General features: G+C 46.9%; 2 protein-coding genes across 2 annotated transcripts in view; both read right to left on the bottom strand.

The window, feature by feature from the left end:
* Positions 1-43,391: 43,391 nt before the first annotated feature.
* Positions 43,392-106,807, bottom strand: LOC119454524 (uncharacterized). The gene is made up of 5 exons (XM_037716429.2): positions 106,493-106,807; positions 91,739-91,913; positions 77,496-77,614; positions 44,897-45,193; positions 43,392-43,988 (listed from the first exon to the last, which is right to left on the bottom strand). The coding sequence occupies exons 1-5, from the start codon at positions 106,757-106,759 to the stop codon at positions 43,788-43,790; spliced, it is 1,059 nt and encodes a 352-aa protein (XP_037572357.1). The 5' UTR covers positions 106,760-106,807; the 3' UTR covers positions 43,392-43,787.
* A 36,179-nt stretch (positions 106,808-142,986) lies between these two features.
* The window catches only part of LOC119454525 (uncharacterized), a 16,750-nt gene continuing 15,557 nt past the window's right edge, over positions 142,987-144,179 (bottom strand). Inside the window, exons 3-4 of the mRNA XM_037716430.2 lie at positions 143,511-144,179; positions 142,987-143,406 (exon numbers count right to left, since the gene is read on the bottom strand). The exon at positions 143,511-144,179 is cut by the window's right edge and continues 1,290 nt beyond it. Coding sequence (XP_037572358.2) covers positions 143,365-143,406; positions 143,511-144,179 — 711 coding nt within the window. The 3' untranslated portion in view covers positions 142,987-143,364. The remainder of the gene's footprint in view (positions 143,407-143,510) is intronic.

Genomic DNA, 144,179 nt, shown 5'->3' on the forward strand with positions numbered 1-144,179 from the left:
CAAGAGTCGCCTTCACCCCCTCGCCTTCGGCTCACGGGCGCTCACTTACTAGAGAGTTTTAGTTTCACGTACGTGGATGCTTAGCGTACGCAAACGTGAGAACTCTGCGCATGTTCCGCAGCACGCGTTCGCTACGTTTATAGTTTCACGTACGCAGATGCAGCGCCAGAAGTCCCTGTGTGGAGCCCTCGCATACATATCGATGGATGCTTCCGCATGCGAAAAGTATACTGACCTTTACCGTCTATCTATTTGCGCTACACACAACTGAAGCAGCAAGGTGCAGAGGCTTTTGCTGTCCTTGTCAGCGTACTGCGTGAGCAGGAGGTCTGCGCGATCGTGCACAGTTCGAGCACTGAACACTTTTCCCCTGGCCGCCGACAGCCGCACGGCGATTTCAGTCCATCTCATTGGATGCCGCATCATAATTTCGAATGGGTTGCACTCTCGAACATCACGAAGTAGATCTAAGTCGTCACTTTTTGAAAATCTTAGGCGCGGAGCACTGCTCGGAGCGTTCGCTTGGTCTGCCGCCATCTTGAAACCTGCTGTCTCTCGATAGTTTCGTAACTCGCGAGAGCGCCCCGTCGGACCGCCACGTACGTAGAGCACGCAACGCAAGCGCGAAGTTTTCACGCGCGTCCGCAAGACGCGCGGGCGGCCTCCACGTTCTGCGCATGCGCATTTCAGTCACGTAGGAGCTCCACGTACGCGAACTCTTCCACGTACGTGAAACTAAAACTCTCTACTGAACCACGGCTCCCGCTAGGTCACTCTACTCCCGCTGAAAAATCCGGCTCGTTCCTGAGCGAGCCGCTCTTTTCGCCGCGGCTCCCTCGCTCTTCAAAAGATCCGGCTCGCTCCTGAGCGCTCAGGAGCAAGCCGTTCTTTTGAAGAGCGAGGGAGCCCTGGTTCAGTAAGTGAGCGGCGGTTCTTTCGGATTGCGGAAGCCAGCTGGGCTCTCTCTCGTTCAGTGAGCGTGAGGAACCGTTCCTAGAGAGCGCTCAGGAACGAGCCGGATCTTTTGAGCCGCTCTTTTGAAGAGCGATTGAGCCGTGGTTCAGTAAGTGAGCGGCGGTTCTTTCGGAGTGAGGAAGCCGGTTCTCTCTCCTTGAATGAGCCGTGCCAAACCGTTCCGTCCGAGCTGGGTCTTCTGGTCGGTTTCGAGATTTCGATTTCTGACCGACGAATGGTGGCCGGTGTGGGCAGACTCGCACTACTGGTACTCGCTCGCAGTGTGTGGTGTGCGCAGCAGTCTCTTTGGTCTTTTTGCGTGTGGCACCCGATGCCACCGAGGGGAGAAGTGAAGAAGTCTTAATTTGCAAAGTATGGTACCGTTAGTTGCCTGCTGCTGTTCGAACGATGGCTCACGACTCTCACCTATCACACATCGTGCGCTGGTCTAATAACACTTCGAAGATGGTCTTCCGTATCTTTAAAGACAACAGGTGAACGTACAGTTGACGTCCTGGACTTCATTTTTTATAATTAGCGTAGTCATGAAAATGTCGCCCATGACATCCACTTCAGTGCATTTTCTGAGCGTGTATCATTTGCACGTCATTAAAACGAGGCCAATGATGTGTTGTGTTGGAATAGAACTTCATTTTTTTGGTCCTGGCGTATGATGGCATGATCGCCAGTATCACGCGTGCCCTCAAGAGAAAGAAAAACGAAAGGTACGTGTGGCAGTTTTGTGGATCTTTCGTATGACTTTTTGTATTGTACTTCAAGAAATGATTGCTGCATTCATTTTGCATGGCGTTACAGCTTACTCATATTATAGTGAAACATAATGTACAATCATTTTGTGTTCTCATTTTGACAAAAGTTGATTTTAAAGTACCACAAAAACAGACAAGCTTCTGTAATGATGGTGAAGTTACATATTTTTTTCTGAAAAAAGTACGTTGCGTTCTGCCTGCCACAGTATCATAAGCATTTTATTACCAATACCAGAAAAGAAAGTTTCATTACAATTAAATTTACGCTTTTAATATATGCAAAAATATTCTCTAAACATAGCGAAAATACCAATAACACGGTTATTAAATTGTGCATATATCGTTTTTTTTTTCAAAGCCAGATAAATATAGAATATGCATAACACAGGTTACACGTTGAACCGGTGAGCCGTTCAAATGAACCGGCTCATTTCAGTGAGCTGAGCCGTTCCGAGCCGCTCACTGAAGTGAGCCGTTTTGCCCATCTCTAGCGCGCAGCGGTAGATGAAATACGGCGATAGCGAAGATAGTGCGAGGAGGGAAGTGGAGGAGGAGGAGAATATGGCGAAAGCGTAAGAAGAAAAGCGTAGTGCCACGCAAGACGGGCTTTGCGGTGACGATGGCTATGAGCTGGCGCCAGAGTATAGCGCGAGTCGTCTGTATGGAAACACAGTGCTGCACGAGGAGAGGTCTGTCTGCGGCAGCTGCTGTGAATCGCACTCACGCGTCACCCACTCGCTGCCTGTCGTGATCTCCGGTTTAGCGAGGCAGTAGTGCCACACTTCGCACCGTTTGCAACGTGCCGCAGGACACGGCCAATATATCGTGAAATGAAAACATATTGACACAAGGTGCCTTCAAATCTCGCGCGCCAGCCGTCTCCTGTGCTCGTCCATGTATTGCTACGTACGAAAGATCGCAGCAGCGAAGCGGCCAACACGTGCACACAAGGCACGTGCGATCGGAGCAAGAAATCTTCAGGCGGGGCACGAAGAAGAAGACGCGTGGAACGCTTGTGAGAAGACCGTCTACATTGGAGCGAGACTCTTGCTTAACTGTTTGTCGGGCACAAGTTCGCCCAACGTAAATCATTTAAACTAGCTTTACAAACTGTGTGTTACAATTCTGGTGGAGGTGCTGGGTATGAGTTCAAGCCCTTCTCGAGTCAGAGAACGCAGCCCGGACCCTCGCCGACTCACACCCACCGAACTGACTCCTGTTCACCAACGCAGCAGTCGTCGCCTACGTGGTGAGCCCCCCGAGTTTTTCCCTTTGCCGGACTCTCTCGAAGTGTCAACATCTATTAACAGAAACGCTACCGAGATGACAACTCAGGCCGCGCCAACTCACATCGTAGTGAATCCGCCGATGACGCCTGAGCGTTTCCATGGCGATACATTTGAAGACGCAGAGGACTGGCTGGAACGCTTTGAGCGCGTCGCGGAGTTCAACGAATGGAACGAACAGCGCAAGCTGCGAAACGCTTACTTCGCGTTAGAGGACAGCGCAAGAACGTGGTTCGAAAACCACGAAGCGACATTTGTGTCCTGGGATGCTTTCCGACGGGAGTTGCTTGCCACTTACCCGAGTACGGACCGCAGGGAGAGGGCCGAAGCTGCCCTACAAGCAAGAAACCAGCGAAACAATGAAAGCGTCGCCATGTATGTAGAAGACATGTCCCACCTATTCCGCCGAGCTGATCCCAACATGAGCGAAGACAAGAAGCTTCGCCATCTAATGCGGGGCGTAAAACAGGAACTATTCGCAGGGTTGGTTCGTAGCCCGCCGCGCACGGTCGCGGAGTTTCGTTCGGAGGCGACAACAATGGAAAGAACGTTGCTTCAGCGATCAAGGATATACAACCGGGAAATGAACGTCACCTCTGTAGACGCAGTTCCAGCAGTCTTCGGAAGCAGCGTGGAAGTCATACGGGAGCTCGTACGATCTGTAGTGCGAGAAGAGCTTCAGAAGCTACGACTTGACCAGAACGCTCCAACGCCCTCTTCACTGGCAGACGTGGTTCGAGAAGAGGTCAGACAGGTGATCCGGGAACCACAGCTCAGTGCACACCCCCAAGCGCCATTACTGCACCAGCCGAGCCTCTCATATGCCGATGTACTGCGGCAAACTCCCGGACGTGCTCATGTCGCAGCCACTGCATCTATTAACAACGCGATGCCTCGAAATACGCTGTCGCCACCCGAGAGAAGATTTAGGAAGGCCGATGTATGGCGCACTCCCGAGCGAATACCTCTTTGCTACCACTGTGGTGAAGCTGGCCACCTCTACCGAATGTGCCCCTATCGCCAGGCAGGACTCCGTGGTTTTCCGGTAAACGCACCTTGCCCTCGAAATGGTGAGCGTCCATTCGAAATTGAGGAATACTTGTCAACTCGTCAAAGCTCCCCATACACCTCTCAGCAACACCAACCTCGATCAACAGCACCGTTGAGGTATCGGTCACCGAGCCCCCGTCCGTCACCAAGCTCTCCAACACGCCGTTCACAAAGCCCGCGTCGGGAAAACTAGAGTCAGCGACCTGGGGAGGTAAGGCCGCTGCCGATGCGAAGACAGAAGAGCCTCCATCGATGACTCCGAACGACGACGAGGGACTCAGAAACCAGTGCCGTAATAGTGACGTCGCTTCCGATTTACGTGTGTTTGTTGACAGTTACGAAGTGAATGCGTTAGTGGACACAGGTGCAGATTACTCTGTAATAAGTAGTGAGCTTGCCAGGAAACTGAAGAAAGTGCAGACTCCTTGGAAAGGGCCACAAGTCCGCACTGCGGGAGGACACCTCATTGACCCGACGGGCAAGTGCACGGCTAGAATAGGAATACGAGGCTTCACCTACGTCGCTAGCTTTATTGTGCTTCCCGAATGCTCAAGAGACTTGATTATTGGCATGGACTTCTTACAGGCTAACGGCGCCGTAATCGATTTGCGGGAATCACGTGTTTCCTTTTCAACGAGGCACGCTGTCGGAACATTTGACACTGAAGGAAAATTCGATGCCCTCTGCATTGCTGATGACGATGTGATGGTTCCTCCGAGATCCAGCGTAGGTGTTGCAGTAAGGAGCAACGCATTCAGTGACTACGAAGGGATTGCAGACAGCAACACCAGACTCTTATTAGAAAAAGGGATCTGCATGGCAAGAGGCCTTGTTCAGCTGCGTGGCGGATGTGCCAACGTATTCCTCACTAATTTTGGAAATGAAGCGCAACATGTCGCGAAGGGAACCGTCATTGCAAGCCTTAATAACTTCGTCGAAGTTACGGACCTAAGCATTCCCGAGAATGCACTTTCGAATTCCCAAGATGTGGATTCTGTCCTTGCATCAATAGACATCGAACCAGGTCTCCTGCCCGGACAGAAGGAGGAAATAGAGAACCTCATCAGAGAATTCGCGGAATGCTTTTCCACTTCATCCAAGGTCCGACGTACACCTATCGCCAAACATCGGATAATTGTCGATGAATCAGTGAGGCCTATTTGCCAGCATCCCTACCGAGTGTCGCCAAAAGAGAGAGAAGCCATCGGAAGTCAAGTTAAGGAAATGCTTAAAGACGACGTAATTCAGCCGTCGGCAAGTCCGTGGGCGTCACCTGTGGTGCTTGTAAAGAAAAAGGACCAGACCTTGCGCTTCTGCATAGATTACCGGAAGCTGAACGCCGTCACCAAGCGGGATGTTTATCCACTTCCAAGAATCGATGACACTCTAGATAGACTACGAGATGCAAAATTCTTTTCCTCCCTGGACCTCAAAAATGGGTACTGGCAGATAGAAGTGGATGAACGAGATCGCGAAAAGACGGCATTTGTGACGCCAGACGGACTATACGAGTTCAAAGTACTTCCGTTTGGCCTTTGTTCCGCACCTGCAACATTTCAGCGGATGATGGACACTGTGCTCACCGGTCTGAAATGGCAAACCTGTCTCGTTTATCTTGATGATGTCGTGGTTTTTTCTGCTACCTTCGAGCAGCATGTAGAACGACTGCGGGCTGTGATGAAAGCTATTAGATCAGCAGGTTTGACGATAAAACCGCAGAAATGCCATTTCGGCTTTCACGAGCTCCTTTTCCTTGGCCATGTCGTCAGTTCAGAAGGCATTCGTCCAGACCCTGAGAAGACTGCGGCTGTTGAAAAATTTCCAAAACCAACCGACAAAAAGGCCGTTAGGAGATTCTTAGGACTCTGCGCCTACTACAGACGCTTCGTGAAAAATTTTTCAAGGATTGCCGAACCGCTAACGCGGCTAACAAAAGAAGACATGCCTTTCGTCTGGTCAAGTGAACAGGAGAATGCCTTCAATGAACTACGAACGCGTCTTCAGAATCATCCAATTCTTGCGCATTTTGACCAGGAAGCCGAGACTGATATCCACACAGACGCAAGTAATTTAGGCCTCGGGGCCGTCCTCATTCAGTGGCAGAATGGAGAGGAACGAGTGATTGCGTATGCTAGTCGTACTCTTTCAAAGGCTGAGGTGAACTACTCAGCGACAGAAAAAGAATGCCTCGCGGTGATATGGGCCATCAGCAAGTTCAGACCATACTTATATGGCAGACCATTTCGGGCTATCAGCGACCATCATTCGTTGTGCTGGCTGGCGAATCTTAAAGATCCATCTGGACGCCTTGCAAGATGGAGCCTGCGACTGCAGGAATACGATATAACCGTCGTATACAAGTCCGGTCACAAGCACAGTGATGCTGATTGCTTGTCGCGTGCACCGATTGAATCCACGAAATCTACACCTGCTGAAGATGAACAGGATTGCCCGTTCCTAGGAACTGTGACATCATCGGAAATGGCGCAGCATCAGCACTCTGACGCGGAGTTACGTCTGCTCATTGATCACTTAGAAGGACACACTGTCGACGTTCCACGAGCTTTTATCCGCAGCTTGTCGTCGTTCGTACTGAAGAATAACGTCCTGTACAAAAGAAATTTTGAACATAGTGCTGAGACATTTCTGCTCGTCGTACCTTCAGAGTTACGCCCAGAGATATTGGAAGCGTGCCACGATGACCCATCAGCAGGACACTTAGGAGTGAGTAGAACCTTCACACGCATCCGTACGAAGTATTACTGGCCAAAGTTGCTGAATTCTGTGCAACACTATGTCAGAACCTGCCGGGATTGCCAAAGACGTAAAATGCCACCATTGAAACCAGCAGGTCTCCTACAACCAATACAGCCACCGGAAATTCCATTTGAAAAAGTGGGAATGGATTTACTTGGCCCCTTTCCTACATCGTCGTCAGGAAAGCGGTGGATCGTAGTTGCAACTGACTACCTAACTCGATATGCCGAGACAGGGTCTCTTGTTAAGGGAACAGCCATTGAAGTAGCTGAATTTTTTGTGAAAGTGAATTGTGAAATTGCTGATAGAATTGTGAAAGTGCTGAAAGTTGGGCGAGTTGGTAGGTATTCATCTTGAAACTGCAGCGCCTGTCTGTTACCTTTGTCTTGTGTCCTCGTTTCTTGTGTGCGCGCTACAGTTTCAAGATGAACACATATTGAGCTGCGCTCAAATTTCGCACGTGGGAGTATCGTAATCGTCGGGGGTTTTATTTATGTCGATGTCGCGCTCGAAAGGCGGACCATCGATTGTGATAAGCGGATCATTGGACAGCTATACGAAGTAAGGATATTAGTTTTATAGGCCTGACAAACGTGTAAACATTGGCTTCTAGCTAAATCAACAAGCATGGTGTCACACGGAAACATGAACACACCTACACATCTTACTCGATGACGGCGGACACTCGCTGAAAAAATGCTGGCCTGAGGAAGCGCGGCTGCAGCAGCGAGGAAAGCGACCTTCGTGCTGCATCTCGCTTCAAGACTAAGCAGCGGAGACACAGCGCACACGAAGCAGTCAGCACTACCAGTCCTCGGCGAGGGCCCTTAGGTGCCTTAAAAAGGTGCCGGAATGTCCAGAATATAGAGCCTTAGGCCAGCCTAAGGTTCTATTCTGGACATTCCGCCCTTTTCTTCGAGGCGTGACGTAGGCGCGACGCGTCCAAAGTGGCGTGATGAGGCCGATTTGCTTACGTACCGTGACGTAAATTTGACGTTTCGTCTAAGACACTATAAGGTAGGCACTGAACCCAACGTTCTTGATAAAGCAAAACAGTGCTTCCTCAGTAAAAAAAAAAATGATCCAGTTTCGCCCGAATGGCGAAGCATCGATTGCGGTAGCAAATTAGCAGACAACTATAAGAACTAAGGATAGTCGTGTTATCGGCCGTATAAAGTTCTAAAGATTCGCTTACTAACTAATAAATAAATAACTATAAATAAATAAATTAATTAACAAGCATGGTGTGACGCGTGCACATGTAAACATCAATACAACTCGCTGGATGACCCTGAAAACTTGCTGCCAAAACGCTGGAGTGAGGAGGCGCCGCATCGGCAGCAAGTGAATTTACCTTCATGCCGTCTCTCGCTTCAGCGCGAGCTAAACGTCGAAAGCACAGCGCATACGAAGCTACTGGAACTATAGTTGCACTTGGTCCGCATCACAGATCGCTTTCAAGATGAGGCCGGTGCGGGTGCGCACTTTTGCCACGTCGCAGATCGCTTTCAAGATGCGGCGCACGTGAGCAGCCGCCGCCGGAGTAGAACGCACCCCCGCCCCCACTTTCTGACCCTCCCCCCCCCCCCTCCGCGTGCCTCGCGCGCGACAGAAGTGTGCTTCCGCCGCGCCTTTCTACTGCGCGAGCACGAGATTGAGCCGCAATCGTCGGCTCACCCTCGCAAGCTTTCACTCGCACATACATACAGCGTACGGAGCACGGCGACGATGTTACCGTGTTTGAACTTTATACGGAATCTCACAGCGACGTCCACGACCACGGCGAAGGCAGAAATGCGCTTGGAGTCTCCACATACTTGCTATAGCAATAAATAAAGTCGCAGTTTCACCCGAAAGCTGAAGCACCGATTGCGATAGCAAATTAGTAGACAGCTGTATTAAGTATGGATAGTTGTCTTATCGGTCGTATAAACTTGGCAGCATTCGCTTACTAACTGAATTAACAAGCATTGTGCCAACGCGGACAAGCAAACATGAACGCATCACACTCGATCACCGTGGACACTCGCAGTCAAAACGCTGACAAGGCAAAAGCAAGCGCTGCAGCAGCAGCGAGCGAAGTGACCTTCGTGCTGTCTAATCGCTTCAAGGAAAACTGAGCGGCAAACACAGCGCGCACAAAGGTATGAGCCATGTGTACATCGTTTTCAAGATACGGCGCGCACGACCGCGCAAAGTACGCAGTTGCTAGCAGTTGCTAGCAGAGTAGAAGCCGCACCCCCTCCATCCCACGCTGCGTCCCTGCTTTCCTTCTTTCGTGCGCGAGATTGAGCCGCGATCACAAGTTCCCCTTGCGCGCCGATCGCGAAATACGCAGTTGTTGCCGGAGCACACCGGTGCCTTCACCCTCCCTCCCATCCCTCCACGTCCTTCCGCGCGACGGATGGCGGCACGTTTGCTCTCCGCCTTCGTTCCTCGCGCGCGCCAGATTGAGCCGCGAACGGCGCGCTGCGACGATTTTGTCGCTGTTGGAGTTTATACCGAACCTCACGGCGACGACGATGGCGAAGGCAGAAATTTGTCTGGAGTGTCCATATAAGTGTTATCGCAATAAAATAAAGCAGCTAGCTGAACACGTACAGTTATTCCCTCGAAAATGCTTCTCGCTTCCGTCGTCTGCTGCGTACAAGTCATCGTCTCCTTCATTAGCCAGGATGCGTGTCCGCGAGAAATGGAATGAGTCATCGTATATAGGTGCCAACGCACTTGTTTTCTACCTTGAGGCAGCATACAGGATAAATGATGTGGTGATGAGCGCACGTTATAGGCAACGTTAGGTGCGAACTCATGTGCGAGAAGTGCAAAAAAGTCGCAGAAGGTTTGTAATGTTCAACGAATATTATTTCGAATAAACACGTGTTAAAAAAGTTACAGGCCTGCGTGGCACACGCAGCACAGTCACAGCGTAAGCTGGTGGAGCGGCTCAAGAGTAGCTCCAATTTGGGCACCACGCACAAGAGGGTCTTCGCGGCAGTCTGTTCGCCTCGTTTTGACGAGAACGATCTCAACTGTCCGCCGGCGTCGACGGCGAGCTGCGGCTTGTAATGCTTTCTCCACAGCAGTCTGCTGAGCCCGGTCAAATCTTATAACTACAACTTACATGTAGGGCTCGTCGCGTTTGCAGGCACCTTAACTAGATGGCGCCACCATACTGGCGGAGGCTCGGGAGCGCGTTGATTGCGCGCCTCCTCTGAATCACATATCGTCGTCTGGCCTGCGGACGCTGCACTTGCAGGCATCTTACCCACATGGCGCCACCATACTGGTGGAGGCTCGAGTCATCTCACCCTGCATTTGCCTTAGGCTATTTTCCGCGGCCCGATAGCAAGCGCTTGCGTGGCTCAGTGGTAGAGTATCCGGCTCCCACGCAGTAGACGCAGGCTCGATCCCGGCGAGCCTCGGGTACTTTCTTCGCGTTTCCGGCGATAGCGGTTACGCGGCCGCCGGCGGCAGTATCATCGCGACCCGAAACGGCTACTGGAATGAGCCAATTTTTTTTATTATATGGTTTTTAGGAGATGTTGGCGCCTTTAATTGGCGCCGGCTACTCCTTTTCACATAGAGGTATGAAAAAAAAAAGAAAGAAAGAATGAACCTACACGCATTAAAATTAAATGTCAACTCCAAATCACAGCAACACAAAGTTCAGGCACGAAGGCGCATAAAGTTAAACACAAAATCCAGTCACATAAGTACACTAATGTCACACTAAAACTGAAAGTCCACTCAGAAAAAGGGCACACAAAGTTCAGTCACATAGCTGCACTAAAGTAAACACAAAGTCCGGTCACGTAATTATACTAAAATCACGGCACATAAGATAGCATGGATTCGATTTAAAGGAAACTACGTGAACCCAGGTGTCGAATTGACCATAGAGTGAGTTTATCACAGATAAACACTCTTTTCAATAGTTTCCGAGAATATTGCTTGCTTCTAGAAATCTTTGGAGGGCCATTAACGCTCGTCTTTGCAACGAATATGTTGGCCAAGGACCTAATGTCTTCCTGAGGCTGAAGGGCCTGCAGTCTAATGTCTCTAAATAACGTGCTAAACGTTGTCTGTGTGTATCGTGTCGCGGACATTCTAACAGAAGATGCTGTACATCTTCATCCGCGTGGCCACAAGTACATTCCGGACTATCAGCTCTCGAAATTTTTTTGAGAAAATGTTTTGTGTACGCGGTACCGAGCCGCAGACGGTGAATGAGTGTTTCGAAGGCTCTGGTTGTATTTAATGTGGACGGGATTTTGAATTGAAGTGTAGGGTCAATGTGAAGTAAATCTGAAGATTTCGAGTTCTGATCAAACCATGTCGCTTTGCAACCACGGACTGAGATCTGTCTTAGTATGTGCCGCAATTCTCCTTGCGTTAGAGGGAGACTGTGTGTGTCGGTATTAATATGCGCTTGTCTAGCAGCCATGTCTGCTGCAACATTCCCAGGGATATTGCAGTGCCCAGGTATCCATTGGAACAGTATTGTGCGAGATTTTTCACTTGCCTTTGTGAGCTCTTTTAGTGTCTCATAAATTAACGCCATGTTTTGGGAATTGCTGATGCCACCACGAAGTGACGACAAAGCTGCTTGTGAGTCACAAAGGATGACCCATTGGTTCCCTTTTTGCGTTGAGTTTATGTATCGTAACACAGACAATATAGCAAAAAGCTCTGCTGTAGTTGATGATGTCGTGTGAGAAAGTTTAAACGTCTGTATTCGGTTCCATTCTGGAATGACAAAGGAAGCTGTAGAAGAATTGGGTTGACAAGAACCGTCTTTATACGCTTGAATATATCCAGGGTAGCGAAAGTATATCTGGTGCAGCGCCACTTGTTGGGCTGCTAGCATAAACATGTCTTGTTTGCGAATAATTCCGTCAACCGAAAGTTCAATTTTTGGGGCGACAAATCGCCATGGAGGGTAGGAAATATCTGAGATCCAAAATTCGTTGTGTGGTAGTAGATTTTTTCGCACCTGAATCACAGTATTGATGTTCGCCCTGTCTCTCTCAATAAGTGTAATTGCTAGTGGGTGCCTTTTGTGCTGCATTGAAACGCGAAAGTAGTGTCGACAGGTTTCAACCGTCCTCATAATTGGGAATGGAGGATGACGTGCCTCTGAAATTACTAAGGAACTTGAGGTTGCTCGGGGAACACCTAAGCATACTCTAAGGCTCCTAGCTATTAACCGTTGAAGTCGCTCTTCTGATGAACGGGAGATTCCATGCAGAACAGGTGAAGAATAAGCTATTTTTTGCTTTATAAGTGCATTATGCACTTTCAGTAGAGAAGAAACCGACCCTCCCCATGTCGTGCCTGCTACGCGGCGAAGAACATTTATTGTTGAGTTTATTTGTTCTTCGAGTGCTTTAATATGAGCATTCCAAGAAAGTTGTCTGTCTAGTATAACGCCCAGAAATATGTGTTGTTTTACTATGTCTAAACGTTGCCCCTTAAGGCACAGCTGAAAGTCTTTTAGGCATCCTCTGGTAAATGGTAGCACAGCCGTCTTACTGTAAGACAGCTCCATTCCTCTTTCGTTTAAGAATTTGTCCACAATGTTTAGGCCTTCCTGCAAAGTTGATTGAACAAGGCTAGCGCATGAACCAGAGGCCCAAATACAAACATCATCCGCATATATAGAATAGTGTAGTGCAGGTGGAAGTCTCCGTGGTAAATCCGCCATTACACAATTAAAGAGAAACGGGCTTAAGACACTGCCTTGTGGAACTCCTTGAATAAGATTATGAGAGGCACTTTTTCCTTCGCTTGTTTGAATAAATATTGATCTGCCATTCAAGAAGTTGGATATCCACCGTAGCGTCCTTCCAGAGACTCCCAGTTCTAGCAGACCACACAGTATATGAGCATGACTGACTGTGTCGAAGGCTCGCTTAATGTCTAAAAAAACCGCTATTGTGACATTTCCCTTAGCTCGTTCATGTTCAACATAGGTGACGATATCCAAAATTGCATCCATGGTGCATCGCCGCCTTCGAAATCCTGTCATGTGATCTGGAAGTACTTTTGTTTGCTCACACCACCATTGCAGCCTAGTGTCAATCATTTTCTCCATGACCTTGCATAGACAGCTCGTCAGGCTCACAGGACGAAAAGACTCAAGAGATAGAGGAGTTTTACCAGGCTTCAATGTAGGTATCACACGTGCTGTTTTCCAAGAGTCAGGGACATACTCCTTTTTCCACAAGTCATTCAGTAACTCCAAAAGTGCCAATCGACCATTAGGTCCCATGTTTTGCAACATACTGTATGTAATGGAATCTGGACCTGCAGCAGTCTTTGTCTCACAAGACGCAAGTGCACAGTTTAGCTCAATCATAGAGAATTCATAGTCTAATTGCACATGCTGTGACTGAAAACACGCGAAAAGTTTTAGTTTTGCCATTTTAACTGAATTTTGAAACTCAGGAAAAGTAATAGGCTTGTTCTAGTTATAATCTTGTAGAATTCTTCAGCAATCTCTAATTCTGAAGTATCCCTGGCTATTGAGAGAGCACGAAATGGTTGTGTTTGAATAACAGGGCCGCTTAATACACGAATAGTCATCCATATTCGAGGAACTGGCGTCAGGGGAGACAACGTATTGCAATATTCACGCCATCTTTTTTCCCCTAATTTTTGTAGTCGTCTTCGCATGGCTGAGTGGACTTGCTGCGAATTTCTATATGCTTCTATATTTCCACTGCGGCGGTAAGCTCTTTCTGATCTTCTTCTTATAGCTCTGAAGTGTTCATATTCTCCATCAACTGATGTGTATTCATCAGGAATGGGCACTTGTTTCGTACACAATTTCATTGTTTCTTGTATAACTGATGTGAGTGTCTCTACGTCAGTTTCACGATCTACTCGACTGGATAAGTGTTGACGAAAAAGCTGCCAATTTGTTATATCCACGTATCTTCGTTTCGCAGTGCTTTTTAACCGTGGATGTGAAATAAGAATTGGGAAGTGATCACTTCCACGTGTTTCTGCGTCTGTTGTCCACCCAGTATCGGTAACAAGATCATTAGAGCATAGTGTTACGTCTATACAACTGGCATAGCGATATCCACGCATAAATGTCACAGATCCATCATTCAATACTGACAGATTGCATATTTCCGCGGCGCATTGAACGATATTCCCACGTGCATCACAGTGGTTACTCCCCCATGTTACGTTGTGTGCGTTAAAGTCACCACATATGAAAATATTTGATCTTGTGATGCTAAAAATGTTAATCAATTCATCAGTCGTAATACGTCTTGATGCTTGCAGGTATATGCTTACGATTGTTATACATTCTTTTTGCGAGATATACTTTGCAGGCAACGTATTCAGGAAAATCCGAACTGCTTGATTGAATAAGGTGAGAGGGCAAATCTTTTCGAACGCAGAGCATTGTTCTACTGTTTCCCGATGGACGAGATGATTTATATTGTTGCAGGAAGAAAGCAGGCCCACGAGTGTAGAAGGATGTATATTTACAAGCGAAGAAATATGGCGTTCAGGCAACGGCCAGAGACTTCGTCTTCCTCTCGTTCGCGTCACCTTCTTCTTTCCCTTCACCGTAACATCACCCTCCCGGTGGGGTTAGCTCCCTCCCGGTGCAGGTTATGGAGCGTCGCTTAATGGGGAGACATAGGGCTTGAGCCTGGCGACGTGAACAACATCGCTGGTGACATTGAGAGACACTGAAGGCTGACCGACTGGGGCGATCTCGTATGTCACGTCGGACAGTTGGCGTAAGATCTGGTATGGACCAGAATAACGGGAAAGGAGTTTTTCCGACAAGCCGACTCGACGTGAAGGCGTCCAAAGAAGGACAAGGGAACCAGGTGAAAATGGTGGTCTCGGTGCCGAAGGTCGTAGCGTCGTTTTTGAGAAGCTTGCGAGACTGTGAGGCGATGACGCGCGACCTCTCGGGCCTGGGCGGCTAAGGCAATAGCATCGCGAGCGTAACCAGTGCTGGGTGATTGTACTGCGGAAGATAGCAACGTGTCGAAGGGCAAGGTGGGGTCGCGGCCATACAAAAGTTAAAATGGGGAGAATCCGGCAGTATCGTGACGGGACGAGTTGTATGCGAAAGTGACGTACGGTAAAGCGACGTCCCAGTCGTGGTGATCGTCGGAAACGTACAGGGCCAGCATTTCGGTTAGTGTGCGGTTGAGTCGTTCGGTGAGGCCGTTCGTTTGAGGGTGGTATGCGGTAGCGAGCTGGTGTTCTGTAGAACAGGAGCGGAGCAGATCATCGACGACCTTCGAGAGAAAGTAGCGGCCGCGATCCGTGAGTAACTGGCGAGGGGCGCCGTGGTGCAGGATGACGTCATATAGTAGGAAGTCGGCAACATCTGTAGCGCAGCTGGTTGGCATCGCTCGTGTAATGGCATATCTCGTGGCATAATCTGTTGCTACAGCAATCCATTTGTTTCCTTTCATAGAAATAGGAAAGGGGCCAAGGAGGTCGAGGCCCACACGGAAGAAGGGCTCTGTAGGGATAGCAATTGGTTGAAGCAAACCAGCAGGAGGCATAGCAGGCGTCTTGCGGCGCTGACACAGGTCGCAAGAAGTGACATAACGGCGCACAGAGCGATAAATGCCGGGCCAGAAGAAGCGGCGCCGCAGGCGGTCGTAAGTACGAGTGATGCCCAGATGTCCAGCAGTAGGAGCGTCGTGAAGTTGCTGGAGCACGGCCAGTCGAAGGTGCTTTGGAACGACTAGGAGCAGCTCCGGTCCATCAGGACGAACACTACGACGGTATAAAGTTCCATCGCGCAAGGTGAACATCCGCAGAGACGGGTCATTAGGCGAGGAGCTTAGGCGTTCCATAAGTGTTCGAAGAACAGGATCTTGGCGTTGCTCGTCGCCAATATGGAGAAAGCTGGAGAGAGACAGAATACTGATGTCCGAGTCTGCATCGGTATCGTCCGGTTGATCCACGGGATTGCGGGACAGGCAGTCAGCGTCTTTATGCAGGCGCCCTGACTTATACGTAATAGAAAATGTATATTCTTGTAGACGCAATGCCCAACGTGCAAGTCGTCCAGTTGGGTCCTTCAAAGAGGAGAGCCAGCAGAGGGCGTGATGATCGGTTACGACGCAGAAGCTCCGACCGAAAAGGTACGGCCGAAATTTCGCGACCGCCCATACGAGCGCGAGGCATTCCCTCTCAGTGATGGAGTAATTTCGCTCGGGCGTGGAAAGAAGGCGGCTGGCGTAAGCGATGACACGGCCGTGGCCCTGTTGACGTTGAGCGAGGATAGCGCCGATGCCATAACCACTCGCGTCAGTTCGTACTTCAGTAGGTGCAGAAGGGTCAAAGTGTGACAGAATCGGGGAGGTTGTAAGCCGCTCGATCAGGGTAGAGAAGGCTTGCTCCTGCAGTGGTCCCCAAGAGAAAGAGGCATCTTTCTTAAGAAGGTCAGTGAGAGGGCGAGCGATGTCGGCAAATTGTTTCCCAAATCGTCGGAAATAAGAGCATAAGCCCAGAAAACTACGGACATCGTTTGTTGAACAAGGTACAGGAAAATTGCGCACAGCGTGGACTTTCTGTGGATCAGGTTGGATTCCGGCGGCGTTTACGAGATGGCCGAGCATGGTAATTTCACGGCGACCGAAATGGCACTTGGAGGAGTTTAGCTGAAGGCCAGCCCTGCGAAACACGGAGAGTATGGTCGTGAGGCGCCTCAGGTGGCTCTCAAAGTTCGACGAAAAGACAATCACATCGTCGAGGTAACAGAGGCATGTAGACCACTTCAAGCCGCGCAGCAGAGAGTCCATCATGCGCTCGAATGTAGCTGGCGCATTGCATAATCCAAAGGGCATGACTTTAAATTGGTACAGACCGTCCGGTGTGACGAAGGCGGTTTTCTCGCGGTCCATCTCGTCAACGCTAATCTGCCAATACCCGGAGCGGAGGTCAATTGATGAAAAGTATTGGGATCCGTGAAGGCTGTCAAGAGCGTCGTCAATGCGAGGCAGGGGATAAACATCCTTCTTTGTTATCTTGTTGAGGTGACGGTAGTCAACGCAGAAGCGCCACGAGTTGTCTTTTTTCTTTACTAAGACAACCGGTGATGCCCACGGGCTACTGGAAGGTTCAATGATGTCCTTGTCCATCATCTTGTCGACCTCTTTCTGGATTATGGCCCTTTCTGTTGCGGAGACACGATATGGCCGCCTATGAATGGGGCTGGCGTCACCGGTGTTGATGCGATCCGTGACAACAGATGTCTGACCAAGTGGACGGTCGTCCAAATCAAAGATATCCCGATAAGATGACAGGAGGTGACGAGGAGCTGTTGTTTGCTCTGAAGGAAGGTCAGGGGCGATCATCTTACAAACATCGTTCGCAGGCGTCGAGCACGAAGGAATGGGTGACAAAGGTGCGTTGGTACTCAGGAAGGATTCGGAGGCCAAAGAAGAAATCTCAAATTCATCCAAAGGAGTGATAAGTGCGACGGCAATGCCGAGTGGCAGCACATGCGTCGAAAATCCAAAATTGAGGATGGGCACCTGAGCGCAGTTTTCGGTGATCCGGATTAAGGTGCTCGGTAGGGCAATATTTCGTGACAAAACCACGTCAGTAAGCAGAGACACGACGTACTCGCCATCAGGTACGGGAGGACAGGGCGTCAGGAGGACATTGGTAGCCGCCTGTGGAGACAGCCGTGCAAACTCAGCAGAACATAAGCGGGATGAAGCACAAGTTGTTGCGTCTGCGTCGGCAGGAAGCGGCAGATCCAGATGTACAACACCTGCGGAGCAGTCAATTTGGGCATAGTGTTTCGAAAGGAAGTCGAGGCCGAGAATTTGGTCGTGTGGACAGTGCTTGAGAAATGTGCTGTGCACATTCCAAGAACAGGTGAAGTACTCCCATCGGCGACTCGCACAGTGCGCGGTACGGCGGGAGTCAGAACCTTTTTGAGCCTTCGGCGGAGAGCAGCGCTCATAACTGAAAGCTGCGCTCCTGTGTCAACGAGAGATGTGACAGGAACACCATCAACTTCAATGTCCAGTAGGTTTGCACGTGTAGGCAGGGTCAACGGAGGATTTGTGGGCCGGGTCGGAGTTGCAGCTTCACCTCCGGGAGCTGCACCGCCTAGTTTCCCGAAGGGAAGCGACCGGTTGCAGATGGGGACGAAGAGCGGTGAACGAGAGGCGAACGGGACCGACGGCCTTGCGGAGACGGGGAGCGGCTGGATCTTGGTGGAGCACTGTCGGCGTTGATGTTCCGAGGCGGCGTGTAGGGCGAGAAAGTGCGATTGTCTGGTACTTGGCGGTAGTGACACGGAGACGACCACCGAGGAGACGACGACCAGCGATTACGGCAATGACGGGCGATGTGTCCAATACCGGAACAATTAAAACAGATGGGTCTGTCATCCGGTGTGCGCCAGTCAGCGGGGTTGCGGCGGAGTGGCGGGAAGCTTTGCGTCTGGGAGCGAGCGGCCGGAGAAATCTGGTAGGTGTTCGTATGGCGGACCGAGCAGAGAGATGGAATGCCCAAACTCGCTATTTCTTCCCGAACGACCACTTGTATAAGCGAGATAGCGGGCACACTTTCCCGACAGTCGGAACGAATTGGAGCCGAAGCCATGGCCTCAAGCTCACGGCGAACGATACGCGTTAGATCTTCTGATCCTGTCGGCTGAACGAACCGCGGCGGGTCTGCGCACGAAGATGTCGCGGCGGTATTGGGCAGCCTGTCGAAATGTTGAGGGACGCGGCGGCCTTTCGCTTGTTCGAAGCGCCGGCACTCCTTTATAATTTCATCCACAGTGGCACAATCCTTACACATCAGGAGATTGAAGGCGTCGTCTGCAATACCTTTTAGTATATGACCAATCTTGTCCGCCTCGGTCATGGTGTTATCAGCCTTGCGGCAGAGAGCCAGCACATCCTGTATGTACACGACATAGGATTCTGTGGACGTCTGAGCGCGGCATGCAAGTTCTTTTTTTGCTGCCAACTGACGACCGACAGGTCTGCCAAACAGGTCACGCATTTTTTCTTTGCAGACATCCCAGCTTGTTAGGTCAGCTTCATGCGTATCGTACTATTGCTTCGCAGTTCCTTTCAGATAAAACATGAGGTTTGCTAGCATCATTGTTGGACCCCACCTGTTGTTGTCGCACACTCGTTCGTACATCGCAAGCCAGTCCTCGACGTCGGTGTTGTCCGTGCCACAAAATGTCCCCGGGTCCCGCAGATGAGTGAGGATGACCGTTGGCGTGGACTGCTGAGGCGTTGTCGGTTGTGTCGGTTGATCTGCCATTGTGGCGGCAGGTAGATGACGTCCACTGCGAAGTTCCGTGATTGTACCCAGCACCTCCACCAAAATGTTGCAGGAAGAAAGCAGGCCCACGAGTGTAGAAGGATGTATATTTACAAGCGAAGAAATATGGCGTTCAGGCAACAGCCAGAGACTTCGTCTTCCTCTCGTTCGCGTCACCTTCTTCTTTCCCTTCACCGTAACAATATGTTATGTAATTAGAAATACGAAAATCATCACGTACACCAGCCTCTTGTATGCACAATACAGGGAAGCTGTATTGTGCAACTAACTTGCGAAAATCAGCAGATTTGGATCGAAGGCTATTAGCGTTCCACTGAAATATTACGACATTTTCGTAACGACTATTCATAATTGCCATCCGGTAGCACTGATGTGGATAGTTGATTCATTAATGGCTCCATAGACAACAGTGCCTTTACCTCTGGAAGCTTGTTCGCCTGAGGTAGAGCTGTGACAATTGCTCGAATTGCAGAAAACAGCATAGGTAGAATCATCTGTCCAACACTGAGTGACGCGGTGTTATCCTGGAATGTCGATCTTGCGGCCGCCGTAGGCGGTGATCGCTGAGGGGTGCTCTGAGAGGGTCGCTGACGTTGTCCAAGCTTAGGTCGCTGATATTGTTGTGTGGTCTTCAGTGGTGGTAGCGGAATGATGACTCCGCTGTCTCTGGGACTCTTGCCCAGCTGGTTGCTTTAGTGCCGACGCATACGATGGTTGTTTTGATTTCTGTTCAGTTGCTGTAAACTGACGATTTTTCGCTGGGCTTACTGCATCAAGATTCGGAAGAGGCTCCTTGTGTCGTGGTTGTTTCCCATGAATTAGTTCATGTTTGCGTAGCATGGATGCGGCCTTATTGTGTGGACATCCTGAGAAGGAAGCCGTATGGTTACCCATACAATTTGCACATTTAGGCTGTCGTACAGACTTGCATTCAGTGTGCTCATGGTTCTCGGAGCAGATTTTACATCGACGTGATCCGCGTCAGCTTATATAACAATAACAGCTTACGCTGTAAAAAAATGGCTCAATACACAAACGCCAACACCATCCGAGAGTGATGCAAATTCAATGAGCACGCGTTTTGAACAAATTATTTTCACGGCCCCGAACGTGAACCACTTGGCAAACCACTTGGGCAAATTTCTACCGAACATAGCCAACAAGACGAAGCCGCTTAGACACTTGCTACACGCCAACGCAAGCTCAGTATGGAGCCAGCTACAGGAAAAAGCATTTTAAGAAATCAAACGCCTTTTGTGCGTCACACCAGTGCTCACCTACTAATGGCCGGGAGCACCTCTCACGTTGTCGGCGGATACACCACCCTACGGGCTTCGAGCGGTGTTGCTCCAGGAAGAGGAAGATAGCAGCAAACGGCCCGTTGTATACACCTCCAGAGCAATGACGCCAACAAAGCAGAATTACACCCAAATAGAAAAAGAGGTTTTGGCCATTGAGTGGGCTTGTGGGCATTTCCGGATCTATATATATTGAGGCAGACGTTTCCTGTCGAGACTGACCATAAGCTACTAGTACTATTTTTCTCAAGGAAATGTGTTGACGAATTATCCACAAGGCTGCAGCGCCTCAGAATGCGCGTCTTCGACTTCGACTTACAATATTGCTTGTTCCAAGCAAAGAGATGTACACAGCCGATGTCTTGTCCAGAAAGCCCCTGCCACCAAGTACGTGAATCGGCGTCCAGAATCCCCAACAGTACCGGCAGCCTTCAACAGAACCCCTGATGCGAACGCCACTACCCGATCGCCCATGGAAGGTGATTGGAGCCGATCTCTTCGAACACAAGGGCAAGAAGTACCTGGTTATCGTCGATTACTATTCGAGGTTTTTCGAGCTAGAAGAAGTTCTTTGAACTGCAGGAATAGACATAATCACGGTATGCAGCCAGGTGTTTGCGAGACGTGGGTGCTCAAACGTGATTTGCTCGGACAATGGCCCGCAGTTTGGACCGAGAGAAATCTCACGGTTCGCAAATGCAAGTGGGGTCCAACTGGTGCCTTCAAGTTTGTACTACTCCCAGAGAAACGGCGAAGTGGAGAGGTTGGTCCGGACCGCAATGAATCTAGTAAGAAAAAGCGTCAAACATTTCACAAGCACTCTTGGCCCACCTAACAGCACCTTGACTAGAAGGCTTCTCCCCAGCGGATCTTCTCACGGATAGGAAGCTCCATCAACACGTCCTACGGCATCAAGGACGCTGAAACCTCGCTGGCGTCACGGTGAAATATAGCGGCAAATATATACTGAACGAAAAACTACTACTGAAAAAAATACTGAAAATAACGAAAAAGGTCCAACTACAACCGGTGCCACCGTGCTAGACAAGGAAGGGACCTGCTGCGACAGACAAGCCTGTGGATACAGGCCGTTGCTGCCTAGCAGAAAACAGTTGATGCGCCGGCAGGGCTACCTCGTTCGCACCGCGTTGAATCTGACCAAGGGACGGTGCGACGTACTAAACACAAAATCCACCCAGCGCGCGGAAAAGCGGCAAGCCTACCAGTTGCCCACGCCGGAACAGCTAGTATCTGAAGTGGCCGGGAATGCCGACCTCCGAACCTCTACGGAGAGTGGCTTTTCGAAGGAAACAGAGAGGTATCGTGTAAACACGGCTGGCACATAACGACCGGTGTCTGCTGACACCTTGTCCGGGGACCAGGCAACCGGGGCGGAGGACGCGGTAAGTCATGTTCGTCGTGACCCCGACTCGTTTTACTGGACAGCTGTAGTGAGAGCACTCAGTTAGTGACCCCGACAGTAGGGGCAAAGCCAGATGAGTGGGGGAGGGGGCGGACAGGGGAGACCCCAAGCACATGCCGCCATTCAAAATTTCTCTGTACCAGGATGCATCCTGTTACCCCCTTGGCAACCTCCCCCATGCTGTCCCCGGCATAGTGCCTGCTACTTTTCATACTACTTTTCAACCATAGAAACATATTTTTGTTTGGACGTGTATATTGGGTGCATAATTCTATGCGAATAAAATTGAAGTGATTATTGAAATCTCTCTGGCATTGTCATTCACAAGCAATTGGTATACCAGCCTAATTGGGTTCATGTTAAAGGGGTACTGGCATGTCATTTTCTACTATTCATATTTTTAATTTAAATGAAGGTCCTTGTGCTCTAAGACCGAAAAAACCGTGAAAAGCCTCAGAGCGGCCCAAATATTTAAATCGTTAGCTTTTCTATAACCACTTAAGTTTTCGTTTATGAGGAGGAAGCCATGTCGTGACGTCACGACAAAGTACTCACTCAGGTGGGGCATTGCGATGTTTTGAAACTCGCTCCGGTTCACTTGGTCATCAGCTAAGCTGCTACATTGGCCCTCACAGCAAGTACCAGCATACGAGGCGACCGAGTGAGCCGGAGCGAGTGTAAAAAGCTCGCAATGTCCTGCTCCGGCGTACCGTGTCATGACGTCACGACAAAGTCCCCTCCGGAAAGGGAAACCGAAACTGGCCGTAAAAAAGCTGTTATATTAAATTAATTGCGGTGCTCTGAGGCACTTGTTCATTTTTTCTAGCGTTTCGAGGTCTAGGACTTTCAATAACTGCAAGAAATAAATACTCAGTAGGAAAGAAATTGGTTTTGATACGTTAGCATTAGGAGTGTGAAAGTCTAAAAGGTTTGTGTGTTAAGTGTGGGAAGCCGGACACGATATAGAGGTAGAGAAGGAATGGGAGAGCTTAGAAGGACGTGTATGCATGCACGTATGTATGAATGCATGTATGTATGTATGTATGCGTGCACGTATGTATATGTATGTATATATGTATGTATGTGTGTATGTATGAATGCACGTATGTATGTATGTATGTATGTATGCGTGCACGTATGTATATGTATGTATATATGTATGTATGTGTGTATGTATGCATGCACGTATGCATGTATGTATGCATGTATGTATATGTGTGTATGTATGTATGTGTGTGTGCATGTATGTATGTATGTATGTATGCGTGCACGTATGTATATGTATGTATATATGTATGCATGCACGTGTGTATGAATGCACGTATGTATGTGTGCATGTATGTATGTATGCGTGCACGTATGTATATGTATGTATATATGTATGTATGTATGTATGTATGTAGGTATGTATGTATGTTTGCTTGCACGTATGTGTGTGTGCGCGTATGTATGTATGTATGCATGTATGTATGTGTGTGTGTGTGCATGTATGTATGTGTGTATGTGTGTATGCATGTATGTGTGTGTATGTATGTATGTATGTATGTATGCGTGCACGTATGTATATGTATTTATATATGTGTGTATGTATGTATGCATGCACGTATGTATGAATGTATGCATGTATGTATGTATGTGTGTGTGCATGTATGTATGTGTGTATGTGTGCATGCATGCATGCGTTTGTGTGTATGCATGTATGTATGTATGTATGTATGTATGCGTGCACGTATGTATGAATGTATGTGTGTGCATGTATTTTATTTATTTATTTATTTATTTATTTATTTATTTATTTATTTATTTATTTACAATACTGCCGCTCTCGATCGAGAGCATAACAGGTGGGCATATTGAGGGTACATTGTAGAGTAAGAGTGAGACGAAAGAAAAAAAAATGTATCTATACATATATATGCCTAGGAATGTACAATTGCGACATACATATTTACTCGTGTGATTTGCAACAATGTATACAGCAACATACAAGACGGAAAAAAGTTTCACTGAGTAGTACGTATACACTTAATTTGAACATGAAACAAGAAAGCGTACCAAAAAAATTAACACGCAGAAAAGAATGAAAGGCAATCAAGTGATTAAAATATCTATATATATCCTTTACGATGAGACAGTCAGCCTGTTCAATTGCGTAGACATGCTGTTTGTCAATTTAAAGTTAGTGCCTCTATTTTGGTGCGGAACTCAGAGAGAGTGTTAGTGCTTGTTATATTGCGATCTAATTGGTTCCATTTTCGTATTGTAGACGGGAAAAATGAGTGTTTAAATGCGTCGACCTTGTGAGAATATTCCACCAATGTATGCAGATGCTTATGTCGGCTCTCACGTGACTGTGAATAAGCGACATATTTGGAATGGTCAATTTTATAAGTATTATGAAGAATTTGAAAAAGAAATATTAATCGGGACTGTATCGCTCTAGTTTCTAATGTCTGAAGGCCAGAGGCAACCAACAGGTTAGTAGGGGAATCCGTACGTTTATATTTGTTGTGAATAAACCTCACAGCCTTACGTTGGACAGTTTCTAGTTTTTTAGTGTTAGTCTTCGAATACGGAAACCATACTGTATTAGCATACTCTAAAATAGGTCTCATGAAGGTCGTGTAGGCTAGGAGTTTGGTGGACGGAGGTGATAGTTTTAGGCATCGTTTAAGGTAGAACAGTTTGCGCAGCGCTTTGGTAGTGATGCTTGTTATGTGAGTGTCCCATTTCAGATCAGATGTTAATGTAATACCTAGATATTTGTGTTCTATTACTTTTGCAAGGGGTTGGTTATTAATAAGGTACGTGTAGCAAGAGGGTTCTTTCTTTCTTGAGACGGTCATGGTCACGGATTTTTTTACGTTTACTGACATCTGCCAATTATTGCACCAATTTGCCAGCATACTAAGAGATCTGTTAAGTAGGAGGTGATCATTGTGACTGTTAATTTCTCTGTAAATAATGCAGTCGTCAGCAAATAACTTTATACTGCACTCTATGTTACTGGTCATGTCATTAATAAATATTAAGAATAAGACTGGCCCAAGCACAGATCCCTGCGGAACTCCGGATGTTACTGGTACATTTTTAGATGGCATGTTTTCTATTACTACGAATTGGGATCTGTCGAATAAAAAGTCTTTAATCCAGGTGGTTATTGCCTCTTTTGCAAGCACGGTTTCTAGTTTCGCTATTAGTTTTATGTGGCAGACAGAATCAAATGCTTTAGCTAGGTCAAGTAATATCAAATCAATTTGACTGTGGTTATTGATAGCACACGCAAGGTCATGAACTACTTCAGTGAGCTGAGTAATGGTTGACAAACCGCTACGGAACCCGTGTTGATTAGGTGATAAGTAGTTTATTCTCTGTAGGAAATTAGTGATATGTTTAGGAATTATATGCTCGAGCAACTTACAGGATGTACTTGTTAATGATATTGGCCTGAAATTAGACGGCGTGTCTGTGTCTCCTGATTTGTGGATTGGAATTACTTTAGAGACTTTCCAATCGTCTGGTAATTTGGAAGTTAAAATTGATTTGCGAAAGATCAGGCCGAGGTACGCGCTACATAATTCTGCATATCTTTTGAGGAAAATATTAGGAATGTCATCAGGGCCATTAGCCTTTTTGGGATCTAGTTTTAGTAGGAGGTTAAAAGTTCCGGCATCAGTGATGTCTATGGGATCAATACTCGCATTAGTAGTCGTTCCTAGCGGAGGTAGCAGCCGTTATGTTCCTTAAACACTGAATGAAAAAAATTGTTAAATTCATTTGCTCTAGCGGTGCTTTCTTCTGGCGAGGGCGTGGACGCAGAGGAAGAGCTCACACGAAAATATCTCCAGAATCTTTGCGGATTACTTGTAAGAAGGTTCGGAAGGGTTTCCTTGAAGTACTGTTGTTTCGCTTGTCTTTTCTTTTCTTTGAAGTCTGCAACAGCGGCAGCTAGCTTTGAATTTTTACTTGGGTCACTAGCACTGTTTTTAATTGTACGGCGTAGCCGTTTAACTCGTCGTTTTGCGTGGATGACTTCTCGAGTTATCCATGGGTTGTCTGACCGGAGTCGTTTACGCTTAAGAGGTATGAAGTTACTCATGCAATGAAGAACAATGCTTTTAAAATAGAGCCATAGCGTGTTAACAGTTGTAGATGTTTCCAAAGCCATTTCAGAAAACGATTGCAACTCATGCACAAGATAAGTCGATATGCTACCGTCGTCAGCTCTTGCAAAGTTAGGCACATTTACTACAGGTGACAAAGTTTTTAATGTACTATGTAATGGTAGTAGACATAGTGGTATTTGGTGATCTGATATACCCTCAGTAATATGAACCTGGATGTGACTTGCAGAAAAATGAGTGCTAAGAAATATCAAGTCTAGGATATTTGCTGTGGAACCTTGCGTGCGTGTAGGTTGCAGTACGACCTGTTGAAGGTTGAAGTTAAGCATGAGGTCAACTAGCGCATTCGAGGCAAATGATGTGTAATGCATAGTAGCCCAGTTAAAGTCTGGAAGGTTAAAGTCTCCCATGAGGATGACTCGAGAGTTGCGTGCGTGTTGTTGCATGAATTCTTGAAGGGCCTCTATGCACTCGTGACCCGAGGACGGACTACGGTAAACGCATCCGGTTATAATTGGACTGCCATTGCACAGAATCTTGCAAAATACTGCTTCAGCTTCCTCAACCGTTGGCAGATGCGCAAAAGGAATGGACTTTTTAATCAGTAGGGCCACGCCCCCGCCTCGACTTGATCGATCTTTTCTAATCACTGAGTAGTTTGGCGGGGCGATTTCCTGGCTATGGATTGCAGATGAAAGCCATGTTTCAGTGACACTAACTATGTCGGGATCGCGATCAAGTAAAAGATCTTCAAATGTGTCAAGCTTGTTCAGTATACTCCTGGCGTTTATATTCATGAGTGTTAGTTCCTTGACTGCGCATTGCTGCGAGTCACTGGCCGGCTTATCGCTTCGTCGTTTTTTTTTGCAATAGCACTTTATCATTCTTTTTGTCACACCAGACGTATGGCCGATTACTGATGTACAATTTATCGAATGCGAGGGACACTTTCTCGTGTTTTTCGCGGTTTTCTTTCGCGCTATCCCAAAGCTTTTTTCTGATTTCTCGCACTTTTTGTGAAAAGTCTTCCCCGATAGACCAGTCCGTGTCTGTATGTATGTATGTATGTATGTATGTATGTATGTATGTATGTATGTATGTATGTATGTATGTATGTATGTATGTATGTATGTATGCGTGCACGTATGTATGTATGTGTGTGATGTATGTATGTATGTATGCGTGCACGTATGTATATGTATGTATATATGTATGTATGTATGAATGCACGTATGTATATGTATGTATATATGTATGTATGTATGAATGCACGTATGTATGTATGTATGTATGCATGTATGTGTGTGTGTGTGTGTGCGTGTGCGTGTGCGTGTGTGTGTGTGTGTGTGTGTGTGTGTGTGTGTGTGTGTGTGTGTGTGTGTGTGTGTGTGTGTGTGTGTGTGTGTGTGTGTGTGTGTGTGTGTGTGTGTGTGTGTGTGTGTGCGTGTGCGTGCGCGTGCGCGCGCGCGTTTAGGCAGTGTAACCGACCATGTTCTGCTCCGGACACCGTCAGTTGCACTTCGTTCCTCGAAGAGACAGGACGTGTGCCGAGTGAGCGCCTGAACAACACAGTTCAATGCAGTGAACGCGGTTTAGATGATGGATCCGGAATCTCAGAGATGTGCGCTGAAAACTGTATTTCATAATACATCTGCAGCAGAGAAAAGGGATATATATACACCCCTGTGAAATATGTAAATAATTTGTGAAGACAACTTTTTCATAACTCTGGCAAACATTGTAACAAGTCCGTGTAAACTGTAAAATATTGTAATAAATTTTTCCTATTTAAATGCTTGAATCACTATATACAGAACTGCGCTATCTGTTCTTTGTGCAGAGTTACAAATTTGTAAACTTTGTGCTTCTATTCTTATTTTTTCGGACCTACAAATCTCTTCCGTGTATTTTTGAAATCAAAAATGAACATTGTGGTCCTCAATGAAAATTCCGGGGCTAATGGTCACTACACGTTAACTCGTTTTCCAAGTACAACAAATTTCACTAAAATCGGTCCAAGGGCCATTTCAGAAAAGCATTTTAGCGTTTTAAAGGTTACAGTAGACTCTACATAAACGGAACTCGAAGACACAGAAAAATGGGTTAACTTTATCCAAACCTTCATTTAAGCGCAGTACGCAAAGGTCATCAAGAATTGTTTTATTCGAAAGTGTCCCTGTGTTTGGTAATACTGAGCGAAAAGGGAGACTTTACTGCGTTCTGCTTCTAATACCGCACCTTTTTTTTGTGCAAGGCTGTCTTTATGCGCTAAAGAATTCCAAATAACTCAGGGCAGTTCTCGGGTTCTATATAGCGTTGCGGAGATTCAACTGCATCTCTTGCCGTGTATTCCAAAACAGTAACGTGCCCTGTAACAGTAAAATTACTCCAAAAACTTCCTTGTGGGACTTCTCAAATTGTGCATGCGTAAGAATTGCACACAATACTTCTCTACGTATCCGAAGGCGTCTGGTCCCATGATGGCGATATTAGCTTGGTTTATTTTTGGATGTGTGTTTGGTTTTTAATTATATATACAGGGTGTCCCAACTATCATTCACGAAAATTTTAAAATGTGCAAATGCCACGTAGCTGGACAGAACCAAGGTGATTTTGTTTGCCGTCGATTGAAGATACTGACATTATTTTTCCCATTCCGCCTAGTTCCATAATTAGTCTTAATTTATTAATCAACTTCTCCAGTATTATAATTGCATGAACAGTGCCAAAGAGAAAATTGTAGAGCAACATGAAAAACTCCCGATACAGCTTTCCCTTGCTCAGTACGTGCCACATAAAAGTCGTTTTCAGTGCGTGAAAGAAGCCCGCGAATACACTATCGATTGAATAATTAATCAAGGCTAATTATGTAATTAGATGGAATGCAAAAAATTATCTGAGTATCTCCAAGCGACGGCAAACATTACCTTGGTTTTGTCCAGCTACGTGGTATTAGCGTATTTTTAAATCTTGTTGCATGATAGTTCGGACACCTAGTATATTCATAGAGTCCCATGTATGCCTATGGAGTTCGCAAGGCGTATCCACTTGGAACGAATTCTCAGTACTGCACCAGTTTCAAGGTAATAACTTTCAAGGTGTAGGACGACATGCATTGGCGTTCCAGCCACTTTTTAAAGTAAACGCTTATATATGCATTGAAGCACGAAAGTAACTGGAATGCCAATGCATTTAGTCAGACACATTGAACATTTATATCTCAAAACTGGTGCAGTCCAGAGAACGTGTTCCAAGTGGATACGCCTCGCCAACTCACTAGCTACATTTCATAGCCGTAAAATAATTATTTAAGAAGGTAATTAGCATTTTGCTTTCTCGTAGAAGTAATGGCCGCCTCACCGAGTAATTTAGATCGAGACTCAGAATTGTTCTATCTGCATCAGGCAATTTAAAAGCTTTGTGCAGCTGAAAAAAAGACACCCTGAATAGTATTGAATGATCGAGCGAAAAAACACAAACACATGCACTCACGCGCTAACTTGGAAACGTACGCAACTGTGAGCGGAATGGAATGATTTACCCAAGTGGGACGTGGAGCTAAATGGCACTTACAATAAAAACAATGATCCACCTTTGTCGCCCTGAAGGAAGTAGTAAACATACTACTTCTGGTAGTACTACTGGTGATGCTACTGGTATCAGCGAAGCACTTTCAAGAAAGCGCTTTCAGGGATAACGTGAAGGACCGCTTACAAGACGAAAAGTTCCCGGTGGTAATCTATAAGATCCCGTGCCAAGACTGCAACTTCTGTTATATTGGCGAAAAAAGAAACTTCATTCGACGACTGAAAGAGCACAAGCACGATGTTCAAAATCACCGCCACGTGTACAACGCACTGGCGGAGCATGTGCACAAGAGTCAGCTCTCTACGCTTGGAAAAATGCTGCAGTCATGACTAAAGAGAAAAATCTGGCGAGACTGCTGCTGGAATCTCTGCTGATACAGACGACATCAGATACCGTTAACAGGACAGATGTAAACATGCCTCAAGTTTATGCCCGTTCATTACGTCATATAGTGCATATTTAACAGGACAACAAGGAACCTGTACAGGCTCCGAAACATCAAAACAACTTTTTTGACTTGGTCAGTGACCGTAATTTTCATTAACCCGATGTAAAAATAGCCACCGATAGGTTGAAAACGGTAGACAACGAACCTTTCACCGACACTCATAATATCACATCCTTTTGTTCGATACTATAGGTAACGACAGCTAAATGTGGCATCATTTTCGCAAGTTTGAATAACCATTTGTTTCCTTTTCAGCGCAGGTGCAGACTTCTCAGGGCATAGCAAAACGAAGATCCGTCCACTTAATTGCAAGAAGATCTCGTTAAACGTTCCATCAACCAAGCGGATACTGTAAACGTGAATAAAGACATCATGCAGTGTTATACCATCCAATGCCCGTGTTTCTCTTACGTCGGGAACTCAGAAATCCGTGTGACTTAGGGATAAGGAAGAGAATTCCCTAAACGAACTTGCAAAACATTTTGGAGTATGAAAAATCTTCCGAAAAAAATTGTGTTTACGAAGTTAAAGCCATTCGTAAGATCAGCAAGTTTCCGATGCCCACCGCTGCAAGGACGAGCGCTGTGGTCGTCAAAAGGCGTGTATTAATGGTAGCACAGGTGCGCACTTCAGTACTTGCGCCAATAGTAAGTGTAACTCTATTCACAAAACTTAAACGGTCGTCGTAACTGCCGACGTAAGGAATAATTCCTACGATAGGAGGTAGTGGTCTTACGAACATGTCTATCTTCGCCGCCTAAATTGACGCGGGTAAGCGTTGGAAAGTGCTGTTGAGAGTGCTGTTTTGCTGTTTCTGTGGCGCGCTCTGATTTGTCATCTCAAAGAGAGTACTAACGGTGCCCTTAATTGGATGCCCTAATTTGACCTAGATACACTTATGTGTTATATGATATTTCGTGCTACATTCTTTCTGTTTCTGCTTGTCATCGACGTAACATTTTAAATTATTCTATGTGAAGCTGCTTTTGTATACTTGTTTTTTTTTCGTCTTCGAATGTATTGTACCGCCTCGTTGCTGTTCACTGTATCCCTCGCAGTATGAATCTGTCTAAGGGTACTGCGCCCAGTCAGGCAAACTGTTGCCTTTAGCCGCACTCCTCGAGACAGCTGTACATTATCTGCACTGTACGTCTCAAAATTATCAATAAACAAATTATTACAAATACGCTTCACACTCGCTTCTCCGCCCATTTAGGATCCATACAAACTGAGGTGCACTACAAAGGTCGGTGAGCTCCGTGTTCTGAAGGGGGGATTTCACTTTATGAAAATCCCGTAGAGATTAAATACAACAGCAAAAATTTTTAAAAAATGTTGTCGCAGTTTCACCTGAAAGGCGAAGCATCAATTGCGATAGCAAATTTGTAGAGAGCTATACGGAGTAATGATAGTAGCTTTATCAGGTGTATAACCTTGGACATGCAGCAGCACCGGCAACACGCAGAACTGTAGTCGACGCCGTCGGCGTTTTGCCCGCGTTCGCACAAAATGCGTACGGCGTTGGTGACTGTTGCCGGAGCCTCTGATATAAATAGGCACTTGATGCCGCAGCTAAACGTCGCCTGCCTTCCCCCCCCCCCTTCCCCCCCCCTCCCCGCCACGGCCTTTCGCGCGTCGGAAGAAGGCACGTTTGCTCTACATATATGGTGATTGTAAAGGAGAAAAGAAGCGCCTACTTCTGCAGTCCTTAAGGGAGCACGGCGCAGAACGCGCGTTTTTATTGCGATAGCAATTATATGGACACTCAAAAGCAGATTTCTGCCATCGCCGTCGCCGTGAGGTTCCGTATGACGTCAATGGAGATGAAATCGTCGCCGCGCGCCGCCGAATGCTGTATGTGCGAGTGAAAGGGCGCTAGGGACGCGCGCTTTCACGGGGAGTGAACGCACGGCGGAGAAGCTCTCACGGTCGCACCGATACCTAAGAACATGCACCCACAACACGATCAGGAAAGACGCCAGCACAGAGCCAAACACTTGACAACAAAGCTAAGCAGAATGCCACCCGAGATGGTTGCCTTCACAGACGCCGCCCTTGGCGGAGACGGAAGCTCCGTCTCAGTGGTAGTCGACGGGTCCGGAGTAGAACAGGGCGCGATATATACAAGCGGAGTAGACGCCACGGCAGCGGAGGAAGCAGCGATCGCTGTGGCGTGCGTTAGCACGGACGCGAGGGTGATCGTTAGCGACAGTAAATCGGCAGTAAGAAATTTCTGCAGAGGCAAAATATCAGACTACGCGTACAGCATAATATCGAAAGGTCACATAGATAGAGGGATCACCATAACCTGGGCCCCCGCTCACTGCAACATAACAGGAAACGAAGCCGCCAACGCCCTCGCCCGAGCGCTCATTATCCGGGGGGGACGGCGGCCTCAACCTAACTTTAAGGTCGAGGTGCTCGTAACCTACCACGAGATCACAGAGCACTACAGATTAGGACGCCGGAAATATCCACTCCCGAATAGGTCCCTCACGTCCGCAGAGGCGGTCACCTGGCGCCGCCTGCAAGCCAAGAACCACATGTCTCCCAGATGGAGATACCTCACGCAAACGGGAAATCCGGAGGACCAATTCTGCAGATTCTGCGATAAGGTTGGAACTTTAGGGCATATCCTATGGGAGTGCAGCTACTCCCCGGGATATAATTTATTCACGGATGAACAAGCATGGGAGACCGCGCTTCATAGCGAAGACCCGGCGGCACAGGCCAACATTGTCCGTCTGGCAGCTGAAGCGGCAAGCCGCTTCGTCTACTAACCCCTGCCACTTCGGGTGACATCGGGCTCCCTGGACGCCTACGAGCGGTACCGGAGCTCCGGTGTCACCCCTTACGAACAAAAAAAGTTTACTCACTCACTCACTCACGGCGGAGAACAAACGCGCGTTCTGCGCTGTGCTCCCTTAAGGGCTGCAGAAGTAGGCGTCTCTTTCCTCCTCTACAATCACCATATATGTAGAGCAAACGCGCCTTCTTCCGACGCGCGAAAGGCCGTGGGGGAGGGGGGAGGGGGAGGGAAGGGAGGCGACGTTTAGCTGCGGCACCAAGTGCCTATTTATATCAGAGGCTCCGGCAGCAGTCACCAACGCCGCACGCATTTTGAGCGAACGCGGGCAAAACGCCGACGGCGTCGACAACAGTTCTGCGTGTTGCCGGTGCTGCTGCATGTCCAAGTTTATACAACTGATAAAGCTGCTATTATTACTCCGTATAGCTCTCTTCAAATTTGCTATCGCAATTGATGCTTCGCCTTTCAGGTGAAACTGCGACTTTTTTCTTCGCCGTGCGTTCACTCCCCGTGAAAGCGCGCGTCCCTCGCGCCCTTACACTCGCACATACAGCGTTCGGCGCGCGGCGACGATTTCATCTCCACTGACGTCATACGGAACCTCACGGCAACGGCGACGGCGACGACGACGGCGACGCCGACGGCAGAAATCTGCTTTGGAGTGTCCATATAATTGCTATCGCAATAAAAAAATGGCAGTACCCGTCTCATGATTGCTGTCCACGATAATGTACGTAGCATCGAAGCGATATAGCGACACAACGTATTGCCACCGTCAAAACGACTGATGTATGAGGCGTGAACTCCAGCGGGACTCCTCTCTCGCGCTTCTCCGACCGCCCGTGGCCTTCGAGATGCATGGCGCGCCGGTGCATGCACGCTGACATTTCTTCCCTCTCTGGCCGCACCCCCCTTGGCACACACTCGGTGGGCCAAGTTGATGAAATCTTCATTGAAGAGCGACACATACGTTTGTGGCGCAGCTTGCTAAAGCGTTGGCGTGAGAGACGTTCATTAAAAAAATTGACTCACCATCCCGGCCCTTCGAAAATGGAAGTCTAGCGAAGCTGTTGAAAACCACCAGTACAACTGCTGAGTGGGGTACGCAGTGCTTCATTGGTTTAGAGTAATGGCAGTAATGGTAATTCGGAGTTATTGTACTAATGGGAGCAATGGTAATTTTGGCAGCACGCCGCCCCTTGTCGCACTGTCGTTGGTTTTCCCTTCGGCGCTCCTCGTATTCACGCGGCTCTTCGCGAGTCCTAACTAGGCGCTGTCCACCCATAGCTGTGCTGCATCTACAATGAAGTCAGTTGCTCAGCTGGTTCTTTTATATATGAAAGACTGGTGACGTCACTCGCCACGTCGCAAGCTGCCATCGCCGTGCAGCTTGCGTAACAGTAGTCTTTACCGGGAAACGTATGCGAGGAACGCTACGTACTTCGCATTTTTATCAGGAACGCCTTATCATAAATGATGTGGTTTAGATGCTTGTTCTGTGCTTGTTGATTATTGAAACGAATGCTATGATGCATGTTGTATGCGTAATACCAAAGAATGTATGCGCTTTCCGCTTCAATCGCTCAAGTTTTTTTTTTTTTTTTCGTGAGGACGCACCGCGAAAAATTCTGACCAACCAGAAGCTAACACTTATAAGCGGCGCATACCCTGTGCATTTGTGCCACAACTTGCTAATTCGTCGGCCCGCTGTCTTTGAGGAACCCGTGTGAAGTGGGTTCGAATCTGGCATCATGGGATAAATTTCAATGGTTTGCTGATGGTACATTCGAGTGGTTGAAATAGTGTATCTCGGAATTGGCTGGCCATAATACAACCGGGCTCCTCTCCCACTGCACTGCTGCTGGTTGATGGAACTCAACACAACTAAATGTAGGGTATTACGTGTTTCCCGTACAACTACGTACTTGCCCCGCTTCCTACTTTCTTGAAAACTGCGCTCTCGATTCAGTAACGATGGCTCATAGCTTTGTGGGCACTGTTATAGAATAAATGGTCACGGCCTATGATGAAACACAACTGTATTTACATTATGTACAGTAATTGAATCGAATGCTGTCCATGGCGGACGCTGTCTCTTTCCTCTACTTTGTCGTCTTCTTCGTGCGTCCGTACTCCCGCGTGCCTTGCAGTTGGCTTCTTCTTCTTCTCTAGCTCTTCGAAGAAGGAGAAATATTCAATATCCTCCGCACCCCGGAAAGGCGTGCAGTTTGAGTCTGCTAGAGCGAAGAAAGTTCAATTGGGTACAGAAGTTGGACAGGTTGGCGTATTACAGAGCCGTTTGGAAGCTTCAACGAACAGGTTCTGATATTTTCATCACGTCCTCGATGTACTTCTTGGATGCGTCCCGTCTTCCATAGTTGTCGTGGGGCATTTTCTTCGTAAATAAGCACAAGATCACCAGCTTTCAGATTGTTCGAAGCTTTACCATTGGCATAGTGCGCTGAGCGTAGGCTAAGAAGATATTCTCTCCTCCATCTTCTCCAAAAGTGCTCCAGTAACTGCTTGCGATAAAGCCACTTTCTTGTGACCGTAGATCTTGGCCCTGAAGTATCGACATCTTCGTTATGGTAAGGAAGGCGTGTTAGTCGTTTACCGGTTAAGAAATGAGCCGGAGTAAGTATTTCCACTTCTGCTGGTGACATTGACAAGTAAGTGAGGGGCCTGGAGTTTACTACTGCCTCTACCTCATACAATACCGTCGTTAATTCTTCTGGCGTAAGCTTTGCCTTGCCAAGGATTTTCCGGAGGCTGGTTTTCACAGTTCTTATCAATCTCTCCCAGAAGCCGTCCCACCATGCAGCTCTTTCTGCGATGAACTTCCATTCGATCCTCCTTTGAGAGCAATAGTCTTGTAGCTCTCCACTGAACAATACTCTTGCCAAGGAGGCGATTTCCTTTGACGCTTTCTTGAAAGCTTGCGCGTTGTCGGTGTATATTACGTCAGGCAATCCACGACGCGATAAAAATCGCCGAAACGTGAGCAGGAAACTTTCTGCTGACAGTCCGGTGGTTAATTCAAGGTGTACTGCTCTTGTAACGGCACAAGTAAATAACACTATGTAGACCTTCGACGTACTGTCTTTCATATATAGAGGTCCAGCAAAATCGATTCCAACCGCTTGAAAAGGATCAGATCGGCGTACTCGTTCACTTGGTAATGGTGCAACAGGTGCGCTGCTGGGCTTTAAGCATGTCTTGATGCAAGCGTTGCATCCTCTGATGACTTTCTTTACAGTTTGTCTTCCGCGGGGTACCCAAAATTTCTCTCTAAGCTCGGCGAGGGTATCTAGCAGACCACCGTGGAGTGTACGCTTATGGTAGTCTCTTATTACAAGTTTTGTCAGTTGGTGAAGCGGAGGCAACAAAATAGGATGTTTAACTTCTTCCGCTTCCTGTGAGAATTGCAGTCGTCCACTTACACGCAACCTTCCTGCCATGTCGAGAAAAGGATGAAGCATTCTCAGGTCTGAATTGCGATTCAGCTGTAGTTCATTTTTAAGCTGATTGATTTCTGTTGCATAAATATCCTCTTGAGCCACCTTGATCCAGTAATTTTCAGCGCCGCTAATGTCTTCGGCTGTGAGCAGTGGTTGGCCCCCGATGCATTTGTTTTTGCAGCTTTTAATGAAACGAAATACCCACGCTGTTATTCGTAACACTCTTGTGAGGCTTGAGTAGCGTTCAAGGTCCAAAATAGGCAACAACGTTCTCACATGTAAAACTTGCACGACGACTTTTGCTTCAGTTAAGTCTATATCATTACTCTGTAAATCTGCCTCCAGGGTGTGCATGAGCCATGCATCTTCCATTTCTGTCAACCATGGTGGTCCTTTCCACCACACTGCGTTTGTCTTGAGAAACTGCAGCTGAACTCCACGTGTAAGGTAATCCGCAGGATTATCAGTCCCAGGACAATGTCGCCATTGGCTCTTGTCGGAACAGCCTTGAATTTCAGCCACCCTATTCTCTACGAATGGCTTCCATTTCTTCGGAGAGCCTTTTATCCAATGCAGTGTGACTTTGGAATCCGTCCAAAAGAATGTTTCTAGTGTGCACTTCTCAAGGGCAGTCTTCAGAAATTTCGCTAGTCTTGCTCCGAGCAAAGCGCCAAGAAGCTCCAGTCTTGGCAAAGTCACTTTCTGCATAGGCGCCACTCGTGACTTCGCCATTATGAGGTGGCTATGAGCACAATTCCCTTGGTCAAGAAATTTCAAATATGCACAAGTGCCATATGCCCTCTGACTTGCATCACAAAATATATGAAGCTGCATGGAGTGACTTTCGAGCCCAGTCTTCACCCAACGTGGGATAGTCGTAGAAGTAAGGTGCTGCAGATTTGAACACCAATTTTGCCACTGTAAGGCAAGGTCCGAAGGCAAATCTGCGTCCCAATCTACCTGTCTCTGTCACAACTCCTGAAACAATATCTTGGCTTTAATGCTGAAGGGTGCAACCATTCCAAGTGGATCAAATATCCTTGACACTGCTTGCAGCACATATCTCTTACACGGCTTTTGATCTTTTCCCAAGAAGCATAACGCGGATTTTGCGGCTACTGTCATCTTGTCTGTCATAGGATCCCACAAGAGTCCCAATATCTTGACAGCTCCCGAGGGTGCGCTATCTCCTTCACCCGTGGTAATAAGATCCCTCAGCAGTTTAGAATTCGACGACCATTTTCTTAGTCGCATTCCAGCGTCTTCCATTATATAATTTGCGTCTCTGTATACCTTTTGAGCTGAATCCTTACTATCTGCTCCTATAAGAAGGTCATCAACGTAGAAAGAATCAGCAAGTAACTTGGCCGTTTCTTCTGTTTGATCCTTTACTCCCTTCAGATGGTGTTGGAGTGTGGCGTTGAGTAGGAATGGGCTTGCTACTGTTCCAAAAGGCACCCTTGTCATGCGCCATTCCTCTATTTCAGGATCTGGTTTTCTCTTAGAGGGTATACCCTTGAACCATAGGAATCTCAATGCATCTCTGTCTTCCATTTTTACGCTAATCTGTAGAAAGGCTTTCTCTATGTCAGCCGTCATAGCAATACGGTTCATACGAAAACGTATGAGAAGAGCAACCAAGTCGGCTAGTAGCTTTGGTCCTTTCTCGAGATGGTCATTGAGGGACGATGAATCAGGATCGTGAGAGGATGCGTCAAAAACTACTCGTACTCGAGTAGTTGTAGACTCGCTTCGCACAACAGCGTGATGCGGCATGTAGTAGACCTTAGAGGGTTGCGCCTCAATTTGGCTAGGTACTCTCTCGGCGTGACCCATCTTCATATAGTTCCTGATGGTGGTATCATATTCTACGGCAAACTCTGGATTGTTCTTCATTTTCTTTCCGAGACACATCAGTCGCTTCCGTGCTTGCAATCGATTATTGTCTAGTTGTCCACAGCTTTCTTTCCACGGAAGGGCTACTTGGTAGCGACCGTTGACGAAGGCGATATCGTGATCGAATTTTTCTAGCACCATATTAGGTTCCTTATTTGGAGTGTTGTCGACTGGCGTAATCCCGATGCTCTCTAACTCCCAGAACTTCCGAAGTAGATCGTCGATAGAGTCAGTAGATGCACTTACTCGCAATACGCATGCGTTGAGTGCTGCTTCCAAAGAGGTGTTGAACGAAAGTGGTCCTTGTAGCATCCAGCCAAATGCAGAACCCAGCGCCACCAAGTCTGCCTGGCCATGGTATCGTTTCATTTCGCCGGACATGAATTGCCATAGCCGGTCAGCAGCAATTAAAAGGCTAATACCAGGAACAGCAGCCATGCCTGGTAATAACAGCTTATCAGCAATGAAGTGTCCGTCGCTTTCAATGGTTGTAACAAAGTCAAGCTCGAGTGGTACTTGAACAACATCCTTGCAGACGAATGGTACTTCAATGGCCTGTACCAGGTATTCCCGATTGTCATACTGACTGCGAATTTTTAGTTCGACAATGCGATGTTGGATGTTAACCGAGCTTGTCTGTCCAAAAGTATTTAGCTGTAAATTCACAGATCCCAGTTCTTTCAAGCCAAGTGTCTTGGATACGTCTTCACGAATGAACGTGCGCTGGCTTCCACTGTCTACAATTCCACGAATGTAGGCCCTCTGCTTTTGTCCGATGATCCATGCCCGAAATGTCTGCAATAAAACCTCAGCATCCACGAACGAACGAGAGCTGGTATGAAGACTGTTCGCGGTTACGGGACTTTCTTGTTCCGTCTTCTTAGGTTTCCACTTGGGATCGCACATTGAGGAGACGTGTCTTCCTCCGCATGTTCTACACTTGATTTTTCGATAACAGTTTTTGGCAAGATGTCCTCTCACGGTGCATCGATAACATCGCTTCTCTGTAGCCAATTTCTTCAACTTTTCTTCATGGTTCATGACGCTGTCACAAACTGGAGTTGAGTGCTTTGAAGACCCACGGAAGAGACAGTCCTTGTCTTTAACCTTCGAGAAAGATTGCAGGACAGCTGCTGTTGGTAAGGTGGAGTGCAAGTTTCTTCTCTCCTCGGGTGGTTTAGCGCATTTCTTTCCTTTAAAGTCATTAACTCCACTTCTTTCTCGGCTTTCAACTTCCACGCGAAGATAGGTCAAGAGTTCTTGCAACTCCTCATTGGCTGTCGCTGTCGTTGAATCTTGCTGTTGTACAGAGCCTGAACTGTCGATAGCAGACGGTGATGACTTTGAACTGGCTTCTTTTCGGTAATAGCCAATGACAATGTCTGCTGGCAATGCCTTCAATAGAATGTCCGTCATCATAGTTGCATAGCTTGCAGGACTGACGTTTAGACCTTTCAGGCCTCTGATATGGCACTGCACATAATTCAATAGCCTTCGAAGATTGCATACATCTTCTGAGGAAGCAACTGCTGGTAGTGTGCGCAGACGGCGTAGATGCTCCTGCACAATGCGACGCTTATCGCCAAAACGACTCTTTAGAATTTCGATGGCGTCGTCGTAGCACTCGCCTGTCACTTGTAGACCAGAAATTGAAGCTGCTGCTGTACCACTCAGAAGATTCTTCAGATATTGAAATCGTTCTCCTTTCGTCAGCTTTTCGTTTTCATGCACAGATGCCTTGAATTGCTCCCAAAAAGCAGGCCAGTGACAAAGCTGTCCGTCGAATGTCTGCAACTGTAGAATTGGAAGCTTGATTGACTTGCGCGGCGCGCGATCATCGAGTGCATTTGATGAACCTGCAGCTGCGGAAGGGGCAGTCGTAGAACACTGATTTTGACGGAGTAGCCACTCCCGAGCCTTCAGCTCCCCCAACATTCCTCGCGCAGCATCTTGATAAGTCAACACAGTTTCAAATTCTGTCGCGAACTCGTCCTCAGGGATAGCTTCTTCGAGATCGGCGTTAAGCTTGTCCAAGTCCTCATTATTTGCGTGTAGTCGTTCGATCAAAGAGGAAATCTTTGCACTGTCAGCGCTTTCAATCACGGCTTTCGCTTCATTGATGAGACGAGTATTCATCTGGCGTCGCGCCGTTCGCTTTTCTTTAAGGACCTTGAGGCGATTCATCTTGTGTTTCAACAATGTGTGACCTCGCTCACCTTTCCAGATGAATGCTGAGTAGGCGTCTTATCACGGCGAAGGGTAACGGCGGATGGTCCAGTTCGGTCGTACCGGCTGGCTTTCGGGGGAGGTTTCCGCTGTCCCTACGACGTGCTGTCTTCGCTTTCAAAGTTCCCGATGAGCACTCCAGGCCTGTAGAGTCCCAGCGAGCACTCCCGGGGGGTTTCGGCACCATAATATAGAATAAATGGTCACGGCCTATAATGAAACACAACTGTATTTACATTATGTACAGTAATTGAATCGAATGCTGTCCATGGCGGACGTAGATGTAGATGTAGAGCCTTGGAGTTACTGGCACATACCCACTCTGGGGGATTGGCCAAGAACCGGGTAGTTTGAAATAACAATCAGAAGGGAGATGTATAAAACAAAACAAACATAAATGTGGGAATATATACGCATCTGAGAATGAATAATTAGAATATATCAAATGACTTGAATAGAATAAGGAGTAAATGATGAATAAAAAAAAAGAAGTAGACAGCAAGTCATCAAATTTGTAAAAATATTTCGGTACCCTAAGCCGTGATTCTGTCATCTAAATCTTTCTGACCCTGTAATGTAATTCTGAATGGCATCTACAACCGTCCCGTCGCTGTGCCCAAGGGTAGAGGCCCCCAATGATAGTAAATTTTGAACATTTAATTCTAATCTAAGAAGGCGGAACGGTGTTTCTAAGGTTCTTTTTCGCAATTCAGAATATCTTTGACAGGCAATGAGAAAGTGATCTAATGTTTCATGTTGTCCACAATAGGGACAGTGCTCCCGCGTGCCTTGCAGTTGGCTTCTTCTTTTTCTCTAGCGCTTCGAAGAAGGGGAAATATTCAATAACTGTGTCCTCGCCTCTAAGATTCCGTTGAAGCGGGAGGCAGCGGGAAGGTCAATTCGCTCGCTAAGCTCGCTGCTACTGCCGCTCTTCCTCATGCCAGCGCTTCGACAGCGAATACCCGCGCTCATTCACCGAGATGTGTTTGCCTGTGCGCGCCTGACACCATACTTGCTAATTTAGGTAGTCAGTGAATGTTCACGAGAGCAGTTGTTGGCAGAGTAGAAGCTGCGCCCCTCCCCCTCCCTCCCGCTTTGCCTTCCCGCTTTCTTGCTTTCGCGTGGGAGATTGAGCCGGTAAAGCTACGATCCTTATTTCGTATGGCTGTCTGCTAATTTGCTATAGTAATCGATGTTTGCGACTTTTATTGCGACAGCAATTATATGGACACTTCAACCGGATTGCTTCCGTCGCCGTGAGGTTCCGTATAAAGTCCAAGGGCGATAAAATCGTCGCCGCGCGCCGTATGCACGAGTGAAAGCGCGCGGGGGACGCGTGCTATCACGGAGAGTGAACGCACGGCGGAAAGCAAACGCGACCGTCGCGCAAAGGCCGTGGGGGTATGGGAGGGAGGGAGGCGGGGCGACGCTCTACTGCTTCACCAAGTGCTTATCTTGCAACCGCGCGCAAGGATAACTGGCCACTCAATCTCCCACGTGAAAGCAAGAAAGCGGGAAGGCAGCGCGGGAGGGAGGGGGAGGGGCGCAGCTTCTACTCTGCCAACAACTGTGCTCGTACATTGCCCGCGGTTGTGGCGGTCGCCTGCACCGTCTGTTATCTCCACATGGCTCTGACCTTTGCATGCGCTGTGCATTCGGTGCTCAGTTTCCGTTGCAGCGATAGACCGCACGAATCTTCGCCCGCTGCGGCGGCTGCGCTTGCTGCCAGCGTTTTCACAGTCATCGTCTGCGGTCATTCAGCGTGATCTATTCATGTTTGCTTGTGCGCGCTGACGCCACGCTTGTTAATTCAGTGAATAAGCGAATGTGTCCAATTCTATGCAACCGATAAAACTACTATCCCTACTCCGAATATCTCTCTGCTAATTTGCTATCGCAATTGATGCTTCGCCTTTCGGGCTAAACTGCGACATTTTTTTTCTTTAGAAGACATTTTATGCGAACGTTTCCCTCAAGTTCCGGCAAATTCTGATCGACACGTTACCTGATAATTTTTTTTATATCAGGAAGCTTTTTATGGTACAGAGGGCTCTTTCTGTTGCATTGTTGCTAGTGAGGACAAGAAAAATCAATGCGTGAAGCTATGATGATCTGTGCAGTTGCAAGCGGCATGTTTTTAGAGATCGTATTGCTGAATACTTACGTGGTCAGTCGGGATCCATCTTCCCATAGGGTGGAACATTCCCTTACTAAGCGAAGTCAAGCTCCCTTCTTTACAAAACGCGAACTATACAGAACAATCGCTACTATCAGAAGACACTTTACAGATCTTAAAAAAGTACAGGGCCAAGATCAATGCATGCCGCTTACCCCGGGCTTGTCGAACTTGGCCAATACTGCCTCATACGAGCATGACTTCGGCGCTAAAGCGAAGTTGTGGCAAATCGGTTCCAAGCAGGCCGGCAAAGTGGAGGAAACTATGAAACTTGATGAAAAAACTGTCGCCAACCCGACTGCGCACGAAGCTACAAAAAAAACCATACGAGTTCCTTGAGAAAGAAAGCCCCGCAGCTGGTCCAAGAATCAAACCCTGGACCAACACCTTACCGGGACGGTCGCTCTATCGTCTGAGATAACTAGGAACCAGGACCAACGCCTAATCACCCCGGTAAGTCCAGGGTTCCATTAGTGCACTGCTACAAATTTTTTCGTCAACTGCGACTTTTTTTCTGAGTAAATCATGTAGGTTTTCTTTATAGTGCTTGGCAATTTTTTCCATTTCGAAAGCGAAGGGCTCAGACGAAGGTGCTAGTTGAATCGCAGTTCCCTTGCGATTCGTGACAAACAACTAAATTCTTTAACGCGCGCGAGGTTTTCTGAAAAATAATGACCGCGAGTATTTTTGAGACCCTGTACCATCTCAGAAACCATTTGTGCTAGGGGCACTTTCACTAATGTTGCATATCAGCCTGGGTTGGATTTTGTTGCATTGGCTTCTGGAATACGAGCTCTTCACAAACTACTTTGCAACTGTGTTGTTAATAAAACGGAACACGGAAAGTTTTAATTATTCATTTTATTTCCCCAAGATGGCAGCAGCAAAAGTTGAAAAACAAATACTAAAATACCTAGTTGCATATGCCCCTGCAATTATGCCACCGAAAGTTCCTTCCTATCCATGGTATGCACAGCATCTCCTATGAATAAAAATTTAAAAAAAAAGATTTATAGAAGTGTATAAAGGCGAGAGCCTCGTTCAGAATAGTAAAAAAAGGAAGACAAAAAAGAAACACAGAAGTAACTTGATACAAACAACAAACCACAAGAGAGGTCAAAGTTCTGTGTCCATTTCTTGCCACAGCGCTACACCGGAGCAGCAGCTGTGTCAGTCGGTGACTGCAGCACCGCTGTCGTGCGCAGAGTATCAGAGCTGCTGAGCTGTGCAAAGTTTCCATCCCGAAACCCGAAGCTCGATGAGTCCGAGCAGCGCCTGACGAACATCGTCTGAGCGATTGCTGTCCATGAACGAGTCCCGGAGACACTTGCCCAGCGCCGTCGAGAGGTGTGGAGCAGCTCGCTGGATGCTACTGCCGGCAGTCATGAAGACGAAGCGAAGGCAATTCATCTGCGAAAGAAGTTAATGCAACTGGTGGGGGCTTGGCATCCCACGTCGGAGCCTGAAGTATAGGGGACACCTTTGCGGACGCTTCTGTGTTTAGTCTTAACCCATAGCTAGTGCGATTTTATGTTTGTCAAGTCGTTAGAATCGTCTATACCAGTCCTGCGGCAAACAAGAGGCAGCTAACAACCTGCGTCAAGCCGCCGCGTCTTTATCTGATGCCCGAAGTTTGTCATGAAAGTTCGCTCCATGTACTTTGGTGTTTAAGGCTGGGAACAAACTCGCTGCTAGTTCCAAGTAACCACGAAAGAAATGAAACATTACGATGCACAATAAATGAGCGTACCGCCGTAAATGCTTGCTGCATGACATTCACATAGAAGTAGCCATTCAAACGGAGTTGGTTGGCTGGCTGGCTGGCTGTGTGTGTGTGTCCTTGGCATTGCATTCTCTTGAAATTTTGGATGGCTTATATGCGTAGTTTCAATGAGCACGTATTGCATCGCCTTCAAACGTTGATGTAGTATTACAAAAATCGTATTACAACACTTTGTTATCACAATGTCCTTTAATTTTGTAACTGTCCCTTTCATGAGGGGTACAATGTACAGTTGGTCGCTCCTCAGTTGACGTACAGTGGTGAACGGAATTACACGTGTCAAAGAATGTAAATGAGCATTTTTACCGAAGCGAGCTCCATGCAACCATTATATGTCTTTCTTTAGAAATCAGATAAACGTTCGGCATTGAGTTCAATACTTTGAGGAAATTTTTCTCGAATATTCTCATTCGTACAGATTCCGCAACTTCGCTATTCGAACATTCCAAATTATACTAGTAGATGATCTGGCGGTGTTTGATTCTTCAGCATCACTACAAAGTGGCAATGATGTGGTAACGGCAATAAAGCTTACCTCTGCGGTGGTGTCCTGCGCTGGCGAGCGGAGCATGATGTGGCAACATTCGCAGAGCAGCGCCGCCAGGCAGAAGATGCGTCCGGAAATCTTGTCCGACGATTCCATTCTACTGACGGCCGCCAGCAGCTCGGCCAGGAAGGTAACATAGGCCGTCCAGCTGCGGCTAGGACTTCCGGGATGTTGCGCTGCACTTCGTGTTCGCGCAGTGCACCTTCGTAACAGCTGTTCCCGCCGCTTGAAGAAGTCATTGCATGATTCGACAAGGCCGTCAATGAACGCACTGGTGCGCCCCCTCTGCAGTCGTACGACAAAAAAAAAACAAGTTAAGAAAACGGAGCTTCGAGCGAAACGCGAAGCATTGATGACCGACACCATCCTAAGCACTAACGAAAACAAGCGAAACGATAAGATCATCGCAGCAGTTACCGTTATTTAGGGCAAATAGTGATATATCGGTATCTTTATTAAGCGTCAAGAATGCTGTCTCAATCCAACATGTTCCTCCTACTGCTCTCTTTTATTGTTCTTACTCCCCGTGGCAACACATACATGCAAATGTTCCGTCTTTAAAAAAACATGCATTTGTTTTTATACTTCCTAAAGCATTCTCACGGGACCTCTTGGAGGCTTGTGGCCTATACGCGGGGTCAAACAGGATGCATATGCACGTGCTACAGTATGAAAACCAATAGCAAAATATGCGTGGCACCTGAGACTAGCGGAGCTGGGGAAAGCCTAGTAAAGTAGTGGCAAACCACACACTTAGTCTAACTTTTGTTGGGCTTCCCCCATCTCCACTGGTCTCAGGTGTTTGCGATAGCAGAGCCATGCATATTTTTTTTCTCTGCGAGAAAGAGGACTGTCGAAGTGAGCACCCATTAGCACCGTTAGTCCCTAGCCATTGCATGTTGCGAAAGTTGCTGAGCACCCACGACCAAGGATCTTCCAGTCTCCTCTGCTTCCTAGTGCTCAGGATTTCTTCGCGATGTTCTGCGTAGTATCGTGATGAATTCAACCAGCCACGTTCACGAGCCTCCGGATCTTCATTTCTTCGCCTGCTGCGAACTCTCGGCTTCCCTCAATCCAAACTCGTGATGTTCTCATCTGCGACGCTTGGTTTCAGCTTCTCTGGCTCTCACTTCAGTCTTTCGGAGGCGACGAGTGTGCAGTTCTCTGGTCGAAACTTGCCGAGCCACCACCAGTGGCATCGGTTGCAGTCACGGACACCGGGCGCGTTCAGCGCGAACGCGGGGAAACGCGTACGGCGTCGGCAGCAGCTCTACGCGTCCCACTACCACCTGCCTAAATCGCAATCCCCCTATCCGCCTTGCATCCGCTATGCTGCGCGATGCTATTTTTTATACTCTGCTTTCACTCTTTCAGCTCTCTCAACGCGAAGGTGCGGAAGACGGAATGATCATTATAGCGCGGTTCTAACAGCTCCGCTGTAAAACTAAATAGTTAAGTATCCTTACGTGATCGTAACGCGAAATCATTGCGACATCTCTTGCGACTTCAACGTGTATGGGTTCCGTTCCTCGCTTTCCTTTCTCTGCATTCATTAATCACCAGTCCGCAACCATTCAGAACTCATCACAAAGTAGCTACGACTTCATTATAGGCTTCATGACGTGACACGTGACGAGACATCATACACGATCCTCTCAGAACCAATTTCACTTCCAATTATTACGAGACAGTGATACGTGACCTTATTCATTGTCACGTGTCCTCAACAACTCCGCCCTAATCCACCTGAATCAACCTCGCTCTAATTTGTAACCAACCTTAATACACCTTAATCCGCTTTAAGTGGATTAAAGTGGAATCACCTTAATCCACTTTAATCAACCTTGATCCTTTTTTAATTTACCTTTATTCACGTTTCTTCACCGTAAGTAACCTCACTCTAACGTCGAGTGGTGCGACGTGACGTCTGCAATGACGCACGCACCAGGCACACCTTTCGTCAGCCACAACCGTGGTGCCGCAATGGCGTCAGGGAAGCTTGCTCGTCTCCCACCCCGCTGACCCGGGTTCGATTTCGCCCCATACCCAAATGTATAAAATTGTCTTTTTACAGCCACTTAGTTACTTTGTTTACAGGAATCTCCCTAAGGAATGTGGCGTCAATCCGAGCATTTCCTGAAATGTTTTTGCACTTTGCGCCGTCGGCCATTTTTGGCACCGTCGCTTGATCACGCCCGACTTTCTGCCTCGTGGGACATTAATGTTTCCACATTAATGAAGTTTCTGTTTTTGTAGACAATGTCTTCCTTGATGAATTATCCCCCCCTCACCTTTTTCGTATACGGTATGTCTGTTTAACCTGATTCTATGCTCTTTCGTGGGCCGATCCCAACAATAGTGCAGTCTAAATGTGGTAGTGCAGTTCACGTATGAACCAACTAGCTCAGCGATACGTAAATAAAATTTCCACTGAGGCCATTTAATTGGTATATGCCAGAGCGTATACAATGTATTATTATTATTATTATTATTTAGTAGTAGTAGTAGTAGTAGTAGTAGTAGTAGTAGTAGTAGTAGTAGTAGTAGTAGTAGTAGAGTAGTAGTAGTAGTAGTAGTAGTAGTAGTAGTAGTAGTAGTAGTAGTAGTAGTAGTAGTAGTAGTAGTAGTAGTAGTAGTAGTAGTAGTAGTAGTAGTAGTAGTAGTAGTAGTAGTAGTAGTAGTAGTAGTAGTAGTAGTAGTAGTAGTAGTAGTAGTAGTAGTAGTAGTAGTAGTAGTAGTAGTAGTAGTAGTAGTAGTAGTAGTAGTAGTAGTAGTAGTAGTAGTAGTAGTAGTAGTAGTAGTAGTAGTAGTAGTAGTAGTAGTAGTAGTAGTAGTAGTAGTAGTAGTAGTAGTAGTAGTAGTAGTAGTAGTAGTATAGTAGTAGTAGTAGTAGTAGTAGTAGTAGTAGTAGTAGTAGTAGTAGTAGTAGTAGTAGTAGTAGTAGTAGTAGTAGTAGTAGTAGTAGTAGTAGTAGTAGTAGTAGTAGTAGTAGTAGTAGTAGTAGTAGTAGTAGTAGTAGTAGTAGTAGTAGTAGTAGTAGTAGTAGTAGTAGTAGTAGTAGTAGTAGTAGTAGTAGTAGTAGTAGTAGTAGTAGTAGTAGTAGTAGTAGTAGTAGTAGTAGTAGTAGTAGTAGTAGTAGTAGTAGTAGTAGTAGTAGTAGTAGTAGTAGTAGTAGTAGTAGTAGTAGTAGTAGTAGTAGTAGTAGTAGTAGTAGTAGTAGTAGTAGTAGTAAGTAGTAGTAGTAGTAGTAGTAGTAGTAGTAGTAGTAGTAGTAGTAGTAGTAGTAGTAGTAGTAGTAGTAGTAGTAGTAGTAGTAGTAGTAGTAGTAGTAGTAGTAGTAGTAGTAGTAGTAGTAGTAGTAGTAGTAGTAGTAGTAGTAGTAGTAGTAGTAGTAGTAGTAGTAGTAGTAGTAGTAGTAGTAGTAGTAGTAGTAGTAGTAGTAGTAGTAGTAGTAGTAGTAGTAGTAGTAGTAGTAGTAGTAGTAGTAGTAGTAGTAGTAGTAGTAGTAGTAGTAGTAGTAGTAGTAGTAGTAGTAGTAGTAGTAGTAGTAGTAGTAGTAGTAGTAGTAGTAGTAGTAGTAGTAGTAGTAGTAGTAGTAGTAGTAGTAGTAGTAGTAGTAGTAGTAGTAGTAGTAGTAGTAGTAGTAGTAGTAGTAGTAGTAGTAGTAGTAGTAGTAGTAGTAGTAGTAGTAGTAGTAGTAGTAGTAGTAGTAGTAGTAGTAGTAGTAGTAGTAGTAGTAGTAGTAGTAGTAGTAGTAGTAGTAGTAGTAGTAGTAGTAGTAGTAGTAGTAGTAGTAGTAGTAGTAGTAGTAGTAGTAGTAACAATTTTCGCCTTTTGTTCAGAGAGCTGGAAAAATCGGATTGATACATTACTAAAAAATACAATACCAGGAATTAGGGACATTTCGTACAGTTTCCTTTTTTCGCCACCACGTGGCGTATCGACCTTAAAGAATTCGAATTTCCCGCTATGACGTATGCTATGACGCACAACTAAAGAAAGCGCAATAAAAAGAAACACACCCTGAAGCTGTGGCTTCACCTCGGTGCTTGCAAACGAGCGCGCTTGTGTATCAGCGTTATCTTGAAGACGGCCAGCTACTTGCTCTACTGACAATGAATCGACGGTTTTGCTAGACACTTCGCCAGAAAGCTCGTCCGCATTCTGGAGATATGTCTGATCGAGATAACGGCTCCCGCGAAGCTTCCGATGAATATATATTTTTTTCCTTGAGCAGACTTTTTATTTGTACACCACTGGGGCCACGGTCTTGCGTATACGTCAGGGTTCTGTTCTATGGGTTTCCTATAAAACTGGCGTGATCCATTGTTTAAGAGGAAGCTTTAGCTCGGGCCTATCTTCGATGCCGGATACTGAAATACATGTAAAATGCAGGAATGCTTTCATGAGAAAACCGCTAAACCGATTTGAATGAAATGTGTTGCATTTAAGAGGGAAAGTTAAATTGCAGAGACTGCAGCAAATAGAATTTTCGTTTAGATAGTGTAATGTTTTCAAAGAATTGCAGGATGTTCGTAAATTTCAAAAAAATAGAAGCATGAAGTTTACAAATCCGAAACTCAGCCATTAAAAACAAATATGGCATTTCTATAAACTGCACCCGTTGGAGCATCAAAAGCGAACAATTTTTTTTTGCTTTAACTTAAAACTTACGTGAATTTGTTATAATGTTTGGAAGGGTTTTGCAAATGCAACATTCACAACATAGTGGTATATTTCAGGATGGTGTATGATATATGATTGCTATCCGCTTTTGATGTATTATTAGGGGCAGTTTACAGAATTCCGATATTATTTTTAGCTGCTGAGCTACATAGCTCTATACGCCAAGTTTTCTTTTTCGAAATTTGGCAATTCTTTAAAATTTGACGTAAGAAAGGTAGACCAGCCTATAATAAAATAACCCTTTCGGCAATCACTACACTTCAACTTTTTTTTTCTAAATTCAACATAACTCATCAAATTTGGTGCATTGGTTGCTCTGAGAAACTATTTCCGATTTCCCATGTATTTCGATAGGAGCCCCCAAGCTCAATGTTCCCCCTAAGTTCGAGCTTCAATAATATACTTGTTGGCAAGATACGTTTGTAAACGTGTGATCGTGGCCTAATGAGCTAGAGCACTGGCGTACTGAGCTAAACGGCAGAGGATATCTTTGCAAAGCGTCTTGGGAAGGAATAGGAGAAAAGAAAGGGAGCAGGCTGGTATGTTATTCAGAAGCGTGTCTGGTTGGCTAAAAATTACTAAACGCGTTGGTCGTCATACCACCTTCCGTTTCATCAGCATAATTTCTATTTCATTCCGCTAGTATTGTGATATTATTGTCAATCAATCGAGATTAGAACACCGGTGTCATGGCATTGTATTCCGTCGCAATTCTTTATCGCCGTCACTTCAGAATCCTCTCATCGTCGTTATGCCGTCGTCCTTATATGCCTTCGTCGTTCTATCGACATCATTCCTACCTCGTAATTCCATCGTCGTCACTGAATGCGCTGTCGGCCTGCGGTCCTTGTTCTACCATCGTGAGGTAACATTGGCGAGCGATGGTCATAACAAATCGGGTCAATCAGGGAGACAGTGTATGGCCGCATATAGCCGAATCACTTGAAAATGAGGAGAAACACTACGGATTCTAAACAAAGATGTCTTAGCTAACACGGTGTGTCGCTTCTTGTTCACTAGATTGTGTAAATGCTAATCGCATTAACTTCGATAATCATCTTAACATGGGTTCTGCAGGAATTCTTTTGTCTTCGCGACACTAACGAACTCTTGTCCACATTGTTCCCAGCCTATTAGCACCTCGAATTCCTAGAGGTGATCGTGCTCAGGCATGTGACGGACGACCCGAAGTTTGATGGAGGTAGCGGTATGATTTCGACAGCGGCGCCGCCTATCGACCAGGAGAAACACATTTGATGGGTGGGAATAGCGGCGAAAGGCACACTTCATGAGTTGCTAGACATCACAGATTTGAATCAACCTGACAAAGAGTTAGAAATATATATGCATTGCAGTCGCGCTAAAGAAATTGAAAATTATTGGATTGGTGCGAGACTCGCTGCAAAAACATTCATTAGACTGTCTCAGGTATCCGAGCTATCCTTAACGGGAATCAATGAGATGAGTTTCGATAGAGCTCGTTACATTTTTCAAGAGCGGAAGACGTGCCTAGAGGCAGAGTTGACTGCAATATTTTGTTGCTGCACAAAAATATCTAGATTTTCGGCATGATCATTTTAACGGAAAAACAAAAATTAAATAAGTTTTCAAGAAGTACTTAGAGTACATTGATAAAATTGTAGCAAACAAATTCTGAAAAGTTAATTTGCAACTTTTTTGTGTCCTAAGGCACAGGGCAACTTACTACTGGTTTCCATTAATTTTCTTCGTTATATTTTCAAGCGAGTTGAATATTCTGCCGTAGGTTAATTCCCAATTAGCCCAACTAATTAAACTGAGACTTTCAAGTGTATATTGTTCTTGGACAAATGCTTTAAGACTACGCGGATGCTGCAAAAATTTCTCAACATTGGGGAGGGGAATATGAAAAACAAAATAGAAATGCAAAGCACTTTATTGCCTCGTAAATTTTTATTTTGAATGCTATTTCCACTCGTTAAGTGGCGCGACCCTCGTGTTCGCAGCCTTGTATATGTTTTTGTAGCACTAGGTGCGTTGTCTGCGAATTTACGTGAATAAGCAAGCAGATCATACTTTAATCTGGCGGAGAAAAAGCAAGGAAAGCCTACGTTGTAGATGCACTGTACTGAAACACAATTAGACAGAGTCTAAATTTGGATATATTTCTAAACAAGGGTGCCTAAATTGTCGATTGAAAAATTGACATCATTATAATGAAACCGAATAAAGCAATAAAGATGGCATGTTCCGCGTGAAAATATGATGAGCGTTAGCCTTGTGGGTCAACAATTTCTGTTAAATGAAAAAAAAAAGCTTCTAGGGGCCGTGTATTATCGTATTTCTGAAAACCAGTAACCAGCGTATCTAAATTTACATTCGCGCCAAAATTAGTGGCTCGAGTTATATCACTGTAGGTACATCCGAATGACTATATGAGATTAAAAAGTGAGATTAAATGGCGGGCGGCGGCGTGTATGGTAGTGTTCACCTATGCCTTCGCTATAGTATGTTGCCGCACACTTTAAAGCACGAGCATGGTGATCAACCGATGTGCTTTTTTACAACTTCATCCCTAAATGTAAGCCGGGGTTCTCCCACTCCCGGTGGTTGTTGCCAGCCTGATCCCTCCCTATTTTCCTAACTGTCCATTGCATGGTTTGTTTTCATACCAAATATTCACATAATAATCTGGGGGTGTTCGGCTAGTAATGAAATGTTTATTTCTCTCACAGTTAAATTATCAAGTAACCATAAAGAAGGGATGCAGGGCAAAAACTTGCTATGATGCAGCTTGAAGACCGCCCGGCGGCCGTTGATCACATGACAGTATCTTCACAATAATCGAGAACGCGAGCTAGCTTCGTAAAGGCAAAAGGGATAATGGGTGGAACAGAACCGGGCCGGCCAAAGAATGGTACTTTCGGGCTCGGGCCAGGCCCGGACCTGAAAAACCGGCCCGTGCAGTGCTCTACTTCAGATAATCTGATCAGCAGATTCCCATACTGTCACGTAGTAGTGACGCTGAAGTAAACAGTCGTAAAACTGTGTATGACGAAACTGATTCTTTATTGGGCGAACATGTGCCCACAAAAGCAAGCTACACTCAAAACACAACGAAAGCGGTGAACACAGTCGGTGATCGTCGAAATCTGATCAGCGGCGAAACGCGTCGGCTTTTATACATGAGTCATCGAAGGCCCCAGAATAACCCCTGGTACCCGCATCTCTTCCAGAAAGATCTAGATAATTCGCGTCTCTCATACAATCAGATTACATGATCGTCGGTGACAAAAGACAACGGATAGAAGCATCGATAACGTTCGAGAAACTTCCCATACATGCAGGCGCGTCCTGTGCCTAGCGATAACGTTTAACATTTTTAGCCGGTGAAAGGCGGTCACCGGTGAAAGATAAACATATATACGTGTCAATACCCTCCCCTTAAAAAGCATCGTCCCGATGATACAAACAAGAAAGCGAAAACAAAACCACGCGTACAGAGAGAGAGAGAAAAAAAAAGTCTCAGTTTCGCCCGAAAGGCGAAGCATCAATTGCGATAGCAAATTAGTACAGAGCTATTCGGAGTAGGGATAGTAGTTTTATCGGCTGCATAAACTTGGACACATCGGCTTACTAACTGAATTAACAAGCGTGGTGTCAGCGCGCACAAGCAAACATGAATAGATCACACTGAATGACCGCATACAACGACTGTCAAATCGTTGGCAGCAATCGCAGCCACCGCAGCGGGCAAGGTTCGTGGGGTCTATCGCTTCAAAGGAAACTGAGCGGCGGATGCACAGCGCATACAAAGGTCAGAGCCGTGTGGAGATAGGAGACCGTGCGGGCGACAGGCCACAGCCGGGCAAAGTACGAACGGAGTTGTTGGCAGAGTAGAAGCTGCGCCCCACCCCCCCTCCATCCCCGCGCTGCCTTACCGCTTTGTTGCTTTCGCGTGGGAGATAGAGTGGCAAGTTCCCCTTACGCCCGATTGCAAGATACGCCTTTGATGCGGGAGCACAGCGTCGCCCCGCCTCCCTCCCTCCCATACCCCCACGGCCTTTCGCGCGACGGTCGCGTTTGCTTTCGGCCGTGCGTTCGCTCTCCGTGATAGCGCGCGCGTCCCCCCCTCTCGCGCTTTCGCTCGCACATACGGCGCGCGGCGACGATTTTATCGCCCTTGGAATCTATACGGAACCTCACGGCGACGCCGACGGCAGAAATCTGGTTTAAGCGTCCATATAATTGCTATCGCAATAAAAACAACAACAACAAACAGTTACAAAGTTACAAAGTACCGAAGTTCGTCAGCCGGCGTAAAAGGGCTAAGACGCACCACGTGGATGACTTCACGCGTAGAGTTTCTCACTATATTACCTAGAGGGAAAACTGGCGCTGCTGCGCTGTGGTATCCATGGGAATACCGGTATATTGTGACTTCGGATTGGCATCGTTCTTGGAGAGCCAGAACGCCTCGAAGACGCGCCTGGCTAGCACCGTTCCGTCTGTCACAATGATTCATTTCCCGCTAAAACAGCACGTAAAAAACTGGTTTAGCTTTATTATTACACAAAAACATGTTTTGTTTATTTATGAGGACATACTATACAATGCAGAATTCTATGAAACGTAATAAGTATCAGCTGGCCGCTAAAGTTATAGGGCAGACGATAAGATTCTCGCTCGCTTTGGAACAACTTGTCGTCTCTTCTTGCTTTTCTTCGCTTGATGCTGCATTGCAGGTGAGTAAACTTTATTAAGAGATGTAACATGGGTGAATGAAAGCCTTTTATGTAGATTTTATTTTAAGAATGCGTTATTTGTGTAGCCATATAGACACGTTTTAGAGGGAGCCTCGTACAACACCAGCCAACACAAGCCTCACAGACACATATCCCGTCATTCCCATGAGGGCACGGCGCCCTTTAAGAAAATCGCATAGACGGTGGCGCCAGTTTACCCTCTAGGTGTTATAGTGAGAAACTCTATGACTTCACGTCGTGCCCGGCGCCGCTGTGATTACGAAATGCCATCTGGCACGACCTCATAGTCCAGTGTGCCAATACGTCGGATGATCTTATGTGGTCCGGAATAGCGACGTAACAGTTTCTCGCTAAGTCCTCGTCGGCGTATCGGAGTCCAGACCTCAACACGGTCGCCGGGCTGGTGCTTGACGTCGCGTCGTCGAAGATTGTAGTGTCGGCTGTCGGTCCTCTGCTGGTTCTTGATGCGCAGGCGGGCGAGCTGTCGGCCTTCTTCGGCACGCTGCAAATAGCTGGCAACGTCGAGATTTTCTTCGTCGGTGACGTCCGGTAGCATGGCATCAAGCGTCGTTGCCGGGTTCCTTCCGTAGACCAGGTTGAACGGCGCCACATGCGTCGTTTCTTGCACGGCCGTGTTGTATGCGAAGGTCACGTGCGGAAGGATGGCATCCCACGTCTTGTGTTCGACGTCGACGTACATTGCCAGCATGTCGGCGATGGTCTTATTTAGGTGCTCGGTGAGGCCATTCGTCTGCGGGTGGTAGGCGGTGGTTCGGCGATGGCTTGTGTGGCTGTATCGCAGGATGGCTTGAGTTAGTTCTGCCGTAAAGGCTGTACCTCTGTCGTTGACGAGGACTTCTGCGGCGCCGTGACGCAGGAGGGTGTTCTCAACGAAAAATCGGGCTACCTCGGCGGCACTGCCTTTGGGCAAGGCTTTTGTTTCGGCGTAGCGCCTGAGGTAGTCAGTAGCTACGATGATCAATTTATTCCCGGACGTCGACGTCGGGAAAGGCCCCAGTATGACCATCCCGATCATCTGGAACAGTCGGCGAGGTGGCTCGATCGGCTGTAGAAGTCCGTCTGGCCTTGTCGGCGGTGTTTTGCGTCGCTGAGAGTCTCGGCATGTCCTTACGTAATGGGCGACGTCAGCAGAGAGGCGAAGCCAGTAGTATTTTTCTTGGATTCTCGCGAGCGTGCGGGAAAAACTGAGGTGTCCAGCCATTGGGTCGCTATGGAGAGCTCGCAGAACCTCTGGACGCAAGGCTGAGGGTACCACGAGGAGGTAGTTGGCTCGAACAGTCGAGAAGTTCGTCTTTAAGAGAATGTCGTTTTGCAAGAAAAACGACGCCAATCCTCGACTGAACACCTTGGGCACAATGACGGTCTTGCCTTCCAGGCAGTCTACAAGGCTCATTAGTTCCGGGTCACCTCGCTGTTGTTCGGTCCCAAGAAAGTGTCGTCATCCTGGTCGTCCTGTGGCGGCGGTTCAACGGGGGCGCGAGACAAGCAGTCGGCGTCAGAGTGCTTTCGCCCGGACTTGTAAACGACGGTGATGTCGAATGCTTGAAGTGTCAGACTCCATTGTGCGAGGCGACCTGAAGGATCCTTCCAGTTAGCTAGCCAACACAAGGCGTGGTGGTCGCTGACAACTTTGAAGGGCCTGCCATAGAGGTAGGGACGAAACTTTGATGTAGCCCAGATGATGGCGAGGCATTCCTTTTCGGTTGTGGAATAATTTGTTTCCGCCTTCGACAGCGACCGGCTAGCGTAACTTATAACCCTTTCTAGTCCGTCAGTCCTCTGCACAAGCACAGCGCTGAGTCCTACACTGATTGCGTCGGTGTGCACTTCGGTATCGGCTTTTTCGTCAAAATGTGCAAGTATTGGCGGCGATTGCAGGCGTCACTTCAGTTCTTCAAATGCTTCGACTTGCGGCGTCTCCCACTTGAACTCGACATCGGCCTTCGTGAGGTACGTCAGTGGCTCAGCGATCCGTGAAAAGTCCTTCACGAAGCGCCTGTAATAGGCGCGCAGTCCAAGAAATCTACGGACTGCCTTCTTGTCGGCGGGCGGAGGAAAGTCAGCGATGGCCGCAGTTTTCTGTGGGTCAGGGCAAACTCCAGACTTGTTGATGACGTGGCCCAAAAACAAGAGCTCCTCGTATGCGAAGCGGCACTTTTCTGGCTTTAACGTGAGTCCGGAGGTCTTGATAACTTGAAGAACTTTTGAAGGCGCCGGAGGTGTTCCTCGAAGCTTGAGGCAAACGACGTCGTCCAAATAGACCGAGGCAAGTCTGCCACTTCAAGCCTGCCAGTACATTATCCATGACGCGTTGGAAAGTCGCAGGTGCCCAGCAAAGACCAAACGACATGACTTTGAACTCGAACAGTCCGTCTGGTGTTATAAAGGCAGTCTTTTCCCGGTCACTTTCGTCGCTTCGACTTGCCAGTAGCCGGTGTTGAGGTTCATTGACAAAAAGTACTTTGCGTTGTAGAGTCGATCCAAGGCGTCGTCAATACGTGGAAGAGGGTATACGCCCTTCTTCGTGATTTTATTGAGGCGACGATAATCGACGCAGAAACGTAGCGTTCCATCCTTCTTCTTTACTAACACCACGGGGGACGCCCACGGACTCTTGGATGGCTGGATGATGTCGTCGCGTAGCATTTCGTCGACTTGTTGCCTTATGGCCTCGCGTTCGCGCGCCGAAACTCGGTAGGGGCTCTGACCGAGTGGGCGGACATATTCGTCGGTTATGATGCGGTGCTTGGCGACAGAGGTTTGTCGAACTTTTGACGACGACGAGAAGCAGTCCTTGTATTGCAGGAGCAGAGCTTTTAGCTATTCTTTCTTATGATTGGGAAGGTTCTGATTGACGTTGAAAGTTGGTTCAGGTACTACAGTCATCGTTGCAGGTGCACTAGAATCCGTGAAGGCGAAAGCACCGCTGGATTGTACTATTTCGTCGATGTAGGCGACCGTGGTGCCTTTGTTAATGTGCTTGTATTCGTGGCTGAATCTCGTAAGCATCACTCTTGCTTTGCCTTCACGTAGCTCACCTATGCCTCTAGCGACGCAAATTTCACGGTCGTGCAGTAAGTGATGATCGCCCTCGATGACACCCTCCATGTCTCTAGGCACTTCGGTACCGACGGAAATCATTACGCTGGAGCGAGGCGGAACGGTGACTTGTTCTTCTAGCACATTCAAGGCATGGTAACTGGTGTTTGTATCCGGTGGTGTCGCGTTGTGCGTTGAAAGCGTTATCGACTTGGACCTTAAGTCGATGACTGCACCGTGTTGGTTTAGAAAGTCCACGCCTAGGTTAACATCCCTGGAGCCGTGCTCCAGGATTACGAAGCTCGCCGGGTAAGTGCGGTTGTTTACCGTGACTCGCGCTGTGCAGATTCCAGCCGGCGTTATTAGGTGGCCTCCCACTGTCCGGATATCGGGTCCTTGCCAGGCCGTTTTCACCTTCTTCAACTTGGTGGTGAACTCGCCACTGCAGACGGAATAGTCGGCTTCAGTGTCGACGAGAGCGGTGACGTTATGACCATCGAATAGCACGTCTAGATTAGTAGACCATCGTCTGGCGTTACAGTTAAGTCGTGGCGTCGGATCACGGCTGCGTCGGCTTGCTGCGCTGCTGCTACGTCGCGTTGGTAGGTCTACTTTCGGCGGCGAAGTGTTGTCGTCAAGGCTCTTGCCAGACGCTATGCTGATACCTCGTCATGATGATTCGCGAATTTAGTTCATCGGCGGCGGAGTATCTTCAGCATTGCGTCGTACAGCAACCGCACCTTCATCGGTTGCTGCCTTTAGTTTCCCGCGTAAGGGCTAGGAGATCGGCCCCGGGTTGGGCCGGCATACAGCCGGCGATGCGACGAGATGTAGCGGCCTGGTGACGGCGAGCGTGAGGGTCGTCGTGATTGCCACTGGGCTCTGGCGAGGTAGTCGGCGATGTCACGTGACCGCTCGCCAAGCTGTGGACGTGGCGCACTGACGGCGAACCCTTGCAGGCCCACAAAATCAAGCTACACTCGAAGCACAACGAAAGCGGCGAACACAGACGGCGATCGTCGAAATGTGATCAGCGGCGAAACGCGTCGGCTTTTATACATGAGTCATCGAAGGTCCCAGAATAATCCGTGGTACCCGCGTGTCTTCCAGAAAGTTCTAGATAATTCGCGTTGCTCATACGATCAGATGACATGAGCGTCGGTGACAAGAGACAACGGATAGAAGCATCGATAACGTTCCAGAAACTTCCGATACCTGCTGGCGCGTCCTGTGCCTAGCGATTATGTTTAACATTTGTTAGCCGGTGAAAAGTGGTCACCGCTGAAAGATAAACATGTATACGTGTCAATATGATTAGGAAAGATTGAGTAAAACAATTGAAGACGTAACCTGCTTCCCTGTTCAAGCAAAAGGATCCAGTCAAGTTATTTTTTCCTCTTACACTTAGAAAGTGGTTGTATATCCCCAGGTCGAACAGTGTCGCAACGAATTGGACTTTTTCTAGAGCATTAATATGCAAAAAATTTATTGTTGGGCTTTACGTGCCAGAACCACAATCTGATTATGAGGCACGCCGTGGTGGGGGACTCCGGATTACTTTAGTCCACCTGGGGTTCTTTAACGTTCACCCAATGGTGCATTGATATGCACATCAGAAACCGCATTCAACACAGGGCATGCCTACACCAACATTGGTAAAATTTGTTTTTTACGCTGCTCTTTTACGTTAATACTTATGTGTTTTAAACTTTGTTGCAAGTGAAGGGCATGCCCGGCATTTCTAACTAGGGTATTGAGATGTTATGACCAAGAGCCATCCTCTGACAGCATAAGACCTAAATATTTCACAGGTGAATTATTTTTTTATTTCAACTGGCCACTTAACAAATACTTATATCTGATTTTGTAACATTTTTGTAGTGAAGCTAATGTCTACATAATTATTTATGTTTAGGGCCATGCCATTAGTGACACACCATCTTTATACGCGCTTCAAGTCGGCCGCCAATAAAAACAATGACTCATTAGATGCCCTTGCACACAGTACACAATCATCCACAAAGATTGTATCCCGGTTCAATAATCTCACACATATTGCTAATGAAAAACCTTGCACTCGGCCGCGCAACGCTTGAAACAGCGAAGCTGTGTGATCGTAGCCCAGCATTTTCCGGAAGTGCGCGCAAACTTTTCATCTTATTACTCATGTAGACGATAATTTCTTTTCGGGCGTCTCGGACTTACGGCCGACACTGCGCGTTGCACAGCGCAGCTTACAACACCGTTCCAGGAGACCCGCTCTGTGAATGCGTCGCTCTCTCTCTCTCTCTCGCTCTCATAGCACGCAAAACCTCTTCACCTCGCAGAGCACGAGCGTACAAACGCGCCAGCTGTGGAGGAATATGACTACGCTCGAACGCAATCATATGGTTAGCATAAATGCATGTTCTGGCAGCGTGGCTGTATAGCCTATAGTGGTTCCGACGCTCGCTTTGGGACCGGAGGTACGCGGCCTCGAAACCCACCTCTGCAAGAAAGTTTATTAATTTCTTTTTATTGCGATAGCAATTATATGGACACTCAAAAGCAGATTTCTGCCGTCGCCGTCGCCGTCGCCGTGAGGTTCCGTATGACGTCAATGGAGATGAAATCGTCGCCGCGCGCCGAACGCTGTATGTGCGAGTGAAAGGGCGCGAGGGGCGCGCGCTTTCACGGGGAGTGAACGCACGGCGGAGAACAAACGCGCGTTCTGCGCCGTGCTCGCTTAAGGGCTGCAGAAGTAGGCGTCTCTTTCCTCCTTTACAATCACCATATATGTAGAGCAAACGCGCCTTCTTCCGACGCGCGAGAGGCCGTGGGGGAGGGGGGGAGGGGGAGGGAAGGGAGGCGACGTTTAGCTGCGGCACCAAGTGCCTATTTATATCAGAGGCTCCGGCAACAGTCACCAACGCCGCACGCATTTTGAGCGAACGCGGGCAAAACGCCGACGGCGTCGACAACAGTTCTGCGTGTTGCCGGTGCTGCTGAATGTCCAAGTTTATACAGCTGATAAAGCTAATATCATTACTCTGTATAGCTCTCTACAAATTTGCTATCGCAATTGATGCTTCACCTTTCAGGTGAAACTGCGACATTTTTTTTTTGTAGTTTCTTGATACGCAACACAAATTACGGCTGGCTTAACCAGCTTCGCTGTTAAAAAAAGAAATTCGGCAGAGACATTTCAAACTGCTTACGTGTGGCTATGCGAAAGCGATATATTCCCTTTGGTGCAGTTTTGTACGGAACGGCGTTCCAGGAACTAGTTCCTTTTGGGAGGAACGGAGGAATGCCACCATTCCTTTAAGGCTCGGTGGAAGTGTAACGGTAACTCGTTATTTTTACAAAGGGACGGCAGAGGGAACGGCGTTCCTTCTGTAAACGTTCCACGGCACTAAACAGGCGCACCGACGCACGCACGTATGCAGCACATCATGCAAGGCGCAAAGAACTACCGCTTGTCTGTCACGTGACTATAGTGCATTTTTTTTCGCGAGTTCTGCATTATACTTTTTTAATGACTAGGCTTCAAGATTGCCACGTGACGCTCCCTTCTGTAGTTTCTTTCCGCCATGGCGGCCTGTCGGACACTAACATCGAGATGTAACTCTTGCCGAGTTCAACCAAGGGTCTTTACTAAATTAAGAACATCTATTCAGGACATTTCTTTTTCCGCTCATACTGCAATATTGGATCAGCATTCATTAAATGTCAGAAATGTCAGAAATGTCAGAAATGGCATTCATTAAATGTCAGAAATGTCAGAAATTCAGAAATGTCCTGAATAGAACATCTATTCAGGACATTTCTTTTTCCGCTCATACTGCAATATTGGATCAGCATTCATTAAACGCCTAAGTATTGTTCCTTTCGATGCGGTTTCTTGTGCAGACATTCAATTATATTGGTGCATGCGAGTAACTTTCTATTTGCAGATCTGAAGCGCAGTATCCTGACTGCGCATTTGAAGACCGAAGTGGAAAGCGCCGTATGTGTTGCACTTGTAATAGACGAGCACCAAAGTGGCAGTTAAACATGTCTGGAGTATGTCCGGTGCTGCTTGAAAAAAATTCGTCTAGGAGCGTTGCTTTGGATTCTTTTTATCTCCAGATAATGTGCCGCCGGCAATGTTCAAATTCTTATAATATACTTAGTTTGATGTGAGATTTAAATTGCACACTTTATTTTGCCGCAAGATTATCCGACACGACATTTTAATTTAAAAAATCAAAGGTAACGTTAATGTAACGACACGTTACAATGTTAGAAATGTAAATGGAACGCGTTCCATTCGCCTTAAAGTATCTTGTAACAGGAACTCGTTCCAAGATTGGGAAGGAACGAGGAACGAGCTTTCGTTCCTGTTTTAGAGGAACGTGTACAACGCTGCTTTGGTGAAATGTTTTTTTCCGCACGTTCCGCCTCCGTGCAAGTTCACCGCTGCGTTCTAACGGCGCTTCGGCGAGGCCAAATGAAAACGCGCTAAACGTCTGTACGCACTCGCTTGCCCACGAGTTCGTAACTCGAAGGAGCGCTCCGCGGCGTTCAATTGGACATAAATACAAGGGGTCAGGCAAGGAGACACCCGAAAGGCGAAGCACCAATGGCGATAGCAACTTAGTAGAGAGCTATACGGAGTAAGGATAGTAGTTTTATCAGCTGTATAAACTTGGAGATGCAGCAGCACCCGCAACGCGCAGAACTGTTGTCGACGCCGTCGCCGTTTTGCCCGCGTTCGCACCGAACGCGCGCGGCGTTGGTGACTGTTGCCAGGGCCTCTGGGGGCGGCTCGGAGGTTTTCGACGAGATCAGAACGGGAAACTCGTCGAGCAGCGTCGGAAGTCTTTACCACCTTCTCGCCTCGCAACGTTTTTATATAAATACACATTTGGTGCCACAGCTAAAGGGTCTAGTTTGCAGCGGAGAAGTGGAGAGGGTGTGGAGCTTGGCCTTCTTTTTAGGCCGCGCGGCAGCACATCCCTTCTTTCACTCCCACTTACCCCTCCCCGTTGGCGCTGAGCCGTGCTCCCTCAAGGGCTGCAGAAGATAGCGCCAACCTTTCCCTTTCCCTCAAGAACCACTTATCATCATCATCAGCAGCACAGGCTGTCGCGTGGAGGGCATCTTGCTCCTTAAATCGCTCGTCAATTTGGCGAGCAAATTCGTCTAGACGGCTAGTGAGGTTGGAGAATTGTTGGGTGAAGGCTTGGATGGCCGTCTGCACCACGGCCTGAATTTTGGCCTCCACGAGTTGTTCGAATTGTGGGGATAGGGCCGGGGGTTCACACGGCCGATGTTCGTGTGGCCGAGGAGGTAGTAGGAGTTGCAGCCCTCTTCTTGGCCGGCTGTTCGCGAGTAGGAGGAGAAGGTAGTAGGGGAGGGAGTTTATGAGCGGCCGAGATCATTGTCGCCGGGGTAGGGGTGAGTACCTGCAGGAAGGCATGCAGCTGCGACTGAAGGCGTTGGTTGGTGTTGTGGAGGGAGGCGAGCTGTGCGCGGACATGCAACATTTTCTAGAGGGGGTTGGCGGAGTCCTGGCAGACTACGTCTGCCCAGCTCACCTCACTGGTGTGGCGGCCGGGTTCCTGTGCAGGTGGTTTTTGGGGGACTGGAACTGGGGGTTGCGTGAGTCTGGTCCAGGAGTGGGATCAGGCCATAGGCTTGGTACGGTTGGAGGGCTGTTTCAGGAGATGGCTACGGTTTCAGGCTGTTTCAGATGTAGCACCTATATAGTACAGAGGAGTAGTAGAGGTGCTTGGGCACCCAGTCTTGTTTGAAAACTCTTATTCGAGGTAGTGGTGTCGGCGTTAATTTGTGGGTCGGGAGTGTTGATGAGGACGACGTGTTGGAGGGTGTTGATGATTACGGTGTCTGGCTTGGCCTCTTGGTAGGCGGGCTGCTTGCAGAATCCCATCGCGAAGCGCAACGCCGTTCACGGTCCGAAGGTTGAGGCCGCCACGGGGACGGAGGATGATTTTATGATCGTTGATGGGTAGCTTGGGGTGGCGTGGGGCAAAGAGTTGGGGTGGCCGGGGCCGGCTCCTCGCCAGAGCTTGAGGCGTAGATGGCTGCATACATTTCTCGGCAGCGGCGGAATTCGGAGTAGTGGTGGGGCGGGAGTTGCGAGTCGAGCTAGGATGAGTTGGCTAGGATGAGTTTATCCGGTCGTAGGGGACAAAGTCGGGTCTCCTCCGCGCCCCGCAGGCCCGGTTTCGATTCCCGCCCAGATCAAAATTTACCTATTTTTCTTTTCAAAGGGATCAGTTTACTTTGTTTACATGAACCTGCCTGCTAAATTTGTCATCAATTTTTTACGCGTTTTTACTCTTTGCCGTCAGCCATTTTTGGTAGCGTCATTCGGTCGCGCCGCCGACTACAACTACGGGTTTTCGCGTAATGGGGCATATAATGCTTTCGCATTAAAAAAGTGGAAAGGAATCGGCCCCAACACGGAGCCTTGCGGCACACCAGACGTAGCAGCAACATCATCTGAGCAACTCCCATTCAAAACAACTCTTCGACTTGTACCTGTGTCACACGGGTACATTTGGAAGGCCTTCCAGTCGACGGCCTTCGAAACGCCACAACTCTATCGACTCGAAGGAGTTGTCGCGCTGCTACACGGTACTTTTGAAAGGCCGTTGAGTGGTTCAGGCGTTTCTCGCAAAATTGTGTGGCACTGCGGATCTTTATTTTCGTTTTCATGTAACCAAAAGTTAAAGAACATTAAAACCACTTAAAAACGCTATAATTTATTTTATGTTGCGAAATGGCGGCGATATGACGGAATCCGGCAACACATCGAGTAGAGGGAGAGTGTACTAGACAACATGGAGGAAGGAATGAACACAAGCACGTCGCTGTTGTCGAGAGTATGTGCAGTTGGCACATATGAAGTGGCGAAAATAGTTATTGAATAATTAATAACACTTATGTATAGTATTTTTAGAGGATTTTGGTTGGATTTGTTCTTTCTAACCGTGAGTACGAGCACACTGTGAACGAGAGGGCATGTTCGCGCTGTTTCCGCTTCCGTAGCTCAAAGGCCATCGAGATTTCGATAGAGTTGTGGAGTGCTCCATTGACTCGATAGACTATTGACTCGATGGCCTGCGAAACCGCTCGTGTAGCAGTTCGAACTTGACCTTTGAGTCAACTGACTATCGGTTGGAAGGCCTTCCAAACGCCCGTGTGACACGGGTATTACTTACTTAACAACACGGAGTTACAGCCTGTATATTCATAAAAGTATTCACATGTTCATAGTACCGCTAATCTTACCTGGTCAACCTATTACCGCTAATCTTACCTGGCATATCGACATTAGTAACACTGCAGATCGAACGTTGGGTTATTGGCTCCTGTACATTTATAATGCCACCATCCTCTCTCATGTTACTATAGAAAACACTAATAGGAACAAAATTTGAGTATACATCCAATGTGTGAAATTCCATTGTATTTATTACCGCATTAGAACTCAAATTTACTCCACTCGTTTTATATGTTCAACTTATGATCGAATAGCTACTCTAACCCCAAATAAAGCTAAAGTTGAATTTGTAACCCGTAAACTGATACAGTGAAACCCGGATATATCGAATCTGAAGGAGATCACAAGAAGTTCGTTATATAGGTAATTCGGTATATAAAATAATAGGCCCTCAGGTAAGCGGTGGCTTACCGGTTAGTGCATCTGAGAGCCGCTAACTTACTGCACGCAACTTGGGGGAAAAAAGCAAGCACACTTTATTTACCCGCAAAAAAAAAAATGCTGGTTCACTTTCAACTTCATTGAAAAGTTACACTTGTAGCGGCCATCGCTTGCGGAAAATAAACTCGTGAATAGGCACTCAACCCACACGACGACGCCTCGAAAATCGGATATAATGAATGTTGACGTCCGAGGTAGCATGATCGAGGGCTAGCTGAACAGCCTGACGGGGCTCAACTGACTGCACTATCTCTTCTCCACCTCCAGGTGCCAGAATACCTCAAAGTGTACAAAGGAGTGCACTATGAGGTCTTCTGCGTGGCGCCACGTTTGATATATCGAATGTGCTGGTGAACGAGCGTTCTTTATACGCGTGCACCAGCCCGATACATTTGCATGGAATTTTCAAGGGGATTTTACAGCTGTTCGATATACAGAATAATTCGTTATAAGTTGGCTTGATATATCCGCGTACGACTCTACCTCCGTCACCATATATATGGCATCGTATTGATCAGCTGTACAAAATACGTATCAGATTTAGTCACATTAACTTCCTTCAGCTCTTTCTGGCCTCACACAGCCCTTGAATGGTATCGCCTCCCCAAATAAATCATAAAGAGTACAAATAAACGCAAGTTTCATGCAACATCAACTACCGTACGTTGTGTAATCTGAATTTGTTAATTACTTACTATGTTCCTTTTAAATTCTTTGTAAGGTCAGGTAATATGGTATAATTGTAAAGCTGCCTTCGTCGTGCGCACTGAACTTTTTTCCACGTACCACCAGCTAAAATTATATGATTAGAAACTTACTTTTTAATCATTGCATTATTTATTTAGCCTGCTTAACCCACTTCCTTCCGTAATGCCTTCGAGTGCTGACGGCGCAAATAAATAAATTATTAAACTGTAAAAAATATTTCTTGGATGAGAGGTGGTCACCTCCGGCAATGTTTCATCATCATCATCAGACTATATGTATGTCCATGGCAGGACGAAGGCCTCGCCCAGCGATCTCCAATGACCCCTATCCGGCGATGTATAAAATATGCGCATTATTTAAAGCTACATAGTTTAACACTACGTAGCTAAACTCAGTTATTCTTCTGAAATAACTAGTCAGTTGTTCCTCTTAGCCGCTTATTTTGTCTGTGCATGAAAGTCTCTCGTTTTATTTGCTCAAATGACAACCTAATTAACAAGCTTTTGAAACTTATATCGCTTTGGTAAATAAGTTGCTATGTGATTTTGGACTCACGCGCTAAAATTAAAAAAAAACGTACATTGCTTTATAAATGCAGTGAATGAAATTGCTGTGAGAAGACAAAGCCGTGTAATACATTTGAGCTTTTCATTACATGCCTATAGCCAGGAAGTTTATGCAACCAAATGATTGTGTATTGTTACATTCTCAAATTCCTACGACATTTCCCCTATGTGGAGAAGCCAGTTTAACTTTTAAATGATTGACAATTCGACTTTGTGATGTTTCGACCATATATTTGATAGATAGAAATGTGCATGACCAATAGGAACATATGTTGGAGGCAAAAATTCTTAGCAAATTTTGCAAAATAATCTGTGTTTACCAACTGAACAGCATATTTCTACCCTGGAACAGATAGGAAATTGAAATGAATCACGTGCATAAAACTTTGCAGTGAGAGTATTATGAAGTACAGTTTCAGTTTTATTTATTTCAATTTATGATATATGATAGTTGATGTGATGACTTCAATTTCCTGTTTTATGTTTAGGCTACTGACACTGCACAAACTATATTTTTTGTCATAACACGGAATACAGGCCCAGAGTGCGGCTCATAAACACATCGGGATAATGAGGTGTAATTTGTGGATACATTTCTCGCTATGGGTAATATAGGAGCCCCTTTCTCGCAAATATGTCTTGGTTGAGAGCGCGTGTGCTGAAAGTAGACTGATTGTCCTCGCTTTCCGTGCAGCTACCGAAGCGACTGTGACAGCCTTTCGCTGTTTAAAGGTTTAAGCCTTTCGATGCCAAGCACCTGAAATATACACAAACAACGCGCTTGTCCAGAACCAGAAAGGTCGCAAGCATCATGCGAAGGGAGGGATTACCCTTGTACGGGTTAGTTGCATCCTTGAGCAAAAAAGAAAAACCGGGGAGTGACAAGTCATTTTTAACGACGGGCTGTCACTCTTATCGTTATCACAAATGACGACTTGCGGCAACGTACTGCGCTTTGTCGGGAAGCTGTTGTGGTTCATTCTTTAGAAAGGGTATTTATTTTTTTCCGCAACGTAACTTACGTCATCGGGGCAGATTTTAAAACATAAAGGTCTTGGGTCAGGCGGTGGTACCTAGGTGACATGAACGCCCGAGAAAAATGGACTTGTACAGTCACTTTTTTTTGGAAGCGCTGATAACGTTGTAATTTTAACCACAATAGCACTTCGTACATGGTAATTTTCCTAACAGCTTAACAGAAGGCTAATCAGTCCTCATATTAATAAACTTATAACTTTTTACCAGAGACACTCTCAGATGACTTCAATATATTTACAATAAAGGGCTCCGTAATTTCCACCATGGCTTTACGTAGGTACGTTGGCGCACTTCATGTAATAATCCCAGTCAGCCTACTCACATATAGCACATTACTAATCACATCTACCATGGCCTCGGCTACATCCCAAGAAGCAATTTCCTACCTATTTTGATTACTTAAGACTCGGTAGGCTTAAGACAGGCAAAAATTGGAATAGGAATGCGTAGTATGGAATTAGTATGGAACCTACAGTGATCTAGAACGTATGCATTACACTCGAGTCTGTCCAGAATTAGACAATAACATTCATTTACTCTGACTATTCATCTATCATCAGTGTTAATAAACTAAACGCATGCTGTGCCGATCTTTCCCCCCACCTCACCCCAAATTCAGCTGGGCGCAGGCTACCACCCTGCGTCTGCTACAAACAAATACGTACCCTTCACTCGCCCGCCTTCACCTTACATTCCCTGAAGTCTACCGTACACCCAACTGCCGGTGCTGTGGCACTCACCCGGCTATGCTTCCGCATGTGCTGTGGGAGTGCCCAGCACTGTACACACAAATTAACACCACGACCCCCTCGTCGAGGTTGCGTGAGGATCTGCGGAGCTCCGCCCTCGACGACCAAACCTGGGTGACCCAGCATGCCCGTGAGGCAGCGGCGAGGCAAGCCCTCGACGTCCCCTCATGGGAGGCTTAGGCCCGGCCATCATAAAGTGCTGGCTCTACAATAAATGTTTATTCCTCCTTCTGAGCTTCTATCGCTAGGTTTGCGTCGTGAAGTCGCCTGAGCTTGCACAAGTTCTACAATTCTACGCTCCAATATCCCATCACCAAGAGCTCGGCGCTTGTCATCACGAATAAGCTAAAAAGCAACCTCGCCTTCAGAACGTATAGTCAGCGTCAGAAGCTTTCGTACCCCGGAAGGTGAAAATATATTTATATTTCTACGCCTTAGTCACGCATCGTAGTATTCGGATTTACAGCGTATACTGGTCTAGAGTAAACAAAACAAAAGTTTTGCATAGTTTTACTGGCTGCGGGGTAGCTGCGTTGAAGATGAACTTATTCGCAGAACCTCGGCCGCGTAAACTTTTGGCGGCGACTGTGCGATTGAACACCTGCATTTTCTTTATTCTGCACACAATTTTTTTTTAATGAATGGCCTTCCAGCCAACGTCATGCAGTGCTTACACCTGGTTAATTTTCAGGACAGCAGACTCAGACATGACTTATTAAGTAGAAGAACTGAACTATTATGTAGCACGTCATTATTATCACCAATCAGGTGTAATAAATATGTAAACAAATAAAGGATAATAACATTGCTTGTGAAATTTTACTAAAATCTCAGGACTACTTCAAAACTTCGCCTGTTCTTCTTGTGTACGTCCCTATACTTTCTAGCAAACTGAAAGGGAGAAATTCAAGGGTGAAATTGACATCTCTAGTGGCACCATGGCAGAAAAGGGAAGGTGTAGCTTAGTGGGCCCATATGAAAGGATCAGCTGCGATTGTGCTACTCACGCACAAGGAACGACACTTTTGTATTTTTTTACAGGCAATAAAGTGATAAATGGTGTCCGTGGAAGCTGGAGTGATCATGACAATACCACCGTACCGATATGGGTGATAAACGATTCTAATAATGGAACATTTCTGCAAACCTCACGGTCCTTTCTCACGTTTCTTCAATTGTCCAAACACGTTAAATTTAGCGTAGGAGAAAATTCTTACAGAATTACTGAAGAATTGTACCAGTAATTATATCATGGTGCTGCGATCTGATTCAGCAATAGAGTTAGTTAAGAACAGAACAGCAGAATGCCATAGTAACTTTGGTGATTCTAGCCGAAAAAAATGTCTTCTTGCAACGCTTTGTGGGCATAACTCAAAAAGGGTGTGGTCTGTGATTGGAATGGTTCTCTATTTTTACACGACAAACTACATTAACACGCCCCGGTGTCTTTTCGCATTATTTCCAATACTCCTCTGCGTACGTCGTGGTAAAAGGGTATGAAGACCATTAGTATTTCGGGAATTTCGTGAAGGTATATGGGAATGGTTCAAATGATAAGACACGTGCGCTGCATATTCAGGATAGAATGTTTATGTTTCGAGGTATTGGTTTGTACTAAGCAAAAAAGCTTGTGAAATAATTCGGACAGCCTTCATTTGCACCGAAGATCCGGTACGCAAAAATTATGCTTTGATATAATGCAAATATACTCCGTCAAATAGCTTCTGTATTCTTTTGTAAGAATACTACGTCTGGGGCTGCAGCCAAGTTTTCTACTTCTGCGTCTTTTAATTGCACACACGGGAAGCTATTTATTTTTGTGGTACGTTTCAGGCTGAACAAAAGTCGCACAAACACGCCTTTCCATGACATAGCTGAATAGGCAAAAATATTTCTTAGTAATGTCTTCTTAAATGTTTGCCTTAAGAAAGAAATCAACTTTGAAAACACAAAGTTGGGTTTATTGTCTAAAATACATTACACCTAAAGTGCAAAAGAAGTTTGGAAGCACGTTCGCATGTTCACGAAAGCAGCCAGACATTTTTTTTTAGGAAGACGTTGGTACAGTAGAATGAAACGAAACAAGAACCGCAACTAAATGACCTGCGTTTCGGAATATGCCATCTGGCGGGAAACCGCCAAACTAAGCAGCGACAAAGTGATAAAAAAAAATATAGCGGCGCCGCTGGCTTCGAACCTGCAAACTGCCAATCGTGGTATCAGCGATCCTAATCGGTGGTCGCGCAGAACGCTCGGCTATCGGTTTGAGTGCTGCCGGAGGCAAAAACTAGGTTTATATACGTACCACAATAAATTCTGCGACCTTGTTATGAAAACTGCGATTTTGGAACGACTTTTTTGCCATTTCAAGAGTTGCTGCTGCAACTAGCTGAAAGCCGAGTCATTGAAGTAGATAAATCCCCAATAATACGTCGATCGATGCAATAGGCTCATCGCAAATTGCTTTTTACTGGTCAAAAAAGCCTCCAAAATTTCGCCTTTTCCATAGACTCCCATACTTCGAACTTCGCCCGCAATTTGGAACGGGTTTTCTGTCGTAAGTAATGGTACCGCTTGCATGAGATGTCGGGCTAAGCTCCTAGAGCCTATTTCCACGGTAATATTTTGAAATATGGCTTCTAAGATTAGTTATTTGGGGAAAACGACGCCCTCCCATAGAAAATGCGCATGTTTTCAGAGGCGGCCGCTAGAGGCGCTGTTCGGCGATGTCCCAGATTCCTGGTATTGATATTTAAGAATGTGGCATATGGTACTGCACTAAACTCCAATAATATATTTCATGAATTGGGATTTTGCACTTTCGAGGATTTGTTTATCAGGACGGTTATTATTCGCCATAATTGGAGTGATGAATTTAAAGAGGCATACATTGCTCCTCGATTGTTGAGAGAAAAAAAACGTTTTAGAATACCCTATTCTGCTACTAAGTATGGAGAATCTAGAAGAATAGTATACATCCCAAAAATATTTAATGATTTGTCTGATGAATTCTTTTCTGCAACTTCAAAAAAACAGTTGAAGAAATTATTGTCGAAATGTTGAATTATTGTTCCCATTCGTTATTGCAATTATTTATGCTTTTGTATCTTTCTTTGCAATGTCATTGTCTGTTAATATGTAATTAGTACCAACTATTTGTCTGAAAGATGTTAAAAAATGAGTTATAATGTAAATATGTAACCACATCGCTGTACCGACTCTGCCGGGCCTAGTCACACAAGTCCTCATGAACTTAGACAGGCCCGTTTCTTTGTATTGCTATTGGATGTGTATCAATAAATTATTATTATTATTATTATTATTATTATTATTATTATTATTATTATTATTATTATTATTATTATTATTATTATTATTATTATTATTATAGCGCCGACCTAAGGCTATTTTTGTGTCTAATTTGAGCTCTGAAACAACCTCTTCCGACCTGATCAACCACTTAAAGGCGTTGAACATTTCTCCCCTCTCCTGCCGGCGACTTAGAACTAAATATCAATCGTATTCTTCTTTTCGTGTAGCCGTCGATGAAGAAGCCCTTAAGCGCCTGAACGACCCGTCAATGTGGCCAATGGGTTACTTGTTCAAGCCGTTCCGTGGTGTGCTACACGAAGACATGATCCATGCTACTGAAATAACAACCCCCAAGGATCAAAGTGGCGTGTAATTTGGACATTTTTTACCAAAACGCTCGCGGACTTCGCACCAAAGCACGCGAATTTTTTTGCAATGTAATCTCGTCTTCTTTTCCTATTTTTGTTATTTCTGAAACTTGGCTGTGTGGTGACAATTCGTCTTCAGACTTCTTTCCACCACACTACAACGTCTTCCACAGTGACCGGGACTTCAGTGGATCTCAACAAAAAGGTGGTGGCGTGCTGATTGCAGTTGACAGTTCACTGAGATGTGTACGGCGCATCGATATAGAAAGTGTACGGGAGTCGATATGGCTAGAAGTCAGCCTAGCCCGACGTGAAAAATTGTTGATTGGATCGTTCTATGTACAGCCGAATATTTCCTCCGTTTTGTATGATGAGGTCATCTCTTCCATTGAAAGTGTAATATCCTCCCATAGTAAGCACAAAGTAATTCTTCTTGGTGATTTTAATACACCAGGTATTGATTGGAACACACTTAGATATTCTCATTACAATCATTACACAGAGAATAAATGCAGCCTGTTGTTGGACTTTCTGTCTTTCTGTTCCCTTCAACAGCATAACTTAATCGCCAATTCCTGTGCCAACGTCTTAGATCTTTGCATCTCGAATGCTTAGGTTTTAGATGTCTCTCGTTCCGAAATCGTCCTTGTGCGTACCGATAAGTTTCATCCACCACTAAAGATAACTGCCTCTGTGTCAGCACTGAGGCAGAGCTCCTCCAGTGGCGTAAATGAATACCCACGCTTTGCTTTCAAGCGTGGTGATTATCTTGGTTTATATAATTCCTTGTCCACCACCGACTGGTCACTGGTTACCGACAAAAGCAATGTTAATGACCAAGTAGATCAGTTTACAGAGCTTGTTTTGAGCAGTATGCGCAAATACATTCCCCAGTACAGGCCTAGACGCTCTAGATATCCCCACTGGTTTTCGTCTGAACTCATAATTGCCCTAAAGCATAAAGATCGCGCACACCGAAAATCCAGAATTCCGTTGCCTAATGAGTACAGAGAAGAATTCCGCTTTTTTCGGGCTCTCTGTAAACGTCTCTATAAGCGGGATCAAGATTCGTATATGACATTCTTGGAAAATAGCACCTCCGACCGGCCGGCGGAATTTTGGAAGTATATCCGTAAGCGCTCCAATAAACATGGAGAGGGTTTTCGCTTACTTGACTCTAGAGGGGCAGAAGTCCAAGCAGTCGCGGATTGTTTTGCAGCCCATTTCTCTTCCTTATATAAAGATGCAGGTTTCAACGCTGGTGTCAGTCAGCAGCACACGACGGTTCCTACATCTAGTGCGGTGTTGTTTGATGAAGAGCTTGTCCACGAATGCCTTAAGCGCTTGAAGCCTTCCCTATCCTGCGGCCCTGACGGCATCCCCTCCGCAATTCTAAAAGCTTACGGCAGTATATTTGCTCCAGTATTGACATCTATATTTAATAACTCTTTGACTACTTCCACTTTCCCTCACATATGGAAAACTGCTCGTGTTTTTCCTGTATTTAAGTCTGGATGTAAATCAGATGTGTCGAATTATCGCCCCATTTCTCTTCAATGTGCTACGTCCAAGATTTTTGAGCTTGCTCTTCACAACATATTGTCTTCTACTGTGAAGAACTCGCTCATTCCGAATCAGCATGGATTTCTCACCGGCCGCTCCACTATCACAAATCTCTCAAGTTTCATGACACAGATCTCCATGCCGGTACTTCAAAGGGGGCAAGTTGACACCATTTATTGTGATGTCAGCAAGGCTTTTGATGTAGTCAGCCACTCGCTGCTTCTGATCAAGCTTACGCACTTTGATGTTCACTCGTCAGTTGTGAATCTCTTGCGCTGTTATCTTCTTGATAGATCGAGTTATATTAACGTCAATGGCCAAACATCTTCTTCTTACTTGGCAACTAGCGGCGTCCCTCAAGGGTCAGTATTAGGACCACTCCTTTTTTTTAATTTTTATTAATGACGTTCTTTCTGTTATTAGGAACTCTTCTTTTCTTCTATATGCCGATGACATCAAAATTTTAAAGAAAATTCACACTGTTGATGACTGTCGCGCCCTGCAGTCTGACCTGTTTTCCTTTTCTAAATGGTGCAAAGATAATAACCTTACCTTGAATGCTGCTAAGACCAAAGTCATGACTTTCACACGCAAAACAGCAAGTATTTCTTTTTCTTATTCTATATATTCTGTGCCGTTGTGTAAGGTCTGCGAGATCAATGATCTTGGTGTACTTTTTGATGCAACCTTACACTTTTCGGCTCACACTAAACGTGTTGCAATGCGGGGTATGCGCTCTCTTGGTTCTGTATGCAGACTATCGAGGGAAATCAAGTCTCCTACACCGTTCCGCAAATTATACACAACCATCTGTCTTCCTCAACTCGAATATGCGTCGGTCGTCTGGAATGGCTCTTCTAGATCCAACAGTGACATTATAGATCGTGCCCAGAAAAAGTTTCTAAGCATATATAATCACCACTTTGCAAACCTGGACATTGCACCCTGTACTAGCACTGTTAGATTGTTGTCATTGCCCTCACTTCGCGACCGACGTAATCGCGCTGACCTTCTGTTTCTCTTTAAATTCCTTCACGGTAACCTCACGTGTCCCGAACTTCTCAGCTGTGTCATGTTGCGCATCCCACGCAAGATCACCAGAGAACATAGACCTTTCCATGTTCCTGCCTGTCATCACGAACACTCAATACAGAATCTTTATAACGCTTACTTTCGTGAACTTGGTATCTTTCATAACTCCTTGTAATCGTTCTTTTCCGAGCTTTGCCTTGTATTATAATTTCTTGTATTGTTCAAGTGCCCTTCTCCTGCTTTTTCTTTTGTATTTACTTTGCGCTTTGTTGTCCGTACTCTCTTCTTTTCGCAATTTTAATTTTTATTCATTTATTTTTTAATGATTTTTCCCTGAGTGTCTTGTTTTTGGTTTGCAATGTATGCGTGCGCCAGCACTCAGACCTTAGCGTTGTTCCTGGGCACGTTAAATAAACATGATTGATTGATTGATTGATTGATTACTATTATTATTATTACTATTATTATTCATGACGATGGTGGTGATGATGATAAATGAAGCCAAAATTTAGAAGCCGATTTAACCTCTCGTTATCGAACGTTGCCGCTCCAGCGCGGCTTTCGTAATTTATACGGTTCATCCTCACCTCCAAATCACCCAGGTAGGCAGACTTCAACTAGACGTTGCATCGTCTTCAAATTTTTCATTAGATTATGATTATGATCCTGTTGAATTATGAATGATTATGAAAGATTATGAATGATAGTTTGCGGCGTACCTATCTGTGCCGAACCAAGCTGACGACAGAGACGTCAACCTTGTGTTTCTGAGCAAATTCATGTGAACCAAAAGCACTGAACTTAGGATAGATCTGTGATTTGGAAAACACACCCGTTCTCTTAATAGAAGCCATCTATGTCGCCTCCGTGATGCTCATGGCATATTGAAATCTTCAATACTGCCATATCATTGGCGCCAGCAGTCTGCTGTAGTTCTATTTCAATTCAATTCAATTCAGAAAGAAAGGAGCATTCACGAAAAGCTAATGCAGCGAGTAGATTGACGAGGTGGCGGCCCCCTCCAAATGACAACAACGGGCAGTTGGCGGAACAAAAACAGAGTATATAGTGAAGATGTTGCAAAGAATCTTCAAATTTCTTGAGCACAGGACTGAGGGACAACCATAATGTCTAACCAGCAATTCTAACGGGATGAAACAAATTCTACAAAAATAGATTACGCGACAATGTAATATGGTGACATATCAAACAGTTCAACAGTTAAAAGGATGACAGAGCAAGAAATACGAAGTTCGATAAAACCAAGGAGAAATAAGATTTGTTACAATCACATGCCACGAACTTCTTGCAATGATATGTTTGCAAGGTCGACCCCATTTTGTTCTTGCAAGTTATTTCGAATCGAATCATTTGTTTGGCAAAGTTTGTACGAGAAATTGTTCCATGCCATAGTTCCGGATTTTTCTTGCGACATGAAATTACATTACGATTTACAGATAAGACAAGCACGGTGTTACATGCATCTTGGGTCGTTCGTATTTTTGCCCATATCTCCATACTTTTCATACAGGTGCGACTCTTGTGGCAACACAGAGGCGCACGGGAGCCCCCCATAGCTCCTAGGGAGGGGGGAGGGGGGTATTCTGTAATTGTTCATATAGTGTACATGTCCACGTCTGCTGCTAAAGTGCTGATTGGCTGGGCTGGGGTACCACCGAGAAAAAGACAGGCGCCCTAAGCCCATCTCGTCCTCACTGGTTCAGCACCAGCCAGTCAAGAGCGGCCAAAAGGGACAGTCTACTATGTGGAAACTTGCAGAATACCGCCTTGGAGACACATTTTCTCATAACCCGAGTGGCTTTAGAGCATTTTACGAGGATGTACGTTGCGTTCATCAGAAACTCTACTATCCTCCTGTGATGCGTTGTCACAAGAAGTTGCATTTCTATCACTATTATTTTGCTCTTGCATAGCGTGAGTTATAGCAAATTTTCAATGTGCTTCAGAAGAGTATAACTTTCAGCCAGTTGGCGATGGCATATTGGAGTACGGTGAAGCGCGATGGACGGGACAAAGGAATACGAGACAGACGGGGCAAGTGCTACTAACAACTATGAGCGTATGAAAATTTCGCTCCAGCAGTGCAATTCGCGCATTCGCCCAAGGCATTCTGAAACCAGCAACAAAGAGAGCAGGCGCAAAAACAAGGCGATACGGCAAAATTTGCATACAACGCAGGCAAAATCATTTCGTGAAACATGATAATTGGGAAGCATGTGCACGCTGTCCTTAGCGCACAACTTCCACAAGAGGCATGAAAAACAAAACAGAAGTCAACGAACCAGCTTAGCTGTGGCCACCCATGAATCGATCTTCTTTGTTTAAAAGTGCCACCGAAGCCACGCTAACGCACACGTCGGATCCACAATCTTCTATTAGCATCGCTCCCAGGCGGTCACGTTCTAATTGCGGTTTTCCACGGACTACAACTTCCGCATTCTTCAATCTCGGTTAGCAACCGCAACGTTTGCAGCGTCAGGAGAGATATCCTGATTTAAAACACCTAAAGTGCTGTCGTAGACTGTCGTTGAGGCACTCTGTCCCAAGTAAACACGACCACAGCTTAAAATAATTCTGTACACGACACAAGTAGCTCATGTGACATACTGAAACTCGTGCTTCGTCGTACACTATCTCCTTATTTGACTTCCCGTGACGTGTTTGCACAGTTGTGCCACCTTGCATGGCGCAGAAAGCAAAAGATCCTGAAGTCAAGAAACAGAAGAAGCTCAAATCAGCCAAGGATAAATCGGCTGCACTGATTCCCCTTGATCAGATGGATTTCCATGTATTGCAGAAGCAAGTGACGGACATTAAATCAGACACTCTAAAAGAATTTTTTGCCGTCAAAACACACAAAGAGCTGTGCCCCTTAAGAACCATTGTCTCCGAGAAGGGGAGCGATTTCTGTTTACAAAAAATGCATTACGAAATAAATGCATATATGCAGTACCAAATTAAGCGCTTAATATAGTTTAGCCGTTTTGCTAGGCGGTCAAAAAAGCCAGTTTCTGCCATATCTCACCTCGATAAGGGATGTGCAGAACTCCACCGCGGATGCAACGTTGTTGGAGTCTTTGGTGACTCGATCGCAGATGCGGAACCCCAGCCATTGCATTTGAAGAGTGTTCAGGCCATCCGGGTCTACGGGAAAGCATACGCGATCAAATTATACGTTCCCGTCAAAACGAAAGACTGAAGAGCAAAACACAGCATTGAAAATTACAAAACTTTATGTATATTTTGCTGAACTGAAAACGAGGGGCAACCGGTGGTATATCCGGCAGTAACTGCATTAAGTTGCTTTGTCGCCTCCAGTCCGTTTCCAAGGGTATTTTATTTGTCATCGTACTGAAGCTGTCGAGTTGCGCGAAAGAACAATATCTGTACTATAACATGGATCTATAACATGCACGTGTATAACAATACACGTGCATCCAATATTGCACAACCAAGGTACAGGCGCCAGACACGTTCCTCGTTCACACTAAAACTCCTTTGCCGAGAGCATATTTGCCGGTGCACTGGCACGTCAACTTTTCCGCCTTGTCGCTGTTTCTTCAGCGTGATACTCTTTGACATTCATTACGGCCTAATGAACATTGTGATACCTACCAAATGACTGCGTCTGATGCTCGAATAACAGGCTCAAATTTTGCAGTGCATTTTCGACGTGGACAATAACCAATAACGTCTTTGCGTTGCCCTCAAAAAACAATTTCGGACAACGCGTTACGCTCGCCCAGTGTCCGAAGTCTGTCTATACGTGATACCAGTACCGACCCTGGCCGTGACTTGAGAAGTAAGGGCCAAGCAGAAGCACAGACCGTGGCCTGCCAGACGAGGCGACACGCATGGAACGGCGCGCACGTCATCTCGGTGACCCCGTGCAGAACGAGAACAAACAACTCGCTTAACTAAATAGAAAAAAATCTGTAAGAAGCTTTTATAAAGTTCGAAAGCGCGTTTTTTGGTAAGTAAATTTAGATAAAATCCGCAGGCTAAATACGCAACCGTTAAAAAGGCAAAATCTGACCAAGTTGGCGGGACACTCGAGATACGCCGTAGCAAAGCGAAGCTTGCGGTCGAAACGTCATTGAAATTCGTGCTGCGTCAACGCCGGCCGACGCGGGTAGGTGCCCACGCCAAAATTTTGCGAGAAGTTTTGGTTTTCCAACATCTTCGCTTAATGAGAGATGGTGGGTGAATTGAGTCAAGTCGGTTTAGCATTATCTTGTAAAAACTATTTTATATGTAATCCTCAAGTTTATCATGCTGAATGGGGATGCCCTTTACATGTATATTCAATAGCTTCTTTCGACTCAGAACCTTTAATATTTTCTGTTTAAGATTTCAATGTACCTTTTCTGAGAAATTACTGACCGGATGAGAAATTAAATTGACCAGCCAATTCCACATAGTACTATGTTCAAACGTAACTTTGGTTTAATTGTACAGGCATCAATAGACAAAAAAATATTATTCACACTTATTGTTACTTATAAGAGGATAAATGGGAGATTTAATTTTATTCCCTTACTTGCTATAATAATGTTTTAATATTTTATGTTCTGATTGTTGATAATACATTTAACGAAAAGTTGTAAATGATTCGCTGCAATCTGACGAATAGATTTCAGAAGCGGCACATTAAATTTTTTATAACCCAAAACTGGCATTTTGAGAAAACCACGCTATCAGTTTCCATGTTTAACCCAAGAGTTAAAGGTGGAACCAGAATGAATATAAGTTCTAGTTTTCTTTCCTTCAACCACCTAAGCTTTAATGATGAATCATATTTTCATTCTTCAACCTTCATTGCTATGCGTAGAGCTGCAAAACACTGTTTTGCCAACCCTCTCCTTACCAATACAGGTCGAAGCGATCTCAACGAAAACAGGTTGTTTTGTTTGATGCCAAGTGCACTGAGAACAGCATTTTAAGCTGCATATTGCTCACTGTCCAGTGCGCATGCGGTTTCGGCGTTTTTAGGATACATCATCATCATCAGCCTATATTTTATGTCCACTGCAGGACGAATGCCTCTCCCTGCGATCTCCAATTACCCCTGTCTTGCGCTAGCGTATTCCAACTTGCGCCTGCAAATTTCCTAACTTCATCATCCCATCTGGTTTTCTGCCGACCTCGACTGCGCTTCCCTTCTCTTGGTATCCATACAACAACATAGACAAATACGTGGGTGAAATTCGTGAAACGTAAACAAAGCAGTCACGGTGACGCAATACACTATAGCAGCCCACTCACTGTGAAACTTTGCAGTGACAGATAACAAACGCACCGTACACTGAATGTCTTTTACATATCAAGTCGCATTAAATGACACTTGTAAATCAGCCGACCAAAATGGCTAAGACAACATGAAAACAGAAGCAGCTTGTTCTTAAATACATTGGTTTGCAAATTTAGCGGCATTTTTAATTGATTGGAATGGTCGTGCACGCTCGCTATTGTTCTGCCATGTTCCTCGGGATTTGTATAATTTATTTTACACAAAAACCTAAAAATCATCTTCTTGCTTTGTTTATCCTACCATCCCCTCTTGAAAACGTGTCCTTTCTACCTGTAGCACGCCACAAGCCCTGTGACACATTTTTGTGTTTTTAGTGTTTGCACGGGCTCCTTCACCACTCTTACCGGAACAATGACTTTAAGCGTCATGTGCTGGCTGTCATGCAATGAGATTTCATTGCGATAGGAATTAAAGGGACACTCCAGGCACATTTCTACCGTCGCCGTCGCCGTGAGGTTCTGAATAAAATCCAACGGCGATAAAATCGTCGCAGTGCGCGTGTGAAAGCGTGCCAGGTTGAGCCGGCGATCGCGTTTTAATCTCGCGTATGCAATGGAGGGAAGCGGGAAAGAAGCGCGCCGTCTTTCATCGCGTACAGCACTTCGGGAGGACGGTAGGGAGGGAGGGGGCGCGTGGTGGTGAGTTTTCACGGTTTTGTGAGGTCGCGTGACAGACAGGCGAAGTGGGCGTAGCCAGAAAACATTGGACCAGTATAGCAGATGGCTAATGGTGAAAAGGCGTCGAATCAGGGATGATTTTTTTTCTTTTGTGCGGTTTAATCGTGCATAATCAGTGTGTACACGTCATATCAGATGGGAAGCTATCGCGGTTTTCGTGACGTCGCGTGACAGACAGGCGAAGTTGGGAGTGGCCTGAAGATGCTTTGACCAATCGTGGAGGCTGATTGCATAAATTGGAATCAAAACAGTTTGCAATCATTTTACGTAATATCGCCCCAGCTACAAACCCAGAAAACGCCTGGTTCCGTAAATTTGGCCTTCAAGCTCAGCCAAGGCCAAACTACCGGGGGCTGCTTCGTACGCCGCGCAGGCAGCAATATCTTGAAAGCGATCTGCGATGTGTGCAAAGTGCGCCGAGTGCTGGTAGCTTCGTATGCGCTGTGCTTTCGCAGCTTAGTTCGCGTTCAGGCGAGACGCAGCATGATGGTCAATTCGCTCACTGCCACGCCGAGCATCATCTGTGTGTTGTATTTTGGTGCAATCGTAGATGCGGTGGTTGCTGATGGCGCCGAGCAGCGTCTGTGTCCTTTCCCAAAGCAATCAATCTGTGCTACGGCTCGACGAATTTGGTTTAACAGTATTGAACCACGCCAAACCTTTCTTTGACTCCTTCATAGGACAATGTAGTCCATTTTTAGCGATAAATAATTACATAGGCCCTAGCACACGCCGTCCAAATCAAATAACGTCAGGATGAGCTTGCGCGGCATCGCCACCTGTCTGCGTTTTGCACATTTTCTGGCTTACCAAGCTTCTTCTCGCAGTGATACTAGTGTTTTTGGTATTGAAGATGGGTAATTACACAAGATCAATCATTTCGTCTTCACTGTCCCTTTGAGGATGCAAAAAGTTCTTGCTGTACACGACAAAGAGTTCAAACTGCACCTGCAATGAAACAAGCCCTACATGAAAATCTGACCATCCGGAGCGCACCTATATACATAGTTTGCACGTGACGTCATATCCACCGCCTGCCCCGACCGTCCGCCATCGCTGGGCACCTCGCTACTATCGGCTGGCCCGCTGCGTTTGTGTTCGGCGTTCATTTCTACGTGTTAGCGCCGCGTGTTTGCTATCGTGAAAGCTTTGCGATGGCAAAAGTCAGGAGCCCTGAATTTTGCCCTTTCTACATGGACGAGCTTGTATATAGGCCGACGCGGGCTCGCTACAAAGAAAAGGTCGTAATGTGCGACGGCGTGGACCCATACTAGCTGCACGTTGGCGTGGATAACACATCCGGCCATGACGTACGTGGATATTATTAATTATCTTGTCCCGTCCACGAGCTACGTGACACTGAACGAAATAAAGGCTTACAAATCGCTGAAGGCGCACAATTCACGAGCGGTTGGGTGAGCAAGGTTGCAGCGAAGCGCCTGTCGTCGGGTCTTACCATCGTCCTCGGCGAGATGAGTCAATGAAAGCATATGTTTCTTGGCGTGCGGCAGGGAAAACTATCTCAGTATTTTTTGTGCTGCTCCATTCAGGGAAAGCTTTCTTGCCACAATGGTTCACCTATATGAACTTTTTCCCCAAGCTTCAAAACGTGTGTTCGTTTCTTTCTGCGAGTTTTGGTTTAGAGTTAGGTGCATGTCCGTGCATATGAATTTTGTTGCGTTAAATAGAAGTTGCCCACTATATTGAAAGCATGCAGACATTCAAATATTGCTTAGCATGTCGCTAAGCGAAGCACACATACCAACAAATGACGATGCGAAGCAGTTTGCAGGCCGTTAAAAAAACAAAATTGGGGTTTTCCGTGCTAAAATCACGATCTAATTGTTAAACACGCGGCAGTGGAGGGTTCCGGGATAATTTTGACCGCCCAGAGTTCTTTAACGTGCACTACAAGACAAGTACACGGGCGTTTTTCAGAGCGGTAAAGGCGACTATGCGTGTGGGAGCGGGCGGTCACCAACCAGTACGGGGCTTTCGCTGCCGCCCTTTTACGATCATGCGTGATGTGCAGTGTTTTGGCGCGTTATATACTCGCCCGAAACAAAGCGACGACACGCACGTTGTTCAGGTCCTTCCGATTTATCCGGGAAAGCCACAGGCACCGACGTTTCTCCGACAGCATTCTCGTGCGTTCGCACTGCCATGTTATTACGTTTGGTGTGGACCTACGCCCGGTTCTGCGTAGCTCGGCTTCGCGGCAGTGGTACCTCTTGTGCCGCAACCGAAAATCGCGCAGATTGGCATGATCACGACGCGAGAAGGAACTTCGGATCAACAACGCGTCAGCGCGCGCAGCCTGCCCCAGCACGCTTCCGCAGGCCCGCAGGTGCCTAAAGATGGCGGACAGGCTCGCGGACCGGTGCGGAAGTGACGCACGTGCAAACTATGTATATCTGACACGCGAGTTTGACAGCAATAGCCATTCATTTTTTTTAATTCAGTTTCCGTGTCGTCTGTAGCAGATATCGTCATGATTACTCGCTAAAAAAGTCAGTAGAAAAGGTAACATATGCCCCATAGCTATTCGATTTTACTCCGTAACGGTGAGGGTGTTAACCCCGAGACAATGCAGCACAATCCAGTTCTAACGTCCATAGTCATCTTCAACGGCCGCCTTGTATTTATGGCGCGCTCAAGTGCATGCGCATGCGCATGCGCATGTGCCTCGTTCCTTGTGCTGCGTGCTGCGAGGTTATAAAAATAGAAGAAGAGGGGAATATAGCTTCTCCTACTCCTGCCATCGGCCTGAACGGATTCTTGTTCTTTCGCTAGCCGACTCACCCGTTGTTATAGTGGACCTAACCTCGGTCCGTATACCAGTGTATCTTTACTGTACCTAGTCAGTAATGACAAATAAGCGTATCTTGGTACGACCCATCGCGTAACAAAAATTACTGACAATGTGCATTAGAAAGATAACTCGGTAGTAATGAGTCAAATATTGCACACAGTGTAACTGTGTGCAAGAGTATTTACGCATATTCACGCTGTCGACTTTTGTGTAAATTGACGCTAATTTGGTCTAGATTGTTTTATCATACCAGAGGACGAAAAGAACCCCCTGAAGTCTGTTTCGAAGACCCCTAGTGGATATGAAAGTTTGCAATGTAGCAAACTATCATATGTAGCAAACTTCCAAAGAAAATACAAGATTGGTTTTCCGTGTGGAAGGAGAGAAAGAATTCATAATGCAAAAAAGGTAAGGCGTGAAGACACGGACGCAAGAGAAGTGGACAACATGAACGCCGACTATCAACTGAAGGAAGCACTAAGGCGAATAGGAATACACACAACTCATCTGCGCATGCTCTGGAATGGTAGCACCCCGTGTCCTTCGGGTACACGTGCCGGTCTAGTGAGAGATAACTGTTAAGGCGTTTGATCTCTTAATTATGTAGGATAATGGAAGGCTGACTCACGCACGCACTTCCACCATTATTGATAAGCCAAGCCTCGATCATTAGACGCGTATCTTCAATCTTATGCCTTCTTCGTCTTTCTGGGGTTTTACGTGCCAAAATCAGTTCTGATTATGAGGCACGCCGTAGTGCAGGGCTCCGGGTTAATTTTGACCACCTGGGGTTCTTTAACGTGCACTACAACGTAAGCACACGGGCGTTTCTGCATTTCGCTTCCATCGAAATGCGGCCGCCGCGGCCGGGATTCGATCCTGCGATCTCGTGCTCAGCAGCGCAACGCTTTAGCTGACTAAGCCACCGCGGCGAGTCATTCATTCTTATGCCTGTACAATATCGCGCATTCGTATAACTGGAGCATGCAGTTACAATCTTGGCAGTCTTGGCAATGTAAGGAAACGATTGGAAGACTAATAGAACATAAAAGGTAGTTAACCGGGAGTTAACCTTCCAATCTTTCTGTGCGTGCAAAAACACACTTACGGGCTGTCAGGTTTCCTATGGAAGTTGACCTGAACAAAATTGTCTAGTATTCATTTGCTGAGTGCCGCTACACTATTTACAAACGATGGCTAACTAAGCACTACAAAGTTTTTTTTTTCTTTTTTTTTTTTTTTTTTTTTTTTCTAAACACTGGTGAATCTTCAAGCGAAACGCATTTTTCACTACTTCACACGAATGCGACCAAACCTCCGCAACAAATGTACTGAGGATGAAGCGTACTTACCTCAGTTTGATAGCTGCTTCGATTTTTTAACATTCTTGAAAACGTGGTACTTCGATTGCGCAGATCTATACAATCTTTCTGATTATAGGCATGCTTCTCTATATTGGTGGCGGTTTGTCTATTTACGTACTGCAGCACTAGCATTTTGAACAGCTTGAAGAATACACTTGCGTGTGCGACCATTTTGAAATAGTTACTGTTTTATGTCGTAACATTCGCATTGTTACAGTTTACCGCCCCCCTCAAGGTGTGCTTTGTAACTTTCTAAACTTTGTCGATATAACCTGTTATCTTTCGCAGGTAGCGAAAAATGAGACAATGTCATATCGTAGCTGATAGTAAAGTTGATTTACTGTGCAATAACTAATCAAAGCTCCAATTACTTGAGGTTATGCTTGCTCACAATTGCGAGAAATCTGGAAAAGAGGCCTCCAGGTTAACTATGCATACTAACACATTATTTATCGTATGTTTTACTAACTTGCCTAAACCTACCTGCTGTACAGGCGTTCTGCGTTCAGACATTAGCGATCATGTCCTATTATTCGCAATATTTCCTATTAAGGATCCTTAAACTGGTACAAATCAAGGTACAAGGTAGGATATACATTAACCAAAGAACCATAAGTTATTTTCAATCCCTAATCAATAGTTTAAACTGGGCAGGTTTCTTTGCTGAATGCGGTCCTTCAAGGTCGTATGACAACTTTGTTTCTGCACTACAACATTGTTATAATATGTCATTTCCCTTAACCGCAATAAGTAGGCACAAGAAAGACAGGACAGCATGGATTATTAAATACTTCTATAACCATATCAAGCAGAAAGAAAGGCTATTCAACCACTCTTTAAAAACACGTGCGTTCAAAAACAGGCGTTAAAAAATTTTGCGATCAGTTCTATCTTGATATGAAGAAAGCGCGATTTTCATTTTTTAGCGTAAGTTTGAGAGTTTCTTGAAAAACGGTCAGAAAATATAGAAACTATTTCACGAAATGTCCAATATCCCTATGGATGGTGTGCCGTTACAATTAGAAATTTGTGAAGCAAAATATTCTAATTTATCCTCCGCGAAATTTTTTAACGATTATGTTATAAACGTTAGCGTGACACAATCCTCATCCACTGTCCAGGACAGCCGGACACAGTTATTTGACATACATAAACCTAGCTGTCCAGGACAGTTTGTTCCTGACTCCTATACCTACGAGGTTCAAATTATTTCTATGTTGAATTCCTTAGATAATAATTCTGCAGCTTGTAAGGATGCAGTTAAGACTTCAGCAGTAAATGCTATTGCATCTGAAATTGCTTCACCTATAACTCATATTTTTAATAATATGATGACATCTCGAATTTTCCCAAATTGACAAAAAAGATTGCCTGCCAATCCACCCTGTGAAGGTGGTTGGAAAGCGAAGCTTTTTACGCCAGCCTCACGGTGACTGCGGCGCACTTGATATTTCACACACTACAACGTAACTTTAACCACGGCCTTTATTATTATTTACTTCACAACAATGTTCACTACTGCTTTATGATCGGTGTGATATACACTACTAGACTACCCCATAGTGGGGTAGTCTAGAAAATGAACCGAAGCAGTTACTAGGCTGCAAGGGTTTCGGATGACGTCAACCCTCTTTCAAGCAGCTGCATAAGCTTTGCAACAGCTGCAATCTAATCTTACGGACCGCGCCGAGCCTGTTTCCGTTGTTTGCCCGCAGCCCTTATCATCCATCATGTTGGCTCATCACTTTGAAGCTTGTTTTTGTGGTTTTTCTTGCGAAAACGAGTGCTTAGTTGTACGCGGAATGCCTGAATTCAAGTAAGCTATACTGCTATACCTGTAATTGTTAGCGCTTCGTCGGGATCGTTTTTTGATTACAACGACGGACACGACAGAACCCTTGGCTGGTAGAGGTACAAAGTTAAAAATTGTTCGCGCACCTTTATTTCATAATGGCGGTAAATATAGTTCAGACCCATATATGTGTTATCATCATCATCATCAGCCTATATATGTGTCCTCTGCAGGACGAAGGCTTCTCCCTGCGATCTCCAATTACCCCTGTCTAGCGCTAGCTGATTCCAACTTGCGCCTGCAAATTTCCGAACTTCAGCACCCCACCTAGTTTTCTGCCGTCCTCGACTGCGCTTCCCTTCTCTTGGTATCCATTCTGTAACTCTAATGGTCCACCGGTTATCCATCCTACACATTACATGGCCTGCCCCACTCCATTTTTTCCGCTTAATGTGAACTAGAATATCGGCTATTCCCGTTTGTTCTCTGATCCACACCGCTCTCTTCCTGTCTCATAACGTTAGTGCTTAGATTTTTCGTTCCATCGCTCTTTGTGCGGTCCTTAACTTGTTCTCGAGCTGTTAGCACCGGTGGAATGCACTGATTGTACACTTATCTTTTCAACGACAGTGGTAATCTCCCAGTCAGGATTTGGCAAAGCCTGCCATATGCACTACAACCCAATTTTATTCTTCTGTAAATTTCTTTCTCATGATCAGGATCCCCTGTCACTAAGTCACCTACATAAACATACTCTTTTACAGGCTCTAGAGGCTGACTGGCGAGCTTGAATTCTTGTTCTCTTGCCAGGCTATTTCACATTATCTTTGTCTTCTGCATATTAATCTTCAACCGCACTCTTACACTTTCTCGTTTAAGGTCCTCAATCATTTGCTGTAATTCATCCCCATTGTTGCTGAATAGGACAATGTCATCTGCAAACCGAAGGTAGGTTGCTGAGATATTCGCCGTTGATCCGCACTACTAAGCCTTCCCAGTCTAAGAGCTTGAATACTTCTTCTAAGGATGCAGTGAATAGCACTGGAGCGATTGTGTCTCCTTGCCTAACCCCTTTCTTGATAGGTAAATTTCAACTTTTCTTGTGGAGAACTAAGGTTGCTGTGGAATCCTTGTAGATATTTGACAAGATATTCACGTATGCCTCCTGTACTCCTTGATTACGCAATGCCTGTATGCCTGCTGGTATCTCTACTGAATCAAATGCCTTTTCGTAGTGTGAAAAGCCATATAGAGAGGTTGATTGTACTCCGCAGATTTCTCGATTACCTGGATTGATAACACGGATATGATCCATCGTAGAATATCCTTTCCTGAAGCCAGCCTGTTCTCTTGGTTGGTTGAAGTCAAGTGTTGCCCTGATTCTAGTGGAATGTGTTATAGTTAACTATTATTATCTGTGTATAGTGATCAGAGTAGTTCAGACCCATATCTGTGTTATCGTTATTTTCAAAGGTTGCAAAACGCATTTTACCTACACGCTTTGATACATTTTTTTTGCTGTCAAAGAACATCATCGCAAATCAGAAATTTGGTTTTCAAAAAGGAAAGTCTATGAAGAAAGCATTATTTCATAATAACGACAAAAATAGGAAATATTTCACAAGTGGAATTTATTGGGATTTTCAATAGGCCTTTGACACCATCAAGCACAATATTTTGCCGACTAAGCTTGAAGTATTTGGCATTAGAGGTGTAGCCCATTCTCTTATACGTAACTACCTACACTGTAGATCTCAGTTCGTTTACCGACATTGCATTGAATCAGATAAAAGCTTCATCAAATATGATGTACCATAAGGTTCTCTGTTGCGCCCTATGTTGTTTGTAGTCCACCATAATGAGGGAATCAATATTCCTATGACTGATCATGTGCAGATGACAAGAGTATTATCTTTCTCTGGGGAGATCCCACAGGTCTCGAATCTGTGTCAAATGTCTGGCTGCACAAACTTGACCTATGTGCAACAAGTAACAAACTAAGCATAAATGCGAAGATGAAAGTTTATCCTTTTTCGCCCGACAAACAAAAGAATATATTACGATGTCAAACTAAAATGCGGTGAATATTTCCTTGAGCTTTTCAAACAAATTTGCACTGGTCTCATCATGTGTATACAATTCGGGTGAAAATGGCTAGGTCTATCGGCGTGTTGAATCACCTTTGAATTAAAGAAACAATTATATTTTTCTACCATTCATGGTCATTTCAGCTATTGTTTACTTGTTTGGGGAACACGGAAGAAAAATTATAGCGATTAGCTGACTTCGTTACAAAGAAGAGCAGTAAGAATAAATATGTGCCACAGGGAAACACACAAACATATCGTTATTTTAAATGCGAAAATAACCCTGTACTTAGATTTAGGTGCACGTTAAAGAACCCCAGGTGGTCCAAATTATCCCGGAGTCCCTCACTACGGCGTGCCTAATAATCAGATCGTGGTTTTGCCACGTCAAACCCCATAATTTTTATTTTAAATGAAGCAGAACATTCCATTTCTTGCGATATCCCTAAAATGAACTCTGTACATTTTTGCGGAAGTAAAGAGAGACTTGTCGTTACCTAAATAGTAACATACTAGGTCACAATCTGCGCAGAACTTCCATGGTTGTATAAAGAGCACAAACAAATTATGGGAAACAGGTAATTGATGATCAAATAATTAATATATGTAACAAGTATCTTAATTTACCTAACTGGCGAAAGTGTGTAACGCAGCTAGAAGCTTTAAATCTGAAATGTTGTTCTTCCGTTTTAAGTTGGCGTAAATGAAATATTCTGACGTTACATAGGAGCTGCTGGCTGAATGCAATGCATTTTTTCTATTGCTATCTTGCTTTATTTGTATGTGATGTCCTTAAATGTATATAACTGAAACTGTTTTTGATATTTTTTTCTCTTGTATGCCTGTGTATGCCACCCACGGTTCTGGTTGCCTAATTTTGTTTATGCTTACAGTAAACAACTTACGGATGGCTGCTACTTCAAGTGAAAACTCCAGCAAAATTATGGATCAATTTATATGCGTACCTTTACAAATGAATCTTGTTTGTATATGCGGATGTTATCTTACCATGTCCAGTATTATGTACACCTAATGATGCTGTGTTCGTGTGTACGAAAGTAATGCTACCTTACCACCAAGCGGACTCGGTACCTTTGTCAGGAGGCCAGTAACCTCCCTTTGTCAGGACCCGCGGGTAATTTTATGTATTGTTCAATAGAATAAATAAATAAGGTATATACATGAAGAGTCTCCCTTCCGCATGTAACGGAGTTATAGAAATTAGAGAACGTTTTTTTACGTACATACGCACGTACGTACGTTTTTTTTTCGTTTTTTTTACGTAATACACGAGTCAGCAATGTACTAGTGAGTAATAAAAGCAGAATAGAAAAAAAAAATAGTACACGATCGTTTTTGGCATTTCGCTCCCGTGGAAATGCGGCTGCCACGGTGGGGATCAAATCCACGACCTCGAGCATTACCACAGCCGCAAATACCGCGGTGGGCACAGAAGTGTTGATTTGACGTGCGACCGCTTCCGTAGTGTCGCCTGGACCCTACGGTGCGCTTTAATGCGACTCTGCGTCTGCACGGCATGCGTCAGTTGTCTGCTTGGCAAATTTGCATGGTGTTCATTTTCCAGAAATAGCAGAAACGTACGGCACCGTACGTAAAGTAAGGCTGAATGCAATAGCCTGCAAGAAAATACTAGTTGATGCCCTCAGAAACAGCAGCGTCGCTAAAAATTGAGCTTTGATTCTGGAAGATCGCACAAGTATGGTATTTTTTGTACTCCGTCACTGCTCTCAAAAAATGCACGTTCTTGAATAATGACGCAATGTTATCTTTAAAACTCAGATATGAATGATTCGTAAAAGTCTTTAGAAGACGTGGTTGTGCACCTGGCTATGTAAACATAATTTAAGACATAAAAAACGTGGTATAACAAAAGGGTATAATGGAGCAGACGACGATGCGAAGCAGTGACACAGGTAACTTAGGACAGCTTGTTTACCACCACATTGACGTGAACACCCCAAGCTAGATAGCTGCTAATTTGACGAGCGCTATTGCACAGCCTAAACAAACCAAACCAAACTGTACTGTGGTGTTGCCGACCATTATTTGTTTCTTCATGATTTAGCGAGTACCTTAACGCCACTTCGCTTTATTGCGGGTGGCTAACAACTCATCAAGTCGACTTCTATTGTTGAACAAGTAGGGTTCCGAAGTAGAGTTCCGTTGAACGTCCCAAAACTATGAGGCAAGCTGCAGTGGACGGCTCTGGAGTAATAATTTGAGCACGCGGAATTCCTTAACGTCCACTTAAAACGCGGCACACGAGCGTTCTTGCAGCAACATAAATGCAGCTCGGCACGGAGTCGAACCTGCGACATCGAGCCCTGCATAGCGCACTGCGGCGAGTCCTACAACGGTTGGTCTGCCTAGAAATTGTATTGTAGCAGAAGCGAATATCAGGAGCGAATTAGAGCGCTCTGTTATTCAGTCGGCGTACGACTGCTTTGGATTTGGTTGTAGCAATCCTTAACTTGGTAATTACAGACCATATAGATAAAGTGTTAAATGGTATATGGCTTCTGAAAAAAAAACGCAAAGAAACTTGAAGAAATAGAAATGTGGCAATGCCACCAGCTCAAAACATATATTTTTGGAGGTCACAGACATTTGATCACTTTTATATGAATTATAGGAGCGCTGAAATGGCTGCCTCGACAAACGCCAGCAGTTCTGTGGTGAATAAAGGATTCATGAAGACTCATACATACGTGCGAAAGGGGGGGAAAGTATTAGGACAACTTGTGTTGTCCTTTTTTCTAGGAACACTGGTCGGCCAGTCTTCCTTCACATATATTCATTGCAACTACCTGCAGCATTGACTGAATGTCTATGGATGAGATCTCAGCAGTTCAGTATCTGGCTGTGAAAGGAGATGTCGTGCATTCGAATCCTGGCTCCGAAAGCCCTAGTCATATCAAGGCGAAATGCAAAAAAGGCTCGGGTGTCTCGACTTAGCCGCACACGATGGAAATCAGTGACACGAGGGGCAAACACGCGGAATAAATCACCAGAGAGCCAAACCATCTGCAGCGGCGTCCCTGAAGCTCATAACAATATGTGCGTAATTATTCGCCAAGAAACTGGGTGTCCAGCTTTGCAAAATGACTAACTTACACCATATGACGCGCGCACCTGCGACCACGTCATTTTTTTTTCTGCTCGGAAAAAACGTCGTGCCACGGTCTGCAACCGCGGAAGGCGTACCTGTCACAGCTTTCTCGATGATTCTGAGTTTAGCACTGGGTGTTAGCGTAGGGTCGATTTCTTCTTGACTCGAGCAAGGGTTACGTTGCGCTGCACCCTTCATTTCGTCCACTGCTTGCGGTCGTTGCTGCCTAATCGGAGGCTCAGCCGACACGCTCGAAGACAACGGTGGGCACTGCGTGAGAAAATACGGAAGCTTATGAAGACTTCGGGGCAGAGGCATTGCTGAAGCATCGTCATTTGCGCAACAAATAATTACCCGCAAAGCGCATGATCGGGTTGGTTTACTCCGTGCAACAGCACTCGTCTGCATTGTGTGTGTACTGCAAGAAGATGCCCGCCAAACAGGGGTACAACGTCGAAAGACCAAGAGCCCTTTCTTCAGGACGATTGAACTGTCCAGTACATTGGGCCTGAACAAAGGATGTAAAGTCAGACTTCATATTATAAAAACTTTATGCCCCTATTTGGCGCGCAGCTTTTTGCAGTACACGTACGCCAGACAATTATTTAGCTACGTAGGCCCCACAATTGTGTCCACAATTGTCTACTACGTGCGAAAGTGCGGCAGCAGTTTTTAAGGGCTAAATATTTCATTCTGCTCATTGAATACATCAATTTCAGTACTACTACTCAGTATAATAGACCGCTGCTACTTAAAGTCACAGAGAATCTTGGTTTGCGCTAGTTGGTATGTCAGGCGTCAGGGAATAAATGGCACTAATCACACCAATGAAAAGGGATATCGCGATTTTGTAAAATTCACGTATTGAGACATCTGCAGCTGGCAACATTGATATATATATATATATATATATATATATATATATATATATATATATATATTGTAATGAATGAGAAAAACAGCCGGCCGTCCGCCAGATCGCCGGTTTCACTCTGCCTCGTCGTCTTCTCTGTCGGCCCGCTCCCACAGTTCGGTCTGGTTCCGTCCTCTTAGACGATGGAGCATCGTCTATATATATATATATATATATATATATATATATATATATATATATATATATATATATCACGCTCGCCCCGGTAGTATAATGAAAAAAAGAGTACGACGTACGTTGTACTTGCACAGTATATTTTGCTAACGTTTCGGCTGGCAGACCAGCCTTGTCTGAGTGCGCTGACTTATGTCTGCCAGTATCCTGACCTCAGGTCGATAGAAGAGACGCAGGCAGAGCCATGTAGACAGGCGAGAGCGTCATCGTCTGCCCGCTCCCGCAGTCCGAGCGCGGGAGCCTCAGTGCGTCTTTCTCGTCATTACAATATAAGCACGAAGGCTGGTCCACCAGCCGAAACGTTATCAAAATAAACTGTGCGAATACGACGTACGTCGTACTCTCTTTTCTTCATTATATATAATGTCAAGGCGTTTATTGACAGGGTACGTAAGGAGTGAGAGGGCGAACTCGGTGTCGTAGTTAGAACCCTGCGAGCAGTCCGAACCGGCCCCGTGCGTAAAGCGCTGGTGATGCGCCTGACTGACCGCCACTTCATTGTTAAATTTCATGCGCGGGAGATGCGCCGGGCTAACCGGCGCTTCTTCGTTACATTTGTCCCCCGGAGAAAAAGACGCCATCCTCGCGATCTTAGCATAAGGCAACATAGAGGGATCGTAGAAGGGCTTGAGCCGATCTACGTGAGCAGTTTCGCGATCGCGACGGCGCTGATTAGAAGACGGCGACACAGGCTCTACGACATAGTTCACGGGAGAAGTTTGTGCAATTACACGGTAAGGTCCATGATATCATAAAAGCAGCTTGGAAGAAAGGCCGGGAGCTAAAGGTGGAACCTACAGCCAAACCAATGAATCGGAAGGGAAGCTTGGGGGGTCAGAGCCATGCACCGCGACGAAGCTTCTGTTGTGTCTGATATGCGGTGGTAAGACAACTGGCGAGTTGTCTGCATTCTTCAGCATGCTGCGCAGCTTGAGATACAAGAACACATTCTCATGAATCAGGCTGGTAGGGTAGAATGGTTTCGATGGTGCAGGAAGGTTCGCGTCCGTACAGTAAGAAAATTGGGAAAAAACCAGCGGTGGCTTGAGTGGCAGTATTATAGGCAAACGTGACGAACGGAAGCACAGCTTCCCAGTTGGAATGGTCGGACGCGACGTACATGGAGAGCATGTCGCCAAGAGTTCGGTTGAAACGCTCCGTCAACCCGTTCGTCTGTGGATGGTATGCGTTAGTGGTCCTCTGAATGATGTGATGCTCCTTCAGAAGCGACGTCACGACTTCGGATAAAAAAGCGCGGCCTCGATCCCTAAGAAGTTCCTGAGGGTCCCCGTGACGAAGAACAAAATGCCTCAGTATGAATGATGCAACGTCTTGGGCAGTTTGCAGACGGAAGTGCAGCGGTTTCTGCTGTTACGATTGACACGTCACGCCCTGTGTCAAAAATGATTACGATTCGCGTATGACAGCCCGGTCGTTACGAATGGCATTTGACGCCCCGTGCAGGGGGAATTATCGGAGGCCCATGCCTAAACCAACGGAGGATGAATGCCTGATTTGCTATGGTTGTCTCGAGTGATCCTCAATCTGGCGGGCGAGTCGCAGTGATTTATGGCCCCTTTGTGTGTGTGCGCCCAGCAGGCTAGGGGTTGCGCCTTCCCCGAACTGTATACCACCGGGGCCTCGTGTCGCATTGTTTACCAGGCCCTTTGCGTACGTGCGCCCAGAGAGCGAACGGTGCACGACAGAAGCCTCAAGTCGCCGCTGGCGGAGCCAAGCCCGAGAAACGTCGCCTAGGAGAGAGGGAGCAGCTGCAGAAACCCCCGACTGGACTCAGTACCTGTCACGTGACGTTGACGTGAGCTAAATCCCGCCTATGATGCTAGCGGGCCTATTTAAGCGGCCTCACCATGTATTTTTCATTCATTCTCTTCTTTTCTAACCTTCCTCAGCCATGAAATAAACTGTGCAAGTTTCGCACTAAGAAATCGTCTTGCCCCTGCCTGGTCGCCGTGGTCTACCGGACGCCTGCAGTCTGCCGAGAACACCACGCTACAAAGCAGTAACGCCGGTCGAGCTTGAAGGAACCGGCGTCGCAACACTGCAAAGCGTGTGAGATGATCCACTGCAACAATAATCTAGCAGTTTCCAGCCCCGGTACAAGGAAGTGGACCGTAATGGTCGATTCCGACGCGATCAAAAGGACGGGACGAACAAGGAAGCGGCTGCAAAGGCACGGCAGTGGAAGTAGGGACCGACTTTCGACGCTGGCAGTCGAGGCAGCAGCGGACGTACTTCCAAACTAACTTGTACATGCCAGGCCAGTAATACCGGAGCCTAAGACGGGTGTAGGTCTTTAACACACCACCGTGTGCACATTGGGGATGAGTGTGAAACGATGCGCATACATCAGGCCAAAGATGACGTGGTATTACGAGGAGCCATTGCCGACCCTCGGGGAGATAGTTGCGACATAGTTGCGACGGTAGAGGAGTTGGTCGCGAATAACAAGCTGATGCGCCTGCCGCCGTAGAGTCCTAGATGCTGTAACAGTGGCCGGATCAGCGAGAAACTCCAAAAGAAAAAAAAGTGGGCCCGCGGCGGCCTCATCTTCAAACCGATCTGCGATGGGCCAAAGGGCATTCGCCGAGTGCCGGTAGCTTCGTATGCGCTGCACTTTCGACGTTTAGTTCGCGTTGAAGCGAGAGCCAGCACGAAGGTCAGTTTGCGCGCTGCCCCTGGCGCGATTTGGTACTCCAGCGTTTTGACGAGCTCCCGCGGTCATAGAGCAAGATGTGTTCATATTTACCTGTGCGCGCGTGACATTGTGCTTATTTAGTTAGTAAGCGAATATTTACAACTTTATATGGCCGATAAAACTACTACCCTTACTTCGTATAGCTGTCTACTAATTTGCTATCGCAAGCGATGCTTCGCCTTTCGGGCGAAACTGCGATCTTTCTTTTTCTTTTTTTTTTTTTTGTAGACGTCACAGGATCTTGGTCTTTGGCTGCCTCGGAAAGCAAAGACATCACCTCGGCGAGGGTACAGTCAATGATGGCATTGTTGGACGAAAGGAAATCCCAGCCTAGGATAACATTGTAGGAGCAGGACGGCAGTAGAACGAATTCAATGACATGAAACGGCTCCTCGATGACAACACGTGCAGTGCAGACTCCCAATGGTTAGACAAGCTGTGCGCTCGCAGTACTCAAATACAGCCCGGAAAGTGACGTCGTTACTTTTCCTATCCGTCGGCAAAGTCCTGCGCGTAACACCGAGATTGCTGCACCCGTATCGACCAGTGCGAATGTTGGAATCCCTTCGACGTATACCTCAATGATGTTCCAGGGGTGATTTCGAGGCCTTTGGTAAATCGAAGGGCACGCAGTTCTCCCCTCGGGGGCTGCGACACTTAGTTTCCCTGAGGTAGAGGGCTTGGCCGGCGTCTCATCGGTGAGATGGAGCGGCGGCGTAGGGTTGGATAACGATGAGCAGGGATTTCATCCGGCTGCACAGGAGATTGTAGCTGTCCAGGGGCGTAAGTGCTCATGGTTCGGCGGTTATCATAAATAGGCAGCATACGGCGTTGGAACGTGGCCCGGAATACCACAATGGTAGCAAATTTGGCGGTTGTCGCCTGTGAGCCAAGGATTTGGCTGGCGTGGTAGCTGTGGTGCAGGCGGCGAGAAGGGAATCGGGGGCGGTCGCGCAACAGCTTGGAGAGGTGGACGTGGATCGAAGGGCGGCCTTGCAGCGACGGTAGCGTATTTGAAGGGCGCCGCGACGGTAGGCGGTGGAGTAGCAGTTGGCAGGCACTCAGCTGCTTGCTCCTTGATGACGCTCTGTAACCCCGGTGTCAATGGGGAGTATGGCTGCGCGTTCGTAAAGGGCACCAGCGAAAGCTGCCAAGCAACTTCTTCTCGTACGAATTCCTTTATTTGGTGCATTAGAGGCGACTCGTCAAAACCTAGCGTCAGACCTGAGACAGCGGCGAATTCTGAGGGTGGATGTCGTGTGACAACTCGCTCCCTTCGAAGTTCGTCGTAACTGACACAGCGCAATGACGACAGAAACTGTGGTCGAGTTTCGGGCGACCAACATCTGGAAGGCGTCGTCCTCAATTCCCTTGAGGATATGCCTCATCTTGTCGGCTTCTGGCATCGTTGCGTCGACTCTGTTACACAGATTAACGACGTCTTCGATGTAGCTGGTGAAATTCTCACCTGCTTGCTGGGCGCGTCCGCGCAGGCGTTGTTTGGCCTGAAGTTTACGGACAGCAGGACGACCAAAGACTTCCGTGAAGTTGGTCTTGAATGCTGACCATATCCTGATGTCGGATTCGTGGTTACGATACCACAAATGTGCAACGTTGCTCAAGCACAAAATTAAGTTGTTGAGCTTTGACGTGTCGTCCTAGTGGTTGTGCGCGCTGACTCTTTCGTACGAGGCGAGCCGGTCCTCGACGTCGTGATCAATGGTACCCGCGAAAATCACAGGATCCCGCTGACGCTGCACGCCAGGACAGATGACAGGTGGTGCCGTGGCCGCAGTGTGGTGGGCTACATCATCAAGCATGGTTCGAGAAGGCTGGGGGGGATCGTCCGGCATGGGCCCAGATGGTTGAAGGGTTCGGCTTCGAAGCTCCAGCGTTGATGGAGTCGTGCCCAGCACTCTCCACCAAATGTCAAGGCCTTTATCCTTACGAACAGGGTTGGTAAGGATTGAGAGGCCGAACTCGGTGTGGTAGTTGGAACCCTGCGAGCAGTCAGAACCGGCCCCATGCGTAAAGCGCTGGTGATGCGCCTGATTGACCGGCACTTCTGTGTTCATTCTCATACGCTGGAGATGTCCCGGGCTACCGGCGTTACAACATATATATATATATATATATATATATATATATATATATATATATATATATATATAATATCATAGCACGCCAACAAACACAGACACCAACTACAACACATGGGAAATTACTTGTACTTACTAAGAGAATTAAAGAAATGATAAATTAAAGGAAATTAAAGTGGATGAAAAAAACACTCGCCGCGGGTGGGGAACGATCCTACGTCTTCGCATTACGCGAGCGATGCTCTTACCATTCAGCTACCGCGGCGCCGTTTTCCCATCCACTTTCTGGGGTATCTACGTTTTTTCTACTAGAATTAACTCTGGGGGTGTTAACCAGTGCCATCACTCACAAACCTTGGCGGCGGATGTGGAACATCCTTCCTGCCGCAAGTGTCACGAGTACGTGATCATTTTTTGGGTGAAAGCAACTGGTCAATAAACCCACATATGCTACCTGTAGGCACCAATGTTGCTGGATTCGAGACCCTTGTTATGCAGTGAACGAGAAGAAAGGGAACCGAGGGGCCCGATTTTATTAATCATATCATAGGAAGCCAACAAACACAGACACCAACGACAACACAGGGGAAATTACTTGTACATACTAAAAGAATTAAAGAAATGATAAAAATAAAGGAAATTAAAGTGGATGAAAAAAACAACTTCCCCCAGGTGAGGAATGATCCCACGTCTTCGCACTACGCGTGCGATGCTCTTACCATTGAGCTACCACGCAGCCGTTTTCCCATCCACTTTCTGGGCAATTTAGGTGGACGCTAGGGGGCGCGATGTAGAGAAGTCGCCTTCACATCGAGCTCCGACGTAAATGTCCATATCTTCTCAAGTTTGAGTCCTTAAATAATATTCAAGAACAAGAACAACCGTGAACACCAGGAGATCACGGAACTATCACCATCACCACGGTAGGACCGCTTCTCTAATCTCTGCAAGAGTTTGAATTTTCGAGGCGGCGACGCCACCAGTTAAGTATAGCGTCGAGAGAACGCAAGGGCGTAGCACATCGAATAGCTGCTACACCGGCCCAAGCATGATGTAACCACGGACAGCGGCTGCAACGTCGGCGGAGACGCCGCCAGGAGAGAGAAACGCCGAGGGAACGCAACGGCACAGCAGCTCGCACAGCTGCTGCAGCGTCGGCGGAGATGTCGGCAGAAGAGCGAAGAAACGGAGCCGCAAAAGCTGCGGCAACTGCCGGAAGGGACGTACAGCCAACGTCCTCGGATGGAAATCATGCAGAACGAATACCTCCCCGCGTAGGAGAGGAAGAAGGAGAAAAGATGGACGTCGGCGCTTTCGCCGATAAATAAGAAACCCAAGAGGGCTGGTGCCGCTCCATAGGCGGCAGATACGTCCCGGAGGAGAAGGTGGAAGAAGTATTAGCAAGAAGAAGGGAACTAAAACCCCTAAACAAGGCCATGGCAGAAAGGGTGGTAGACAAGCATCAAGTTCGCCTGCCATTGCGCACAGAGAAGATTATCCTCCGATCAGCAGGAGGTATCGACAGCATAAAGAAGCTGGGGGTTCCCGCCGGAAATGCCATTCTGGAGGCGGCCGGGCTACCCCCCATGGCAGAAGAGGACATTGTCTTCAACAAAAACAACCAAACAATCCTAATATCAACCCTGAACAAGGAAAGGGCAGAGGCCTTCGCCAAAATTAATAACATTCGAGCCGAAGAAGAAGATTTCGAAATGACTGCCCACCCGGCGATGCCCGAGGGGGGCAAAGGCGTCATCTACGGGATTAACCTAGAGCTGACGGAACAACAAATACACAAGGCGTTGGACAACCCACGGAACCCAACGTATGCGGCAGTAAGAAGATTACGAAGGACATCCGAATCGGTCATCATTAACTGCAAACATCTGGAAGTACCGAAGGCCATAAAATTTTTCAGTCAATGGATTCCATGTCACTTATATATGAAAAACTACTGCGTGTGCTACGCATGTGGCAAGATTGGGCACAGGCAAGACATCTGCCCAGATCCAAGAAGCACCCGCTGCAGAGGCTGCAGTTTCCTCTGGCCTCGTCCTGCCCGGGCATAATTCATCTTTCGGGTGCCAACGTGTGCGCTCTCGCTCCGCCTCGGCGACGAGTGAGCGCCTGGGACGGGCCAATGCTGCTCCCATAGTCGGAACCCTGTTCGGTACGAGATCGCAACGCAGACCGCCTGGGCTAAGAAATCAGCCGGAGGAGCACGCCTGCGAGCCGAAGTGTCTCATCTGCGGGAGGAATCATCAGTTAGGGGACCCGACATGCAGGGAACTCTACAGGAAGCCCCACTGGCTTAAACAACGCGACGCGGCCCGGGCCGAGGCCAGGGCCGAACAAGAAAAGGGAGGAGCGACCGCGGGCAGAAGCAGCACGACATCGAAGATCAGCTACCGCCTGCGGCCAAAAAGCAACGATCCCAGTCCAGGGACAGAAGTGCATCCAGGCCGCCACCCAGGGACAACCAGACCCACTGGCCAGGCCTCCAGAAACCAGGGGACAAGCGGACCCACTCTGGTATGTGTGTCAGCTTCGCACACGTGGTCTCCCAAGGTAGGTCACCAGAATTAGAGGCACAGGTTAACTTATTTAAGAAGGAAAGAGACAAGAGAGATTAGGAAAATAGCCAACTAAGAGAAATAATCAAAACCCTAACGAATACAGTAAACCAACTCAAAGAGCAAGTTGGGCAGCTAACGAACCCAACAGTGTGAGCTACGCAGGCGACGCCAACAAGGCCGCTTACCCCAGTCCAGAGAATAGCCGCCCCCCAGACGTAGGACGAGGGCAGCACGGTGGTACATACGGTAGGCACCGCAAAAATGAAGACAAGGGGGCACGAGACGCCTCCACCCGAGAGAAGAAAAAAGATGAACAGAAAGATTAACGAAGATGAGCTAGAGCCACGCCTCAATAAGCACGAGGAAAGCATGCTAACCAAACTAAGCATTATCATGCATAAAAAAGTCCAGGCTATATAAAATCATACGACCGCACTTCTGACCGTACTAGGAGGCGAAGAACGAGCTCATCCCGATCCGGAGCCAACCTCGATCCCTGAAGCCCCGTTCTCTTCCTCATCATGACCAGGACAGGAACTTTGATTTGGCAGTGGAACTGCAAGGGCTTCAAAAAAGTTGTCGCAGTTTCACCTGAAAGGTGAAGCATCAATTGCGATAGCAAATTTGAAGAGAGCTATACGGAGTAATGATAGCAGCTTTATCAGCTGTATAAACTTGGACATGCAGCTGCACCGGCAACACGCAGAACTGTTGTCGACGCCGTCGGCGTTTTGCCCGCGTTCGCTCAAAATGCTTGCGGCGTTGGTGACTTTTGCCGGAGCCTCTGATATAAATAGGCACTTGGTGCCGCAGCTAAACGTCGCTTCCCTTCCCTCCCCCTCCCCCCCCCCCCACGGCCTTTCGTGCGTCGGAAGAAGTCACGTTTGCTCTACATATATGGTGATTGTAGAGGAGGAAAGAGACGCCTACTTCTGCAGCCCTTTAGGGAGCACAGAGCAGAACGCGCGTTTGTTCTCCGCCGTGCGTTCACTCCCCGTGAAAGCGCGCGTCCCTCGCGCCCTTTCACTCGCACATACAGCGTTCGGCGCGCGGCGACGATTTCATCTCCATTGACGTCATACGGAACCTCACGGCGACGGCGACGGCGACGCCGACGGCAGAAATCTGCTTTTGAGTGTCCATATAATTGCTATCGCAATAAAAGAGAAAGACGTTGCTGCAACAACACATTTTAAATCAAGGAGAGCCTCCGCTTGCCGTGGCGTTACAAGAAACAGGAAAACACCCAGTCAAAATTTCAGGGTACCACACATTCGACAACGGGAGAGGGGAGAAACGTAGAGTAGCCATACAGCGAATTAAGAATAACAGTGGTATTTGAACACGACGCGAGTACGGAATAAGTGGAGGGCGTACTCGTAGAAATCCTTATCGGCAAAAATAATAGGGGAAGCATATTTGTCCTGAACGCATACAGCCCCCCTCGTCACATAAGGCCACAATTCGAGACCACATTTAAGAAAGCGCTGAGGGCAGCAAAATCGTGCCCCCTACTTGTTTTAGGGGACTTTAATGCTATGCATCACGAATGGGGCTACACCAAAATCGACAGGATAGGTAGAATGCTGTGGGAAGCTATTCAGAAGACAGGACTCTCGCTACTAACGGACCCGAATGAGCCAACCAGAACGGGTAACAGCATCTGCTGTGACACAACTCCGGACCTAACACTAGGGCACAGGACGGGCAAAACATCGTGAAAGAACACGGGCGAAAACCTCGGCAGCGATCACTTTATAATCGAAATACAAATCGATAGGAAACTAGGCGTGCCCGTACATAATCCAAAGCAGGCCACCGCAACTGACTGGGATAAATTCAGGAATATCAGATCAACAGCAGACTTAGGCGAAATCGGAGACATAACAGAGTGGATCGCAACCGTCGTCTCACACGTGAAACAGGCAACCGAAACGGTAGAGGGAGATGACCTCCCATTCAGATTAGACAACAAGCTTAGAAATATGTGCAATCGAAAAACAACCCTCGAGAATAAGCTAAAGCGCCAGAAATGGAACCGGAACCTAAGAAAATAGCCGAGCACAATAAAGGAGAGCTACGCCTTCAAACTAGAAGAGAAAAGGTGGGATAAAAAAATGCGACGAGCTAGAGAAGACTATGAGCGGTCGTAACACGTCGCAGATGCTTGCGCCACCTCATAGACCCCACCAACACCAAAACCCACGCCAACATAGAGCAAATCAAGACAAGATACAAATTTGACGGAACCGATGAACAGCTCATCGACAGACTTCAAGAAATCTATATAAGCCCCGCATGCCCGGTAGCGGATAAAGAATATCAGGGAGCGGAAAATCCGTTACTGGACGAATCCATTCTAGTAGCAGAGGTCAGAGCCGCGCTATTTGACTTCTAAAGGAACACAGCCCCTGGCATAGACAAGATCACCTACGGTAAGCTAGGAACTTACGACGACGGCTCTATAGTTCACCTTACAGCTTATCTGAACAAAGTGTGGGAATCCGGGGAAGTCCCTAAAGACTGGAAACATGCCAACATCATTTTAATTCACAAGGGCAAAACCCCGGGTATAAAAAATGTCAGGCCTATTTCACTGACCTCGTGTCTACGCAAATTAATGGAGAAGGTAATTCAGGCACGACTAACTCGATTCGCGGAAGAAAACAGCATCTGGCCCCACGAGATCGTAGGTTTCAGACCGCACCTCAGCGCCAAGATACCATGCTAAGGCTCCAACACGCTATTATAGAAAAACGAAAGACCAAATATACGAGAACAATATTTGGTATAGACTTAACTAAAGCGTTTGATAATGTCAGCCACTCGGCTATCCTCGATTGCCTGTCAGATGTTAACGCAGGGAAAAGGACCTTCGACTAAGTAAAATCTTTTTCTCAAAGACAGAACAGCGACCCTGCACATGCAGAGCCTCAGCTCAGAAGAGATAAAATTAGGAAACAGGGGCACCCCGCATTGAGCCATCCTATCCTCCTTCTTATTTAATTTAGTTATGAAAGACCTCCCGCGCAAGTTAGCAAGGATCGAAGGACTAAAGACGAGCGTGTACGCAGACGACGTCAACGTTTGGCTCAATGAGGGCAGTGATGGGTCTATCGAAGAAAGGCTCCAGCGGGCAACCGACATCATAGACTTCCATGCCAAAAGTAAAGGGCTGAGCTGCTCTCCAACGAAGTCGGAACTGCTAATCATCAGGCCCAGGACAGGGGCAGACGGAATTTCATTCCCGTCTAAGTCTATCGAGATTCTGGGAGGAGATGCATGCATTATCTCCTCACAGGATCTGGATAGACTTAGACGGGAAATAAATTTCGCAAGTAGATGAGATCAGAATTCTGGGCATGCTCATAAGCAAGACGGGAAATAACCACACGACTATAGCTCAACTAGACGCGCACGCAAACCAAGTGGTAAGCGTCATTAGAAGAATCTCGGCCAGAGGCAGAGGGCTAATGGAGAAGAACAATTAAGGCTGGTCCACGCCTTCATCTTGAGTCGTATCTGCTGCTCAACCTCATTCCTTAACATCAAAATAGCAGAAAGAAAGAAGTTAGACGTAAATAATAAGGAAATGCGCGAAACGTGCACGATACCTAAGAACATGCACCCACAACATGCACGGTCAGGAAAAACGGAAGCACCGAGCCAAACACTTCGCAACAAAGCTAAGCAAAATGCCACCCGAGATTGTTGCCTTCACAGACGCCGCCCTTGGCGGAGACCTAAGCTCCGTCTCAGTGGTAGTCAACGGATACGGAGTAGAACAGGGCGCGATATATACAAGTGGAGTAGACGCCACGGCAGCGGAGGAAGCGGCGATCGCCCTGGCGTGCGTCAGTACGGACGCGAGTGTGATCGTCAGCGACAGCAAATCGGCAGTAAGAAATTTCTGCAAAGGCAAAATATCAGACTACGCGTACAGCATAATATCGAAAGGTAACATAGACAGTGCGATCACCGTAACCTGGGTCCCCGCTCACTCCAACATAACAGGAAACGAAGCCGCCAACGTCATTGCCCGAGCGATCATTATCCGGGGGGGACGGCGGCCTCAACCTAACTTTAAGGTGGAGACGCTCGCGACCTGTCACGAGGTCACAGAGCACTACAAATTAGGACGCCGGCAATATCCACTACCGGATAGGTCCCTCACTTCCGCAGAGGCAGTTACCTGGCGCCGCCTGCAAGCCAAAAACCACGTGTCTCGCAGATGGAGATACATCCGGAAACGAGAAATCCGGAGGACCAATTCTGCAGATTCTGTGATAAAATAGTAAGACATATCCTACGGGAGTGCAGCTACTCCTCGGGGTATAATTTATTCAAGGACGAAGAAGCATGGGACACCGCGCTTCACAGCGAAGACCCGGCGGCACAGGCCAACATTGTCCGTCTGGCAGCCGAAGCGGCAAGCCGCTTCGTCTACTAACCCCTGCCCCTTGGGGTGACTTCAGGCTCCCTGGATGCCTACGAGCGGTACCGGAGCTCCGGTGTCACACCTTACGAACAATTAAAGTTTTCTCACTCTCTGGGGTATTTATGTTTTTACTACTAGAATTAATCCTGGGAGTGTTAGCCAGCACCGTCACTCACAAACCTTGGCGGCGGATGTGAAACTTCCTTTCTGGATGGGGAACGGCACCGCGGTAGCTCAATGACAAGAGCATCGTACGCGTAATGCGAAGACGTGGGATCGTTCCGCACCTGCAGTAAGTTGTTTTTCCATTCACTTTAATTTCCTTTAATTTATCATTTCGTTAATTCTCCTAGTAAGTACAAGCAATTTCCCCTGTGTTTGTTGGCTTCCTACGATACGATTAATAAAATCGGTACCCTCGGTTCCCTTTCTTCTCGGTCACTATATATATATATATATATATATATATATATATATACACAGGGTGTTTCAGCGAACACTTTCAAAATTTATTTCAGGTTTCCTGTGGTAGATAGCCCAATTCTAGTTAATGAGCTGATCTACTCGAAGAGGCGGACATTTAGCTGCAGCACCAAATGCGTAATTATATAAAAACGTTGCGAGGCGAAAAAGTGGTAAAGACTTCCGACGCCTACTCGACGAGTGTCCCGTTCTGATCTTGTCGAAAACCTTCGAGCCGCCCCCAGAGGCACCGGCCATAAAACCCCTTGATAATTCCAAAGTACCGCCACTCTTTGTACTTAAAGCCCCTTGATAATTCCAAATTATCAAGGGGCTTTAACCAGCCACAGTCACCAACGCCGCGCGCGTTCGGTGCGAACGCAGGAAAAACGCCGATGGCGTCGACAACACTTCTGCGCGTTGCCGGTGCTGCTCCATGTCCAAGTTTAAACTTCTATCCTAACACCGTGAAGCTCTCTACTAATTTGCTATCGCAATTGATGCTTCGCCTTTCGGGTGAAACTACGACATTTTTATTTATTTATTTATTTATTTATTTATTTATTTATTTATTTATTTATTTATTTATTTATTTATTTATTTATTTATTTGAACACTCTAAATGCAACGTGCAGCGCTACAGAGAGGAGTGGTATTCGGAACAAAACGTAGTGATCGCGGTTTTCAATTATGGAACCGCATTGCTGGCAGTCGAGGCGGGGAGGCGTTTCCACCTGGTCGCTATCCTTGGCGTGAATGAGTTAGCGTTCAGGGCCCGAGTTCACAAGCTTTTTTTTTTTCGTAAGTACTGCTTGCCAATGGCCAGCCGCCTCCGCTAATTAAATGTCCATCCCCACCATTAGCTCATACCTGCTTCTACGAGCAGTTTCAGAGTAACAATGTTGTGAATCCGGCCACAGGTTTGTACGCGAACTTGTGACGTTGACTTTTGAAATTGTGGTCAGTGCGTGCTCCAGTATAACGAGGAGCAGCATCCTATGCGTTATTAGGGTCACCATTGTTGTAGTATATCTTGAGGAAAAATTCAAGTCGCGCTATTTTTCGTCTTACTTCAAGGTCAGCCAGGTCGAGGTGTGTTTTGATTGCAGTTACACTAGCGGCGCGAGAGTGAGTAATTCGACAGAAAGAGTAATTAGAAAGAAATTCAGCACTTTCACGGTAACATGAAGTGCTGGATGTTCATTACGGAATGCCACTAGCCGAATGTAAGCTTTTCTGTGAGGATCAGTGCTCTAGGCGTCCTTGAGAAGTGCAATTGATAGAAGTCGAAAGCGGTCCTTAAAAAGGCACAGCAACTTGGAAGACTGAACAGCGACGCTGTATATAACTGAATCGGCGTTCGCATCATGTCGCGCCTTGCATAGAGGACATGATGGCACGCTGGGAGTGGAAGTTGAAGATAAGTAGAGGATTCGGGCCTCGGCCTGACCTTTTGCAGCTGGGAGTCCCGGTGTGCTTCGCCATGCCGCCGCACATAGTCCCCAGCGTCCAGTTGTGAAAGAGCGTTCCAGTGCGGTCCGCGGTTACGTGGCTCCGGGACCATCGCTACCGGTATCTGCTGCTGCGGCGGCGCAGTCAACGACGACGTCGCGACGGGCGCAGGTGCGTTGAGCTTGGCTCGGCCTCTTCCACGACCCGAGCTCGCCTTGGCGTCACCGACGGCCGGAGCTGCATCACCGCCACCCAAAAAGTTCATGGCTGCAGAGAGACGACGCGCTCGTTCTGCTTCGCCTTGGAGCGAGTGCTCGTGCTGCTGCTGTCGATGATGATGATGGTGAGAGACAATGACACTACAGGGGATTGGCCAAAAAATACGTGCTAGGAAGAAAAAGAGAAATCAAAGTAATAAAACCGACAACTAGAGGTCAATACAAACTAATAATACGGCAATAAGTGTAATTAAGCAGATAGCCTACCTTAGAAAAAGAAAGCAGGGATGAAATGACGCATCTCTTTTTTCTGCGCGTAATTACAAGAACGCTCGAGGCGCAAGAGCGTCGTCGTCGTCGCCACCGTTGTCGTGCGTTCCCGTTCTACCAAGAAAGCTGGGCACGCGCGCGGAGATTTATTTGTTTCGCTGCAACAACAATGAAGCCAAGTCGACGCACTTGTGGACGCTACGCTCAATCGCCGCGGTGGCGGTGTCATGGCAGCCTCCTACCTTCTACCGCTAGCATGAGCGTCATGAGCACGCCACTATTGGCCTCGTGCGCTACTGATAGTGCCGCTGCAAACGGCGTTCCGATGACGTAAGCTGGCGGATGTCTGGTACGCTGCGGCTGAATAGCTGCATTTCCATTCGTTTGCTGCCGCTCTCACTCCGTGCTCGCCTAGCATGGCGCTGTCTAGTTAGTGGGCCTCTTCGATTATCCGTGTCTGACAGACCCGGACTGTCCGAAAGGCTGCATAAGCAACGCTCATTGGCTGAAAGCACCGTCTAGGGCAGTCCGGGACTGTCGGGAACGGATAATCGAAGAGGCCCACTGTCTATATTCCTTTCGGATGTAAGCATAGTTTCTAAATAAATGCCCTAGAAGGAAAAGTGGCGCTAGTGTCTACGGGGGCTCTCCTGAGCGTCGCCTCAACCTACATGCACTCTTAAAAATAAAGTTAGTAAATAGCTAGTAAATGCACGTTTTTACTAGGTTACGGTGTATTTTACTACCTTCTGACTAGTTCTATACTAGCCAGCGGTTAGTAAAGCTAGTAAGTGCTGCCTTTACTAGCCAGAAATGCCTTCTTAGTAGTTTTTACTACGTAACTACTAAGCAACTACTAACTTGTCTGGCCTTGGCCTATTTTGCTGTGATTGTAACAGTCTTATGCGAAATTGAGATTAACTGTAGTGTTGTTCATTATGTTGGATTAACAGTTATATGCGACGTCGTATCACAAATATGTACAGACAGTAGGCTTTAGACATTTCAGCACACAGCTTTGATTATTTAACCAAATACATAGGTGCTCACCGGTGCCACATGTGCTCCCTCAAACTAGGCCTATAAATACTGGTGAAGTTGCTCTTTCAGTAAGTGTTGCGTTGCGTAGCAATCTTAGTCGAACCAATTTATTTCTTCGAGTTCGAAATGGAGGACTTGGTTTGTTACATTTGTTTTTGAGACAGGTAGTCAATCAATTTTCTTTCTTCAGGGACGTAAAAAACCCGTTCTTATACACTGTATGTCAACTTCGCCTGGGGAGACACTTGCCCCAGGCGCGGATCCAGGGGGGTTGTCCGGATGTCCTGACCCCCCCCCCCCCCCCCTCAGATTTCTGTATCGCCCCCTCGCTGATAGGGGTATGGCCCTGTCACAAAAAATATGGCCACCAGCATTCTTCAAAATTATTTTTCGTGTGTACCTGTGGTAATAGCCATGTAGAAGTAAAGTTAGCTCGCTCACAAGCTTAGTTGTACTCGGTAGGCGTGTGGTGTCGCGAAGTTGCCGTAGTTATTTTTTCTCATGAACACCTTGGACCTCCTGGCGCCGGCCGTGCCTTACTCGTCGCGTCGGTGGCGTCGAATGAACGAGGGGACGTCCCTTTTGCTAAGCACGCTGATGTCCGCGCGAACGCTTTCGCGCCTGATCAACTTAGTTCCGCATTGGGGTGTCATCGGTTGCCTCATTTGCTGTCGTCGGTCCTGCGACCAACCTGCTTAATGAAAGAGATCTCTCGCTGAAGTGTTCATATATAAATAATAACAACTAAGAGCAAAACTAAGAACTACGCATAGGCAACTTTTTTTTAAACTGTAGCACTCATTGTGATCACAGTTACACGTTGACAATATCCAGTACGAGCACAGTACCGTTCGTACGCTACAAGTTTTTCATTGTAACTTCGCAGTTTTATTGTCGTACATAGGAAGCTCAAAGCCGCTGGATCCGTTTATCTGAGTGGGCGTTCTCGCGGAGCGGGGTGAAGCCTCGAGCAGCGGCTGGATGTGGGGGAGCGTGACGTCAGCGGCCAACGCCAGCGCACGGGCCTAGGATGGCGTCGCGTGGTTAGAGAAACGGGAGCAGATATGCGCCTTGTGTAAAAGGATGACGTCGCGTGGGAAACAAAACATGAAGACGCTGGCTCGCGCTCTCGGCTACTACGCCACATCGTTCTTATTGTAGGTGGCGTCGTGAGTCTTCATACGCGGTTATTCGCATATCGTAAACAACCAGCGTAGTGGTTGCCGCGTTGGAGCGGAACGTTACGCCCGTATTCAAGAACGTTCCTCTAGTCAACACAACACCTCGACTCAAGAGGAAAGATAGCACCGCCATCCCTCCAAAGAAGTGATCACTGAGCTTCATGATCATTCATGGGAATTCTTGAGAATTGTCACGTCTTTATCACTCGAGAGGCGGCGCTGTGCTCAACAAGGTGGAGTGGAGGAAGAGCTTCGGGTCGAGGGCTGTTTGAGAATTAGGAAGTTAGTCCTCCAAAGCAAACGAAGGTGTCTCAGCGTAACACAAAGAATCTTCTTAAGGAAATCAAGGTGTCCCAACAGAACTCCAAAGATGGACCCGTGCTTACGCATTTATAACGAACCTGCGACATATCATCCCAAATTTTATTTTAAGAAACAAAACAGGCTAGATATACCGGGTGTTCAAAATTAAGCTTTATGGTGTTCTTAAAATTAGGCACTGGGAGGCACGTAAAGACCACCTGGGCAAATAAGTTATGTGGCCAGGGGGACACAAAGTGAGATAATAATTATCGCTGTCAGCAGCCGAATATTATGTAAAATTGAATAATTAACTATTTATCGACTGCAGTAAGTGTGTACGTTTGTATTGAAAAGTTAGAGGCGGCCGTGTTTCTACACAGTTTCACTTAATAGAATTCTTCTAGCATGTCTATTCTCCGAGATATCCAACTCCAAATTTTAATTGTCGTTCGCATGATTACGCATGCAAGAAAGTGAGGATTGGCGCAAAGCTCCTCCCTGATGTGACGCGGCTGTTGGGTGCGGCGTTTAGTCTGACAACGCGGCGGAGGCATTGGCAAAAATAATAACTGCCCCCCTTCCCCTCACGGCTGGCGAAATGAAAAAAAAAATCTAAGAACCCATAACCGCTGTCGTAACACGCGACCGCGCAGCCTGTAAAGATGGCGGCAGCTGCCATGCCGAGATAATGGCGCGAGCGGAGAAGCCGGAGGGCAGTGCGCGTGCGTGGGCATGGTCCTTGTTTGGGCTACGCAAATAAAGTGACTGCTGATTTCCAAGTATTGTAAGTTTTATTGAAATCAAAAGCAACAACTGCACCATCAACAGCAGAAACCTTTTTAACCATGCTAACGAATATTTCATACTGCCGCTTTAACTTTGGTGTTGTCATGCACAAATGTCATGACAACACTTCACCCATCAAGATGTCAATGCCCTAAAAATGTTCAAAATGCCTCCCTTCCGCAGCAACGCAAAGCCTAAACCGCTCTCGCGTCGAGTCGATAACTGTGCGCAGTACAATTGAAATTTGGAGTCAGATATCTCGGAGCACGAACACGCTAGAATAATTCTTCTGACTGATACTGATACACGACTGCCTCTAAGTTTTTAATACAAACATACCCATTTACTGCAGTCGACAAAAAATAATTGTTAAATTTTAGTTAATTGGGCTGCTCACAGCGTAATTATCACCTCACTTTGTGCCCCCCTGGCCACATAACTTATTTGCACAGGTGGTCTTCGCGTGCCTCCCAGTGCCTAATTTTAAGAAAACCATAAAGCTTAGTTTTGAACAACCTGTATTATCAGGCACAGCCGCCAAGCACATGGCTGTATTGGGTAACGTCCTTTTCCTATAAGCTCGGAGAAACCGATAGCTGGCTTCGCTATAGGGCTTCTTCCTCTTTCTGGGGTTTTACGTGCCAAAACCAGTTATGATTATGAGGTACGCCGTAGTGGAAGACTCCGGATTAATTTTGACCACCTGGGGTTCTTTAACGTGCACTACAACGCAAGCACACGGGCGTTTTTGCATTTCGCCTCCATCGAAATGCGGCCGCCGCGGCAGGGATTCGATCGCGCTATCTCGTGCTCAGCAGCGCAACGCCTGAGCTGACATGAGCCACCACGGTGGGCGACAGGTGTTGCTCTAGCCGTATAAAACGCGGGTTTATCGTGAGCAGAAACGGTGAATTTCGGTAAATGATAAAGGCTACTATCATCATCATCATCATCAGCATCATCATCATTGACAGAAGCTGACCCCCCCCCCCCCTCAGAAAAAACCTGGATCCGCCCATGAGTCTTGCCCAACATGGTTGTCTCAACCGGCAGTTTGCCCGGTGCTGTTTATGGTTTTCTTCATGAAGTTGTGGTTTCTTGAAGGTTTTTGTCAGCGCGGTTTTCACTAGAATACTTGAGTGTAGTCAATCGGAAAAAATTGTACAAGGACCTTTGTGATGTGGTTCTACCCGTGCCTCTATATCGATCCCTTTATGGTGCAGGCCATGGGCACAATGTTCTAAAACGCGTTAAGGCAATGCTAATACCGTCATGTGTTAAGACTTTCTTTTTTAAGTTACACACAGGCACGCTCACTGTCAAACCATGGATGGCTGAAAGGGGTTTTTTTGTTCCCTGGGGCACCCATTGTATAATATGCAGAAAGGAGGAGACAATTGAGCATGTATTTCTGGATTGTTGGGATGCTGTTTTTCTTTGGGATGTGCTCCAGCGCACAATCAAAAAAGAATTCCCCCTCGATGCGTATGGCATTCGCTACTTGCCAATAGAAAGTGATGACGGCACCCCATTCGACATGGTAATGCTCATGGCCCTGCATAGCATCTGGAAATGCAGAATGGCAGTAAGGCACGCTGATCTCGACGCAAGAGCAGCTCGCCAGTATTTTAAAGAAAGCATAAGGGACTTTGTGGAAGAACAAAAGTTGCTAGAGTGTATCCCAGAATGGTTGCCGCGGGTGGAATTATTACTGACGATGAGACAATTTTAGCGTGTACGCGTCCGCACAAGTTGAGCGGTCGTATTTAACGAATATTGTGATTGTGATTCTGTTTTGTGATTCTCTGTGAATTTATGTATTTCTGTGTGTGCCAAAGACCGGCAATAAAGAAAAAAATAGTTGCGTAGCAATCTTGGTCGTTGTATATATGTTTTCTTGGTTGTCGTTGCTTGTTGGACATATGTAGTACATTCTTCCGGAGTCAGTGCGGCTTCATGTCTTTGGCAAATTTACATTACGTATATGTATATGCCACCAATTAATGCCTAATGCCTTAATATATAACAATAGGACGCGGTTCTTTTCATGTAAATTTATTATTTTGCTTTTTTATGCTTTTACAATACCATCGACTTCATAGAACAATGCAAGCGGCACTTATAAATCGAATAGGTCCCATTGTATTGTTGGTAATTACATTTCAGTTGTGTTAGTAACTGCACTACCGAGGTAGTATTTAGTTACTACTAAGTTAGTGCTTTTTGCTAGCTTCAGCAGGTAGTGAAAAGTACTAACCATCATTTTACTACCTGCACTTACTAAGAAGGTAGTGCTTTTTGGGACTAGTAACGTGTTAGTATTTACTTAGTGAATATGACGACCTTTTTTTTAAGAGTGTGGGAATGATGGGAAGTACAGGCTTCGGATTGAAATCTGTCTTGAGACTGGTGGCGTTTGCTTGCGGCGTAATTAACGAAGCTGTATTGAAATATTTTCGTGTAAGATTTAATTTTATTTCTGTTGTGTTTTATAAAATGCCCAATACATTGTATAAAGTTTGTATGACTTTGAGATTTACCACCAGGGTATGCATCGTTCTGCAATTCTGTTCCTGATTTAGCGCCAGTGAATAATTATTTATATATTGTCACAACAGCAATAACAACCGTGCGTGTGCTTAATACAAAATACTCATCAAATATATAGAAATAAAAATTTTGTATTATGAGAAAATTGTTGCGCCTTTGAAAGAAATGCTACAAGTGTCGTCTGCTACGACGCGCTCTACCTGCTCGCTGCGAACGCGAGAAAAGTGAAATTTTCTCGCAGACGGTAGGCACTTGCGAACTCTCTCGCTCTTTCGAACGGCTGCATCGGCTGTCACGATTGCTGAACGTCTTCGAGTACTTTTAAGCACATCTGCTGCAGTGCTAGCTGGGACGTTTGTGGCCTCTTACGAGTATGCTTCATTATATTTTATGTTGACGTACCGCTTCTTCTGAAGCGCGCGCCAGCAGCTGTTATGTCGTGGCTTTGCGCTTACCCGTTTTGCGACAGCAGACTACAGCCAGGAAGCAGCAACCTTTCCTACTATAAGTTTGTGTTCTCAAATGTCCTGAAACAACCATTTCAAATAGCACACAAACGAGTAATGTGTAATGAAGCCCTGAATCAAATTTGATAGGTAAGCCTGTAAAAGAGCAACTATGTAGAAAACAAAATTTAGGCAACCAGTCAGCAATCTTTCCATCGCACTCTGCATTATTAGCAGAAAAAAGTTACTGGCAGCTTATTAAAACACCCAGTATATGTCTGCAGCTACAGTTGACAGATTTAAGGCTAGCAGTGCAAATATAAGCATGTACAAGAAGCCAAAGAGCTGTAGCAAAGCAGAAAGTTGCATCTACTTACTGACCACACAAAGAGCGACTGAACGAAAGTAGTTAGGTGCAACAGTAAGAGACAGGAAGAGAGCAGTGTGGATCAGAGAGAAAATGGGAAAGCCGATATTCTGTTTGATATTAAGAGAGAAAGAAAAGGAGCTGGGCAGGCCATGTAATGCATAGGGCACATAACCGTCGGACCATTAGGGTTACCGAATAGGGTGCCAAGGGAAGGGAAACGCCGTCGAGGTCGGCCGAAATTTTGGTTAGGTGATGAAATTAGGAAATTTGCGTGCGCAAGTTAAAATCAGCTACTGCAAGACTGGGGTGATTGGAGATCACTATGAGAGGCCCTCGTCCTGCAGTGTACATATAAAGAGTCTAATGATGATGATGATGACTGACCACTTTCTGCACTTTTTGTGCTGAATAAGCAGGTTTCCGATTGACAATCACATCCTCCTGCAAAAATGGCTTCAAGCCATGGGTCTGAGAGGCTTTGCCCCAACCAGACGTCACTCCCTGTGCTCTGCCCACTTCGAGCAATCTAACTTCGGGGGTGGTCTACAACGACGCCGACTGCGTGAAGGGGCAGTGCCGACTGGGTCTCAACCAACCAGTGACAACACAAGGGTACAAGTATGTCTGTTTATTTCATTTCAACTTTCAATTTATTTTCACTGCATACCAGGGAAAGGTGTAGCAGATCCCAGAACGTCAGTTTCCCTCAGGTCCTACAGAAACATGGAAAGAAATTCCCAAAGATTGTTAGCAGCAGCGAAGAGCAAAACTGACATGAAAGAGTAAACATTATGAATATATGTTGCACAATATAAATGTTCTCGCAAAACATGGCAAACCCCTCCAGTCCACAGTAACGATGATTTCACATTATGCTTTTCTCTCGAACTCACTATGTTCATGCGAATGAACTTATCAGAGAAGAAACTGCCTGATGTGGTCAAGAATACTGAAGAGTACTGATACAATTTCTGTCCCCTTTTCTTTCTTTGTAGGTCTATCCCAATCTAATAACCAAGGTATAAAATTTCAACTCCTCAGGCGCACAACCAATAATAATAATAGGTTCTTTTGACTTGAACACTTGCAAACACATGCCAAATTGACATGTGTCTTCATACCACTGGTAACTTCACAGGTACAGCATGTGTGACCTCGTGGGATGTCAAGCTAGTGATGTGTGTGCCAATCACCAGATGAAGCATACACAAAGGCCGCATTGCCAAATTGACTCATCCCAGCCATCTCACACGAACCATATTCATGTTTTGAAGAAAGTGAGGGGGATGCTTTAGGTTGCAAGAGAAGTAATGGCACAGAACAGTATAATGCAGGCTCACTGCATACATGCTGCCCCGCAGGATGAAAAGGCTGGGCTAACTTGAAAGGGCAGAGATCCTGTGATTCCTGTGATGTCACTTTTGGCACAAAGCCACACTGCACTTAGGATGTTTTGAAACATTCGTATCAAGGGCAGATATAAATAATTATTGTGCACAGTATGAGTTGAAGTTTCGTATCATGAATACTGGGTCAAAAGGCGTCTGATTTTTGAAAAAGTTATTTTTCTAACATAATCCTAAGTGAGAACTAAATTTGGCTAAGAAATATTTATAATTGGAGAATTCAAATACAAGGACTGTTAAGAAAAGGCCTCTTGTTAATATATACAACCAGGGGCCGTATTCTGGATGAAAAGGCTGGGGCAGCGGAGAGGCATGCACACTGTCTAAACCTGCTACGAACTTCTTGCAGATACTGCCTGATCAACTGTTTCGGAGCCGCAACTGCTGCGCAGCCTCAGAAGACCTACGGGAGATCGCTCGTCTACGTCAACAACATTACGTCATTGCCGCTGCGACGGAAGCGCCGAGGAAGCCAAGGCATAAAAAGGCGTCCGCGCAAGCTTGCCATCATTCTGGCAGTGGCAGCGGAGAGGCATGCACGCTATCTAAACCTGCTACGAACTTCTTGCAGGTTGGTTGTTTATATTTGCTGTTTTATGTAACAAAACAATCACTTTGGCCTCCTCCGCCGCTGCTGCTGCCACGCTGGTTCTTTGATGTTGAAGTGCTCTTAGCCGTTGCCCTCCCGAGATTGTTTTTCTGTGTACAGATAGCTGTGCTCTTAAATTCCCATGAGCGAAATCGGCGATGAAACGTGTGCGAAATGCACGGAAGATATATCAACTGATTCTCGGCACATGACGTGCTGTGCATGTTCGGGGCTTTTCCATTTGGGCTCTTGCTCTGGAGTCTCAGAGAAATCTTTTAAGTCGAAAGGCGAAGATTACAAGAAATCTTGGAAGTGCCCACAATGCCGAAAGGCCGAGTCAAATGCACAATGTCTCAAGGGTGCTGATGATACTTCTGTCGCTGCTCTGCTTCTCGAGATGAATAGAAAGCTTGACGAGCTACTACCTCTGAAAAAGATGGTTCACGACCTGGAAGCATCTGTCAAACTCATGTCTGACAAATTGACGTCGTGCTTGCTGATGTAGTTAGGCATGATGGCGAGATTAAATGTCGGGCCGACAAGGTTTCAAAGCTCGAAAAAACGGGTGGCTCAGCCGCCGAAGTGGAGCGCATTGCTTCTTCTGTAAATGATCTCGAGTATCAGAGCAGAAAGCTGAACCTCGAAGTTCATGGCGTTAGGCATGTTAGAGATGAATGCCTGCTCACCGAAATGAATGCTATCGCTTCCAAGCTCAATCTAGACATGCTGAACGATCAGTCGATATCCGCAATCCACAGGTTACCAGCTAGGGCGGATAAAATTCCTGGTATCATCATACGTTTTGCGAACCAAATGGTCCGAGATAAGTGGTTAGAAAAAAGAAAATTGTTCCCTACAGTTCCATCTGGCCTATGCGTGATGGAAAACTTGACAACGCATAACAGGTTTCTGCTTAAGAAGGCTAAGGAATGGGCGAAAGCAAACAATTTTCGTTTTGTCTGGCACCGCGGTGGAAAGATCCTTATTAGGAAGGAAGAAGGTAATACTGCTCATGTGGTAAAGAATGCAGCTGACCTTAACAATTTGAAATGATGAGTCAACCTGCTTGTCATTAGTTCACCATGTCTAGTGCAGATTGGGTATCTCCCACAAAGTATCTTAAGCACATCGGTTCGGAACACAGTCTATCTACTAAATGTTTTCATTTAAACTGTCCAACTGTTCGAAGCAAACAAAGAGCTAGATGTGTTCATTAGCAGCCTTAATTTTCAGTTTGACTTCATTATGTTATCTGAAACATGGTACAACCGTGGTTCACTTGTTTGGCATCTACCTGACTATCACTGTTTTAATCAATGCAGGACCACCTCTCGCGGTGGTGGTGTTAGCCTACTTGTTCGGCGACAGTATTAATGTTGACTACATCGAAGAATTCTCATGCGTCACCGATGATTACGAGGTTCTATTCTTTCTTTGTGGCAGAAGCGTTTACTCAGTATTTTATCGTCCACCAAGTGGGAATATCCAGAGCTTTTTCTGTTTCCTTGAAAACATTTTTATGTATGTTTCCATGTATAAGTATGACGTCATCTGGGGTGGCGACTTTAACATAGATATTTTAGCTGACACTCGCTTGACACGGGAATTTCATATCTTGCTTCAGTCGCATGGATGCTCAAGTGTTGTCTCCGTGCCAACGCGAGTAACCCATGGCACGTCCACTTGCCTGGATCTGTTTATAACTAATGTTTCTACAGTAATCACAAAGGCCGGCGTTCTTTCGTGCAGCCTGAGTGACCACATGCACATTTTTTTCTGTCTTAAACGACACACCAAAAAGAAAACACAGCGTCTTTCACCCAGCCAACTGATTACACCAAATCGCCTTGAATCTTTTCGCACTCGGGTCCAGTTACTCAACTGGAGCGATGTATACGTCACACGGTGTGCCGAATCAGCGTATGAGGAATTTCTGCGGATTTTCAGCACGTGTTACCAAGAAAACTTTCCTCTGCGAACGAAACGCAAACGATCTTCGCATATTCGTAAACCATGGATCACAGATGACCTGTTTCGCAAAATAAAGTTCAAGAACATGCTCTTCAATAAGTTTGTTAAATCGCGTAATATAACTGATCTCCACATATTTAAATGCTACCGTAATAAGCTAACAAATGAGCTTCGGAAAGCTAAAACCTCCTATGAATATGAATATTTCATGTCTTGTCAAAATTATAGTCGGAAAACTTGGAAAAAAATAAACAGTATGCTAAATCGTGCATCGTCCTCATATGCAAGTATTGAGATTTTGAGAGACGGAATAAGTATTCCGAACGAAATACTACCCGATTGTTTTAATAATTATTTTATCAGTGCAGCTGGCATATGTGTAGATAAAAATGCCGACCGCTATATTCAGGTCCGATGCCCCGATAGCATTTTCTTATATCCCACTACCGAATCTGAGTTAATTCACTTATTTTCAGAGTTACGTAATACAACATCGTGTGACGTTGACGGCATACAGATTACAGCTGTAAAACACGTCTTAGACATTATCGCACCTGTTTTGGTATACGTTTACAATCTCTGTCTGGTATCTTGGGTATTTCCTGCAAAAATGCAGATCGCTAAAGTAATAGCGCTGTTTATAAAGGGTAATAGAAGTGAAATATCTAATTACAGACCTATCACTATACTTCCAACATCTTCAAAGAGACTGTAGAAAATAATATTTCGGCGTACCTCAGATTTCTTAGAAAAACACAGCCTGCTAACAGACTGTCAGTGTGCTTTCCGAAGTGGAAGGTCAACCCAGCTTGCCTTACTAGAGCAAAAGGAATTGATATTGAGAAACATTGAATTAAAGCAACTCCCGCTCGGTATACTCATCGACTTCAGTAAAGCGTTTGACTCTGCTGATCATGAACTTTTATTAAAGAAGCTAGCGTACTACGGTATTCGCGGTATTGCTCTAGATATAGTCAAATCTTATTTAAAGCAGCGGAGTCAACTTGTTGAAATTAATGGCATCTACTCCCAAATCAAACAAGTAAAAGTTGGAGTTCCACAAGGGAGCCTACTAGGCCCCCTTCTTTTTTAACGTCTATGTTAACGACCTTGTTCTCGTGGATAGTGAGCCAAAATATATAATCTACGCAGACGATACTACTGTGCTTTTTTCGTCGAACAATATTGCAAGCTTAACTTCAACTGCAAATTCTGTCCTTGCTAAAATACATAGATGGTCACAGGATAATGGTTTAAAAATTAATACTGACAAAACCAAAGCTGTTTTATTTCAAGCCAAGAATAAATGCTTGAACTTATAGTCAGACATTTTTATAGGCTCTTCAAGAATTGAGCTTGTCCGGTCTGCGAAAACGCTTGGTGTGTTTTTTGATAGCCATATGTCATGGAATGATCACATAGACTTCCTTGCAGGTAAACTTGCCCAAGTAGCTGGAATACTGTTCAGTTTAAAACCACTACCACGCAAAGTCAAAATTCTCTTATATAATGCTCTTTTTCTGAGTCACATACACTACTACTGTCTGGTGTGGAGTACAACGTCTGCTACCAACATAAACCGATTGTTCCTGCTGCAAAAAAGGGTAATTCGTACTATTTTCAATGCTCCAGCAGATTCTCATACTGCACCTCTCTTCAAACAACTCAAATCACTCACGCTGCACTCTCTGTTAGACTTTAGACTGTCCTTAGCCTAACGAAAAGACGTGAAACAAAATCAGTCATACATTACGTCTTTAACGCAGTTAATTAGAAATAGAACAAAATACAGTACACGGTCACCTGAACACTGGCATGTACCACGTCCTCGCACTAATTATGCTTTTCAAATGTTACATCATCGCTTACCACGCTTGTTAAACACACTCATGCGCAATAACATTGATGTCATTTCTTGTCCTGTTTCGCGTTTGTATGAGTTTTTCAGTGATATTTGATCATGATCATTTTTTTCACCGTTTTTGTTTGCTCATGTATGAAACTGTTTTTTTTTCTGTTTGTAGCGCTTTTCTTTATATTGATTTTTATGGCATAAGTTTAAGTCAACATTGCATAGTATTCAAATGTATTTTTGTTGTCAGTCCTGAATTAGCGCCTGTGCCTGCCGCTGCTGCCCTCAGACTGGGTTTTAAGGCCCGTCAAGTTGCTTTGCGCAACTTTTTCCTTAAATCCCCCATAAATTGTACATTTATGGAAATAAAGGCAAATTCAAATTCAAACGCTCCACTTCGGCAACAATTCGCATTCAGGCACGCGCTGATTGGCTGGTTGAGCAAAACTGAATGAGGTCGGGCTCAACGAGCCAATCAGCTCATCCAATTTTGCTGAAACAGCCATCGCGAGCCTGAAGGCAAAAAGCGAACTATCGCCGAAGTGGAACGGTTAACAATTCCCCAGAAAAACATTTCCTTAAGGAAGAGCTAGGGCTAAGTATCATACTAATATAATATGCAACTGCAAACACCAACATGTAAATAGGAGAATTTCTAAAGCACATTATAAAATTGTAATTAGTAAAACAACATATTGAAGGCTTATTTGTTGAACTTATGAATCAGTATAGTGTTGCGAGCACAAAACAACAAGGAAGCATTAGCTTCAGGATTGTAGAAAATCCTAGTTTGTATGGCCGATTTTATATGTGCTGCAATCAGACTGCTGCACATCACAGAAAAACAAATTATAATTCAGTCAAAATTGTAGTTGCCTACAGTGACCAATTACTTTTCTGCAATATTAATTTAGCAATTACTAAAAACTAATATCTTACATCACCAATATTTTCCTCCAAAATACACTAAATAGAACAAGCTGGCCTCGCTGTTTCAGTGCGTCCACTCACACGCGGATGATCTTCAGTAACACAATATTTTATGTTGCCACACTACACTACACTATTGCTATATGCTTTTTAAAATTGTCTTCTACCCTCGATTTCCTGTGATGACATCAACAGCAACACTAGAAGCTCACTCAATGTGTTCGCTGGAAGGATGGGCAGCGTTGTTTGTAATTTAAAATAATGTTGCACAATGTTTAGCCCTAAAGAATATTTCTTGTAGATTACAGTTGAAAATATAGATGTATATGAGACACGTATCCGACAGACAGAAACATGGGCGTTCAACAGACAAAAAACTTTCATTTATGTCACAGAAATCTGTAGAGATAACGGAGCAAAGAATAATTGAGCAGCAGTGTTTAACACCTATGCTGCCTGCTGATTTCACCAGTGAGTCTATTATTTACTAAAGTTCAAGCCTCCATACTAGTTAGAGGTGTAATGACAAACATCTGTCTTTCAGCTCGTGTAGGTGCCACCAGTTGACAACATTGCTGCTGAAGAGATCCCAACACTAGTCCTTGTAGCTGATTCCTACAACGACGCTCGGACACCAAGCGAGCGTGCAGAGGCGAGCATGAAATGTAAGAAAGGTGACGAGCGAGCTGATGCGAAATCTATGTTAATGCAGGCGCAAGGCATTTCATCAGAAGGCAGACAGGCTAGGGATGACCAAGGTACAAGTGAAGACTGTGCATCCCCCAGGGGCATCCAAAAACACCGACTCTTCACCACCAGGACCACACATACTCCTCAAAAGAAAGCACTAGAACCAAGGCAAAGCGGCTGGAAGGGTCCCTCAAGGAAGCCAGAAAAAGAATAAAAGTGCGGGAAGCAAAAACAAACCGCCACAGTGAGCGAAGCCGTACCCTGCACGACATGATTGATAAAATGAGGAGAAAGTCTTTGATTACAGAGGAGGCACAGACAAAACTGGAACAATTTGGAAACCTACCAGTCGAAATACCTAATAACTGGCGCAAAAATGCCACAGGGCAGCCTCGAAGCAGGAGGGACAGTATAGAAATTAAAAATTTGCCACGACACTACATTATTACTCTCCTAGTGCATATGACCATGTAAGTTCATTGTTTGCCATGCCTATAGCGTGCAATCTATACGGCAGTGGCTCGGAGTTGCTTCACAGCCGAGGGGCTAACAGCATTTCAAGAGCAGCACAAGAATGACAGGCCAAGAGGGCGCCTGTGCTCCATCCTTCAGTGATGGAATGAGCATCAAGAAGGCATGCAAACAAGACCATTCAAGCGGTCGACTGATAGGTGTTGTGGATCTGGAAAATGGTCAGGGACCTCACGATGCAAACAATAAATCCCTTTTTACAGAGGTGTTTGTATTCATGGTGGTAGGGTTGGCAGCCCCGAGAAAGATGACCTTCTGATATTTCGTGAACGCTGGACTTTCAGGAGACGTTATCATGTAACAGTGCATTCATCACTAGATTAGTCAGTGTCCACTTTCTGATTCTATCTTACTAATCTGTTCCACAAGCTGTTCTTGATTGTACGTTTTCCTTTTGATACGACTTGTTTATCTGTCAATCTGATGTAGACCCTGGAAACATTAAAAAAATTAATGACTACAGCTTTCACGAGATCGTCTCACACTACCGCTCGGAAAGAAGGTGGTTCTCTCCTCCTCACCCAAAACAAAATAAACCACAAGCTAGCACGCTCAGAATGTTACAAACCCGCACGTACCCCACTCCGCGGTCCCTTAGCGGGATAGACCCGCACTTCCCGCAGTCGTGCCCCAAATGCGGAGCCGACTCATGCTCTTTCGATCACATGCTCTGGCTGTGCCCAGCCATACAAAACTCTATGCTTGCCACAAAGGAACAGTGGGAGGAGTTCCTAAGAAGCGACCACCACCACATCCAACTCCAGGCAGTCCAGAGGGCCCACGACATCGCAACGGGATTTCGCCTCCCGGTGCCATCGTGGGCCGAGCCACCGACTTGACCTGAGGGAGCCTGTAGGGCCCACCGACGCCGAAGCGCGGAGCGCTTTGGTCGGCGCTCTTAGCCGGTCCCATGGCGCCGGCTGTGAAAAGAGAAAAACAAAGAAGCGCAGCGCGTGCTCGAGGCGCAAGCTCGGCACGCACAGCGTCGTTCCAGAAGCCAGCCACGCTGGTCGTCGCAGCCGTTGCTCGGCTCGCCGCCTTCGCCCTTCTGATCAGGGACGACGGCACGGCTCGTACAGCCGCCGTCACGTCCCTCCTACAAGCCTTCGGCTCCCCCTGGCCAGTTTCTCAGGACCAATAAAAGTTCTTGTCACTGTCACTACAGCTACTCGTATACACACTGCTTCCAGTGCACAATTATGAATTCCCACTCTGCTGCAAAGCTGCCACACACGCGGCACTTATCTTAATCCTAATCTGCAAACTCAAAAGCATAAGGAGTCAATTTCATGCAAACATTAGCCAAGTTCAATTGCAAGCAGCAGTGACAGAAAAACACCACCACATACTTCCATGTTTTACAATACAAATATTTTATAAGCAAGGAAGGTCAACCTATTACTATAGTGTTTTCCTTGTTTCTTCTCAACTACAATATTTGAAACGCAGTATTTTCTTTTTCAATTATCAGATGCAACATTATTTCGTAAGCCCCGTGACACCACGTTATGAAACTAGTCAGGAAAGTAACTGGGACCAATCGCAAGCTGAAATATGAATGAAAGCTGCAAGTGAATAATTCAGCTTGGTGTGCGCCAGAAACTTATGCTGAATATCCCCAGATGCAATCAAGCAATCGCAGCTGGTACGGATTTATATGGGCTCGTGTAAAAGCGAGCGCAACTGACAGACCATGACGAAGAAAAAGAAGAAAAAAAAAGGAACGTGCAAGTAAACGGGGCTCGCACACGCAGGCCCGATCAGACATCCCACAAGAAAGCATCAGTAGATGCAGAATTTAAAAAAATAATTAAATTATGGGGTTTTACGTGCCAAAACCACGATCTCAATATGAGGCACACCGTATTGTGGGACTCCGTAATAGTTTAGGCCACCTGGGGTTCTTTAACGTGCACCTAAATCTAAGTACATGCGTTTGTTCTTGCATATCACCCCCATCAGATTCGCGGTGCATTACAATGATCGCACACGCCGGCCCGATCAGTCATACCACAAGATTGCATCAGCAGACACAGAATCGCGACCATTGAAACTTATTAGTAGGCATGCCATGCTTTCTACGTGCTTTAAAGGTTCTAAGTATAGAACATATGTGCGTAGTATTGTTCTTTTATCCGTAGTACCAATTCCTTTTGCTCTTCTGAAGTTTGATAAAGAGGCTAACGCTACGGCACCAACCTAACACACTTAACAAAGCAAGGTCAAAATAGTCAAAACACGTTCTCTTACCTTTTACGATGCCATCGCTTTCTCGTCAGGGCTTCGTCACCGTGCCACGACACAAGCATCGGCGCAGCAAACAGAGAGAGAGCCATGGAGGAAGAAAATCTTTCCTCCATGTAGAGAGCTTTGCGCCGCACTACCCACTGAGGATTGTAGCAACTGCGCTTGGAACGAAACTTGCGAAACCAAAACTGACAAAAAAATACATGTAGACTAGTTCGCCAGTCAACAGAATACCAATCCGGAGTCTGTACTTCCCATCATTCCCATGATGGTTGAACGATCGCAGCGCCAGATTTTCCTCTAGTTATAGTAATATGAAACTCTATAAAAAGTTATAGTAATCTGAAACTCTATAGATGTAGCCTGTAAATGTCGGTACTCTTAAGCCAAGCAACGTTATATAGTTTATGCGCCTTCCATAAAACAGCAGCCGTCACAGTCACGTACGTGATCTTGTGATTAAGTCGCAAAACAAGTGAACTGGAGTTGCGCAGCTTTGGAACCGAAGCACCATCTTTAAGACCTAATCGCAAAACGGTGCGTCCCATAACCCCCAATAATTAGATCTCAAACTTTACGTTTACGTCGTAATCTCACACATTTTGCGCTACATAATTGAAGCTATTGTTGACAGCAACATCTCATGATTTTACAGTAGTTAATCTCGAAAACTAGTTCCACTATGTTGTATCACGTTTATACCAGCACTAGGCGCGGCGCATGGGAAGACAGCGCACATGTAGCCACCAGCCATCTCAGCTCGCCCTAGCTTATTTGTACCTGCCGGATATTATCTCCAAGATAGGGCGTGGGCGGTGTACGCGCTCTGCCGCGCGGACAGCCATGCGCAGTGTTAGATACGGACCCTTTTCCTGGAATCGGTGAAATTCTTCGCCCGCCACCACGCGCCGTCGCCTGTCAATCATGGTGCGCAGATGCGCGTCGACCGGGATATCGGACTTGTGAAACCAGCTGGCTATCCCGACCTCGTGTGCCGCGCGTAGGACATGACATGTTATCCCCCCACCCTGCGTTACTCTTCCCGAAAGTGCAATGGGAGTCCGGCACGGTTCGAGGTAGTTGACCCAGTCCCGAGAAGAGTTGCTTTGCTACTCTGGAATGTCATTCGAGAACAACCCGTCCCCTCCAGCCCGCTGAGCGCCTACTACCAGGCGAGGAGCAAACGCCGGGCGAAGACAGCCATCAGAGAGTAGAGCCCTTAGAGCGTCCCCATTGGCCGAACATGACGCCACTTGCACGGGCCCTACGATTGGAGGAAAATGACGGCACCTGAACGGACTCAACGATTGGCTGCAAACGACGTGATCCCGACATACAGAAGGAGTTATAGGCGAGAGAAAGATCAAGAGAGACGCTCTTCTTGCCGCGGGCCGCAGAGTCCGATTTGCTGCCTGCTGTAGCGATGACTCTTTTACTGTTGCTTTGTTCTAATCCTGTACATGATACCAATAAACCTTCAGTTCTCTAAGTCCTCCTCAACGATAGCTCAACTGCCGCAGCAAAAGCAAGATTTAATAACTGGTGATAGCGGTGGGATGAACCTTCGAGCGAAGGAGAATGAGCCTTCGAGCCAAGGAGTCGTGAACTCCGAAAAGCGACAGCGATGAACCTTTGATCAGAGTTCGGAGAAACTGAGAAAAGCGAAGAAGAATGAGCCTTCAATCCAGGGAGTCCTATGCAACTGGAAAGAGCAGACAGTTGAACCGGATGACGTGGTGCTTCATCCATGGTTGAGCGCGTGGTTTTTTCCTTTGATTAGCCACACTTCAAATTTTGTGTTTTTTATTTTGATTGTTTTGGGAATCGGGCATTTGTAGCGTATTTTGATTCTGCACAAATTAAGGAAACAGTTATGACCACCAGTCGGGGCAGTTACCATAGATCTTTTTAGAAGGTTGACGAGGTCAGACTTGTTGGTGTGCGACGATTTGGGAGTTGACGCGGACGAGGCAATGAAAAGGGCAGCTATGGAAAAGGCAATTAAAGATAGTGGCAATGACGAGTTGAGCATTCCCATGATTGGGAGGTGGTACAAGAAACGCAGAAGCGCGAGGGAGAACGTCAAGAGTGCGAGAGTGAACGTGAGCGAAAACGGCAAAAGCACGAAGTAATGGCAGCATTGAAGAAAGAGATTGAAGCAGTGAAAGAACAAAGACAACGGATCGAACAAAGTCAGCGGCAGCCTGAAAATTCCGTAGGTAGTACGCAGCGAAAGTCTGAGGAAGTCGCTAGTACATTTTCGTCAAAAGCCGAAGAGTAGTACGTGCGAGGTTAGCAGCACGTCCATAACTGAACCGATAGTGTTATCTGCTAACGATGCCTTAGTGGCAAGAGAGGCCGTTGAAGGCCGCAGTAAGAGCGACGAGGTGCTGTACCAACAGAGCACTGAAGAGACAGCTGGGCCAGCTGTGAATGAATTGGCACAGTCACTGTGTGTGCGCGTCACAGGCATAGGCGTATCAACCGAGGGGGGGGGGGGCAAATTATGCCATTTGCCACCCCCCCCCCCACCACACTTTTGAAAGCGGGCACTTTCGGCTACACGCTGGAAATCCAACAAAACAACAGCTGAAGCAAAATTTTCTGTCTTAATAGAGTGACCACCTAAGTAATGCTTTTCTTTACTACGTATCCCCTGCTTGGGCTTGCTTGCTTGAAAGCCTTTATTAAAAACAAAAGAGAGAGGTGGAGCCCTTAGGGGACTTCGCAGTGGGTGGAGTCCCTATTCCGGGACCCCATTGGTACCAGCTGCCAGCTTAGCCCTCTGAGCCAAGGCCTTTTGGGCCTTAAGGTCTGAGCAACCACGCAGGGCCGCCTCCCACTCCTCTCGGGTTGGATTAGGGTTGGGGGGAAGAGCTGAGTTGAGCTGGCAAGCCCAAACCATGTGGTAGGTGTCAGCCACCTCCCCACAGTATTGGCACTTGCCAGTGAAGGAAGAATCGAAATGTTTTAAGATTGCCGGGCACAATAAAGTGTTAGTGAAAAGTCGGAACAAAATGCATTCATCAGCCTTGCCCAGCCCCTTTGCAGGAGTTGTGTATTGGCGGTGCCTGTCCTTGTAAAAGGTCGTGATGTCTTTAAAAATGAGAAGATAGCCGCCTTCGGGTTCCAGGTACTCAGGTTCTAAGTGGGACGCCCGGTGGATGAGTGCTCGGGCCGCCGTGTTTGCGGCTTCATTCCCTATTAGGCCCTGGTGGCCCGGAGTCCAGACTAGGCAACGGGGGGTAGGGTCGATTCCCCTGTTGCTATAGTTCTGCAATATTCGTTCCGCTAGCGGGGTGACCCAACCAGCTTCATAATTTCAACAAGCCCCACGCGAGTCGGTTATGATATATTGAGATCGGGGATCAGAGGCAGCTAGGGCAATAGCTACTTCTTCAGCTTCAGCCGTATACCACCCCCTACGACATGGACCGGCCACATCCACGTAGAAGACTCCGTGTTTGTTGCCATAGTGGCGTTGCAAGGCGTCCGCTCTCGCCTGGCGACGACCACTATGGTCTTCCCTATCCATTTTTGTGGGGAGGGGTCGAACTCTGACGGCGCGTCTCCAGAGCTCGGGCGCTCGGACCCGCTCCTGAATATGAAACTCATGTTTCAAGTGGAGCCGGTCAAGCAAATGCCGTCCCGACTTTGTTTGAGCTAGACGTGTATATTGGTTGATGAGGTGGGCTTCCTTGAGCTCCTGAAATGTGTTCACCACTCCCAAAGCGAGAAGTCTCGCGTTAGAAGTGGTGACAGGGAGGTCAAGGGCCCTCTTCATCACTTTGCGGAGGATAACCTCGACTTTGTCTTCATCATGCTTCCGCAGATGGAGATAGGGGACCGAATATAGAATTCGGCTGGTTACGAATGCATGAGCTAGTCGCACAGCGTCCTTGCTTCGTAATCCCCCTCTCTTGTTGGACACACGTCGGACCATTCGGCCCACTTGGTCCCCAACCTTGCGGAGCTTTTCTAGTGCTGTGTCGACTCTTCTTTGATTGTGAATAAAGAGTCCGAGAATTCGGATCTCCTTGGCCTCGTGTATGGGGCCACCAGCCAAAGAGAGGCGTATTTCTGTAGTGTCCTTAGGCGATGGTCTAAGGTGCACAAATTCTGATTTGTTTGGTGCACACTGGAGGCCGCAGCGCTCTGCGTAGCGATCGACTACGTGAGCGGCAGCTTGCAGGCATTCCTCCATGTGCCCTGTATTTCCCTCTGTGGCCCAGATGGTGTTAGCGTCGGCGTACAGCGCGTGCTGCACGCCTTCGATACCATGTAGCTGGGCCGGGAGATGCACCATCGCAAGGTTAAAGAGTAGAGGGGAAAGTACAGCGCCTTGTGGCGTCCCCCTAGTACCCATTTCGTAAGGTCCATATTCAGTGTCTTGGATTCTGACGAGTGCGGCTCGATCCGTCAAGAAATCCTTGATATAGGTGAATGTGTTTGTGCCACAGTGGGTTTCGCTCAGGTGTGCTAAGATAGTGCTGTGTTTAATGTTGTCGAAAGCTCCCTTTAGATCTAAGGCCAGGACAACCTTGTCGTTGTGAGGGTGCTCCGTCGGCTGTAGTATTTCATGATTGAGTTGTAATAATATGTCTTGTGCCGACTTGTGTGGGCGGAAGCCGAACATGGTGTCTGCAAAAGTATTACGATTTTCCAAATATTCGGAGAGCCTATCTCGCACCATCGCCTCCATTAGTTTGCCCACACACGATGTGAGCGAGATAGGTCTCAGGTTGTCTGCATTAATTTCCTTCCCTGCTTTAGGAATGAAAGTGACGAGTGATGTTTTCCAATCGAGGGGGACGGGAGTCTCCTCTTTCCATATCGCATTAATGTAGGTAAGAAGGGCTTCATAGGCGCGATCGGGGAGGTTGGCTAGCAGTTTCACTGTGACCTTGTCCCGACTGGGCGCAGTGCCTCTCTTCATTTTGGCTAAGGCCGCCTTGAGGTCGTAGAGTTGGAACGGCTGATCCATCTCTGGATTATCTCTGCCTGCATAGAGATATTCCTGACCTCGAGGGTCCTGTCTGGTGCAGAGATACTTGTCCCTTAAGGTCTCTGCCAGCTGTGTTGTTGTGCCCTGAAAATTGCGTAAAGCGAGTTGTAAGTGTTTCTGTGTTTCTCCTCGTGACTTAGCGGGATCGATCAAGCTGCGGAAGAGCTTCCATGTATTCTTCCCCGACATCTGTCGGGCTGCCGTGTTGCATCGCTCTATCCAGTTTGAATCGGCTAACTGAGAGGCATACTCGGCAGCCTGCTGGGTCAGATCTGTTATACGTCTTTTCAGCGTTCTGTTGTGTTTTTGTCGTTTCCATCGTTTTGTCAGACTGCGACGAGCTTCCCAGAGATGGAGTAAATGATTATCCACCGCTGGGCAGTCCTCCGCAGTCTGTATGCAAGTCTCGTGTTTATGTAGTGTTGTCATGAGATTTTGAGCCCAAGAGCTGTAGCCATCTTCAAGAGGACTGGTCTGCGGTAGGGATTTACGGAAAGCAGTCCAGTCTGGTAGTTTGGCCTGAGTTAGTGGTCTTTTTAGGGGCCGGGTATGAATTAAAGTATTAAGGATACAGTGATCGCTTCCTAGCGTGTCTTCGGTGTTGTACCACTCAACGTGTTGTATGTGTTTGGAAAGCGTGAGATCGGGACAAGTGTCCCGTGTCACGGAGTTTCCTAGACGTGTCGGCTGTGCTGGGTCGGTCTGTAGTGTTATACCTAGCGTGGAGATGAACTCCGCTAGCTTCCTACCGCGCACCTCCTCCTTTTTGTAACCCCATACCTTACTGGGAGCATTGAAGTCGCCCACAATGAGTAAGGGATCTCGACCCGCTATCTTCAGTGCCCGACTGAAGATGTCTGCAAAAGTTTTGTATTTTAGCTTGGGCGGACAATATATGTTAAGGATATGTACTTGTGGGTCAGAGCGTCGCAGGGGTAACACTGTAACCATGGTGTACGAATATGTTATCTGTAGGTCGAGGTCTACTTCCTGTGCTGTGTACGCTTTGTGTACAAGGATGCAAGTAGATGGATCTCGTTGAAATGTATTGTACCCTGAAATTTTAGCTGAGGCCCCGGGATCCTGCAGAGCCACGATGGGTGTTAGAAAATGCAATGTTTCTAAGTAGAGACGAAAATTAGCACGCTTAGCAGGATTCTTAAAGCCCCTACAATTCCACTGTACGATCGACAGTGGTTCCTGTCTTGATTTGGCAGGCCTTTGTCTAGTTCCCTGCGCCATGATTAGCACTAGTAGAAGCTGGCTGGCTCACCGCTGTTTGAAGGGCAGTAACGAGCGGGACGGCTTCGGTATCATCCTCATCAATATTACGGCAAACTTTGGAGGGGCGGCCCAGCTCCTTTACGGGTCCAGCCCGCCTAAACAATTTGGGACTAGCCTGAATCCAGGACTTTATATTTTGGGTCACCGCAGCGGTGATTTGCTGAGTGAGCCTAGTCACCAGCTGTTGCATTTGTGCCTGCATGATCTGAGCGATCATTGTTGGCAGCGGTGCCATCTGGTCGGCGACACTTTTCTCGAGAGTCGTCATGCGGCTTTCCAAGTTACTGTTTAGGGGGCCATATGTCACCGGTCCCATGCCTGAGCACAATGAGACCGATTCGTCACCACTATCCAGAGTTCCTGGAAAAGGCGGCTCTGCCCTCACGTTTTGGAGTGCAATGACTTTCTGTTCTAGCTGTTCATTTTGAGTTCGGAGACTGGCTATTTCCTTCTTCAGCTCAAGTTCTAGGGACGAGGGGGAAGAAGAGGGGGTGGAGGCGATCTCCGCCCAGTTGCTCACCTTGGATGTTATGGCCGCTTTGCTTTTGCCAAGTAGTGGGAAGTCCCCTTCCTGGAAAGCTGGCGGCTTGGTACTTTGCCCGGATGTCTTCCTGTTCTTATTCTCCTTAGAAGATGACGTCTTGTTTCCGGCGGAATTTTCCCTTGCAGCCTTGTTTCCGGTAGCAGGCCCGGTGGCTTTTCCGGACTTGCCCGAAGACGCACCTCCGTTGTCGGTAGGCTTGCTCGTCTTGTTGCTGGGGGCCCCTTGTTGCTGGGTTCGTGGACGTTGAAGTCGGCGGAATTTTCCCTTGCAGTCTGCTGAGCCGGTGAGGTGGGCCTCCCCACAGACCATGCACGAAGGGGTACACTCGTGTTCAGCTAGGCCCTGCTCGGAGGCGCCTACTCTCTGGCCACAATAGCCACACCTTGTCAAATCCGGATGCGGGCAATTGTCTATCCGGTGACCGATGGTGCCACAGTGGTAGCAGGCTGGGACGGTCCTCTTATATTCCCTAACAACTGCGCATTCACAGTTGTAGTGTACGTAACGGGGCACTCTCCGGCCCACGAAAGTTAGCACCGCCACATTAGATGTTCCAAGCTTTCGCACAAAGGCCAGATCACCCTCGCGCCACACCACCTTGCCTTTAAGTGATGTCGTTGTCTCGTCCGCCCGCACGGTGATGACGCCTCTACACACTTCTCCGTTGAGTTTGACATGACCCCGGAGAGGAATGGAGCCAGATCCCGCGTTGAGGTTGAAATCACGAGCCAGTTTGTTTGCGGCCTCCACATGTTGCGTCCCGCAGACAATCAAGTTCTGCGTCCATACTGGCCAGACGTTGAGGGTTGTGCCAGCTTCGTCGCCAACGTACTGGGCGATGGCCGCACCCAGATCTCCAGTCTGGAATACCGCCTTCAGGTGCAGAGTTTCACGAGGCTTTAACACCACGATGATATCATCTGCGCTCATCTTGGGAGTGTCGCGTGGGCGCCACGTAGCCGTCTTGCTCCTCGGCTGTGCAACGCGAGCACTGCCGTTGCAGACGAGGCCGCTGGGGTTCCCGGCAGCCGGCTTTGACATCAGCGGCGCAGCTGGGACGCCGCCCTTTGATGCCATCTTGAGCTGGGTAGCTTTCCGTCGTAGATTGACAAGCTGGAAAAGGCCTTCATCTTTTATATTTGAGAGTCCATTTTCGGTGGTAGCAGCCTGTTGCACATCAACTTGAGTCCAGGCCATGCCGGCTGGGTCGTAGCCGCGCTGGGTAGCGGCCGCCATCGTACGGAGTCTTCGGAGAAGGCCCCGTACCGCCGGAGTCGACGCTAACCTTAACGCGGGTTAGCGTCCCGCGGCGTGGCGAAAAGACAAGTTGGGCGAAAAATGCCCAAATTTTGGCCCACCTGCGTCGGATCGGTATCCACAGGTTCCTCGTTATGTTAGGAAGAAGGTCGAAACACTTTCAGAAGGGTGACATCGAAATTTCCGCGGTTCTTGGCAAATATTGCCGGAGCCGAAGCGCAGCACGTCCGATCCCACCGCGCGCTAGCAGCGTCTCCCCTGCTTGGGCAGCGAGGATTGTCTTTTGTATCTCCTCGTGACGCGCTTTCGCGGGCGACGCGCGGAATAGGTGACCCGTAAAATAGCGAGGGATTCTGGGATGCGCCGTCTGCTAGCTGTTTCCGGTTCGAGTCAGCGCAGCCGCCGCCACCGCTTCGCCGTTGAAGTCCATTGATGCGCTTGCAGTCCGTTCTTCTTTCTGGGGTTTTACGTGCCAAAACCAGTTCTGATTATAAGGCACGCCGTAGTGGAGGGCTCTGAATTAATTCTGACCACCTGGGGTTCGTTAAAATGCACTACAACGCAAGCACAAAGGTGTTTTCGCATTTCGCCTCCATCGAAATGCGGCCGCCGCGGCCTGGATTCAATCCCGCGAGCTCGTGCTCAGCAGTGCAACGCCTTAGCTGACTGAGCCACTTGCGCTCGCAGTCCGGCTTTGTCCCACTCGAAGATTACCCGGTTGCAGGTGCCTAGCAAAACTATCGTCGGCTGTTCAGCCATTGGCTGCACAAATTCAAGCGTTAAAGGTAAACGCATGTAACTACTGCCTTGCAGCAACCCTTGCTGAGTCAGCTGTGCGCAAGCATCAGAGGAATGGCTGCCACTTCCAAAACTAACAAGGCAAAGACCATCCGTAAACAAAAAGAAAATGAACGTACAGTGCCCCTTATCAGGCGGCGATTAGCTGTGTAAGGGCCGACACAGAACGATTCCCCAAGATATTTCTTTCTCTAACATTGACTCAGGCAACCAGAAATATTTCAGTACTCGCATGCACATATAAAGGTATTATGAAACGAGGTTTTACGGCACGAATTTAAGCGGGACACAGCTAGATACATACATAATACTCGTAACCAACTAGCCCACCTTAGCTCCTGCACAGATAGAGATAATGCGCCGCCGTAATATATTGGCGATACGGCCATTGTTGACAAAAAAATCGAGAACGCCTAACTACGTACAACTTCAAACGAACCAAGTGTTTTTATCGAGAAATGCCGTTGACAGCGCACAAAATTATAATTTTCAGCGTTGGCTGCGCCGTTATACCGACGATATCGGTTTTTAGCAACCATCACAGAGCAGCATGCACCGCTGTAGCCATCGCCTCATCACCCGATTTTCTAAATAATGCTTCTATACGCTTGATAAATTATCGGATAACGATAACTTCTTCGCCTGTCTGACTGACCCGCAGGCAGAGCAGTCAGTGACGGTGCGTCCAAGCAACGACAAATGCCGTAGAGCTAAACCTGGCAGAAACAAATAAGGCCGCCGAAACGAAAACCAGAGTTCCTTTATGAATAAAAGCGTATCCTTGCCTTTCTTGGCTCGTCATCGTCGCGCCCAGCGTGAACTGAAACCTAGAAATCAGCTGCATGAATGGTACGGCATTTACGGTCGTCAAAGCTGACGGAAAGCTTCGCACGACTGCCAGTTGAAACCGCGTAGGAAAACACGTGCGCCAGGCATGGCCGCCGATGCCACTGCATCGTCCGTCGAACCGGAAGCTGCTAGCAGACGGTGCGCCCCACAATTCCCTGCGATTGCTCGTTTTACGGGTCACCTATTCGCCTACACGCTCCCATTTCAGAGAAGGCCCGGCGCTGTACAGTTCCCGCCGTAACCAATTTCCGCTAGCGCTACTTGTACCGTGACCAGTGTTTTTTGGGACTGCCTAACCATACCTGTAAAAAAAAAGGTAAAAACCTGCGGGCGAGGGGAGAGGTCCGGATAAATTATTATAACCAACCGCGCCCAACGACTGGTGTGCCTTACTGCATGAAATCGTTGGATTGTCAAATGCTGCAACTATTTAATCTCCGTCCAAAGATAGTCTACGTAGCGTTGCAGCCTAAATTTATTATCACCATCAAAATCAAACCACTTACAGGTTTAACTGTCAAATTTCATTGTGTAATCACCACTTATCATATATATCTTCGTGAAAAGGACCTTTGTCGAACGCGCAGAGCAATTTAAATACCAACAGAACACTGAACTGAATTTTTATAAAGGCCTGGGGGACTTCAGATTTTATCGATTTCATTTTGAGTCAGTTTCTAAGCAAGAGCTACACAATTACTTAATTTCTGGCAGGAGCAAGAACTGCAGAGATTTCATATCTTGAAGAAATTAAGACCACCTTTTGGAGACGTGTACCGCAAATTTGAACTGTGTAGGTTGCTTATGTGCTCGAAAAACGGCATTTAGTTGCCCCCCCCCCCCCCCCGTATACTTCGTAAACTATGTGGGGCACTGTGTTTATTCAAAATACGAAGCAATGTTCCGAATGACGAGCGATGAGTGTTTATTCTGTGTAAGTTCATTACAGCCCTTGTAGATAGTGTAGTGAAGAAGAGAGACGCGCTAGTGGATACAGCGCTACTGGCTCTAAACGCTAGTGGGTCGAGCGCTCTCGCTCAGCAACGGCTCTCGTGCTTGGAAGTTGCTACTGCGCTGACCGTTGATGCTACGCTGCTCCAAGCTCTGCCGAATAAACACCTTTAGAATAGTTACATATTCAAATGTTCCAGGGTGTCATACCGCCGCTTTCCCAGACTCCTAAAACAACTGCACGAAATACGGACTTGAAATTCCATGAAAATAGGAAGAATTTAAAGGGCAGTGCGTTGCGGAACTTTCTCTTTTCTGATGCAACGCTACCACGATCCTGCTGTCGGACACCGGTTCGTCGGCTGGGGATTTACACAACCAGTTTTTTTTTGCCAGTTCCTGTACTTGTGCAAATATTTTGGAGAATGAAGCAGTCGCATTCTTGCGGTCATTTTTGATCGCCTGTTGTACCACATCTATGTCGTCAATGGCGGCGCTCATGTCGATGTTCCTGGTCGGCAGGTTCTTTACCAGAGGCATAGTTACCGCTAACACATACTCCGCCGCATTCAGGCTCACAAGGAATGCCGGTGACAAAAGTGCCAAAGCTAGACTATTCGTTTGGACTTTCGCCACTGCATTTTAATTTTATCTCCTCTAGAGCCGCGATTACCGGTTCAAACAGATTAACAAATGAAAAAAACTGCATGTTGTTTTATTGTGATAGCAATTATATCGACACTTCAAGCGGATTTCTGCCGTCGTCGCCGTGAGGTTCCCTATAAAGTCCAAGGGCGATAAAATCGTCGCCGCGCGCCATATGTGCGAGTGAAATCGCTCGTGGGATGCCCGCTATCATGGAGAGCGAACTCACGGCGGAGAGGAAACGCGACTTCTGTCGCGCGAAAGGCCGTGGGGGTATGGGAGGGAGGAAAGGAGCGGGGGCGACGTTGTGCTGCGGCACCAAATGCCTATCTTGGAACCGGGAGCAATGAGAACTGGCGACTCAGTCTCGCACGCGAAAGGAGGAAAGCGGAAAGGCAGCGCGGGGGGAGGGGGGAGGGCAGCTTTAGTCTGCCAACAAATGCGCTTGTACTTTGCCCGCCTGCGGCGGTCTCTCGCACCGCACCCTGAAAGCGATCTCCACACGGCTCTGACCTTTGTATGCGCTGTGCATTCGGCGCTCAGTTTCCATTGAAGCGATAGACCGCACGAACCTTCGCTCACTGCGGCGGCTGCGCTTGCTGCCAGCGTTTTGACAGTGGTTGTTTGCGGTCATCGAGTGTGCTCTATTCACGTTTGCTAGCGCGCGCTGACACGACGCTTGTTAATTCAGTTAGTAAGCGAATGTGTCCAAGTTTATGCAGCCGATAAAACTACTATCCCTACTCCGAATATAGCTCTCTACTAATTTGCTATCGCAACTGATGCTTCGCCTTGCGGACGAAACCGACATTTTTTCCACCCAGCGCGTTTCACCTAAGCCCAAAAGTCGCTGCCTGGTGGACTCAGGACACATCCAAATTAAAATTTCTCGTAAAACGCGTGAGTGGTTAGGAGATTTGCGAAAGAAGTGCGGTGTTGTCTTCAGCGATCCAAAACAGTTTCGGATATCTGTGATGGAGCACGCCGCACAGAGAACTAGGTTGAGGGAGTGGCTGGTGCAATGTGTGTATAGTGCGGCTGGATATTTGTGGTGAACAGCAGCTTGCACTCCATTCGTTTTACACAGCCATCGAGCTGGCACCATCATAACCTTGGCCACGAAGGTGATGCATGTTTATTCCAAGGTCTAGCAGAAATTGCATAATGGTGTAGGCGAGGGCCCTGCCATTTTGGTCCTGAATTCGCAAAAAAACCTAAAAAAACATTTCTTCGATGTCGTTGGCATCCTTGTTTAGGTCCTTGCACAAAGAGAAAGCTGTTCGATTCCAGGAATATCCGTCGTTTCGTCAGCAAGTACAGAGAAGCAGCCTGCAGCGTTTACTTTTGCAACTAAGCTTTCTTTGATAATTTCATCACAAATTTATATAATTTGGTTTTGTACATCTCGGCTTTAAATACGAGGCATTACTGTAGCAACTTTCCGAATGGTTCTTCAGATCTATGTCTGCTCGCATGCGAAAAGGCGCTCTGATAATACCAGTATTTTCAGCGGGGGCTTTGCTTAAATCCATAGGACCATTGCCCCTATGGCCACGGAGAGCCAGACCTGTCGGCCGCCAAAACGAGCTGTCTCAATAAAAAACCGTTAAATTTCTTCTGGTTTCTCTTATTTTACTTTGCCTGCCCTGGTTCAGCTGATCTATCACATTTGACGCTTCCTGGAAATAGTTGGAGAAAGTTATCACCTGCCAACTGACAGTCACGGCGATATTTATTATTTAGCATTTTCTTGCGTGTGGAAGATTTCGAGCGCGTGCTTCCATTTCTGGAACGGCTTGGATGTGAGGGCTCCAGTGGGCGCAGGTTGGCCCAAGTTGATAAGAACATTAAACCGAAAAAATTAAATTGAAACTTTAAATTGAAAAACTTAAGCATGCATTTGGAAATGTAAGTGCACCTTTCTCATCACGAGTTCATGAGAACTTTATACCCACGAAGTTTCGGAATTGAAATCCATGCGCTCCGCAGATTCATTGATTGATTGATTTGCTTTAATTGTCTTTCCAAGAAAGAAAGTAGCAGTCACAAAAAGCTACTGCAATGAGTAGCTTGACGGGGTGACAGCCCCCTTAGAATGACAGCAACGCGTACGGGCAGTGCGTAGGACAAAAAACTGTCACAGTTTCGCCCTAAGGGCGAAGCAATGAATGCGATAGCAACACAGCAATGTCATACGTAGTAAGGTGAGCGGCTTCGGTAGCAATATGAATTGTAGTAAACATGAGCTGATTAAGTAAGCAGGTGTGCTGCGGCGTAAGTAGACCCACATGAAGAGAGACTCGATGACCACGAGAAGGCGCGTGTGAAACGGTGGTGTTGATGAGAAGCGCTTAACGTGGGCAACGCGTGCGAAGGGACACACCTGTAGCGCTGCACTGCCGATATGGGCAGCATTGCATGTGTAGCGTGCGTTGGAAAATGTGGCCCGACTACTACTAACTGAACTAGCGTGCTGTGAGCGCGCACAAACAAACATGAATAGATCATACTGAATGACTGCAGACAACGACTGTCAAAACGCTGGCAGCAAGCGCATACGCCGCAGCGGGCGAGGTACGTGCGGTCTATCGTTTCAACGGAAACTGAGCGGCGAATGCACAGCGCATACAAAGGTCAGAGCCGTGTGGAGATAAGAGACGGTGCGGGCGAGCGACGAGCGCGGTTGTTGGCAGAGTAGAAGTGCCCCCCCCCCCCCGCTCCCTCCGGCGCTGGCTTCCCGCTTCCTTGCTTGCCCGTGGGAGAATGAGTGCGTTCGCTCTCCGTGATAGCGCGCGTCCCCGCACGCTTCCGCTCGGGCATACGGCGTGCGGCGAATATTTTATCTATACGGAACCTCACGGCGACGGCGGCGACGACGGCGACGACGACGCCGACGGCAGAAATCCGGTTCAAGTGTCCATATAATTGCTATCGCAATAAAGAATAAGAAATGAATAAGATCGGAGAAAATGAAAAACAATAAATACACAGGAATAATTATTCATGTTGGTAGAACATTTTTAAACATTAGGATAACAGGAACCTGATGTAAACAGTTTTCGCTACAATAAACAAATTATGAAATAAAGCAACATAGAGAAAAGCGGGAACATTGGAAGGATTGGTGCAAATTGTTGCGAATGTCGATGGTCCGAGCGGCCACGAAGGTTCCATGTATGATGCCGTGCCAGGTGCCAAGAGGAGGATTTATCCAGGGAGATTAGAAAATTGTTTTATATACACTGTACATGGTATATTACAAGATGGGCTCCATGATATTGGAGCCGTCTACGTGCTAACATATTTGCATGTGGTAGCGTTTACATCTCCGAGCGTTCTCCATGGTCGAGCGTGCTCTACATCGTCAAGCGTGCTCTACATGGTCAAGCCTCAAGCGTCTCTCACAACACTCAAGTCCCCTGTTTTATCCCTTTCGTTTCCCTCTTTCACTCAACGAGGGAATACACTGTAGTTCTTTTAGCCAATCAGCATCTTGGATCAGGTGGCCATATCCCGCACGTGATGTGTCGTCGTTTCCCGCCGGGCTCCGCCTCCAATCTTGTTAGGTCGCCCCCGAACACAGGCAGCGGTTGACACCTTGGGAACCGAACGTTGATGTCGTTCCCCCGGGATTGCCAGACACGGGCCCCTTTCAAGATTCACCTCTCCATAGCGGTCAGTTCGCGGAACCAGGTAGGGCGGTGGCTGTCTCGAAAGGGCGCCAGTTTGGCGCGTCGCAATCGACGCCGGACCTCGTCGTGGTTCGGGCGGCGCTGGTAATTCACGGAACCGCACCAAAGGGCGACGCTGCCGTTTAGCGACGCATGAGGTAGCCTGGAGACCAACTGCTAATCCCTCAGTCCCAGGTCACAATTCTCGGCCGCGAGAAAGGGCGCCAGGTTGGCGCGTCTGAGTCGGTGCAGGCCTCCTTTGTCCCGAGGGACCGCCAGACACAACAGCACCCCCGCCGCCAGATGATGCATCGGGAGGTCGAGTTGTTCCATGCAGCTCGGTCGGTGTGATGCCTGCTTCGCTCAAAGCCATGGGGCGGCTGCTTCCAGGAATAATGATCTTCCCGCCAAAGGCCTCTTCATAGGTGGGCTCTGACTGGGCTGCAGAAATGACAAGCTCCAAGGAGCGACCTTTGTCAGCCACACACAATACTGCAAGCGCCACTGTAAGCCACTCTCATCGCCAGACTTTACCAATTCCAAAAATCTGACTGCCCCCTATCTAAAGAAAACCCTGAAACACCAAGTGCGCGTTGATCCGGACAAGTACCAAAAAACTTCCTATGATGTGTCTTCGCAAATAGACACCAACTGGGTTTATGTAATAAAGCTAAGTAATTATGAATTAGAGCTTCCACAGATCAGGAAGGCGAAGGGAGAACTGGCCTTCACTAATTCACATTCCGTAACACTTAGCACGAAAAAGCTACGTAATCCTTACCTAATACCGAAAATGCCAAATCAACAAATAGGAAGACCATCTACCACGTGCCCAAATTGGCTCACAAGGCCTTACTTATTCTGCATTTGCCCCAGCACATTTCGAGCTTGTGCTGCTTTAATGCTAAGCTCGATCTGAGCAGATGGGTCTATCTTAGCAGATGGCCCTATCTTAACCAACGGTTCCCAAGACATAAAAGTCGCTCACAACATATCCCCAAAGAAATGAAAGACAATGAACGCAAACTACAAAACGTGCCCCGAAAGAAAATCCCAAACAAAACACGGCGCGTCATTAACTCGCGCAAAAGCTCAGGTCATCAACTTGCGCAACCTGCGCGTGACCTTCTAAACTATTGCAACCCTGACACTAAGCCTATGGCTGACACCTGGTTTGCAATTCAATTCTTTATCTGTCGCCGCGTACACACTCCCCTTTTAAATCGTGGGTCTAACCTGAGCCGGAAAGGTCAACAACAAACAACTGCGGCATTCCTTACGCCTGTCAAACTTTCAAAACTCAACTAATCTCCGGCAGACAGAATACAAAAGAAGAAAAATTTGCCACCCGTCTTCCTTGTTCACTTTATTCTCGGGCCCAAAACGCACCCCTTACTTTCAAACGCACTCGAGGGGGTCGCGCGTTCCGGGGATTTCGCAAGGTGTCGTCGCGAAGACGGCAAAACCCACTAATTTGCCTGACACACCTTGTAGCTGCGACTTTCGAACAGCCGCTTCCAAGTACTGGGAGGAGGATGCATTGACAGACCCGTGCGCGCACTGTCCCATTATCTGCTAGGCAGACACTTTTCTTTTCCCCCGCGAGTGATCGGCCATTGTAACAGCCTACAGGACGCTTCCCTTTGTCCCTCTGCTTACAATGCACTGTACGCGAGGCGGTTAGGCGACAGTTACCATCCCTCTGTCTACAGTGCACTTTACGCGTTGCGGTCAGGTGACGGTCACTACACCTGAGTCATCGGGAAACTCTCCGTTTCGCGACGCGTGTCATGCCGATCCCCGATCTTAGGAAACGCCTAAGCTTGGGGTTTGTCCTCCGTTGCTTTTTCGCCGTCTCTGGCTGGATCGTGACCTCAGCGCATCTACTAATGTCGCCTTGGCGCTTCGCAAGTTTGACTCTAAGCGCCTCCACCGCGTTCGCTTTTCTCGTCCTGCGCTTACGCCTTTTTCGTTTGGCATGCTTCGCAGAGCCTGCGGCATCGGCACACGCACTTGAAATTTCGTTACCCTTTTTGGTTTCACAGTGCGACTGCCGTTCTAATAGAGCATAACCAGATTTGATCTTTGAGCATGTTAGCTTGTCATCAAGTCTATCTTCAGCTGGCCTAGCTCCATCACTGCCGTCGATAGCATGCAAAACTTCTCGCTGGCCTTCGAAGTCGGCCCTTGCTTCCGAAACAGCCTCGCTAAACGGCGGAACAAGTGCTTCTTCGCGCTTGTCACTATTTCCGTTAACGACGGGCACCACAGCCCTCTCAGCGCTGTCTGAACAATCTTTGTCACTGCCATCTTGGCCTTCGAAGTCGGCCCCTGGTTCTAGGGCGGGAAAACCACCGCTCTCTTCGGTGACCGCATTCACCTCGCTTCCGGCTACTAACACGTCTAACTCATCACTGCTTACAGCTAGCTGCCTCTGGAATCGCTCCATGGTCCTGTGACCGCTGCTCAATAGGGAATAAGCCTATCAGTCTCTGAGTCTCCTCACGTGCTTTTGCCCTGAAAGCTCCCTTGCTGGAGATTGATTTTCCCGGTTCCCTCAGCATTTGCTCCGACCTATTCGAGAAGCAATGCGTGACCTTGTCTGGCAGGCTGGCCGAAATTGCCGCCGCCGTACGCACTTGGCCTAAAGGGCCTTCCGTTTCTGGTTCGGGTGGTCCCCCGCTCTCTTCGCTTTGTGTGTGTGCCACTTGCATCACACCTTTTCCAAAGCTTTCTACACTAGTCATCTCAGTGCTAATGTTACCTTCGACAGGCTCGGCTTTTTCACTGTCTTTTGGGCCTTCGAAGTCGGCCTGCCATGCTACCCCAAATCGCCTGAACAAAACCCTCTTAGCCCTGTCGTAGTCGCGCGCTTTCTCCTCGGACAAACAATACATGAAACACGCACCGACACTAAACGGGAGAAGCGCTCCTAATCGCTCGGCCCACGAGTCCCGGCTGACACCCTCTTTCTCACACACTCGTTCAAAACCGGCGAGGAAATTACCAATACCCTCGTCTGTCTCGAAAGTGTGGAGCTGGCGTCGCGCTGTCCGCCATCTGAGCATCTGATTTTCCCGTTCGAGCTCTTTCATCCTAAGAGCGTGCCGTTGCGCTGCTTCCTGCTCGCGCCTCTTGCGAATTTCGGCATCGTGCCTGCGCCTTTCTGCTTCTTCACGCTCGCGCCTCTCTACAGCTTCAAGATCGCGCCTCCTGCACTCCTCTGCCTTTTGCTTTCTTTCCTCAATTGTCTCCCAAGCCTCATCAGCTTCCTCGACCGTCACCTCTTCTACCTTCATGACGTCGAGAACCGCTTCTTTCGGTTTTGCGGAGTCGACCGAAATGCCTAACTCCTCGCAAATTAGAAGGAGGTCCTGCACTCTGAATTTCTCCATAGCGATCTCGTTTGCCTTCAAAATTCACCCTTCCTAAAATTCGCTATTTAAAGAAGGTGAATTTCCCAAAATGGTGCCCGCCAGAAAACACAAAGTTACTCTCCTAGCAACTACCTACTTGTACTAGAGAGTTCTGGCGACATGAAGCGCAAACTCAGGCACTAAGCCCGTCCTTATCGCTACCATGAGGAGATCGCAGAATTTCTCTCTTCGTTCCTTCCTTATGAAACAATTTTCCTGGCCTCTCCGGCCTTCTCCCAATTCACTTCCTGATGCTGTAAAAGCTCCAATTGTTGACTTTTGCCTACCGCAGGCCAACCGAAATGCCCATCGGCTCACAACTTTTGAGGAGTTCCTGGATTTCAAACTTATCCGTATTTACAGTGCACCCTGTGTTTCTTGCCCACTAGTAATTCAGCCCACGAGACACTGTATTCTTGGTCTGTGAGACAAAATCACTAACAACACCAAACCACCATTACCGACTTAGTCACCTGCGCTAATGAGTGTGGCGAAAAGAGAAGCAAACACGTAGCACTCACCACACCGATGTAGCCAACGCAGGCCGATCCCATAAGCTGCCAGCCACTGTTGCGAATGTCGATGGTCCGAGCGGCCCCGAAGGTTCCATGTATGATGCCGTGCCAGGTGCCAAGAGGAGGAGTTATCCAGGGAGATTAGAAAATTGTTTTATATACACTGTACATGGTATATTACAAGATGGGCTCCATGATATTGGAGCCGTCTACGTGCTAACATATTTGCATGTGGTAGCGTTTACATCTCCGAGCGTTCTCCATGGTCGAGCGTGCTCTACATCGTCAAGCGTGCTCTACATGGTCAAGCCTCAAGCGTCTCTCACAACTACTACTAAGTGGTTCATTTGGAAAGGAAGGGGTTGGCGCTATCTTCTGCAGCCCTTGAGGGAGCACGGCTCAGCGCCAACGGGGAGGGGAGAGTGGGAGAAAAGGAGGGTGTAGAGGAAGGTGTTGGTGTCGCCATGGCAGGGGCGAAGCAGAGCGGCGGGCAGGAACGGGGTCACGCCATCCGGAGGGTAGGGCCTTGACAGCTCGCGTCTGGCCTGGTGTGGTCAGCCAGTCCAAGGCTGGGTGGTGGGGCAGGGCCGGAGGGCCTGCAAAGAAAGGAGCCAGCACCCATGGATGGCCGCAAGGTCATCCATGTGTGCTGGCGGTGTTAGAGAGTAGTTGAGAGCCCTGACGAGTCCAGGTACTCAACTACGCTGAGCAGGGCCGGGAGGTGGTTTCGACGGGGGAAGAGGATGTCCTCCTGTCGTGTGATGGGAAGTCCAAGGCGGCGAAACTTCTGCAGGAGCATTCCACGGGGTTGGTTGTGTGCAGGGCAGGCCAGCAGGAGGTGCTCCAGTGTCTCTGGCTCACCACAGGAGGCGCAGGCAGGTGAGGCGATGAGGCCAAGCCGATGGCGTCGTGCGGCTGTCCAGCAACAGCCGATTCTCAGCCGGAGTAGCAGCGAACTCTCCCTCCGTGCAAGGCCGCGTTGCGGTAGCTGCCGTGGGGGGCGTCCCAAGGACACGCGCTTGTCAGGATGGGACACCTGGAGGTGCCGCTGAAGCCGGAGCCTCGTGAAGTCCGCGGCTGTGACTGCTGCACTCAAGGGGACGTCACCGTGGTGGGCACTCTTGGCTAAGGCATCGGCCTCCTCGTTGCCCGGGATGCCTACATGAGCAGGGATCCAGTGCAGGGACACCGGGCAACCTGCATCCTGTAGTGCCGCCAGTCGCGTTGAGAGGAGAGCGACCCCCAGGCTCGCCCTCTCCGGCCTCTGCAGGCTCAAGAGGGCTGCCTTGGAGTCGCAGAAGATTGCTGCTGGAGTCTCTGGGGGATCCTCTGTGAGCAGGTCGACAGCAAGGTGGAGGCCTGCTACCTC

Source organism: Dermacentor silvarum, chromosome 5 (assembly GCF_013339745.2).
Source record: "Dermacentor silvarum isolate Dsil-2018 chromosome 5, BIME_Dsil_1.4, whole genome shotgun sequence".
In the NCBI taxonomy this organism is placed as follows: domain Eukaryota; kingdom Metazoa; phylum Arthropoda; class Arachnida; order Ixodida; family Ixodidae; genus Dermacentor; species Dermacentor silvarum.

Excerpts from the sequence above, each read along its gene's own strand:
- LOC119454524 (XM_037716429.2), bottom strand. The coding sequence starts at position 106,759 with ATGAACTTTTTGGGTGGCGGTGATGCAGCTCCGGCCGTCGGTGACGCC. Across the intron at positions 77,615-91,738 it reads CATCGAGAAAGCTGTGACAG|ACCCGGATGGCCTGAACACT; the intron begins GTACGCCTTCCG and ends GCTTTCCCGTAG. Across the intron at positions 45,194-77,495 it reads TCTGCACATCCCTTATCGAG|AGGGGGCGCACCAGTGCGTT; the intron begins GTGAGATATGGC and ends GTACGACTGCAG.